At 34.9% G+C, this 123,385-nt stretch overlaps 1 long non-coding RNA gene across 2 annotated transcripts; it reads left to right on the top strand.

The window, feature by feature from the left end:
* The first annotated feature begins 28,380 nt into the window (after positions 1–28,380).
* LOC309656872 lies at positions 28,381–109,314 on the top strand. 2 transcript variants are annotated; one of them, XR_014261522.1, is made up of 3 exons: positions 28,381–32,783; positions 44,076–44,202; positions 109,240–109,314. It is a non-coding gene; the product is annotated as an uncharacterized lncRNA (long non-coding RNA). The 2 variants fall into 2 exon arrangements; XR_014261523.1 differs by lacking the exon at positions 109,240–109,314 and having other exon boundaries at positions 28,381–43,424; positions 44,076–69,698.
* The last annotated feature ends 14,071 nt before the right edge of the window (positions 109,315–123,385 follow it).

Here is a 123,385-nt window from a genome sequence, read left to right as displayed (position 1 = left end):
TCGCGCCCTGGTCTGGGAAGATCCCACATGCCGCGGAGCAACTAGGCCCGTGAGCCACAACTGCTGAGCCTGCGCGTCTGGAGCCTGTGCTCCGCAACAACAGAGGCCACGATAGTGAGAGGCCCGCGCACCGCGATGAAGAGTGGCCCCCGCTTGCCGCAACTAGAGAAAGCCCTAGCACAGAAACGAAGACCCAACATAGCAATCAATCAATCAATCAAGCAATAAATCTTAAAAAAAAAAAAGCAAACTTCTTCATTTTGTTTAAAATGAAGACGGTTTATTTATGAACCAGTTAAGAAAACACCTTGCATAAGACACAGAACATGATCATATCAAAATCTGGCCTTTGAATAAAGGAAGGTCTCTAAAAATGAAGAAGCACATTAACACTGCATTTGATTTAAAATCATATAAATCCAACTATTTTTTAAGGCGAGTAGTAAGGACAAGACATATACTTGTCGAAGTTGTCAGACATATACTTGTCAGACATATACTTGTCTGACCTTTATATATTGTTTAGAGTGACTACAGGTAATCAACTCTGAATGTGCCAGTTCTATATTACCAGAGTTAAGGGACAAAGTAGGTTTTTTTCTCCTCTCATCGCCACAGTTTTGTAAAGGCCCCTGTACCAGTCAGTATTCATATTAGACATAAAGAATGTTGACAGAAGACGCACAGACAAAATATACAAATCCCATAAAGCAGCAATCAATTCAACTGACTGACTAGCTCTGGACAGTTTGTTTCAACTTTTGAAGGTTTATGGAAAACTCTGTTTTAGTTTCATCCTATCGTCAAGGTCTAGCTGCCAGCATAATATACAAGGCATTTGGACCTATCAGCATTTGACTTAATATTTTGAGGTTGAAACTGGGATATATCTGCCAGCATGCAGCAAATACTGGTAGCTCTGATGAATTCAATTCAGGAATGAGCTTCTTCAGCAGCTGTCTACTCAACGACAGTCAGAACTTCCAGGTCAGGGGAGTCGCCCCTTAGAGGGTCCATAAGCGCCCTTGCCGCTCACCCTTCGCCCAGAATACTGACATGTGTCAGAGCAGCAGTGGGGAGAAAGAAAACCAAAGAAGTGATTTAGTCTCCTTGAAATCTCCAGTATTGATTGCCATCTAGAAACAAAACAGAACCCCCATATCTGTTTGTTTATTTGAGCATTCAACCAATGCATATGGATTAAGAGGACACAGAGCTAAATAAACGAAACAGTATTCTGGGCCAGCACTGAGTTTACAATTTATTGGAAGGATTTAAACAATAAACACAATAAGTAAATAACACAACAGAAACAAAGCAAGCAAATTCACTGTCAGCAAGAAGTTTGATTTCACTGGGAGGATATCAACAATAAACATACGGAATAAGTAAAATATTAGAATGTTGAGTGTGAGAAGTGCTTAAGAAACAGCAAAACTGGAAAATGGCACACGGAGTGTTGAAGGATTTCTACTTTAATTAGGGAAGTCAGAGAAAGCCTTCCCGAAGGGTCATGTTTGAGTAAAGACCTGAAGGAAAGGAGGCATACATGTAAGTGTATATGTATAGGTGTATACGAAAATATTTTCCTGCAGGAGAAACATCAAAATGCAAAGGCTTCACCTAAAGCAGGAACATGATAGAATGTTAGATGATTAGCTAGAAACCAGGCTGGCAGAAGTGGTGAGAGCCTTGGGAAAGCAGAAAGAGATGAGGTTGAAGAGGAAATGGGGACCAGAAGATAGAGAAGTCTCACCAGCTCTTGCAAAGTCTTTGGCTTTTACACCAACTGAGATATTTGCACAGAATAATCTCACTTCCTTGGGCTGAGAACAGGTTGAGGTAGGGCAAGCACAGAAACAAGGAGACCTATTTGAAGGGTATTTAGACCTATTTGAAGGTTATTCGGTCAGGACGAAGACTCCAGAAAAAGTCGGCACAAACTCAAACTCAGGAGTCATAGCTGACCTTTGACAAAACATATTCACTTGATTTGGTGAATGATCGGTGACCAAATTTCTTCGGTTTCTGGATGTTGTGGGCAAGAGTACACGTAGTGGGTCAAGAAGATATTCATCATAAAGGGGCTGTGAGAATTTGCCAGGAGGGAGCGGATAGGAGTATGAAGGCAGAAGGGACATTCTCCTAGCTAAGCTACATCAGATTCATTAGCTCTGTTGATACTAAAGGATCTCTTCCAGTCGGGTGCAAAATTTGGAATACATTAGGATGGATGAGAATGTGTAGAATCAGATATGTGCTTTAGCCAAATCACTCTAGCTTCTGATTAGAGAATTGATCACCATTTCAAACCTTTGCCAGTCTTGACAGTAATAATCATGATGTACTTTAAATCTAATAATATCAACTTTTGGATACAGACTCTGTCTTACTCCTCTCCAGGTCCCCAGGACTTAAAAATTCTAAGACAGAAGAGGCATTTATGGAGGTGGTATGTCTCAATATTTATGAGACACCAAACACTGCTTCATGTATTTTAATGACAAAGACATAAAAATACAGGTAGTTAGGGAAAAAACCTTCTAAAGTCAGGTTTATATTTTACCCATATATTTTTTAAATAAAATATTTGCTTGGAATCATTTCATTTTGTAGAACTCAGAAAAAAAACAAATCATCCAGTTTAATTCTTTAATTTCTAAAAGAGGATTCCGAGACAAATGAAGTTAAGTGACTTGCATATTTGACCTTAGTTCTGGCACGTTCTAGGCCATAAAAAATGTGAGATAGCTTCAAAGAGTGCTATGCTTATAGCCAAGTGTATGGAAAAGAAGAAGAAAAGAAAACGGTTATGCCTCTGCCAGAAATGAGTATTATTTCACCTTTCCTTTGTGTCACACAGGAAGCAGGTATAGGACTGGGACATAGAGCGACGGGCTCAGGGCAGCGTCAGTGTTCATTCACAGCCAGCTCCAAGCCAGCGGTTCCTAAAGATGCAGGGAAGCCAGTCAGGCACACTCCCGATGGGTGGACTAGTTTTATTTAACAGTTTTGAACAGCTGGAGAGCGCACAGCTAACGACCACTTGAGCTTGAAAGTGTCTGATGATTGCATATAAAATATGGCATGCAATGAGGAGAAAAGGTAATAACAATATACAACAGAACAAATGTGCAGTGACAGTTCAAAACGTGTAAATTGCATAACAAATTTTAAAAGAGAACCCTCGTTGTGATGTGCATTCTTATAGTAGGATATTTCTTTCAAATCAGAAATAATTTAAACAATTAGAGAAAATCTCTCTTTTCAATCACCTCAGAGCTACGTGAATGGAAAATAATGCAAAGTTAGCAATAGAGAATCAGAAAACCCCAAACAGGGAGATTTGTAGGTCTGGCCAGAGTTTTTCAACAGCGTTTAAGCATCATGTGAACAAAAATATTTACGAGAAGAAACAACCCTTTGGTCAGAGTACCTCTTACCTTGCAGAAAGGGAAAGCGATCAGCAACAAAGCAAGCAGAAGCCAACGCTGAATTCCAAATGCTACTGCAGGGTGAGCTGTACTTTTAAATAACCGCATATGTGTTTTTAGAGATTTGTCTCATGGCTCATGTCTTTTTTTTTTCCTTCACACAACTGTCAACTATATCAATGATGAAAATGAAAAATGTATCACTCAAAACTATTTTTTTGCATTTTCTGAACTGTACCTTATCTAGTGAGAATGAAAGTTCTCTCTCCCTTTTTTTCCTAAGAAATACATTTCTGTAACATTTCTTCACTATCAAAGTACAGCAACAAGTTGAAGGGAAAAAATGGGACATAGACAGATAACCACACAGCAACCATTTCTTTGGGAGCTCACTAGGTGCTCCAAAGTATAGTAAGGGACAAAATCCAACATAAAGAAGCAGCGTCCTGTTTTGAGAAATAAATCACTTTTGGACAAATAACACCACCTTCTCTGCATTGTTTCCTCCATAGCACTTACTACAACCAGCCATATTAAATATTTCTGTTATTTAGATTTTTATTGTCTGATCCCTTCTCTAGAATGTAAACTCCATAAGGTCATAGATTTTAGTCTATCTTACATATGGATTTTTTTCCCGCTGCTTCAATAATATTTAAATGGATCAATAAAAAATATCAAATATTGCTGAAATTTGTTTAATCAAATTGTGAGTAAACAACATAAACAAAGGGGGAGGAAAACATAAATTCTCTGAGACATTAAATGTCAGCTATGATGAGGGGGTCACAGAGGTATGAGGAGCCTATGTCAGCACACGAAACTGCATTGGTATCTCCATATTAATCACCACACAAAGGCAAAGTCAAAATCAGTTCAGTGTATTCCTTGTCTCATTAACTACATCCAAAAGTTATTTTTTTCTTCTTAAAAATAATAATTTTGTAATTTCATTTCTGAGATTCCATATTTGGAAAGGAACTTAGAAGTTATCTCTTCTAAATGCCCAATTTTTGATCAAAGCAAAATAAACTCAAGAGGTATTAAGATATGTGTTAAAAAGTCCTTGATTGATGAAAAGGGCAGGACTGGGAACCATATTCTGAAGGCTTACTTCTTCTATTATGAACCACTTGCTTGAATGTTCTCACACAATGCTGACTGCATTACCTCAAAGAAATACAGTAAAGCTAGAAAATGCTCACAGAAAGACAACTAAACTATCATTAAAGAAATGGAGCCACTTTGTATAGAAAGACCTTAACGATTAGAATCTTCAGTCTGGAAACTCCGACATCTATTAAAGCATGAAGAAGGTGGATAGTGTGAAAGCCAACTTCTCCACACACTTCAATTATACCAGGTCTGAGGGCACTCTTTGAAGTTTAAAAGAGATAAATTTAGGACAAATAACGCGAAGTGCCATAGTACTTCATTTATTAGGTGGAACGCTCATGGAAGTAACACAGGCTGAGAATATAATAGGTTCATAAAAGCTTTAGACAAAAAACATACAATAAATCAATTCTAGACTATTCAAGGGAAGTGGCCCAATATACCATTAATACTGCTTTTATCTTTGCCAAAGTACAGGGCTCTCCTTGTTCTGTAGTTATATCTGAAGTGATTGAGTTTGAATATTTTCAGACTGAAATTAAAGAACCAGGTGTCTTGGTAACATGGGCTAAATAGCAAGAGTTGATGAGGCGCCATGCTCTACACATAACAAGGACCCAATGGCTGTTGAATAAATTAATTTCCTGCAGTCAGGGTAAAACTTCCAAATGAGCATTATGAAAATGGGATTATATATATTCACAAATTCACAAACATGAAAATGTACCAAAGGCTATCTCAACCAGAGAGGCATTCTAGATTTTGGTACATAGAGAGGTTTGTTTTGAAGCATCTTAGTCTTTTGGTTTTAGGGATCTATCTTCTCTCACATCATGATGTCCATCACATTTTAAAGCGTTAATCTTAGCTTTAGAATAAAATACCATCATTATGTATTACTCTCCCTCAGTAATTTTTTAATTGCAACATTTTTACTAAGTATTGAAAGATCATCTCAAATTTATCATGGGCGTTTATGTTGAATCGTGTTCTCTTATGATATTTGCTGCTTCATTGATGTGAATGACTTGCAGAATAATGTTATTGGAACGTGTATAAACTAAGCATAAGAGCTTATATATATTTTTTGTAAAATGATAAATATATGTGCCTATAATACAACATAAAAAGTAATATCTGCAAGCAAAAATCTCAAAACTAATAGCATTCAAATTAATATTAATTTTTTGTAACAGATTCTTTTGGTTCACCAAAACTAAGTGCTTGATAAGTGTGAATATGGCACCAACAATTAAAATGAAAATTCTTTAGAGATTAATACACATAGAGCAAAGTAAACTCTTGGTTCACTTTTCTCTAGGTGGCAAACTTTTCAAATAGTTCACATAATTCATTGCAACATCATTTGAAGCTCATTTGGCAAAAACCTATAAGATATAAAATATTGCCACCTCTGTTCTTTTTGCAGAAACCTAAAGGTGGTATGAAAGCAACAATGATCACAATAGAAAAGTGGATCCTGAAATAACATGAGAGTTACTTGTTACAAGATAGCTATTCACCTTAAATATATGCTTATGTGAAGTATATTCACATTATCATATGAAAGCGCACAGCTTTCAAATTCATATAACCTGAATCAGGTTTGAGAAAAACTGGGCATTGTCACAACCTCAACATGAACTTTTTAAAAAATATAAAATCCTTCTTATGATTAGAGCCACGTGGGGAAGAAATGTTATTGAGTGTTTTTCTCATAATAACTACTCAGTTTACTAAAACTCAGTGAGTAGTGTGTCTGCATATACAAGCACTTGTTAGTTGTTTTTTTTTTTTCCTTTATATAAAGGGACAGTGAGTGGGTCATCTTATGCTATGAAGACAAGTTTAAGAGTTTGGAATCTTTCATTTTTCATATGCTCAAGAGGATTCATGATGAGTGACAAGCTTTTTTAAAATTAAATTTTTTTTCCAAAAATTAATCCATATTTATGATAATACTTTCTAACGAAATTATGTGTATACAATGAAAATGGTTCTCTGTTGATACATGAATCCATTACTTCTGTTCCCAGAAGCAATCATTGTGACTATTTTCCTATGTACACTTGAAAAATATCTTATGTACTTCAAAAATAGCATTATATGTCTATTTCTCCAACAGGGAGAATTAAGAAAAAAAAAAAACTACTACATAGTGCTAAGAGAATGATACGAAGTCCACTGAGGAATTTATGGCTACTTTGTAAGTTATGGTTACTTTAAGTTTTTAAGTTGTTTTAGTGAACCTTTTCCTACCTACAAGGCAAGTCTTTCTTCCTCATTCACAAATTTTGACAACTCAATTGTACATGTTACTAGAACAGTGCTTAAAATATGGCACATTTTTTGTACTTTTACATCCTAAAATCCTACTTATTTTTAGGCCAATGTTATCTCATTGAAAAAGAAATTAAAAAATAAGTCATTAATAAGTAGAAATTTTATAAAAGGGAAAACAGGAGTAGAAATAAATAGATGCTACATCTTCTCCTCTCAGGAATGCACATATGACTTACATAAATATGGGGTAGAGGTTAAGAACAGAAGGGCAGGGACAATATTATCAGAGTATGCATTCTGGGTCTCTCACTAGCTTTGTGATTTGTGAAAGTTATCTAACCTCTCTGTGCCTCAGTTCTCTCATTTATAAAATGGAGACAATAATATTACCCATTTCCTTTAACATGATGATTAAAAGAAATACTGGACAAATCATTCTGTATAGCGTCTAGCACTTAACAAGCTCTCAATAAATGATAGTTATCTTTATTATGTGTATTATCAATATTTAATCATTTGCTTAAAACTTTGTAATAACAACTAACATCTCTTACAAATAATCACTATTAGTGAAAGCAAAATGATAGCTTTAATTATCATATTAAGAGTATGTACTGTACACCACACAGCACTAGCATATTTCATGTATTATCTCAGTTAATTATTAAAAAAAAAGTTATGAAGTTAATATTGTCTGAGTTTTCATTTTACAGTAAGGAAAGCTTTGATTATTCCTATAACGTTGTAATAATAACACAGGAATGGGAGTTTTAGGACATAAGTTCTACTTCGTATTTTGCCAATAACTAGCTATGAGATTAAGAGCAAGTTCTTTTCTCAGGAAAAAAACAAAACAGTATTTGAAATAAATAACCCCCAGTCACACAAATGAGCTTATACTAAAGGAGAATTTAAACAAAACTATCTGATACATCGAAGATGCTAATTCATTAGTGTGACCATCAGTAGTTTTAATAGCTTTGGACACCACAACATTATGACCATGCACAGACCAGAGAAAATTACACTTTCATTGATGGGAGAAAATGCTAGACAGAAATCAACCTTGAGGAACTATATATGAAGTGGAGGAAAATGGCAGACATCAAATGGTAACTCACAGCATATATGTATTTGAAAGCACATATAAGAAAATTGCTAGGGATGGAGAATGGGCAGAATCAGACATGGTATTTATTAGGATAATTCCATTGGCACTCTCAGGTTGGTACTCGCGGAGACAAGAGTTTTGGGTTGACTTTGAAGCATTTGGATTTACATTAACCCCACCATTTGAGGCATTTAAAATACTAAGAATAATGGTTGATTCTTTTTTTAACCTTATTCATCCCAATGAGTTCGGGGTAAAATAAGACTTTTTAAATGGACTTTTAAAATGGTACCTTTTTATGAACTTTTTAATCATGTCTAAAACCCTTAGTATTCAGGTTTCTTCATAAATATAGTTTTCTCAGCATAAACCCAGCTTGGTTCCTTAGTGACCAACCAAATCCCCATGTTCATTCTTGTCTCTGCTCACAGTGATAGAAGCTCTGGAATACCTGCCCCTTGCATACACTCTATGTATCCTCCAAGCCAAGGTCAAGTAACAATTTCATCTCCCTCATTACTTCAGCTTTCTGACTTATACTAATGAATCCTAATACTTACTGGTTTAGAGTCATTTTAATGCTTAACTACATACCACAGCCTGTGCTATTTTGCTTCTCAATAACATAATGTTTCTTACTTTTTCTATTATACTCATCTTAGTGTACAACACGAAGCTCTGTACATATGTGCTTAAACCAATAAATGGCTATAAAGCAAGAGTCAAAAAAAGAATAACATAAGAATATGCATATTTCAAAATGAGTAATGTCCCCTTTAATGCACCTGCCTTCAAAAAAATAAATTTTAAATGTATTTATGAAACTTTCCTTTTAAAATTGATTTTAGAATCCGTTTGTGGGTTCAGACATTAAAAACAGCATAGTGGCTATAGAGGATTAACCAAGATGGCGGAGTAGAAGGACGTGCTCTCACTCCCTCTTGCGAGAGCACCAGAATCAAAACTGGCTGCTGGACAATCATTGACAGGAAGACCCTGGACTTCACCAAGGAGGATACCCCACGTCCAAGGACAGAGGAGAAGCCACAGTGAGACGGTAGGAGGGGCGCAATCAGAGTAAAATCAAATCCCATAACTGCTGGGTGGGTGACTCACAGACTGGCGAACACTTATACCACAGAAGTCCACCCACTGGAGTGAAGGTTCTGAGCCCCACGTCAGGCTTCCCAACCTGGGGGTCCGGCTACGGGAAGAGGAATTCCTAGAGAATCAGACTTTGAAGCCTAGTGGGAATTGATTGCAGGACTTTGACAGGACTGGGGGAAACAGAGACCCCACTCTTGGAGGGCACACACAAAGTAATGTGTGCATCGGGACCCAGGGGAAGGAGCAGTGACCCTGGGGGAGACTGAACCAGACCTACCTGCTGGTGTTGGGGGGTCTCCTGCAGAGGCAAGTGGTGGCTCTGTTTCACCGTGGGGATAAGGACACTGGCAGCCGAGGTTCTGGGAAGTTCTCCTTGGCGTGAGCCCTCCCAGAGTCTGCCATTAACCCCACCAAAGAGCACGGGTAGGCTCCAGTGTTGGGTTGCCTCAGGCAAAACAACCAACAGGGAGGGAACCCAGCCCCACCCATCAACAGTGAAGTGGATTAAGGTTTTACTGAGCTCTGACGCCACAGCAACAGGGAGGGAACCCAGCCCCACCCATCAACAGTCAAGTGGATTAAGGTTTTACTGAGCTCTGACCGCCACAGCAACAGTCAGTTCTACCCACCACCAGAGCCTCCCATCAAGCCTCTTAGATAGCCTCAACCACCAGAGGGCAGACAACAGAAGCAAGAAAAACTACAATCCTGCAGCCTGTGGACCAAAAACCACAGTTACAGAAAGATAGACAAGATGAAAAGGCAGAGGGCTATGTACCAGATGAAGGAACAAGAAAAAACCCCAGAAAAACAACTAAATGAAGTGGAGATAGGCAACCTTCCAGAAAAAGAATTCAGAATAATGATAGTGAAGATGATCCAGGACCTCGGAATAAGAATGGAGGCAAAGATTGAGAAGATGCAAGAAATGATTAACAAAGACCTAGAAGAATTAAAGAACAAACAAACGGAGATGACCAATACAATAACTGAAATGAAAACTACACTAGAAGGAATCAATAGCAGAATAACTGAGGCAGAAGAACGGATAAGTGACCTGGAAGACAGAATGGTGGAATTCACTGCTGCGGAACAGACTAAAGAAAAAAGAATGAAAAGAAATGAAGACAGCCTAAGAGACCTCTGGGACAACATTAAACGCAACAACATTCGCATTATAGGGGTCCCAGAAGGAGAAGAGAGAGAGAAAGGACCAGAGAAAATATTTGAAGAGATTATAGTCGAAAACTTCCCTAACATGGGAAAGGAAATAGCCACCCAAGTCCAGGAAGCGCAGAGAGTCCCATACAGAATAAACCCAAGGAGAAACACGCCGAGACACATAGTAATCAAAGTGGCAAAAATTAAAGACAAAGAAAAATTATTGAAAGCAGCAAGGGAAAAACGACAAATAACATACAAGGGAACTCCCATAAGGTTAACAGCTGATTTCTCAGCAGAAACTCTGCAAGCCAGAAGGGAGTGGCATGATATACTTAATGTGATGAAAGGGAAGAACCTACAACCAAGATTACTCTACCCGGCAAGGATCACATTTAGATTTGATGGAGAAATCAAAAGCTTTACAGACAAGCAAAAGCTAAGAGAATTCAGCACCACCAAACCAGCTCTACAACAAATGCTAAAGGAACTTCTCTAAGTGGGAAATACAAGAGAAGAAAAGGACCTACAAAAACAAACCCAAAACAATTAAGAAAATGGTCATAGGAACATACATATCGATAATTACCTTAAACGTGAATGGATTAAATGCCCCAACCAAAAGACATAGACTGGCTGAATGGATAAAAAAACAAGACCCATATATATGCTGTCTACAAGAGACCCACTTTAGACCTAGGGACACATACAGACTGAAAGTGAGGGGATGGAAAAAGATATTCCATGCAAATGGAAATCAAAAGAAAGCTGGAGTAGCAATACTCATATCAGATGAAATAGACTTTAAAATAAAGAATGTTACAAGAGACAAGGAAGGACACTACATAATGATCCAGGGATCAATCCAAGAAGAAGATATAACAATTATAAATATATATGCACCCAACATAGGAGCACCTCAATACATAAGGCAACTGCTAACAGCTATAAAAGAGGAAATCGACAGTAACACAATAATAGTGGGGGACTTTAACACTTCACTTACACCAATGGACAGATCATCCAAAATGAAAATAAATAAGGAAACAGAAGCTTTAAATGACACAATAGACCAGATAGATTTAATTGATATACATAGGACATTCCATCCAAAAACAGCAGATTACACGTTCTTCTCAAGTGCGCACAGAACATTCTCCAGGATAGATCACATCTTGGGTCACAAATCAAGCCTCAGTAAATTTAAGAAAATTGAAATCATACCAAGCATCTTTTCTGACCACAACGCTATGAGATTTGAAATGAATTACAGGGAAAAAAACGTAAAAAAGACAAACACATGGAGGCTAAACAATACGTTACTAAATAACCAAGAGATCACTGAAGAAATCAAAGAGGAAATAAAAAAATACCTAGAGACAAATGACAATGAAAACACGACGACCCAAAACCTATGGGATGCAGCAAAAGCGGTTCTAAGAGGGAAGTTTATAGCTATACAAGCCTACCTAAAGAAACAAGAAAAATCTCAAGTAAACAATCTAACCTTACACCTAAAGAAACTAGAGAAAGAAGAACAAACAAAACCCAAAGTTAGCAGAAGGAAAGAAATCATAAAGATCAGAGCAGAAATAAATGAAATAGAAACAAAGAAAACAATAGCAAAGATCAATAAAACTAAAAGTTGGTTCTTTGAGAAGATAAACAAAATTGATAAGCCATTAGCCAGACTCATCAAGAAAAAGAGGGAGAGGACTCAAATCAATAAAATCAGAAATGAAAAAGGAGAAGTTACAACAGACACCGCAGAAATACAAAACATCCTAAGAGACTACTATAAGCAACTTTATGCCAATAAAATGGACAACCTGGAAGAAATGGACAAATTCTTAGAAAGGTATAACCTTCCAAGACTGAATCAGGAAGAAACAGAAAATATGAACAGACCAATCACAAGTAATGAAATTGAAACTGTGATTAAAAATCTTCCAACAAACAAAAGTCCAGGACCAGATGGCTTCACAGGTGAATTCTATCAAACATTTAGAGAAGAGCTAACACCCATCCTTCTCAAACTCTTCCAAAAAATTGCAGAGGAAGGAACACTCCCAAACTCATTCTATGAGGCCACCATCACCCTGATACCAAAACCAGACAAAGACACTACAAAAAAAGAAAATTACAGACCAATATCACTGATGAATATAGATGCAAAAATCCTCAACAAAATACTAGCAAACAGAATCCAACAACACATTAAAAGGATCATACACCACGATCAAGTGGGATTTATCCCAGGGATGCAAGGATTCTTCAATATACGCAAATCAATCAATGTGATACACCATATTAACAAATTGAAGAATAAAAACCATATGATCATCTCAATAGATGCAGAAAAAGCTTTTGACAAAATTCAACACCCATTTATGATAAAAACTCTCCAGAAAGTGGGCATAGAGGGAACCTACCTCAACATAATAAAGGCCATATATGACAAACCCACAGCAAACATCATTCTCAATGGTGAAAAACTGAAAGAATTTCCTCTAAGATCAGGAACGAGACAAGGATGTCCACTCTCACCACTATTATTCAACATAGTTCTGGAAGTCCTAGCCACGGCAATCAGAGAAGAAAAAGAAATAAAAGGAATACAAATTGGAAAAGAGGAAGTAAAACTGTCACTGTTTGCGGATGACATGATACTATACATAGAGAATCCTAAAACTGCCACCAGAAAACTGCTAGAGCTAATTAATGAATATGGTAAAGTTGCAGGATACAAAATTAATGCACAGAAATCTCTTGCATTCCTATACACTAATGATGAAAAATCTGAAAGAGAAATTATGGAAACACTCCCATTTACCATTGCAACAAAAAGAATAAAATACCTAGGAATAAACCTACCTAGGGAGACAAAAGACCTGTATGCAGAAAACTATAAGACACTGATGAAAGAAATTAAAGATGATACCAACAGATGGAGAGATATACCATGTTCTTGGATTGGAAGAATCAACATTGTGAAAATGAGTATACTACCCAAAGCAATCTACAGATTCAATGCAATCCCTATCAAATTACCAATGGCATTTTTTACAGAGCTAGAACAAATCATCTTAAAATTTGTATGAAGACACAAAAGACCCCGAATAGCCAAAGCAGTCTTGAGGCAAAAAAATGGAGCTGGAGGAATCAGACTCCCTGACTTCAGACTATACTACAAAGCTACAGTAATCAAGACAATATGGTACTGGCACAAAAACAGAAACATAGATCAATGGAACAAGATAGAAAGCCCAGAGCTTAACCCACGCACCTATGGTCAACTAATCTATGACAAAGGAGGCAAAGATATACAATGGAGAAAAGACAGTCTCTTCAATAAGTGGTGCTGGGAAAACTGGACAGCTACATGTAAAAGAATGAAATTAGAATACTCCCTAACACCATACACAAAAATAAACTCAAAATGGATTAGAGACCTAAATATAAGACTGGACACTATAAAACTCTTAGAGGAAAACATAGGAAGAACACTCTTTGACATAAATCACAGCAAGATCTTTTTTGATCCACCTCCTAGAGTAATGGAAATAAAAACAAAAATAAACAAGTGGGACCTAATGAAACTTCAAAGCTTTTGCACAGCAAAGGAAACCATAAACAAGACGAAAAGACAACCCTCAGAATAGGAGAAAATATTTGCAAATGAATCAACGGACAAAGGATTAATCTCCAAAATATATAAACAGCTCATTCAGCTCAATATCAAAGAAACAAACACCCCAATCCAAAAATGGGCAGAAGACCTAAATAGACATTTCTCCAAAGAAGACATACAGACGGCCACGAGGCACATGAAAAGATGCTCAACATCAGTAATTATTAGAGAAATGCAAATCAAAACTACAATGAGGTATCACCTCACTCCTGTTAGAATGGGCATCATCAGAAAATCTACAAACAACAAATGCTGGAGAGGGTGTGGAGAAAAGGGAACCCTCTTGCACTGTTGGTGGGAATGTAAATTGATACAGCCACTATGGAGAACAATATGGAGGTTCCTTAAAAAACTAAAAATAGAATTACCATATGACCCAGCAATCCCACTACTGGGCATATACCCAGAGAAAACCGTAATTCAAAAAGACACATGCACCCGAATGTTCATTGCAGCACTATTTACAATAGCCAGGTCATGGAAGCAACCTAAATGCCCATCAACAGACGAATGGATAAAGAAGTTGTGGTACATATATACAATGGAATATTACTCAGCCATAAAAAGGAACGAAATTGAGTCATTTGTTGAGACGTGGATGGATCTAGAGACTGTCATACAGAGTGAAGTAAGTCAGAAAGAGAAAAACAAATATCGTATATTAATGCATGTATGTGGAACCTAGAAAAATGGTACAGATGAGCCAGTTTGCAGGGCAGAAGTTGAGACACAGATGTAGAGAATGGACATATGGACACCAAGGGGGGAAAACTGCGGTGAGGTGGGGATGGTGGTGTGCTGAATTGGGCGATTGGGATTGACATGTATACACTGATGTGTATAAAATTGATGCCTAATAAGAACCTGCAGTATAAAAAAGCAAACAAAACAACTAATACTAAACTTTCATTGGGTTATTTGTATGGAAATATGTTAATATAAATGTTTCAGATATTACATGAAATTTCTAAAAATCTTATATTTGTATTTGTATGGAAATATGTATGGAAATATGTTAATATAAATGTTTCAGACATTACATGAAATTTCTAAAAATCTTATATGTTCTGGTATAATGTTATAAGTAATAATCCTAGTTATTACTTTAAAATGTATATCTCAGAAATAACTAATTTTCTTGTCAACTGCATTATTATGAACTTTCATCAAATCTTTTACCGTGGTCATTTTTAAGTCTTTTGTCATTTACAGACAGTTCTGGGTGTACTCTGATGATTTTGCAAATATGTTCCTATAAAAGGGTTTCATCTTCAAGAAATTCATGGAAAAGACTCTGACAAGTACAGGTCTCTGGTAACTGACTGTACTGCTGAACTGAATGAATAAGCATTTTCAGAACTCTGATGAAAAACTGATGAACTCATAAAAGTGCTAACAAAAGATCAAGATAAAAAAAAAACAATTAATTACATGGGACTGAGTGAACTGATGAGGATGAGTATAATTTTTGTGACTTTATGTCTGAATTAAAAAAAAAAAATCCCACAAGGACTCAGAGGCAAAGAATATACAAATCAATTTTCACTGCAAAGTAAAGGAGCTGTTACAGTGGAGGATTACTGGACTGAATGTCAGTAGTATGACATAGTATGAGTGTGTTTCATGTTTGGTAATTGCAATCATTCTTGCTTTTGTTGTAGTCATCCATGTACAATGCTTGGTGTCAGTCTATTTATCTCTTGTAAAAATAAAATACAGTGTGTGTGTGTGGAAAAAAAAAAAAAAAAAAAAAAAGGGCTATAAAAAAAAAAAACAAAAAAACAGCATAGTAATTTCTACTTACAGTTATTTATCTGATGTGCACATTCAAATAACCCAGGAAAAATTTTTAAATATATACAGCCAATCCTTTAATAATTAGTGATGTTGAGCATATTTTCATGTGCCTCTCGGCCATCTGTATGTCTTCTTTGGAGAAATGTCTATTTAGATCTTCTGCCCATTTTTTGATTGGGTTGTTTGTTTTCTTCATATTGAGCTGTATGAACTCTTGGTATATTTTGGAGATTAATCCCTTGTCGGTCACATCATTTGCAAATATTTTCTCTCATTCTATAGGTTGTCATTTCTTTTTGTTATGGTTTCCTTTGCCATGCAAAAGCTTTTAAGTTTAATTAGGTCCCATTTGTTTATTTTTATTTCCATTACTCTAGGACACAGATCTAAAAAGATATTGCTGTGATTTATGTCAAAGAGTGTTCTGCCTATGTTTTCCTCTAGGAGTTTTATACTATTTGGTCTTACATTTAGGGCTTTAATCCATTTTCAGTTTATTTTTGTGTATGGTATTAGAGAATGTTCTAATTTCATTCTTTTACATGTAGCTGTTCAGTTTTCCTAGCACCACTTATCAAAGAGACTGTCTTCTCACCACAGTATATTCTTGCCTCCTTTGTTGTAAATTAATTGGCCTAGGTGTGTGTGTTTATTTCTGGGCTTTCTATCCTGTTCCATTGATCCATATTTCTGTTTTTGTGCCAGTACCATACTATTTTGATTACTGTAGCTTTGTGATATAGCTCAACGTTGCTAATTATTAAAGAAATGCAAATCAAAACTACAATGAGGTATCACCTCACACTGGTCAGAATGGCCTTCATCAAAAAGTCTACAAATAATTAATGCTGGAGAAGGTGTGGAGGAAAAGGAACCTTCCTACACTGTTGGTAGGAATGTAAATTGGTACAGCCACTATGGAGAATAGTATGGAGGTTCCTTAAAAAACTAAAAATAGAGCTACCATAAGATCCTGCAATCTCACTCCTGGGCATGTATAAAGAGAAAACCATAATTCAAAAAGATATATGCACTCCAATGTTCACTGCAGCACCATTTACAATAGCCAAGACATGGAAGCAACCTAAATGTCCATCAACAGATGAATGGGTAAGGAAGATGTGGTATATATGTATAATGGAATATTAGTCATAAAAAAGAATGAAATAATGCCATTTGCAGCAACATGGATGGACCTAGAGATTATCATACTAAGTCAAGTAAGCCAGACAAAGGCAAATATCATATGATATTGCTTATATGTGGAATATATAAAAAAATGACACAAATGAACTTATATGCAAAACAATAATAGACCCATAGACATAGAAAACAAACTTACGGTTACCAAAGGGGAAAAGAGGGAGGATAAATTAGCAGTTTGGGATTAACAGATACATACTACTATATATAAAATAGATAAACAACAAGGATCTACTGTATAGCACAGGGAACTATACTTAATATTTTGTAATAACTTACAAGGGAAAAGAATCTGAAAAAGAATATATATATATACACACACATATATATCAATATGTGTGTGTATATATATGCCATATAACTGAATCACTTTGCTGTATACCTGAAACTAACACATTGTAAATTAACTATACTTCCATAAAAAATAAATAAATAAAATAAAATATGTATGGCCATACCATAACTCCAAAAATTCTGATAAAGTAGGTCTGGGGTGGGCCAATTGTGAATGCTAAATGAATAAGATAATAATCAGTCAATCAATCAATCAGGATGAGAAAAAAGCTGCTTTAGAGTTTGTATTTGTAGAAAAGAAAATTGCTTTAGGGTAAAGGAGAGATCCAGAATATTATCCAGTGAAAAGGAAGAGGCCTTTTGTGTTTTTAACAGTTGTTTAATCTTTCAATTACTCTATGGTAATATGTCTATAAAATGTAAACCATAATATATGTTGTACGTATCTGATGCATGAATTTCCTTATCACACATCTGCTACTATGTGGGAGTTACTGAGCTAAGTGCTGGAGTTGTAGATAAAAATCAACATGATCCTGGTTTTAAGAAAGTAATTATATATTAAAAAAAGAAATAAGACAAACACACAAAAAAAATTCAAGGCAGATGATTACCCATGGTAAAGAGAGGTATGAATAAAAAGCTGTGAGTTTTCCAAAGCTAAAGAACCCTTCTAGCAGGAGAATGCAAGGAACAACTTAAGGAAAAAATAACTTTTGAATCCTACCTGAGTAGTATGAGTTTTACCAGGCAGAGTCTAGGGCCAGAGTAACAAAGCTACCAATATAAACAAAGCTAGAGAGATAAAAAGTAATAATAATAAAATAATACATAAAATAAGGACAATTCACCTGAAACTGAGAGCTGGTGAACTTGTCTTTACTAAGAGGCAAATTACAGGGGTTTGGGCAGAGGGACTGACAATGATTTAAAAGAAGAAGGAAGAATTAGATCATATTAGGTTAAATAATTTGGATTTTACCCACAAAGAGTAATAATGCTGGGAATATTTATTAGGAATTTATTATTATTTATTAATTGTTTTTAAAACAAAAACAATTTACTAAGTGCTTTATAAGTATAGTTTCATTTAATCCTTTCAGCAGGTTTAAGAAGTAGCCATATTATCTCATCTTCCAGACGAGAAACTGAGGCTTAGCTAGATTAAATATCTTGGCCGAGATTCCCAAACTCCTTGGTGACAGAAGCAATACTCTATGTAGATCTGCCCAACTCTGGAGAACAATTTACCACTATGTAGCAATATCTCTCAAAATGGACTTGTGCAGAAAAACCTTTGAGCGTATGAGTGACACAAAGTGTCACAGCTTTAAGGGCTTAGCTTTAATCTCATCCCTGAAGGAGTCCATTCTTGGACTCAAACATTGGCATATGCCCACATCTTTAACGTCACAGTACCCTGTGCTGACACTGTTCCTTGCAGTTATCAGACTATATTTTAACTTCTGTTTTGATTGTCTCCTGTAAAACACCAGAAGGCATTCGAGGTTTAGAAGTTTGAATATGACTTATTTTCCATCACATCCTGGTCCCTAACATACTGCCTTCTCCATAATGGAAAATCGGTAAGTATTATTGAATGAATAATTATATGAAAAAATAAATTAAGAAAAATATATTTTAGGAAGGGTTAGAGAGAAGATCAGCTAGGAGGATCTTGGATGTGCAGAAAGCTGTTTCTTTTCTTTTTTTTTTTTAAACTTTGGGTTTATTTATTTATTTATTTATTTATGGCTGTGTTGGGTCTTCGTTTCTGTGCGAGGGCTTTCTCCAGTTGTGGCAAGCAGGGGCCACTCCTCATCGCGGTGCGGTGCGCAGGCCTCTCACTATCGCGGCCTCTCCTGCTGCGGAGCACAGGCTCCAGACGCGCAGGCTCAGTAGTTGTGGCTCACGGGCCCAGCCGCTCCGCGGCATGTGGGATCCTCCCAGACCAAGGCTCGAACCCGTGTCCCCTGCATTGGCAGGCAGACTCTCAACCACTGCGCCACCAGGGAAGCCCAGAAAGCTGTTTCTTATTTCATTAATTTCATCTCTTAATAACCAATGAAATAACACTCACCTTTCAAGCCCCGCTTCAGCTCCCCCAGGATTAAATTGCCATGTTCCCCTACCTACATTCCCCTAAAATTTCATTCATCCTACAAGCAAAACACTAATTTACATTGTATTTACCTTTAAATGTTGCTCTTTCCTACTATATTTTCATTTCATTGAGGAAGGGACCATATTATCTACAACTGTATCTCAAGTTCTTAGCAAATTCTGTAATATATATTAAGAACTTTAAAACATGATTGAACTGTGAAGGAAAAATGTAATTTTAATCTCTTCTGTAGTATTGAGTTGAAATTTTAAAAAGACCAATTTTATATTTGTTATACAGTTAGAATTAAAAGGATTTATCAAATAAGCATATTTGGAGGGGGAGAGTTAAGATTAGAGACAATACATTTTTAGCTCTAGGACAGTGAAGAAATTTTTAAGAAGTTTAAAAATGGTTTTAGGATGATGGTTAATTATGGAAATCTCCCTTATCACTTGAAGCTAAATTATCTTGGTCAAATAGGTATGCTACGTTTTAGACTAGAATTGAGAAGAAACTAGAAATTTCTAGGTAAAAGTGTCTTGAGTTATTTCTTGGCTTTTACTCACCAGAGGAGAGATTTCTATATGTTTCTTTCAATATCTATGATTATCCATTTACTATTCACTCTGCAAAAAAGAAGACTTTGCCCTAAGCAATAGCACTAAATGTGAATATGACATCATTACAAGGTTTCTTCTAAATTTTAAACATTTCTAACATCTTAAATACACCATTTCAATTTCTGTCTCCCTTTTGGAGTTGAAATATATACTTTACTTATTTGTTTAAATTACACAGTGTGCACCATTGCATAGAATGAAAACCCTAGCAGTCTTTTGAGAACAAAGGCAAATCAATAGTAATATATCTTAGAATAGAAGCACTTTTGTTGACAGAGGGAACATGGTTTAATGGGAAGCAAAGTAATCTTCATTTTCAGTGAGACTGTTGGGCTGTGCATGAGAAATGACGTGCTCTGACCACCTGTTTTACATCAAGAGCCAGCCTGGCAAGTTCAAAACAGAGAGAAAATGACTTGCTTTATAAAGATGGGAAACTCATGGCTTTAACACAGAACATACAGATCATCTTCACAAGACTTTTTGTTATTTTATAAATTTGTCTTCAGTTCCCATTAAGTTCCATTCTTTTAAAATTAATCATCCCAGTGCCCCAAAGAGAGGCAGTTCAGGAACTGTTGACACTGGGGCCTGGAAATATGACTAGGCGTTTTCATGTCCAGTCTTGGAACTGAAGTCTTACTCAGGTTTTAATGATAATGATGATGAATGGTAATATTTTAGGATGGTAACATAAGTGTGCCATCATAATAGGTAGGTAGGTAGAGATAGAGAGAGAGAGAGAGAGCTATAGATATAGCAATAAATTAAAGAATTTCTTTTGCTCATCTATTGCTATGGGTGATGTACAAAGAAAATTCATTCTGATCAAATTTCTTTATTTTTACCCTCAGATAATAAACTAGATAATGAGGAAGAAAACCATATAAGAAATCAGTGAGAGTTCCAGATTTAAAAATCTATAAGTCTTATTTTTGGTTTCAAGAAAATAATAGTATTGTTTTATTTTTAAATGCAGGTACTTCCTTGTAAAATTGTAAGAGAAGCAAACAATGGGCCCTACTCTCATGAAAGTGTGTTGTTAGGTTACAAAAAACTTAGTAAAAGAGACAACATTTGGTGAATATGTATATTACACTATGCAAATTATAAATTACTCTAATATTTACGAAAAAAATGAAAGCAAACAATTTGTCTCTCTGAATTTCCAGTGAGCCCCCTGAAAAACACATTCAATGACCAGGGGTTACTGGCAGTCGTTTCATGCTTTTCATGCAGGCTGCATATTTACATTTAAGTTTTACAAAATGCAAAAATCACAATAACGCAGCCCCTGGTTTCTTTGTGCTGCACACCAGAGGATACTGGAAGGAATTTTGCCTTGAGAACATTAAATGTTTGAGTCATTAGTGTAGACTTGCAGCTGCACAGTAAAAATATATTTTGGTTTAAAAATTATATCTTGCCTGAAAAGTGTTGTTTAAAATACTTTGTTTAGATTTTTGAAAAACAATATTTTTGTAATTCATATAGACATGTAAATATTAAACATGAACCATCTGTAATGCCATTGTATAGCCCTTAATATAAGTTCACATTGGTTTCAATGCTCCCACGTGCAGCGTTCAGTTGGAAAAGAATCCGAAGGGAGAGAATTTTCCCTAATATACTATATGATGGCCACAAGGGGGCGCCAAACACCTAAGTATGTTTTACCTCTTGTCAAGTGACTAGAATTTTACCAGAAATATTAGCAGCAATTTACCCTATAAATGGGTCAATACCTCAGAAACATAAACTCAGTTCAACCTTCTGATTAAGTTTTTAAGTCGAATTTATATTATTTTAAAATGCAGACTTTCAAAACAACACATCAAATGGTTGAAAACCTTGAAGAATTTGATGGATTTTGAAAGGAAGTGATTTAGTCTGCATACTTACTCAACGTTTCATTTACTTAGGTTTTAAAATTAATTTCTCCTGTAGTTTCGCACAATTTTATTCTCACTTGATTCCCGGTTAAATGAAAGTAAATATATATGCGAGTGAATGAACTTTTTCTCTAGCATAATTAAAGAATTTTAAAACTAAAGAGAAAGCATGCCTAATTTTTAGCCCTCGGGAGGTCTAATTCTAAAAGTGCATGCCTTTAGAAAGTCAAGTAAAATGAAGTATATATTATTATTAGAATATTTTAAATTAGCCATTCTAATCAATCAGCCATAAAGTTAAATCACTTAGCCAAAATTATAGTGAAGCCATGACAAAAAAAGTATTATCAAATGATCACAGCATTAACAAACATGTTATGAAGAAGACTGTGACTTTGATTAAATAGTAAATAATTAAATAGATAATAAATGTAAATATATAGCTATGACCAAAAATGAGAATTATCTTTACTATGTTCACAAAATTATATTTGTTGGCTAGGATTAGTAGTCTCTATTATGACTCACCTCACCTCTACATGTGGGTGGATAAGATAAAGGGCTAAGTTTATCCTTTAAATATGTGAATTTCTAAAACAAATATATTAATGAGTCTAGAATTATAAATAAAACTAGAAAATAAAAAATGTGATATAATTCTGGATTTTTAAAATGAAGTTTTAAAAAGAAAGGAATTTATAGACTTTACGTAATTCCATAGAATTCATTCCAGATGCTTTGTAATATATCATATAAATAGAGCCACAAAAAGGCAGAAAAAAACAGAAACAGTGATTTTTCATTGATTTTCATATTACCTTAAATGCGAAGAATGAAAAAATGAATTATCTAAGTAAAATCTGTTAAAATTTTCACATTTTGCAGCAGATTCTGTTTCCATCAGACGGTTTCTTGGACCTAGTCTGTCAGCTTGTAATACTTTCTGACCCACTGACCTTTCAGCTTGTAATATAGACGGCAGAACTATTCTTGAGATTTATAGGTATCAAAACTTTAATGGGATTATTTCTGTTAATGCACTGACTCTGTTCATCATTCTTGTTCTAATTTTCATTACTCTGACCTCAAGAAGGAGAATCTGTGAAAGGAACCATTACTGCAGTATATTCAGAAATGATTCATGTTTCACCTGAGTGAGTTTATGTGGCTTACAGAACTCACAACACTTAGTGTCCATCTTTCTAATGCTTTCTCCCTTCTCTGTCCCCTTTTTAGGTCTTGCACATCATATTCAAAATTTGAATCCATTAATTCCCTAGTTCATGTGATTAACTATATGTGATTCTGAGAATGTAGTTTAAGTTTTCAGGTTACAGTCTCGCTTTATGCAACTGACATTTTCACAATGGTTAGGGAATGATTATATTTTAACAGTAATATATTGAGTCCTTTCCAGTTACAATAATAGGTTGTATTAGCCGTTTCCAATTGGAACAATAGATAAACTAACTGTGTCCTTGGAAATTATTTGGTTCAAACTCCCATTTTCACAAACAAACAAAAAATTTGGAATGAGAAATTTATGATGTTGGCAGTAGAATTAGTGACAAAATCAGACTGAAAACGCCACGTAGTTTTCATCTTAACACAAATTATTACATGATACAAATTAAATTTGAATTTGGTAGCCCAAGTTGCATCATATGCTATGGTTAAAATAAAACACACTCAATATTAATGAAAAAGCATAGGTCACATTAATTTACAAATAATACCAAAAAACACCCAAGGTGACAATAACAATAATACGTAGCACTAGAACACCTATTGTGCGTCAAGAATTGTTAGTACTTTACAGTTATGGTTTCTTTCAGTCATGACAACTGCACTATCATATAAGTACAATTATTAACCCCATTTTACAGATGAAAAAACTACCAGGAATATTAAATATTAAATATTTGGTAAGTGACACAGGATTTGAACCCAGTTTGGTGCCACCTTCCATGCTTTTATCCTTGTGAGTACACTTAGGTAAGAGTCACTACATGTATTAAGAAAGGCAATCTCAGTGCTTCTGGCATGTAGCCTTATCACTGTGTCATCTCCCTATTAAACATGACCTTTATCAGGTGTCCTCACGAAAATCATATTATATAGAAGAAACTTTGTGACGGAGTGACCAAGTTTGAAACTCAGTGGCTTCTATGCAGTGAATATTTTGATTGCTTGTTGGGGTATGGAAGCTTCTGTTCATAAGAATTTTTAGCAATAGAATTTGCCTGGTCTTCAGATATGTAGGCTTTTCATTTAGGCTTCTGGTTTGGGATTGGAATATTAGTCTCAAATTTGAGTCCTTGCTGCAGGATGACAATCGGTTACTGCACATGTGAGGTGCAAACATGGGTCACCAACCACCAAGGCTGCTCCTAACTGAAGCACCAATCCAGAATCCACCCTCGGGCCCTCACTGACTGAACCTGAGGCTACACAAATATGCATCTTAAACTAATCTGCTAACTCATTTTGATAAGTTCTTGAAAGATGTCATGTGGCCTTGAGTACAATAATACAGCTTATGAAAATAGGTGAAATTAGAACCTCATGTTACTCATTTTAAAAGTGCCTGATGGGCTTCCCTGGTGGCGCAGTGGTTGAGAATCTGCCTGCTAATGCAGGGGACACGGGTTTGAGCCCTGGTGTGGGAAGATCCCACATGCCGCGAAGCAGCTAGGCCCGTGAGCCACACTTACTGAGCCTGCGCGTCTGGAGCCTGTGCTCCACAACAAGAGAGGCCGCGATAGTGAGAGGCCCACGCACCGCGATGAAGAGTGGCCCCCGCTTGCCACAACTAGAGAAAGCCCTAGCACAGAAACGAAAACCCAACACAGCCAAAAATAAATAAATAAATAAATAATTTTAATAAATAAATAAAAGCACCTGATACTCATCGTTCTTGTATTAATCAAAACTAGAATATAATAAAAGTAATGTGATTAATTATTTAATGCCTCACTGCAGAAAGGGTTTTTGTTTTGTTTTGTCTTTCTCTCCCTTCATTCTTGTATCTGGCTGTTTGCACAGTGTCTGGCTCATGGTAGGCATTTAAAGAACAGTGAATAGAAAAATGAAAGAATTAATTAAACAAGATAGTGAGAAGTTTCTTAGGTAGTTTACATAATAGAAAATCAAAACCGAAAAATCTGTGTTAGGCAGAGGAATAGGTAACTGTCCAATGACATTCTGCTAATTTAATACTTTTTCCATGATAACTGAAATATTTAGAATATAACTACTAATATTTCTATTATAAATCATATGATATTTAATTGTGAATATCTCACATTAAAACCACTTCTCAAGCACAAAATTTATATTAGATACATCCTTATATCTCTGGGTGTAGCACTAAGGGAATGGCTCATAGGAACCTCCCCCTAAATGAATAAAATTAATTATAAGCTAAGAAAAAATTGAGCAAGTGATTGTTTAGATACCAGGAGATCATTTAAATTTACTGAGTAAAAGGCAAAAGAAAAATATAACACGTGCAAAATAATAAATATGTAGCTATACATGATAGCTTAAAATCAAAACACAGTTAATGATTGTGAATTTTGCATTATCATATCTTAATTTACTAGCACCATTAAAAGCCGAATATTTCCATAAGGATTTTTGGGGGGCAGTAGTTTATATTCAATGTTTCAGTTTGCTTCTAGAAAAGACGAGGCTCTTCTTATTCATACTTTGTTCATCTTGGACCTACCTAGAAACTGGTTTGATCCAACTCCTACCTATAAAGTGGTGAATTAATGCCTTTGCTCTGAAGTCAAAGACAAGTCTGTGGTCGCCATTTCTCTGACTTCACATCTCCACGGGTCTAGATGCCCAGCAGAGGTTGTATGCCTAACACTGACATATCTTTGCCCTAAAATAGAAAACATGTTTTTCACCTACTTTGTTCAGATTTCATACTCAATTATGGAGGATAATCCAACTCCAAGAAAAAAAAGTATAGCTAAGAAACCATTTTTCTTAACTTAGATTTTAGGGATATTTCATTTCCCCAGTATTTTTTTTTTTTTTTTTTTTTTTAGTATTGAAAATACTAACTAGTGTCTCTTCCCAAGATAGTGACATTTTACAAATTGATAATAATAAAAAAAGATTATGTAGAAGTATCTAGTTAAATATTGAAAAATCAGGGCATATTTTAAAGGGCACAGTAGCCAGAAGAGAATCTTAGAAAAATGTAGTTCTCTTTTAGATGCATCCATCCAAAACCTTGGTCAGTATGTTAAAACGTTGAAATTTTAGGTCAGGAGGTTAAAATGTAGAAATTCTATAGAAAATCTCTGTTCTTCACTCAATCAGAGGGCAAAAAAAAAAAAAAAAAAGAAGAAGAAGGAAAAGAAGAGGAGAAAGGGAAGGGGTTTCTAAGTATTTGCCTGTGGTAGGCATTCAATTCTGAACAAATCTCCAAAAGACTAACTGAAGCCTTGTTGAAGGGAGTGGATAAAGAAATAAAGACTTTCCATAGGTACTTATTCACTGGGAAAGGATTTTATTCAAATTTAGGAAGCTAGATGCAGACAGAATAAATGTGCACTACACATTAAAAAGTCACTCTGGTGACAAAATACAGTTCAAGACTACAGAGCAGGAACAACCCCCAACTTAGAAGGCTTCAGAAAGAAGTAAAACAAAATATTATATTTTACTAGGCTATGGTTAGTCATTGTGTACTCAATTTCTGCTTATTTGATTAAATAAGTTGATATACACTTCGTTTTATTCTAATGGTTCCTTTTCTTTTTATGTCATTGCAAAAGCAAATAAATATCACACTGTTGGTATGAAAAGATTAGTAATTCACAGTCTTTATTTTACTAGCAATAGATTGAAACCAATGAGTTTGAAGGAATAAAATTTTAATTTTTTGGTCTATTTAAAGCAAATATTTTAAATAAAATAATTAATATACTTAGATTTACATGGTAAACACAAAACCATTAAAGTCCCTCAGATAGTTCAAATGCTTTCAAGTCAACCTATATATGAGGCTATTAGTTTAAAGCTGGTACTTAGAAGTCAAATTATCCAGAAACATTATGGTACTTCATCTAAATTTGAAGTCTGATCCAAGAATTATGGAAACAATCTTTACTTTTAAAAATCCCAGAAGTTACCATGGTTTTCACATAGGATTGATTGAACTTGATTTTATTAGGAGTAGAGTTACATAAAAAAGGAGAATCAGTCACATTTTTGAAACTTATGATACTAGCATTATGCAAAAAATACACTGAATAACCTAGGCAAATATGTTGATTGCCTTTGATCTATTCATCTAACTCTTCCAAATTTCAACTTCAATTCTTGTATTTATAACTACCATGTGAACATTGTAGAGAATTACCAGAATAACCCAAGTTAAAACATTGACTTTATTCAGTTAATTGGTTATTTAAATTCCCCACATGTTCTGCTTGACTTGATTACTGTTACGGTTTTTGTTTCCCAAATTTTCAACTGGAAGCAAGGTAGGAGCAATGTAATTCTTTACTCTACAATATCTAGAATAGACATTTGCTCATTTTAAGTCAGTTTACATTTTTAGATTACACACTGGTAATATCTGTATTTTGCAATAAAGAAGAGTCAACAAGTCTAATGAAAGACTGCTTTCTGAAAACACACAATTTATGTTTAATGTATGTTTAAAATCAGGGCTCTGTCAAACTATTTCAATATTCTGTTCCAGTAAATCAACAAAGATTCCCAATCAATAACTGATGTACTGAGTATAATAACTTATGCCTATGCATCCACATTCTGATACTTAGGAGAAGTCATTTCATTAATAAACACTGAATTCCCATACTTTGCTTGCTAGTGCAGTAAACTACTTTGGTGCCAATTTCAATTCCTTAAAAGCCTAGGTGTTATAATGTTTATAAAAATTGCTTTCATTTGAAAGGACACGCTGTAGTCAACTGAAGTCTCATACACTTCATGGTATAATGCAAAGGATAATGTAATCAATCCAACGTACAATGTGGCAGATGATAGAATACTGGCCATAAACATCACAAGATTTACAGAAATATTATTTCATATAGGATAATATAAAAAAGCACAAGAGAAAACTCATTCAAAGACGTCTGTAATTGTCATAAATGAAGAAGAGGAGAAGGAAGGAAGGGAGAAGGAATGAGAGAGGGAGAAGGAGGTGGGGGGCGGTAGAGGCAGGGAAGAAGGTCAGCAGGCCTCTGAAATGTTTAGACATGTCATTAATACTGAATTTCCTGTTATGAAGCAATGTTGTTGTATGATACCTTATAGCTTATTGCTTAATCCTGCCCTGAAAGTAGAAATGTTATTTAACCTTATATTTCTGCATCATATAGAGTATGTAGTATCAAGGCTTCTTTCTAAAAAGAACAAAGCGGGGGGGATTTAAAATTGAGATCACATAGTTTGGTTAAGTGCTTTATAATGTTACTGACAAACTCTCTAAGGACATAATGTCCTCTGCTATAAGGGATTGCTATATGAAGGCACTTCAGCCTCCCACAGACAGTCATTATTTCATTATTTTGTAAAATGAAGTACAATGGAATTCTATTTTATCCTTTCTTACTCAATTTTCAGTTTTCCCTTTCTTTAAATCCACCACCAATAGGCAATATTTAACAAATGTCTCTTAGTGATATAGAGAAATTCACATACATTGCAAGAGAGAAAAAGGATAAAAGTAAAAAGACTGGTGAAAACAAAGTACCTTTATTCTTTAAAAAAAATCAAGTTACTTTTTTGTGAGAAGTTGCATTGAGAATAAAGAGTTAATCAAAAGCTACACTGAAACATTTTTTTAAACTCAGATTACTTTAACCGATCAATGCCAATATTACATTAAAATAACGCATTCCCAGAAATCTACAACTTTTAATGTCATAGATATGATTTTCTTACAATGTTTGCCTCTTGAGTTAGTTGGACAAAGAAGGTATGGCAAAGGCAAAAATGGCCTCACATGTTTTAGATACCCTTATGAAAGACAGCACAACTGGATTATAAAAGGGCTTGCGGTCTCATACTAAAATATCAGTTGAGCTGAAGCCACTCTAGGACAAGAAAGGAAGAGGAGAGAGGTGACCCTGAGCTGATATTGTTATCTTAGAAAACAGGCATTCCTTGTAGACTTGTTTGAAATTTTCTCATTCAGATGAGTGATAAAAAAAAATCTGTAATTTTGAGTGTGGAACTTACTGGAGGTAAAAGCAGGGATTGTTATATCCCTACTGCTCTGTAGACATAATTCAAATGTTTTAATTAGAAAAAAAAAGGCAGATTTAAAAATGCTTAAATTCAGAACTTATTTTCTATCTGCATATTTTAGGTTATTGTAATTATGAAAAAATAAAATTTTCTCCATGAACTCACTGGTCCGAATTAAGTGTGAAGAAAAGGAAAATGATTTTTTTATGTTAACTTTCATTTCTCAACTATGAATTCATAATGCTATTCTTTGGACTCTGATTTTTTTTCAAAATATTCATAAGAGGGACCATACACACTTAGTACAAGGCTTAATCTATGGCACCATTGCTCAGTATAAGCCTAACAAGAATGAGGGCACCTTTCTTGCTATTTGGGTTTTAATTTCAGCTTATTTCAGACATGACTATTAAATATAATATGGTTAGTGAAGTGACTTTTCTGAAACCCTATTCCAGATAATATTTTAGGTTAATCAAAAGTAGAGTTTTCAAAAATAGACCTGGAATCTGGAGACCAAATAGCTGCATAAAATTACTTATGACTGGCATAAATAAGTTTTATATTTCTCTACTTAATACTTTGTTGTTTCAGTATTTTACGAGAACTTCTATGTGGCAACAGTATTAGAATGTAATTTGCATGGTAGAAATAAGAATACATTATGGTCAATGTTTTTGAAACCCAAGGGCTAGACTAGAGGTAGTTGGTTTTACAGCCCCGCTTTGTACTAATTGTTTACTCTGCAATGCTATTACTGATAATAACATTTAACAGAAATATGGTTCACTTTGCTGCTGAATCAGCATCGTCAGAGCGAATACTGTTCCTGTGCTGCAGCCTAGCGGAATGATTTGGTATAAAAATAACATATTCCAGGAGCACTGGTTCTATCACTTGCTGCAAAGTAGGTTAGGAAACATATGAAATAAGTCATATGCCCAGAAACTCCCAGATCATGTATACTCTGTCTCAGTCATTTGTTTAGATGTGAAATTAAATGAAGACCAAAAAACGCATGCTAGACTCTGAACAGGGTTCACATATGTTGGAATTAACCTTTCAGTTTCAAATATTTTCTTTTTCAACAGGGGGAAAAAAAAAAATCATACCTCTTTCAGATACACCAACTTTCTTAATATTGTGCCAGAAATGCATATCTCTCGAAATAGAAAAACAATTTTCTATCCCTTTTTTCTTTTTCCTTTAAGAAAATCTTCGTGTAGGTAAAAATCTAACAGAACAACATTAAATTCAATACCTGTATAGTACTGTTCTTATCAATAAACAGCTAGGTTCTGTAAACATCTAGGAATATCACCTGAAGCATTAATCAGGTACCAAGCAATCTAACCACACATATACATGTGCATATGGGTGTCATACAGGTTATGTGCTCCTTTCCTATGTCCCTGGGGGTTTTTTTCTCTCTTTTTTTTTCTTTTTCAGGCATTTAAGTGTATGGAATTCTATTCTTTGATTGGAGTCAGGGAAGGCATACACATTCACAAGGGAAGTCAATATGTTAGCAGCAAGTATTTGAAACCAAAGAAGTATCTGATTTAATGAAAGCAGACGTTAACTCACACTTTAAAAACACATCCAAAAAAAAAAAAAAAGTGAAAGCAAATGAAAGAAGCATTTCTTTGTTTTCATCATCAGAATGGATTTGTATTTGATGTGTCCCTAAGCCACAGACACACTCTGCTTAGATCTGTGCACTTTCTAACACCTTTGCTCCACACCCACCCACCAATAAACCACTATTTCCTTATGCATTACACATTGAATACGTACGTGCCACCTCTACTATGCTACAGGGAAGGGGGGCAAGCAGATTATCTATGCAATTTACCATGTACCTATTTCCCTATGACACAGACCTCTTCCTATTTTCTTCATACTTTAACTAAAAATGAACCTAGAGCTCTTGTCCATGACATAATGTTTTCCTGAAAGTTCTACTAATTAAAAATCCTCACCATACCAGACCTAAAAAATGAGCACACTCTTGCCAAGTGTTATTCACCACAGAGAAGCTCTTGTAGCCACATTTTAAAGCAGGATAGAGAGGGGGGTGCTGTGGAGGGAGAAACGCTACTAACATATACATTGAAGTATACCAGTTGTCAGCATCAGAGGGACAGCTTATTTTTAATATAGATCCTTCAAGAAAAACACAACAAGAAAAAAGCATGCAGCGCCAAACAGCTGAGAGTAATGCCTGTGCCGTTTTGGATAACAGAAGCTCTTACTGGAATGAAGAACAACAATTATAGGAAATAGATCTGCTTTTAGGAAGCAAAGACAAGAGGTCAATTCTAAAATGACGTTTGCCTGTGACTGCACCTGTAGACCCCCCTTTTTAATGATAAGAAGATGGTAGGTTTTTATTGCAGTGGCATAAAAACACTTTCAGACTACTGCGTTTCCCCATACTTACAGGGCTATCAATAGTTACTTGTTGGGGACATGCATTTAGTCTTGCAATGTGTTGCATTAATTTAACACCACATAAAATATGGATTTTATTGCAGCAGAGACAATAATGCTGCAACTGCTGACTACATGCATTTAATCTCCCCTCTTCATCTTTCCCCTCTCATACTTCTGACTCAGACACAAAATGCGAATCTAGGAATTATGCCTATTCTGTTTCTGATAAATGCCAATCTATCTTATTTATGTAGATGCTTAGTGACCATTGACAGGTTCAAGGCATCTGTCTTCTGCCTGTCATTTCTCCTTATATTGAACCTACAATGAATTATGACTATAAATAAGTGCAGAGTGGACCCATTCATACGGAATGCAAAGTAATGTTCCATGATAGAGTTCATAGCAACAATGCTCTTTTCAACGGATTTTTAAAATTAAGATGAACAAGTATGAGCGTGACAAATTACACTCCATAATATATTTTTAGCATTTGTTCACAGTGAATGAATTCACAAACTCTAACATAATGACCCACTGTTGAGCATAATATGTAATTTATCCAGTTTTAGATTACCTCTTCAGATATTCAAAGCAGTTGTTTCTAGAATCCAATATATAGTTTTATGCTTAGTAATTTTCTATGTATTAAAGATAATTATTTGGAAATAACTGCTGAATACAACTTAAAAACAAACATTTTCCCCCAGGGAAAGAAAATAAGAGACCTTAAGGGAGTTAGGGGGAAAAAAAGAGAGAGAGAGATTGACAGTGAGAGAGAGAGAGAGAGATGAAGTCTTCCTACCTTTTTTTTATCAGCTTCTGGATAATGGAAGTTGGTTCCAGCCAAAATAACCCTGGAGAAATTGTCACTATGTCCCCTTTTTGTTTGTTTTCGGCTGTTATTTTCTATCACTGATTCTACTTCAATCTAACTCAAGCTTTCTCTCAGCATCACTTTTAACTCTGGACGGCAGGGAACCGAAAAAAAACGGGGGCGAGCTCTCTCTGATTGGCTTTCATTCAGTGCTTCTGATTAAGGGGGAAAAAAGAAAGAAAAGAAAAGAAAAGGAAGGAGGGGGGGAAAAACCCTTCCTCACTCGGAGAGAAAGGTTCTGCTGATAGAGCTGCTGCACTCGCCATGGGAAGGTTAGAAGTGCTGGCTTTTGCAAGCACACAGCGATTTGCAAGTGAATGCGAGGGGAGGGCGCAGCGCAGAGGAGAGCTTTGGATGAAAGGCGTCCCCTCCCCCGCAGGGCAGAAAGACTCTCTGTTTCAAGGCTAAGGTAATCAACCCAATCTAATCCGGCTGTGTCCGTAATACAATCTCAGGAACAGGACTGCTTCTTGCAATTCTTTTTAATAGATACTTCTTCATCTGATGTATCTATTCCTGCACCATCCTTACGCCAGACTACCGAAATACATGAACCGAGTGCCAAGTCACATTGCAACCAGATCTGAGACGTTACCAGAGTGATTTTTGGTGCGGTTTAAATGATTTATTTTTGCTTTCAGTGAACTTTCTTTCCTTGATTCTCCAAACACCTTATTTTTGTTGCTTATTTTCATACGAGGGCATACCTTGCTCATCGTTTGGGGATGTCCGTGAGCCAGTCTTGTCTGCTTAATCTTACCTGCTTTGCCTTTTTATATTTTATAGATAAAATATTTTATTCATAATGTAAATATGCAATTAACGCTATTAAAATATTTAGATTTGGGGCGTAACAGCATCTTTCTTTGTTTTTTTCTTTTAACTTTTTTTCTCAGAAACTTAAGTGTCATGCCCAAACTTGTGGGGGGCGGGGGGAGGGGGGAGATAATAAATACATTTGGGTGGTTCTGTTTACTTAACCATCTAATTGTTCATCTCCCTATTTATCTCTACATTAAGTTGGAATGAACCAAAACCTTACCAAAGGATGTCAGTATAGCTCCACAAAATAATGAGCGTCCTTATATTTTTCTGGCTACATGTAGATTCCTTTTTAAATAAATAAATTACATAAACGTGCCATAAAATAATAATATACTATAAATATAATCGTAAAGCTGGAGGAGGAATTATGAAGACAGTAACTTTTTTAGAATACATGATTCTGCTCAGAAATGTTAAATGATTTAATTAAGGTCACAGAGCTAACTAGAGTTAAAACTAGAGTGACAGAGTTAAAACTAGAATGACATTTATATTTTATATTTATATAAACATGTTTATTAAATATATAACATATATACTTATGTATATTTGTAATTCCAGTTTAGTACTGTTTCTGAGATGTCATACTACCTCCTGGTAGACTATTTTATTATTCTAACCTCAGTAGACCCCTTATAAAATCAGCATAATGGGACAGGAAGGCAACTCAATCTGGGGGAGAAAAAGGGTGTGGGGATCCTAAATTAGATTTCAAAAAAGTTTTAGTATACGCAAGGTTATTATATGACCAATGTCACCAGCTAGTTTAATATTTTAAAATGTCAAATATTTCGGTTCAACAAAATGATATTTAGAGCCAAAAGGGACTTTTGAAACAATTTTACAGAGGAGGGCATCTGGAAAATTGTGATGACCCTATTAAAGTTGTGTGATAATAGAGCGAGAACTCTTACACTTGTCTCTAGATCACTTACCCATAGTTATTTTGTTTTTGTTTTTGCTTTTGAACAGAGGACCTTAACTTTAGAATCGGATAAAAATAAATATTCCATTTTTTTCGGTAATGTATTTGTGTTAATATGATGTATGTGTGTGTTCAATATAATACTGCCATTGACATATTAAAGTTGGTTGTCAAGAGAAATTATAGAATGTTATAGTCTATATATAAATTTTATAGTGTTTAATTAAATGCAACAGGTCAGGTGCATACATGTATGATGGCATCTTACTAGATTAACTATTTTTGTATGTTTGTTTGTTGTTAGTTTCAGAATAAATGGCTGCATAGTATGAGGAGTTGCTTATATTACATTTTCATTGGTCCAGTTGAGAAAATAAGCAAAGGCTGATCTCATATGTAAAATGCTGTTTTATTAATGAAAATACATGTTGCAATGATGTATTCCCCAAATACTGATAATAGTTTTCTTTAACAAGATAGAAGTTTATTCTTCTCTTGCATAAATTTCTGAGTTGATATGATTTCTGTGCTCTGTGTAGTCAACAGAAACTTGGGTTCCTTTTCTCTTGATGCTCAACTAGTCCTGAGGAGTTGAACTTACATATATAATATAATAGCAATCACCCCAACATCCGCTTTCTAGAAAGAGGAATAAAATAAAGAAGGAAAGGATGCCCTCTTTCATTGGAATCTTCTATGGTTTCCTTAGCTGGAAATGAGACACTTGGCCACAAATTGTTTCAAGGGAGGCTTGGAAATGTAGTATTTACTCTGGAAAGCTATTTGCCCAGCTAAAACCACTCATACTATTAGAGAAGATGACAGAATTGGATAAAAATAGCAGTAGTACCGCCATATCTATGTATCACATAGCAGCATATTTTATTAGTTTTAAGAGAAAAAACAAAATTTTGTTCTGTTTAAAATTAAAATTTTGTCATAATGTTACAGAATGGTATCCATGCAATATAAATTTTACTAGCATTTAAAAACTTTGAAGTATGAAACAGTGGTATCGATCAGATATGTATTAAGTAAATAATAAACAAAACATCCATGTATCCTAAAATTCAGAATGTGTAGATACAGATATGAGAGAGAGAGAGAGAGAGAGAATTTGAACGAGTGCATTAAAATGTATCCCATTTTTCTTAATGCCCTCCTTGTGCAAGAGAGACTCATATACTATCCTATTGAATAAAAGTTTTAGTAATAAAAATTAAAATAAAGTATAAACGAAACGTTGGCTAAAAATTAAAACCTCTGGTAACTTTTGTTTTATTAAGCAATATCATTTTTCAGTTCCTTGTTTGTTTCACTCTATACATGGTTTAACTTGGGATTCTGCAAATTTCTCTATTTCTTTTGTTTTCTCTGGAAATCTTATGTAAACTAGTCCTGCGCATTAGGTAAAGCTTCCCTATGGTCACGAATGTTAGGAAATGTTACCCCATGGAAAGTCAGAAAAAGGAACAGTAAACTCTGTATAGATGGGACAAATGGGTCAGTGCCTCACAAAAGTGTCCCTTGATGTAAGGAAAGGCCACATGACCATTATAAGCAAATAAAAGCTGACGAAAACTTTAAAAAATATATTTCCATAATTTAAAAACGAAATGTGAAATTGTACAGAAAATGCCTTACTATAGTAATAAAACACTCAAGAAATTGAAGAGCATGCTGTCATTATAATAAGGGACCCTCTGAAGGCTCACCCTGTTCATTACAAATGTAAAAGACCCAATTTGGTTAAAATCAGTTAAGTAAAACAACCTTCCATTCCATGTGGAATTATATGCCTAAAAGTTGTCTCACTGTTGCTAAACAATAAGCATCAATCCTTAAGGTGTCACCTGCTAAACAGCTACATACTTGTTTTAAAACAACAGCTTCTCAGCTGCCTTTCCAGGGTTCCTTTTTCTTTTCTTTTTTTTTTTTTTTTTTTAGAAGCAAGTTAATTTCACATGCATTTTTTTCTTTTTTTTTTTTAATTTAATTTTATTTATTTTTTTAGACAGCAGGTTCTCATTAGTTATCTATTTTATACATATTAGCATATATATGTCAATCCCAATCTCCCAGTTCATCCCACCACCCCCCTCACCACTTTCCTACCTTGGTGTCCATACATTTATTTTTGTTTTATACACTATTTGTTTTTCTCTTTCTGAATTACTTCACTCTATGACAGTCTCTATGTCCATCCATGTCTCTACAAGTGACCCAATTTCATTCCTTGTTCTTGGCTGAGTAATATTCCATTGTATATATGTACCACATCTTCTTTATCCATTCATCTGTCGATGGGCATTTAGGTTTCTTCCATGACCTGGCTATTGTAAATAGTGCTGCAATGAACATGGGTGCATGTATCTTTTTGAATTATGGTTTTCTCTGGGTATATGCCCAGTAGTGGGATTGCTGGGTCATATTGTAATTCTATTTTTAGTTTTTTAAGGAAAAATAAAAATCCAGGGTTTCTTTTAATGGTATTAGAGATTATATCAATTTCCACTATAACAGGAAGTTAATCAAACCTAGTTCTCTCTCTATGGCTATGAAATGAGAATAGAGAATGTCTACACTGCTTCACTCTCCACAAATACATTGGCAGAGAAATAATTTGGCATAGTTTGTCTGACACATTTTTTCTAATCTCCTACCAGCCTGCCTTACTAGACTCTAGAGGCTGGAAAACTTTAAAGTACATTCTCCTGGCAGTGAGTGGTCTGGGAGGGGGTAGGGTGATTCATATTCTATGTTTTAGGTGTCCTCATCATATTAGAATTAGAAATTGCATTAAATAAAGAGAAAGGCAAGGTGAGAGGCATTAATTTGGCCACCATGGATAATAGCTGAAGAAGCATGGTTTTGCAGTCACCCTTACCTGAGGCAGCTGTTGGGATCACAGCAACGGGTGTGTGATTTTGGGGGCTAGAAGTGCTCTTGATAGTCACCTAATCCTCTCTTTCTATTCATGTTGTAAACTACCATCTATCACTCAAAATGAAATAATAATAATAACTATTATTATTATTATTTTACTTATTTATTTTGCCTGAAGTAGCTGGAGTAGTTTCTGTTATCTGCAACTGAACTCTTACTAAAACCTGTTTGTAATGATAACCTCCGTTACTAATACTATTTAACCATATGTCAACATTTCTTTGATCATGCAGTTTGGGAGTGGGACAAGGGAGGCTTGAGCCAGGAAAAATTAAAGTATCAAATAGCCAGTTATGTTTCCAAAAATATAATTATTATGAAAAACAATCAAGAGTTAATGAAAGAACATGTGATCTTAAGTTTATTTTGACCCTCCTGCCCCCTTATCTTTCTAAGCCACCATGTTTTGTGTACTTTAGGTATAAAGGTCAGGGCTCATTTTCTTCCTTAGATCAAACCTGAATCACATTGTTTGACTTTTTTCCTACTATTTTTAATGTAAAAATTTTTGGTGACACATGAAAAGATTTACAAGTAACTTGAATCTTATTGTCTTAGCGAGACAGAAAAAAATAGATTGAATAATTCTCATGTTGATTGAAAAGTAAATTCTTACTCAATCTGACTGCTTCTATCTCTACCTGAATAAGGATAGTGGCTTATTTTAAATTTTGAAACACTGTGAAGTGAAAGTAATCATGACTGAATTTTCCACTGTTTGGTTATGACTTAAATTTATGCCTGAGAAAGTGAATAAAAGGAAAATCTTTCAAATAAAAAAAGTGGAAAACAACAAATCATAATTCTAATGTATTTGCAATTGCATTTAATGGTCAAAAATATAATCTCTTATGTTATATTTTAAGTTGTACTGTTAATACAGAGACTAGGTCTGAGTGGTAAAAACATTTTAATTAATATTATCACTCTGAAAAGAATTCTAAGAATTCTTAGAATCTTTTTAAGAAATGGCAATATTTTTAAATAAATTAAATATCTAAGACTAGAAAAGTCACAACTATTCTTTTATTTCTTCTCTCTTAAAATATTTCATTCCTCCTCTTCTTTTCCTTCACTTATTATTTGTCAATAAATGTTAATTTTGTGACATTTTCCCCTACACGTAAGCTATCAAATTAGCTGTGAGCTTGATGGATGTTGGCAGAAGACACGAGACTCCTAAGTCAGAGACTAAAGGCAATGGAAGCAGCATGGCTATCATATCTGTGTCCATGTTCTTGGTCTCCACATCTCATTTGGGCAAGGCCTGAGATGGGCAGGTGGATGTTGCACAGGCAGTGGGTTTGCATTGTAACTGAGGGACACCAAGGTTAGGGAGCACTGCTTTTTATATAATGGATTGTGAACAAAACTGCCTGAACTCCAAAGGGAGATATTACGTTTACGTTATAGTAAAACATGCAAATCCTTCTACACTGGTGGAAACAATAACTCATCATTCAAGGGTGTTTCTATACAAATGTCTTTAAAGAGATAGTTTAAAGAAAAGGGAGTTTAGTACAAAAATCTGAGAGAGACACATGGAAAATTGTCTCCCCAGATTATTATTTGTTGTTCCAATGAGAAATGTCAGCTGGAAACTCACCTATTTGCAGCATGTGGTCACCCTAGTCTTTAGGAAAATTCTGCACATAACTGGGCATTCAACCTATAGAACCAAATATGTGGCCTGTGACAAAGACTCCCTCATTGATCAAACTTTACTCAGGCTCCCCTGAACTCTTTTACAACTAGGCCTGACATATGGACTTCCATGTTCAACTCTGCATTGTTCAATTTTAGCAAGAATCCTGCTGAGTCAATTTAATTAAAATCCCCACCCTCAATATCTGATCACCTTCAAGTTCCTCATGCTCCATCATCCCCCAGGTGATGTCTGATTACTCTGTTCTGCCTTTAGCAAGAATCTGATTAGGTCAATTTAACCAGAATCCCCCCTTACCCCTGATGTTTCCTCTTAGTAATTTTCCATCCACTGGCCCCATCCTGCTCCTTGGCTATAATTCCCACTTAACCCATGCTGTATTCAGAGTTAAACCCAACCTTTCTACTCCACAGCAGACCCCACTGCAGTGGTCCCTATACCCATCTCGATGACCCCTTTGAATAAAGACTGCCTTACCATGCTTTAGCAAGTATCACTGAATATTTTTTTCTGTAAAAACTTTCATTTATAAGATAAATAAGTACTAGGGATGTAATGTATAACATAATAAATATAATTAACACTGCTCTGTGTTATATATGAAAGTTAAGAGAGTAAATCCTGTGTTCTCATCACAAGAAAAAATACTTTTTTCTCTTTCTTTAATTTTGCATCTACATGAGATGATGGAGGTTCATCAGACTTAATATGGTAATCATTTCGTGATGTATGTAAATCGCATCATTATGCCCTACACCTTAAACTTAGACAGTGCTGTATGTCAATTATATCTCAATAGAACTGGAAGAAAAGTAGTAATTTTTTCTTTAAATGTGTGGAACAATGGTTCACAAACGCAGTCTATGGGCCGACAACATTAGCATCATCTGAAACCTTGTTATAAATGCAGATTCTCATCTTCTCAGACCTACTGACTCAGAAACTAAGGGGGTGGTCAGCACTCTGTGTTTTCAAACGTCTCAAATTTATTCTGAGAGTTGAAATTTGAGAATCGCGGGCCTACAGTTGCTGTAAAGCAATCTAGGAAAGGAAGAAACCCCAACTTAAAACTCACGATTTACAATTGAGAGAATTGTTTATTCAGTCACTTATTATTTTTAACACATATATATTATATGCAGAAGCACTGCAAAACATTGTGCTATTTATGAGATTGTAGGGGAGAGCTATAATCATGGTCCCGGCTAAATAAGGATTTAACCGTCTAATGAGAGAGACAGAAATGAAGACAAGTGATACACGAAAGTAAATGAAGGGGAAGAAGGGGGAATTTGCCAAGTGTGTGATGAATGTAGAAGTAGTTACTCTCGAGGTTCCAGAATATAGTATTACAACTGCTATAAATGTCAGTTTTGGTTTTAATTTCAGCAGTCGACATGCTAGAGGGAGGATGGCAGTGAAAGTGCCTGGTGAGGATGTTCCGTCCTGGCAGCATGTTGATTAAACAGAGTCCCAGCAGAATCACCAGGAGAACAAACAGGAGAAGGAGGGGTTCTGAGCTCCTTTCTTACAAGCTCCAGTGATGATGGTAGCTTGCTTGGCATGCAAATGTCTTTTCCTACCCTATACCCTCTTGGGATTACACCCAGTCCTGTGTAATCCTTCATGTGATAATATGGAAGGGCTAGAAGTAATGAAACAAGGAGAGGAAACAGGGGAAGGAGGAGAAGTTTCATAAAGTCAGATTCCAAAACTAAAGGAAACTGAAAATATCTTCTTCCTTATAGATAGGGTTGGCTTTATGGGTCTGCATCCTGTGTAGTCACACAGGGCCCCATGCTCAGAAGGAGCCCACTCTTGGTTTAATGTACTGCTGGTGCAGTCTTGAGTTTCTTAATAATTTTTGAACAAGGGGTTCCACATTCTCATTTTGCTCTGGAGCCCATGATTTTGTAGCTGAGCTACTTATAATACTAATGCATTATGATGTCATTCATAGACTGAAAAGTTCCCATGATAGGTGAGTCTTTGAACAGTAATCAGTGTTGACATTTAACAGACAAACACATCAATAAATCTATTTGTCAATAGTAAACAAGGACAATAAAGTGTATTTGACTCCTGTTAAGCTGGGCTTGACTCTATAACATCTGATCTCTAGTGTCAAGTCACTGGCATCAGGCCTCAATGATATCAGTAGGTAAAGTTTCATTCATCCATGTATCAGTTATTCATTTTCCAGCTACTTATTGAGCTGCTACAATGCATCATATATTTTGCTTATCACTGGGGATGTGATGTAATCAATAGCTCACTTAGCTCTCAACCGCACAGAGCTCACTCTCTAGTAGGAGAAAAGAATAATTATTTAATCTCATAAATGATTATATTACTATTCACCGTGATAAGTACTATGAAAGAAGACACCATTCTATTGCATCGTATAACGGTCTTGACCTAACGGGGGAGGGGCTAGGAAGAGGGTCAAAGAAGTTTCCTAGATGAGGTTGAGGCTTGAGGTGAAATTAGAAACATGATGGAATGCCCTTTACTCCAGTGACTGTTAGAAGAAATCATTGTGTGTGTTGCCTGGTAACACTTAAATCATGCCCTCCTAGCACCTAATTGGCCAAAGTAGTTTCCTTACTGCAGATATATGTAACCACTACAACAACGGAGTCCTAATTTACCAGACATATTATGCATATATGTATCCATTTTGTTGCCCTAAGAACATCTTGCTCATGCTATAGGTCATTGGAATAGAGCAAAACACACTTCAACTCCTACAACATAGCCCCTGCGAAAGTACTTTAATCTTTGCCAGCTTTTCAACCACTTTTCAGCACAAGCAAAACAAATCAAAAACAAAAGCAAAACAACACAAAAACAAAAGCAAAACAACAACACCTATTGAACCACATGTATTTTAGGAAAATCATGGAGAAAAAAAAATCTGTGTTGGTGCAAGTCATTTATATAGTGACTACACCATTGTTTAATTATATGTAAAGATTTATTTAATTTTGATATCATGGTCCCTGCATCAAGATATCCTTTGGCTGAAAAGTCACCAAGATTTATCAAGTATTTACATTTCTTTAAACACAATCTGATACAGCCGACAGTTAGACCAAGGGCCAAAATAAATGCACCCTCATGAGAAGAGTTTTATTTTTAGATAAAGGTTTATATTTCATAAATTTCTTCATTTAACTGATACTGCAGCTATTCAGCTAGATACAAGATCTCAAGCTAAGTATAGTTGCTTAACATTTTGCATTTTTTATCCTAACTTAATTAATGCAAATGATTCAAATTCTTTGCAAAAAATACAAAATCTAAAGCAATTTCTAGGTGATTTGTTAAAATTATTAGCAATTCAATTACTGCCTAGTTTAAATATTAAATTAAGAAACAGGGATTTCCCTGGTGGTGCAGTAGTTAAGAATCCGCCTGCCAATGCAGGGGACACGGGTTCAAGCCCTGGTCCAGGAAGATCCCACATGCCATGGAGCACCTAAGCCTGTGCGCCACAACTACTGAGCCCGTGTGCCACAGCTACTGAAGCCCGTGCGCCTAGAGCCCATGCTCCACAACAAGAGAAGCCACTGCAAGGAGAAGCCCAAGCACCACAGAGAAGAGTAGCCCCCACTCACCGCAACTAGAGAAAGCCTGCACACAGCAGTGAAGACCCAGTGCAGACAAAAATAAATAAATTTAGGAAACAAAATAAATCAAAGCAAAAGAATGACCACTTGTGAAATTCCTGAGTTGGTTTCTGTAAATACTGCTCCAGGAGTGGAAATTTTTTAAGTGTGTTCTATATCAACTTTATTTTTGTTATTTGTCATCATTCTAGTATAGTAAAAGGGCCTTTCTGAAAAGTACAAATAAAATAATCGGTATTTAAGAAAAACAAGAGAAGAACATCATTTAACAAAATAAGTAGTGCTAAACAAAGAATTCCAAAACAGGGGGAAAGATTTATGATGCAGAACTATCCGTGACTTTCAACATTAATTCATATCCAATAGCATCATAATAACCCAAGAAGTTTTAAAGTGTTTGTACAGACATGAGACTTATAGTATCATAATCATCAAAGTATGTTTAAACATTATTACTTTTTAAAATTTATCAAAAAGAATTCCTTCCTGTATCTTTATCTTGAGCTGCCTTTCCCTCTCTCTCGCAAACACCCCCCTTCATAAGTCGTCCAGACTTATTGACAATTTTTTGGATAAGTCCCTGGTCAGTCCAATATTGATCAATCTAGATGTTTTCAGCTCCTATATCTTGCACTGGGGTTGGGAGAGGACAGCAGCAAGGAGAGAAGACCTGAACTGAGGAGCATATGCAGGGACCCAGAAGTGGGAAAGAACTGAGTTTGAATCAAAGCCCTAGGATAGGGAGGCCTCCAAGCTTAGCTTCATCACTGGAGGCTTCTGGTCCTAGCTTGGAACAGGTGGTTGTCACCACAACAGTGGGCTGTTCCCCCTCATTAAACCAGGATGTAGGATAAAGTGGACTAAGCTAAAATACCGGTTTAATCCTAGCATTTAGTCTTAAAATTCTATGTACATTCTTAAGTATCTCTGTCTTTGTCTCTCTGATCAATATATTCTGTCATTTAATTAATTCTCCTTTTCTTTTGTTGTTAAGGGAGAAAATTATACATAAATAGAAGCCACTAAAAAATTTATGAAATTGATAACCACATACAGGTAAAAAATTTAAATCTTTATTATATTAGCAGTATTGACACAGCTAGGTGAACCATACATAATATGTGGATGTATTCAAATTTAGCACAATATACAGTCACATATAAATGGCTATTTGATATCATAAAGAGAAATGCATTCCAGATATTAATTATTAGAGCTCTGAAAATCTTTCTCATTATTACTCTTATCCTCTGTGTTCTTCTGATATTATGTTCTTCTCTGATATTATTACTTTTATCCTCTGTGTTCTTCTTATTAGCTTACCATGTACAGTGCAAATAAGATTACAAGTCCCCATTTTTGAAGCCCATAGAAATAAATATGTAGTTTTTGTTTACATGCAATCCCTCAAAAATATAACACTGTTTATATGCAATTCCTCAAAAATAAAATGTAATCAAAAGTTAAATGATAAAATTTGAGATAGATTTATGACCGTAGCCAAAGGGAATAACTTCAGATGATAATTATTTTAATAAGTGTTAACACTTTTCAAAGAAAAGACATTGATGTGCAGTACTCTTCGTATGAAATGTTTAGACTTCATTGTTTTCTCCAGTGACCCTACCACCTACCCACTTTGGAATCTTCGGGGTACCATCTAGCTTAGCAGTTAATATGCTATTGTGTGTTTTGTTTTTTTTGCAGAATTAAAGTGTCATCTGATAACAAACTTTCAATACGAGATTTGTTCATTTTTCTATACTTAACCTACCATTCCTTGGATGGTCATAGAAGAAGTGGTCCTTTGCTGACAGACGGCTATGATGAAAACGTAAGACATATTATTTCACTATACCTGCAAATTCTGTTCTTATATTCAAATGAAACCACAGATTTGTTTAGTAATATTTCTTAATTTCAAAATCAAATCTACTATTCCTGCTCATAAGTATCTATTTTAGTTATTAAATGCACCTGACTTATTTATTCATTGAACAAATATTTCTCTAATGCCTCTAATATCCCAGGGGCTATTCTAGGACTTAGGGATAGAGCAGTAAAGAAAATATAGAAAGGTTTGTCTCAAGAAACTTGCATTCAAGTAAGGGGAGAAAGAAAGTAAGCAAATAAACAAGCATATACTAATGCCAAAGATGATAAGTGCTGTAGGTAAAAATAAAGCGGGTAAAGAGAGATGGTAGACAAAAGAATGGCACCCAAAGATGTCCACAATCCAATATTCAAAATTTGTGAATATATTACCTTACATAGTAAAAGGGACTTTGCAGATGTGTTTAAGTTAAAGATCTTGAAATGAAATGTTTATCCTGCATGATTCTGGCAGACTCAATAATATAATTACACGAACCTTTAAAAGCAGAGAACACTTATCTCAAGAAGCGACGTGAAAATAGAAGAGAATCAGTGAGACGGTGGTATAAGAAGATGGAGGAACCAAGGAATGTGGTCAGTCTCTGGAAGCTAGAAAACACAGGAGAACAGATTCTGTCCTAGAGAGAAAGGGACACAAACCTTGTTGACACCTTGATTTTAGCCTAGTGAGACTCGTGTGGGAATGCTGACCTACAGAACTGTAAGATAATAAACTTGTGTCATTTAAGTCACCAAATTTGATGGACTTAGTTCTAGGAGCGATAGAAACCTAATAGGAGATCGAGAGAGACTGGTAAGTATGTGCCTTTTTGCATAACACTGTTAGAAAAGGAGTCTGATGACGTGATGCTTGAGCAGAATTGAATGAAGCGAAACCAGCCATCTGCCTACATGTGGGAAGAACTCACCAGGCAGAGGGAACAGCAAATGCAAATGCCCAGAGGCAGAAACTTGCTCAGTTATTTGAAGAATAGCATAGAGACCATCAGGACTGAAAAGCAGTAAATTGAAAGTAAATAATTCTGTAATGAGATGAGTGCTGGCATCAAGGAGTCAGCCTTGTGGGGCTGGTTACATCCAGGCATTTTATTCTAACTGAGATAGGGAGCTTTTGCAGGTTTGGGGCAGAGGAAAAACATCATCTGATTTAGATTTTTAAATGGGTCATTTTGATCACCCCATGGAGAACAGACTGAAGGAAGGGGAAGAGTAGGACTGGTCAAGCTGAGAGACCAAAAAAGAGACTTCGATGATGTCCAAGTAGAAGATGATGATATCATGGAGGAACAGTTATATTTGTATATACTATAAAGATAAATATGATAGGACTTGCTGATGAATTACATGTTAGTGTTAGGAAAATTAAGAGAGGGATGACTCTGGCTGACAAATAGAATCACCATCCTGAGATGAGAACTGAGGGAAAAGTAGATTTGGAACCAACCAAAGTATTGGTTGTCTGTTTTGTGATTTTTAAACATTTCTTCTCCACACCTCACATATGTTGTATTTACCTGTCTTTTTCTCTGCCTTCAATATCACACATGACTATTATTGTTTTCATTAATTTAAAATTTTCAGAATAAATAATAATTTAGAAGAGACCATTAGTATTTTCATGCTGGACGCACCACTTCTGTGTTGCTCACCTGGAAATTCATAGCTTCAGCGTTTTTTGCTTACCTATCTTCCTAACCATCCTGCAAATTATACATTTTTCATTTGAGTATTTTCTAGATAAAACCTAATTTGAAAATCTAAATTAAAATGATATTTTGAAGGTATATACAAATTCATTGAGACAAAATTTCAGAATTACAAAGTTCTGCTCTTTGATTTTCTTAGCCATTGCAATTGGTTCCCAGGTGCTAGGATGTGGGAATAAGCACTTCTGTTCTATTAGGTGACAGGTTTCAAACATTAAAAATAACTACTATCATTTTCATGAATTCAAAAATGTCAGCATCATATATTACAAAAACATTGTACTAGGAATGGTAGGTGTAGATTTGTATACTTAATATTAAACAGTGAATTAAGAAGAATAAATTTGAAAGTAATTTGTATTTAATTAAAACATCTACAAGAATAGCCAATTGTTGAAAAGTAGATCTCAATAATAAACTCTCTCCAGACCCATATGAAGTACCTAAACATGTAGATATGAAATTAAAAATTGTACACAAAATAAGATTTACTTTAATGTAACTGAAATGTGCATATCTCTTACTATATTTTAGCAAAGTAGTATTTTTAAACATTTACTGATCAACATAAACACCCATTAAATCATCCGTTGAGAAAATAATTTTAATGACAGGTAATGAAATTATTTTGATTATATATTTTGTAGATTATCATCAAGTATCTGAAGTATTACCAAGAGTTTAGATATTCTTAAAGAAAAAAATATATATATATTCTTCCCTACCTGGGCATGTGAGCCTTCTTCAGGCTTATATGTGTTCCTACATTCACTGAACTTTGATGATGTCATGTAGGCATACACATCTGGGTGAATTCTTATAAGTATATAGTGTGAAGAGCAACACATAGATGGAAAAAAAGAATATTCTATTAAATAACAAATAGTTTATAATAAATAGTAGTACCAGCTGAGTCATGACCTAGGTACTGAATTAATAACATAATAATAAAATATGTTCACTAATTTATGTCTAAATATAAAAATATAATTTATACCAAAAATAATACCTCATTCTGTTTCATGATAAAACAGATATTCTACAAAATTCAGAATTTTTAAAATAGTAGAATTAAGTTACTATTCTGCTAATTTATTGAAATAATCTAAAAATATACCAACCCAGAATAGCTTTCATTAATCTGATTGTTTTTTAAAAATTAATGTGAGATGTGATCAACAGCCATGCAAGGGAGACCACAATGTCATCCACCTTAAGATCATTGTTAGTCAACAGAATTTTTTTTTTTTCCTTTTCCTGCAAATAAAATTTAGTGATGTCAAAATTAAAATGTCCAGGTTTGCTTTCCAAATGTTTAATTAATGGTTGTTCTGTATAGGCCTTTTGTTTTCGTCAAATTAAAGCACAAAGTTACTAATTTTAATTTATTCCATACATTTGTTATAAGGCCTTTTAATTATAAGTCAAATCACCAGTTGTTTTTTTTTTTTAAGTTTAATTTTATTTATTTATTTATGGCTGTGTTGGGTCTTCGTTTCTGTGCGAGGGCTTTCTCCAGTTGTGGCAAGTGGGTGCCACTCTTTATCGCGGTGCGCGAGCCTCTCATTATCGCAGCCTCTCTTGTTGCGGAGCACAGGCTCCAGACGTGCAGGCTCAGTAGTAGTGGCTCACGGGCCCAGTCGCTCCGCGGCATGTGGGATCTTCCCAGACCAGGGCTCGAACCCGTGTGCCCTGCATTGGCAGACAGATTCTCAACCACTGCGCCACCAGGGAAGCCCCAAATCACCAGTTTTTATCTTACTATTTGTCTATCACTTTAACTCAACAAAATTTTTCTGATGTCTTTTGAGAATGGACTAAGTGTGCTATTTAAATATTCTCTGATTGCCTGCATGATTACTTTTTCTTTTAACTTTTATTCCTTGACTACATTATATGACCTCTTTTGTAACATATTGTTAACTCACTAATTCATAAAACCTTAGGTCGAGTGGCAAACTTGGGAGTGAGCCTCTCCAAAATCATTGTTCGAGAGTTGAGTAAGAGGAGTCAGAAAAATATTAATTCTTGCATGAGACTAAAATGCTGATTTTTAGCAAAATCAAGACCTGTCAAACAACTGGATACTTAAGCACTTATTTATTCTTGTGCATGCTACCACAGAATTAGAAGCACACTAAATCACATGTCCTTTGGGTCTAAGGCACTTGCCAGCTTGGAGTTGCATGTTTGAAGTAGAGGATTAAATCTTCAAGAACACGTGTGTGTGCCAATAGTGCACTCTTATGTAGAGTCCTTTGAGTGACACTCCTCATCAACCCCCTTTGTAGACTTTGCAGTTTTATCTCTATCTTATTTTTTACATGAAAGACTGGTGATCTATTTGCACACTTAACGTTTACCTCATTCCCCAAATCTAAGAAAATAAATATTCACGTTTTCAAGCTCACTTTCCAAGGTTAGGGTACCAAACTATGCCTGATGGATGGAATTAATAGGACAGTAGAAATCAAACCAATGACCTCGGCGGTTTTGTTTTGATTTAATGTGACCTCGCCAATTGAAAAACCAGTTTTTATGTACTCTGTAGAATTATTGTGGCTCTGTAGGCTGTAACTTATTTGACAAAGGTTAAGGCACATGGGTCAATGTAGACTAGAAAGAAGCTTTCATCATGATAATTTTTCCCTGAAATAGAGTTTTGAAATATTATTTTTGGTGCAGGGTATGTTTCAATTCCCTAAAGAAGTTTTTATATTTTTATCTACAAAAAGTACAGTATTGCACAGAATAATAAGTCCATAAAGAAACAAAAATAATACAGAGTTTTATCTTAAGGTAATATATCTTTTTTTTTTTTTCCAAAAAACCAGACTCACAAACAGCAACAACAAAAACAAAGTGTTTAAGAGGCCAGTGGCCTCTATTTTTCATGTATAAACTGGAAAGCGGCCGAGGGTGTTTGATTCTAGTTTCTTTACTTGCACTGCTTCCCTAAGAAACCTCATCCAAATCTAGGTTCTGAAAGTTTCTAATGTGTTGGAGTGAATGAAGGTAGGAACTATAATTAAGACCTGTGGGAGATTATTAGTTCAAGCTTGGGGATGTTTGTTTTTGTTTGTTTGTTTCTTTACCCTATGTTTCAGTTTTTAAAACCCACACAGAGTTAGGAATTAAAGAGACTTACATGAAATTATTATTCAGTACCATATTCTTATAGCTGACCCATATTCAAGCATAGAGTTATTTCTAGGTGTTTGTGTACTCAATATTATTGTCATAATAAAAGTCCTACTCATTTTCTGAAGGGTTAATACCAATAAAATTTTAAAATATTTGTTCTGAATAAAGTTTTAACAAAGGCAATTTGGAAAACGCTCCGTATGCATGCACTCAGGAAAAATTTCTTCTAAGATAACTCTTCCAAATATTGTTTCATTTATAGAACTTTACATGGAAAAATTCCACTATAAATTGATCACCATCTGACAACATTTTATATTTTTTCTCTTATTTAAATTTTCATTACTGGTCAATTATAAATGTAAAACTGCCAAACAACCACTTACTCACTCAATAACACTTTTAAGGGACTGAAGAGATTATATAAAATAACACAATATGTAGAAAATGTAATGCTATATAAAGCTATGTTTTGCTGCTTTAAAATATACCAGCTTTTATATTTGGAGCTGTATCAACCAAAGAACACAACAACTACTTGAAATTTTTAAAAAAGCAGTCAACTTTTTTTTTTCAAAATGTTAAATAACATTTTTAACAGCTTTTGAAAAAACTCCACAGGATTTTAGTCCTGAGTTACACAAATTTTGATTTAATGCAGACACTGACTGGGTCTGTCTGGTGGACTAAGCATGGTTTCATTTAGAAAGGCCTATTTTGATTGAAGCATTTATATGTGTCTTTGGTGCTTAATTGATAATGTCTGAACTGAGATATGTTTGTTTGGGAGATAAGATATCAATCTCAGTATATCTGGAAAGCTAACTACGTTATGCAGAGCCCTGTATGTTATTTTTCCATGTCTCTTTTTTCTCTCATCTTGGGATCAATGATAGTAATACAGTGGTGGTGATTAGAGTTTATCTTATCGATGGGAAAACAGGTGAAATGTTTCACCATACTACCTTACATTAGAGGGTGTGTGCAGTAGTTCTTAGCTTTAGGGCTCTGTCACTCAGTGGCTGTTTGATATTGTGCAAGTGACTTAAACTTCCTCTACCTCTGTTTCCTCATCTATAAAATGGAGGGGAAAAAATGTCCCTATCTCAATCTGTATTATTGCTGCAATGTTAATACTTTAAAAATAAAACAGCTGCTATGGAAAATAGTATGGAGGTTCCTCATAAAATTAAAAGTAGGAGTACCATATGAGCCAACAATCCCACTTCAGGGTATATATTCAAAAGAATTGAAATCAGGATATCAAAAAGATATCAGCATCCCCACATTCCATCACTATGCACCATAGCTAAGAAGTAGAAACAACCTAAATGTCCATCAACAGATGAATGGATACCAATAAAAATGGTATAATGGTACAATGGAATATTATTCTGACTTCAAAAAGAAGACAATTCTGCAAAATGTGCCACCATAGATGAACCTGGAGGGCGCTATGCTGAGTGAAATAAGCCTGTCACAGAAAGGTAAGTACTTATCTGAGGTATCTAGAATAGCCAAATACATAGAAGTACACGTAGAATGGTGGTTGACAGAGGCTAGAGGAGGGAGAAATGGGGAGTTTCTATTCAACAGGAATAAAGTTCCAGTTTTGCAAAATGAATAATCTCTAGAGATCTGCCGTACTATGTTGTACCTATAGTCAACAATAGTGTATTACACACTTAAAAATCTGTTGAGTGTAGATCTTATGTTAAGTGTTCTTACCACAGTAAAATACAACTTAAAAAATTACTACAGCCTGACAACATATTTGAATCATTAAAAGTTTTATGGGAATGAGCCCGGTAATCTTCCTCATCAGTGCAAAACAGTGTTGCTTTCAGAATATGCTTGCTAATCTCAATCAGTCTTCCTGAAAATCAGCTGCTTCAGTGGAATATAGCAAAACCTTTCTGATATTTTGGCTTACTTTAAAATATCTTCAAATTCATTTCAAAAATCTTTGAAAATAAAACCTAGTATATTATTCTTTGAAAACACGTACACACATAATTTTATTTCTGATTTCAAAAATGACGACATGAATATAAGCTATCAGTAAATCAAAGGTAACTTTAATCAATGAAAATGAGTTACCATTAGTATGTTAAAAGGATTTTAGATTTCCTTCATTTTATGAAGGATAGGTAGACTTATCTGAAATCATTATTTCATTTAAATAAAATTAAAGATTTAATTAAAAGATATATAACCGTAACAGTTTGTTTCTTAGAGTTCTTGGAGGAAAAACCCTTAAATATCTATGACTAAATTATTTAGATTTAAGAATATTGTATTCATATATATTTCCTTGAAAAATAATTTTTATATATTTACTATATATTCAATTTATGTTTCTGTATCAATATTGCCAAATATAATATTTTTAATGGTTAGTAATGCACTTCCTTCCATCGAAGGAGCGAATTTTGTTGGATGATTATCATTGTAAACTAGTTCAGAGAGGCTTCTAATATGATGGTTCAACTGGGAACTAGGTCTGAAGAAGCTGAGCATGAGCTAAATTGTATAGAAAAAAAAATAGGCAAGAACTCCCATTTAAATCTCTTTGGAGGAAGACTCCCTAGGCAGAGCTGGTATGAAGTGGATGTCTAATGAGATTTTAGATAGGAAATGCTCTCTTGTGTAGTAAAACTCCATTCCCAGATACCCAGCAACACATTCACTCAAATCAACATTTTTCAATAATGACATGTACAATGGGTTTCATTTAGGAAAATGCTAAAGATGTACACTCCAGTGTTGGCTTAAAGCAGAAATCGGGGTTTTCTGAGAGAGGATAGCCATATCTGGCTCTCAACGTGTGTGTGCGCATGTGTGTGTATGTGCGCTTTCCTCATGCAGTTCAAAATCAGAGTGTATTTCTAAGATACAAAATAATTTATCAACAATTCTATGCTTTTAAATATATGTATTAAAACTAACATAAACCTATAGTTCACAGAAATGTTTCTTAAACTACTTTTTTCTCTCTCTTCCATGAACTGCCCTCATACTCTGTAGCTATTCCTATACGACCTCAATTACCCTCTTAATCCATGCTATCCAAAAACGTCTTTCTTATTCTTCAGTTGAATGTACTGCTAATGCATTTTCCCTTTCTTTATCCTTCTTCCTTATGTAAACTGTATATATTTTTTCACTTTAACTAGGGACATACCAGGTTAAAAAAAATTAGCCATGTGTCTGTCTCTCATGGTGGTTAGGAGTTTTAGGCACACATAAACACATACAAAGGATCAAATAACATTATTTTCTTTCAATCACTTTAGCAGCCTGAAGTCTCCCAGAGCCTAATGAAAAAGGAAAGCAAGAGATTCTTCAATCCCACACATCACGGCCATTTCAACATTCAGCTTCCTGTCTGTTCATGCTTAGCAACCTGCACTTTTGGAGCTCCTGTCCATGAAAGGACCACTTACTCTTAGGAAGCATAATTAAATGGTTAAAAACATGAATCCAGCAGCCAAAATTCCAGAGTCCAAATATTTGCTTTGCATCAACCAGCTATAAGATGCTAAGAAAGTTATTTATCTTTTTGGCAACTCATTTTTCTCATTCGTAAAATGGGAGAACATAATAATCTCTACTTCATAGCCTTGTTTTAAAAATTAAGAGTTAAATTTTACTCAGAATTAGGTAATTAGTGGAAATAAAAAGGAAGTATGTAAATCCATTTTCACCACACACAAAATGTGAAAGAAAATTGCCTGTATATAGAACCAAAGATTAAAACCCAGCTTATGTGTTTTCAAATGCAACGTTAGTAATCTATTGTCCAAAGAATAACAACAAAAGAAAAAGTCCTTTCCATTGTTTCCCACTTATACCATAGTATAATGTAGCACTCTTCAAATAAACTAACTGATAAAAATCGTATTTATCACCATCATCATCACTGTCATCATTATCTTACTTAGAAAAATTCACTAAGCTCTTTCTGAGCTTAGAGAAAAGAAAAAATGGGAACAAAGAAAAAAGAAGACAAGAAAAAAATTCAGTCAATTTTTTATGTTCAGTAACAAAATATACCTTTTTTCTTTAAAAGGAAAATAGAGGGAAAGTTTCTATATTTAATGATTTCAAATTAAAATGTGTTCTAACGTTATCAATTTTCCCCTACATGTTTTTTAATAGCTATGAATGCATTGATCGAAACCTAGTATATCTCCCTGAAGTTTTCATTTAGTTATACTCTGAATGCTTGCAAATCTCTGTGTTTGATTAGAATTTCACAGAATTACAGATGCACTAATCCAAAAAATATAATTTCATTATACCATTTCAGTAAGCACGAACATGATTATGAAAAATCTGTTTTATCTTTCCATAATTGTCAAGATATGGCCTACACATTTTTCCAGATTTGTTTTCACCTAAAAAAGATCAATAAGAAGGCTGCAATTAACAGAGAGCTATGGTAAAATATAGGAGGATATTATGACAACATAACTAAATCAATTAAATGTTTTAAACTTCTCATCTAAATCATAAGCTAAATGTAATATGGCATTTGTGCAAATTATTTCACACTTTTCAGATGCTGGGTAAGCCAGAGTCTAGGGATAAAGTGTATTATATATAAGCTTATTTATCATGGCAATATAAATAAAGCACCATTCCATTTTCTCTGACTTTAATTATTATAGTTAGAGATTTTACAATTTAAACGATTTGCATAATAATTGTTGTTTTGGAAAAAAAAAAGAAGACTGGTTTTCTCTCTCCCCCTTCCAAGCAAAATTTTCCTAAGGGAAAATTTCTAAATTTTCTAGTGCTCAAACTGTTTACTAAAAGGCAAACATTTCCATATATTTGAGGTAAAGTAAAAAACTGATAAAGCCTGGTATAATTTCAAATCAAATTTAAAGTTTTAGAAATTCTGTTTCTCACCATCCTACTCATTTCACATTGAAATTTTTCAGCCATGGAGATATATGCAATTTGGTTTCCTGTGCAGGTCTTAAAATAGCTATTCAATCTTTATTGTTGATATCAGGAGTATATCATTTAGGAATATTATTCAAAAAGTGTGAATCTTTGTTGTTTGAAAGTGTTGCAATAAATAGAAGCACACAAATCTTTTTAGCTTTTAGCACTCACAAAACACTGAGAATAGAATTATCACTCAATCAGCAAAGATTATTGAAAGAAAAGTATGTTTGCAACATTAATACATGATCCTAGAAAAATAATAACATAGATAGACCAACTTACAATCTGCAGAACACTCTCAAGTATATTTTTCAGAAGGGGAAACTGAGGCCAGAAAAGTTAGAAAATGTGTCAAAGTTACAAAGCCAAGAGTTAAGCCAGAATTGCAACTTATATCTGTTTGAGTATAAATCTTAACCTCTTTTAATTCCTTTATGAACCGTTTAAAAAATAGCCTTTAACTTTGTACTTATCATGAAGAAGTATGCTCTTAAGTTGAGGTAGCATGAGTAATATATGACTCAAAGAGTGAGAAAGCTAAGCCAGTATGAAAAGTAGCGCTAAATCATGTTTTAAATATCAGGAGTGTTAACAGTTGTTGAATTATTCTTTATTTAGCAGATAGAAATTGAATTAGATCTTAAAGGAACAAACAATTTAAACAGTTTAAAACACATGATTAGGCAAGGACCAGCTGTACTTATTTTGAATAGTGCTAATTGAATGGCATAAAATAATTTCAGTACTTCCTCCAAGTACAGTTGTATGACATTCCATTTCTACTAAAGAGGTGTGTGTGTATGTATGCATATGTATATATGAATACATATGCAAGTTTGTGTGTGTGTACAGTTTGTGTACAAAATTCAACAAAATTAAATGAATTTCCAAATTTAGGGACAAACCACAATTGAAGAGTTATGATTATTTCTATTATTATCATAATCATCTAAATATTTGTTAGCATTTTAAATAAAATGTCAATAGGAGGTTGCTATCAGTAATAACAACACAGGTCAGTATCACCTGCTATCAGACAAATCTTCTCACAGAGAGAGATTATAACCTCTGGACAAAATATATTAAATGAGTAAACAGATAAAATTTAACTATTTGAAGGAAGGAAATAGAAAATCACTAAAAGGAAAGCACTGGAAGAGAAAGAAAATTAGATAGATGTTTGAGTAAATGCAACCCTTTGAAAAAAAGGGAAACGTACAAAGTGAAATTCTTAAAATGCTTTAAATTTGAGTGAAATTCTCAGTCCATGGGACACAAACTGACTAGAACTCAAGCAGAAAGTTGCAGTCTTAGTAATTTAAGATGTTAGAAGATAGAGTTCTCAGCTGCCAGATTGACTGGAAATTGAGAAAGGAAATCCTGTAAAGAAAGAAGCCACCCGAAAGGAGCAATTCCACAATTTCCGTACAAGTCTCTTTAAATCCTTAAATGAATCCTGGCTTACACATATAAAAGACAGACTTCAAGAAGCCCATCAGAAGGTAACCACTCGGGGACTTCCCTGGTGGTCCAGTGGTTAAGAGTCCGCCTTCCAATGCAGGGGACGTGGGTTTGATCCCTGGTCAGGGAGCTAAGATCCCACATGCCACAGGGTAACTAAGCCCGTGTGCTCTAGAGCCTGCAAGCCACAACTAGAGAGCCCATGTTCTGCAACTACTGAGCACGCATGCTCTGGAGCCTGTGCGCCACAACTAGAAGCCCACGCACCACAGCTATTGAGCCCACACACTCTAGAGCCCGTGCTCCACAACTGGAAAGCCCACATGCTGCAACTACCGAGCCTGTGCGCTCTGGAGCCCGCATGCCACAACTAGAGAGCCCATGCGCCACAACTACTGAGCCTGCACGCCGTAACTAGAGAGAAGCCCGTGTGCTGCAATGAAAGATCCCGCATGCCGCAACGAAGATCCTGCATGCCTCAACTAAGACCCAATGCAGCCAAATAAATAAATAAATATTAAGAAAAGCAAAAAGGAAGGTAATCACTGGAAGGCTAAAACTCTAAGCTGTAAGAGAGACAAAATATGGAGTGTGAGCCCCAAAACATTACAAGGGACATGGTTAACATTTCAGATTTATTATTTAAGACTCAGAGTTCCCACACCTTAAAAGTAAGACTATATTGCAGGACTAAAGGAGTGGTCCTAAAAAAAAAGCTTAATACTGAACTTCCATAAGTTCAAGGTGACAGTCAGTAATTTAATTTCATACTAGAAAAAAAACAAAACAAAACATATGTTCAGAGAAGATAATAGAATTCAGAGTCTCTACACCTTATCATACATACTATCCAGGTTATAGTGAAAAGTAACTATACATGAAATAACAGGAAATGTGATCAAAGATCAATAGAAAAAGCAGTCAATATAAATAGAATTGAGATAACATGGGTTAGTTATAATGAACAGACAAGAACTTTAAATCATATAGTAGGTAGAATCCTAAAATGGCCCACCAAGATTTTCTGTCCTAATTCCTGAGAGTGTATATATGGTATGATATGATAATATGATATGATAAGATATCACAGCAATGATTATATCATGGCAAAAGAGATTAAACAGATAAAATTAAGGTTACTACTTGTGGTAATTAATATTATGTGTCAACTTAGAGGGGGTGTTTGGATGAGATTAACATTTAAATTAGTGAATTTTAAGTAAAGCAGATTATCCTCCATAATATGGGTGGGCCTTGTCCAATCAGTTGAAAGCCTGACTAGAATGAAAAGACAGGCCTCCAGGACAAAGGAGAATTATCCAGCAGACTGTCTTTGGACTTTAATCCATACCACTGACTCTTCTTGGTTCCTAGGTTTCTGGCATTCATACTGATATAGCATCATCAACTCTACTGCAGGCCCACACTGCAGAATTGGACTTGCTAACCTCCATAATCATGTGAGACAGTTTCTTATAATGAATTTCTTCATGTTTGTGTGTTTACATCTATATATCCTATTGCTTGGATCTATTCTAAGCAAATTCACTCTTTAAAAGCAAGCAGTTGTCTCCTTGCTTGATCTGGAACACAAGAAGGATCTGACACATCATTGCTGGCTTTTAAGATGGAAGGGCCATATGTAAGGACTGGACCAGCTTCCAGAATATGAGAAGGGTCTCTAAAAGCTGAAAGTAGCCCTAGGCCAGGAGCTAGAAAAAAACGGGTACTTCAGTCCTACAACCACAAATAAATTTATTCTGCCAAAAACGGGAATGAACTTGGAAGTGAATTCTTTCCTAAAGTCCTTGGATAAGAGCCCAGCTCAGCAGACACCTTGATTTCAACCTTGTAAGACCCTATGCATTTAGTAGAAACTAATAGAGTACACCCAGGTTGAAGACCTACAAAACTGTGAGATAATGAATAGGTGTTAGTTAAAGCAGCTAAATTTGTAGTAATTTGTTATGGAGAAATAGAAAAATAATACAAAGCAGGTATTATAAATTCTTAAGTCATGGACTTAAATGAAAATATAGTAATAATAAACAGACAGACCATTTCGTAAAAGAAGTAGAAATTATACCAAAGAATCAAATGAAAATTATAGAAATGAAAACTATAATAACTAAAATTTTTAAAAAATGCATGGACTCAACAGTAGATTGGAGATGGCAAAAGTAAGGAATATGAACTTGAATGAAGATCCACTATGAAATAAAAAGAGAAACTCAAAACAAAAAGTAAAAAATAGAAAGGAACAGAACCTCAATGAGTTGTGAGAACTATCAACTGGACTAACATAAATCTAATTGGAGTAACAGCATAAGTAGAGTAAAAGAATGGGAAAGAAAAAAATTATTTGAAAAAATAATAACCGAAAGTCCTGCAAATTTTATGAAAACGTTATATTAGAAATCTAAGAAGCTCAGTTAAACTCATATAGGATGAAGAAAGGACCATATAAACAAGCTACTGAAAACCAAAGCTAGAAAAAATTTTGAAACTGACTTTTTAGAAAAAGCACATAATATATGAGAAGCAATGATAGGAAAGACAGTAGACTTTTTAAATCAGGAATAAACCAGTACATAATAGAACAAAACAAAAAAGTAACTGCCATCCCAGAACTTAAGATCCAATAAAGACATTCTTCAAAAATGAACACAATATAAAGACAATTTAGGAAAAACAAAGGTTGAGGAAATGCCTGCACTACAAGAAAACGCTAAAGAAAAATTTTCAGAGTAAAAGGGAAATTGCACAAGATAGAAACTTGGATTTATAGAATTAAAATGAAGAACACCCAGAAAAGTAAATATATGGGTAAATATAAAAGACACTACTTTTTTTTTTAGCATCTTTATTGGAGTATAATTGCTTTACAATGGTGTGTTAGTTTCTGCTTTATAACAAATTGAATCAGGACTTGAGGACACGGGAAGGGGAAGGGTAAGCTGGGACGAAGTGAGAGAGTGGAATGGACATATATACACTACCAAATGTAAAAAGGACACTACTTTTGTTTCTTTTAAATTACTTTAAAAAATAAATGACTGTTAATGAAAATATTAAAACATATTAAAGATTCTGTAATGACACTGCAGTATTGACCTAAGATTTGTAAACTTCATCAATGAAGCAGAAGACAGTTTAGAAATAGCCCACATTTATACAGACAATTGATTTTCAACAAAAGTGCAAGAAGTTCAGGATAAAAGAATGTCTTTTCAACAAATGATGCTTCATCAACTGTTGAAAAAAAGATGATCCTAAATCCTTGCCTAATTCCACACAGAGCAGTTAATTTGACATAGGTGGCAAACTGCAATGTAAATGTTAAAACTATAAAACTTCTGAAAGAAAATGTAGGAAAGAATTTTCATGACCTTGGGATAGACAAAGATTTCTTAGACTAAAAAGAAAAAGTGTATAAATTTGATTTTATAAAAATTAAAGTATTCAGATTTTGGATTTCAGTCCCAATATGTAAAGAGCTTGGAAGTCATCATATCTGTGTTTATATCAAGAATTAAATTAACAAACTGAAAATAACTTTTCTTGGACCCATCAGAGAACTGAGGTTGCAGCACAAACCATCCACTCTGAAATTTGGAAAAAGAGGCAAATCCAGAGATTCACAGCTGAGATCTGCTTACTTGGAGAACAGTCACTGTAGCCATAATCTTGAAGCACATTTAAAGGTAATTTTGATGAATTTTTGGAGTTTAAATGTGGACTATCTTACGAGTGAGAAACACCTGGGGCTATGGTCTTGGGGGGTTTCCACAAGTTTGTGGACTTTATCTTCAGAAAATTCACTAGGTTCTCAAAGATTCCCTCATAACTCTGACAGTGGGAAAAGATTAGTCATTGTAAAATATGCCTAGAGCATTCTCCATTACAAAAAAATTCTCCAGGGTAAAAATGTTTTATCAGAGCTTTATTCCAGTGAGAGAAGAGCTTTTCTTTCCTCCAAGTCCATCTCCCATAGACTTCCTGTCTCAGATAAGGGAAGAAAAATGCTATACCACCTGAAAAACCACTTGTTAAATTCACTACCCAGACACAGAAGCCCATTAAAACGCTAAGATTTAATCATAAGATTTTAGAATGCTTCCCTTTCCCCACACTTGACCACCATACCATCAGGGCTCCAGAATAATAATAGTGTATTGCTGCTGAAAGAGGGGCAAAAAGCAGACTGCCTATGAGGAGGAATATTGAGGGAAGCCCAATGTTAAGCTAGCAACAAAAACAACAAAAACACTAGAGGTGTTGGAATCTTCTGGCACCTACAGCTCTAGCAAACATTAAACACAGTAACTCCTAGCCAGCATACACAAATCCTCATATTCAAGGCCTATTACCTCAGTTCCTAGAACCCATTAAACATGTATGGCTTTCAATGAATATTAGAAAACCTGCCAAAAGGCAAGAAAACATAAAACCTGAAGACATAGAACAAGTATCAGAACAGACTTGGATATGACACAAATGTTGAAATTATCAGACAGGAAATTTAAAGTAACTATGAATAATATGTTAAAGGCTCTAATGGAAAAAATATAAAATCATGTAATAGATGGGTAATATAAGCAGAGAGATGGAAACTGAGAGAGAATCAGAAGGACATTCTAGAAACTACAAGCATTGTAATAGGTTGAAGAATGCTTTGGAGGTTCTCATTAGCGAACTGACTTAGCTAACGAAAGAATCAGTGAGTTTGAAGACAGTTCAATAGAAACTTTCTAAACTGAAATGAAAGATAAAAAATGACAAAAGAGAAGAAAAAGAACATCTAAGATATGGGGTCTAATTTAAAATGGTGGAACATGTAATTGAAATACTAAAAAGAGAAAAAAGAGATTGGAGCAGAAAAAATATTTGAGTTAATGATGGCCAAGAACTTTCTAAAATTAAAGCAGACACCAAATTACAGTTTTAGGAAGCTCAGGAAACATCAAGCAAAATAAATTCAAAACCAAATAATGAACCTAGGTAAGTATATTCAAACTGCAGAAAACTAATGACATAGAGAAAACCTTAAATGCCAGGGATAAAAAAAACTTTACCTGAAAAGGAACATTACAATGACCTCTTAACAAAAACTAAGCAACTATGCAAGCAAGAATAGAATGAATTAATATATTTAAACTGTTGGAAGACAAAACAAAAACAAAAAACTGCCAACCAAGAATTCTGCCAAAATTTTTTTCTGTCCAAAAGTGAAGGAGAAATAGACTTTCTCAGACAAACAAAAACTCAGAGATTTCATGGAGACCAGACTTGTCATGCAAGAAGTGTTTTAAAAAGTTCTTTAGGGGGGAAAGAAAACAAAGTAAGTCAGAAACTCAAATTTTCATAAAGAAAGGTAGAATGTCAGGGAAGGGATAAGTGAAGATAAAATCTTTTATTTTTTTATTCTTAATCTAAGAGATATTTGTATAAGAGAATAATATATAGTAACAATGTACTGGGTGATTACAGCATATATAAGTGAAATGAATGGCAGTAATGTCATAAGGGATTGGAGGAAGGAATTAAGAATTCCTGTTTTACTCTGTTATAAGGTACTTGTACTTTATATGAAGTGGAATAGTGCCAGTTGAAAGTATACTTATATTAGTTAAAAATGTATATTGGAAATTTAGTGCAACTACTAAAATTAAATGGAACAATATAAAAAGCTCAATTAAATCCAGATAAGGCAGAAAATAAAGGGAAAAATGAACAAAATTAATGAACAGAAAGCAGTTACAACATGGTAGATATTAGTCCGACTATGTCAATAATTATTTTAAATGTGAATTTTCTGAATACACTAAATAAAAGACAAATTACTAAAATGCATAAAAATAATAAGACCCAATGATTTGTTGTTTGTCTGTAACTCATAAATAAGTTAAAGTAATGGGATAAAGATACACTATGTTAACTCTAATAAAAAAGCTGGAATAGAAGAATTGCTATATTAATTTCAGACAAAGCAGACTTCAGAAGAAAATTATCAAAAAAACAATAAAAAAACACAAGACATTATATTATGATAAAGGGATCATTCTCCAAGATGGCATAACAGCCTTAAACATCTATGCAACTAAAAACAGGACACCAATAGCATGAGGCAAAAACTGATAGAACTGAGGGAGGCATAAAGAAATCTACTATTATAATCAGAGACTTCAACAGTCTTCTGCCAGTAATTGATATATAAAGTAGGCAGAACATCAATAAAGATATTGTTGACTCAACAGCACCATCAATCAACTAGATGTAATTGACACTTATAGAATATTTCATCCAACAACATTAGAATACACATTCTTCTAACAAACTGTAGTACATCCATACAATGGACTGTTATTAGCGATAAGTATAAGTTATCAAACCACAAAAAGCTTGCCTATTGGTAAGTAAAAGAAGTCAGTCTGAAAAGACTGCATTGTAGCCTGTATTATTCCAATTCTATGACATTCTGGAAAAGGAAATAATATCAAGATAGTAAAAAGAACAACAGTTTCTAGGAGTTTGGAGTGGAAGTGAGGTTGAATAACTGAAGCACAGGGGACTTTTTAGAGAAATGAAACTATTCTGTGTGATACTGTAATGGTGGGTACATGACAGGGTATATTTTTCAAAATCACAGAACTTTACAGCACAAAGAGCAAAACGTTTATATATGCAAATTTTACAATATTTTTTAGAAGGTCTGAGTATATGAGAATGGAAACCAGAATGTGACCAAACAATCTACTTGTATTACAAATATATGAAACAACCTCACTGAAGGGAGTCAGTGAAAAAAACTACTAAGAAGTAATTCTGGAAATGAGTGAATTCTGTAAGACTAAAGGCAAAACCAACTGTGCATAAGCATTTCCCTCTAGCTGATAAAGTTGTTTCACATGGGAGTAATGGTTAATAATTCTGATACCCCCTATACAGTATACTGTAATTGAACAAATAAGTATACTATTGCAGATTGTGGGAGCCAGGTTTCCTACTGATGAAGTGGGAAGTTAGAGTTAAACAAGGGTAGGAGGATACAATAATCTATGAACTCATGTTTAGCTTAATATAGATACAGAAGATTACATATAGCAATAAATATGGCTGTGAATCTATACAGGTTAGTACAGACATATAAATGTCCTTGTTCTGTCAGCTGTGATGGCTTAGAAACAGTGACACCAGTAGTAACAAGCATGTCGTACACCCAGAGTTTGGTTTCTAATACCATTCTCCATTAAAAAGAACCAGGGTTCCTTGGAGAAATGGCTGATTCTAGGACATAGACAGAAAATATATAAGATAACCCTGAGACATTCTGTAGTACCAGAAAGTAAGGCAGTGCTCAAAAAATGCATACATAAACATACAAAAAGATGTTCAGCATCATATGTCATTTGGGAATTACAAATTAAAGCAACAGTGAAATACTACTACATACTTATTAGAATAACTAAAATCCAAAACACTTATAAAACCAAATGCTAGAAAGGATATAGAGCAACAGGAACTCTTATTCATTGCTGGTCAGAATGAAAAATGTTACAGCCACTTTAGAAGCAGTTTGCCATTTCTCACAAAGCTAAATATATAGGCTTAACATATGATACAGGCGTCATTCTTTCAGGTATTTATCCAAATGAATTGAAAATGTATGTCCACACAAAAACCTGCATAAAAAAAAAACTTATAACAGGTTTATTCATAACTGCCAAAAGTTAGAAGCAACCAAGATGTTCTTCAATAAGTGAACGAATAAACAAACGGTTGTACACCTATACAACGGAATGTTATTCAGTGATAAAAAGAAAAGCGTTATCAAGTCAAAAAAGACACGAAGGAATCTTAAATGCATATTGGTAAGTGAGAGAAGAGCATCTAGAAAGGCTACATACTGTATGATTCCAACTATATGATACTCTAGAAAGGGAAAAACTGTAGAGACAGGGGAACAATCTGCCAAGGGTTCAGGTCAGAGAAGGCGACAAATAAATAGTTGGAGCACAGTGGATATTTAGGGTAGTAAAACTACAAAACTGTAATGATGAATACATGACATTATGCATTTGTCAAAACACATGGAATATACAACAAAAAATGAACTCTATTGTAAACTAGATTAAATTTAGTTAATAATGTATCAAGATTCTCTCATCAGTAATAACAATATACCTCAATAATGCAAAATATTAATAATAGAGGAGACTAGGTAAGGGAGGAAAAGAGAAATACAAGAACTCTCTATGCTTTCTGCACAATTTTTCTGTAACCCTAAAACTGCTCTAAAAATAAACTCTATTAATTTTAAATAAATAAATAATAGACCATAAACATACACACACACAAACACACACACACACAAATAAGGGAGCATGTCAAAGGGAGACAGAAGTCAACTGAAAGAGTTTCCGATAGCCAATGTCAACATTTTGAGCAAATAAATACATAAAGTATTGTTGTATTATAACTGAAAGTATTAAATATATGCCATGAGTCCATACTAATAAAAATAAATTATTGAATCAATAAATAATGGGGGAGAAGGCACAAATCTCCAGTGCCAAAGAATGCCAAATAATTGATGTAGATACTCTACCCTCAGGGTGTTGCATAACTTTTCACCCCTTAAGTTTGGGCCGTGTATAGTGAGAGTCTTCCAAAAAATACAGTAAGGACTGAATAGGGGGAAGTGGTGTAACTTGACAGGGGGGAAACCTGACGAATATTACCTCAGCCAGGTCATCAAGGTCACCATCAACAATAACAAGTCAGGTTGATACTATGTATCCTATGATGTGATAAAAATGGCACTTTATCTTCATGGTCTTCCTCTCACATATTCATAACTTCAGTCTATTTATGAGAAAAATACTAGACAAACCGCACTTGAGGAACATTCTACAAAATCCTTGACTAGTGCGTCTCAAAATAGTCATGGACATCAAAAACACTTGAGAAACTATTACAACCAAGAGGAGCTTAAGGAGACATAGCTACTACATGTACTGCACGGTATTTTGGAATAGAAAAAAAGATATTAGGGGAAAAAAACTAAGGAAATAATAGTGTATTGATATTGTTTCATTAATTTTAACAAATGGACCATACAAATATAAGATGTTATTAATAGGGGAAACTGGATGTGGAATGTACGGGAATTCTTGTACTATCTTTGCAGTTTTTCTGTATATCTAAAGTTATTCTAAAATAAAAAGCTTATTTTAAAAAATATTCACTGCTTTTCAAAACTCCTTTAAGTAAATGAATAAGCACACCAAGAATATATATGCCAGATATTTATAGTCAGGGTATATAAAGACTTCCTATAAACTAATAATAATAATAGAAAACAATAAAGTCGTCCAAAAAACATAAAGGAAATTATATGAAAGGCCAGAAGATTATATGAAAGACCAATAAGCAACTGAAAAAGTATTCAACATCATTAGTCATCAGAGAAATGCATATTAAACTATCTCACACCCAATAAAAAGGGTAAAATTTAAAATACTGTATGCGCCAAATTTTTATGAGGCTTGGAGCAACTAAATCTCACAAACATTACTGATGAGAATGTAAACTGTTGCAACAACTTTGGAAATGTTCAGCAATATCTTATAAAGTTAAAAGTGCACCTACCCCATAATGCAGCAGAAACCCTTCAAGGTATTTAACCAAGTGAAATAACACCTAGGTCCACCAAAACGACTTGTTCATGTGTATTTATAGCAGATTTATTAATAATGGACAAAAACTGACAGCTCAAAATTCCTTCAACATGGTAATGAATGAATAATTGGTGTATATTCATGACACAATGGAATAATCCTCTGCAATGAAAGGAATGGACCTTTGGAACATGTAAAGCATGGCTGAATCTCAAAACATCATGGTGAACAAAAAATTAGAAACAAAATAATACATACTCTACTATTCAACTTATATGAAGTTCAGGAACAAGCAGTTTATTGTATGTAAAATTTACCTTAATATACCATTTGTCATATTGGATGAAGAGCTACTAGACTATGTGTTATTTATAGATAACAATGGTTAATATTGAGAAAGAGTTTATTTTTGCCACACTTTATTTGATTCTTTTATAAGTAAGTTGATGACAGATTCATTTTTTGTTTGAAGTTTGTAAGACATGGCATGCTCACTTTCATAAATCACGAATTCACAAGGGATGGCATTTAAAATACCTATATATGTATACATTTCGGGTTTTAAATTATTACCCTCTATTTATGCAATAGCAGTACCTGAAATGTGCCATGGTTTTCCTAAAAAAAATCTTGCAATTCACACTGAGAAACTGAAGGCACAAGAAAATAATGGGTGAGATGTTCTAAGTTCCCTATTCACAAGAATAGTGCTTGTTGCATTCTGGGGAAAGAAATGTCAAAGTATATACAATAGAAAAAAAAGGATTAAAAATGTACTATAGAAATAAGGGCAGCAAAAGGACAGAAGGTCTAGAATGACAAACACAATTTGTAGGTTGCAGTACAATCTACACATTAGTAAGAGCTTACCTCGGTGATATGGTTGTGTCCCTCAGGCAAAGAGCTCCTATGGAGGGCAGATGGCATGCTATTTCCCTGGTGTCAGAATCTAGAAATGTCTGTTTTAATGAGTTTATTTTAAATAAACAGTTCTCCTTCTACTGAAATATTATACTATATACTGAAGAAAGCAGAAGGGATGATGATGCAGCATAAAAATTGGAAACAGCGATAAGAAGCCAGGGCAGCAGGTGCGCTTGGCTGAAGAATGCAAAAGACACAGTGTGGCACAGACAGCAGGATATTAGAAGAAATACACAGGCATTTTATAGGGAGAAAAAGTTGGTAACAAATAAGTTGGAAAAGAGAACACATCAATATGATCTTGGATTGGGGTCTGAGAACAGAAGTAATACAGAAGTAATATTTATGTATTTATGTAGGGTAGAAAATCAAGTGTACATCTCAGAAACAAAAGCAAAGCAAAAGATAAAAGAGTTGGAGATAGAATCTCATTATAATTATGCAATTACAGAAATAATTGTAACTACTGGTATACTAATGCAGAGGTGGGCCAACTATGACCCACAGGCCAAATCTGGCTAGTGACCTATTTAGAACGGCTTAGGAAATAGGAATGTTTGTTACATTTTTAAGTGACTGTAAAAAAGCAAACAGAGAGACAAACAAGCAAAATCCAAAGAAGAATATACAGCAGAAAATGTGGCTGCAAAACCTAAAATATTTATTTCCTAGCCCTTTACTGAAAAAATTGTTCTCCCTATGGACTAGTCAATTATTCAATATTTAATTAATCCAGTCATTGCTTTGACGCATTTTCTTGGACTCATTAATAAATATTTTTAGTGCCTACCATGTGCCAGACAGATAGTATGTCACATGCTGGGGGAACCATAAGGAAGGTGACAGTCTAGAATGCTGTCCTCCTGCAGGTAAAAGGACCAAAAGTTAACAAATATTTAGAATATAAGTAATTACAATAATGACAAATTCTGGATAAAAGCATATACATTTTTTAGCAGGGAGCATGTGTCACAGGATTTTGCCTAAGCTAGAAAACCATCCATGGCTTCCATGAGAAAGTAATCACTAAATTGCTGGCTGATGGATAAATATCCTTCATCCTAGTAAGGATGAAGAGGATAGAAGAAGGAAGAACATTCCAGGTAGAGCAGCATGTGTAAAAGTGTTTTGGAGTGAATGAGCTTTGATGCATTTAGGAAAAAAATAAGGTCAATCTATTTGGAACACAGATCATGAGGAAATAGAAAGAGTTGAGGTGAGATGTGACCAGAGAAGAAAGTAGGAATGAGATTTTGCAGTGTCTTGTGACTATGAGTCGTTGACAGTGCTTGTTTGTTTTTAATTTTTTTTGTCTACCCAGCTTGTGGGTGGGGCTAATCTTACCCTGACTTTCTGTCTGCAGCCCAGAGATCAGCAGGAGACCCAGGCTTAGCAGTCCAGGGGTTGGTTCAGGGATGTGAACATAAACTATATTGAGATCACCTTATTTCTCTTTGGACATTTATCAGCGTGATGTATTGGGAATATAATTTCTCTTTCTCTGAAAACTCAAGCTATAATGTCATGAAAGTCTGGAGATATCACTGGCATCTTGAATCCATATGCAGAGGTCTGCCTGAGAATAAAGTCAGTGAAAAGAAAAATATTACTGAGAGGGAAAAAAAAAATTGACTCAGATCCCTGAGGACCTAATAGGAGCATCTATTCAACCATGTCTGAGAAATATATCATTGGGTTTTTGTCAGCTTTGTGAAACAATAATTTAGTTGCTTATTAAATCTTTTGAGTTGGATTTTTGTTACTGACAGCTGGAAGAATCCTTAAACATTCTGGATTTTATAAACCCATAGTTGTGGTAATTTTACCCCATGTTTCCTAAAGTGTTCTTTTTAATTTTCTTATTTTGAGGCAATTGGGAATAAATGAAACAAAGTAGAAATCTGTGCAAAAGAATTTTCTTCAGAATGCTGTTCAAACAACAATTTCTCCCTCTTCCTAATGGAAGAGGGAGAAAAGTACTTAGGTGTACTTGTTCACTCAACATACATTTATTAAACAACAATGATGTACCTGACATTTTTCTAGGTGCTAAGGATATAAAAGCAAGTAAATTAAAAAAAAAAAAAATCCCCTGCCCTTAGACTCCTTGTTTTAGAGAACTTAAGTTTAATTATTGATAAGAGCTTAATTTAAAATACAAAATAAATCAGGAATAACACAATATAGTTCTGTATATATTGAATATTAAAACACTATAATTTACTAACTTTGCCACTATAATTCAATTCCAGTTTCTATGATTGGGATTTAGAAGGAAATGAGCCAATTCATGTGGGCTCTGGCTTCTGATATAACAATCTTTTCAAGACACAAACACTGAGGTGATTATTCTGCTCTGATTTTCCCTAACTTGAGCTCCTACAATTTATATAATATTGCAAGACCTGAATGAATTGCTCTAATTCTCTTTGGACAAAAACTAAATGGGGACTTATATGGCTGAATCAGTTGTTGCAGAGGAGCCAGTGCCAATGTATCATTAGTTACCTCCTCCCTCAGGAACAATTCCTCCCACAGCTGAATAATGGAGATATGGGTAGTTGGTGTCACTTCTTTCCTCATTCATAGAATTTTTCATAGTGGGTCTATGCTAGCGCACTAGTGCTCTGATTCAGGGCACTCCAACCCCTGTGAAGGTTCTGGAGATGAAAGATATTTTGACATTGATGAAAGTAATTGAAGACGATACCAATAAATGAGATAGTCCATGCTCATGGAATGGAAGAATTAATATTGTTAAAATGTCCTACTAGCCAAAGCAATCTACAGATTTTCATTGCAATCCCCATCAAAATACCACTGACAGTTTTGACAGAACTGGAACAAATAATCCTAAAATTTATATGGAATCACAAAGACTCCAATAGCCAAAGCAGTTTTAAGAAAGAACAAAGTTGGAGGCATCATGTTCCTTGATTTCAAACTATACTACAAAACTAGAGTAATCAAAACTGTACTGACTCAGAAACAGACACATAGATCAATAGAACAGAATAGAAATTCCAGAAATAAACCTATACTTATATGGTCATTTAATTTATGACAAAGGAGTCATCAATAAAGAGTGGGGAAAAGACAGCCTCTTTAATGAACGGTGTTGGAAAAACTTGACAGCTACATGCAAAAGAATGAAACTGAACCACTTTCTTACACTATATACAAAAAAAACTCAAAAGAGATTAAAAACTGAAATGTAAGATCTGAAACCATAAAACTCCTAGAAGAAAACATAGGTGGTATGTGCTTTGACATAGGTCTTGGAAATATTTTTTTTGTATCTATCTCCTCAGGCAAGGGCAAAAAAAGCAAAAATAAACAAATGGGACTACATCAAACTAAACACTTTTGCATAGTGAAAAACAAAATCAACAAAACAAAAAGGCAACCTACTGAAATGGAGAAGATATTTGCATATAATGTATCTGATAAGGTGTTAATATCCAGAATATGTAAAGAACTCACATAATTCAATATAAAAAAATCCAATGGAAAAATGGCAGAAGACCTGAATAGTCATTTTCCAAAAGAAAATATACAGATGGCACATGAAAAGATGCTCAATATCATTAATCATCAGGAAGATTTAAATCCAAACCATAATGAGATATAACCTCACACCTGTCAGAATGGCTATTATCAAAAAGACAAGAAAAACAAGTGTTGGCCAGAATATGGAGAAAAGGGGACTGTTATGCACTGTTGTTGATGGGAATGTAAATTGGTGGAGCCACTGTGGAAAACAGCATGGAGTTTCCTCAGAAAATTAAAAAATGGAACTACCGCACAATCCAGCAATTTCACTTCTGGGTATTTATCCAAAGAAAACGAAAATACTAATTTAAGAAGATATATGTGCCCCATGTTCATTATAGCATTATTTATAATAGCTAAAATATGGAAGTAACCTAAGTATTCACTGATAGATAAATTGGATAAAGAAGATGTGAGATATATATATATATATTCCACATGGTTGCAACAACATGGTTGGATCTAGAGGGTATTATGTTAAGTGAAATAAGCTAGACAGAGAAAGACAAATACCATATAATTTCCTTATATGTGGAAACTAAACAAACAAATAACAAAACGAAAGAGAAACAGATTCATAGATACAAAGAACAAACTAGTGCTGGCCTGAGGGGTTGGGGGTGGGAAGTTGTGCAAAATAGTTGAAATGAATTAATAGGTACAAACTTCCAGATATAAAATTAAAAAAGTCATGGGGATGTAATATACAGATAGGAAATATAATCAATAATATTTCAATAACTTAGTATGGTGAAAGAGGTTACCAGACTTATTGTGATCAATTCATAATGTATATAAATGTTGAATCACTATATTGTCCACCTAAAACTAATATAATATTGTATGTCAACTATACTTCAATTTTTTAAAAAGGTGATTTTGAACTAGGTGAATATGAGATATGAATTGAGTTAGGAACACTGAAATGGCCACACTAGTACTATTTCCTTTGAATTTGTTTGACCCTGCCCTTTTATTCTCTACCCCCCAAACCATTCTCAATAGGTTATAAGCCCCTAGAAGAAAGAGACTGAAATATGTCCACTAGATGATGCCTAGTGTTTGGAAACAAACTTAACACCTTGTAGGTAACAGATGTGTTTTTAAATTAAATGAATGAATGAATGAATGAATGAGACCACCAAATGAGTAAGATTTGAAGGATATATCCAGATACATAGTTGAATGTTTAATAACATTGTAATGTCTAATAAACATTCAACTATATATCTGAATACTTTGTTCTAGAAATAGTGTGTGTATAATTGCACCATTTTAGCTGGCAAATAATTGAAACCAGTAATCTTTTGTGGTAGTAGAATATGAATCCATGAATACAGTATGATCTGGCCTGGTATGGGAGGAGGAGATAGGAGTAGTACAAGACCTTATATCCAGAAACACCTCCCACTACAAATACTTGAATATTAAAATAATCACAGTGTGTTAATACAGCAAAGGCAAAGGCCTGATGAGGTTCTCCTTAAAATGCACATCTATTATCTGTAGGAAAGGAGAGTAACAAAGACCAGTGTTTTCCACTAACATATCAATGGTCCCTGACATACTATCACAAATTCATCTGTTATGAAAGCTCATCACCAGCTTAAAATGAGTGGAGATTGGGTGAGAAAATATGGAAGGAGATAGAACAACAGCAACAACAACAAAATGAGTAAACATAATCCAAGTTCAAGAATTGTGAGAAAATACAAAAAGTTCAGCAAAAAGCCTAGTATGGGACCTAAGTAGTACAAAAGTGTTCACTAAGCATTTGTCACTCAATTGATATTCAAAAGTGCTAAAGTTAATAATGTATTTAACCCCCCAATTAAGTATACTTTGAGTATATCTGCTGGGATATTCCTAGATAGCCAATGGAGCTTGTATGTTTCCATGTAGAGCACTGACAATAGCAACAGTCTCAGTAGAGACTTGTCCCAGATCTTCCTCTGCTGAGCCAGTAAATGATCCAAAGCAGCAAATGCATGCACTGAAGATTGGATTGACCAGGAGAGTCAGCTCTGTCACGGAGGCCTGTGTGTCATGCTCAGAGGGGGCCAGGCATCGATCAGGAGCTACTACCAATGGTTTAATGATCTTTTCATTTATTTCACATGAGCTGGAGCGGGGTTTTGCTCAGTGATGGAGTATAAATGGAGAGTGTAGGTCCCAGGAGATGATAATGGTCCTGCTTCAGGGTAAGCTGAGGCATGCATACCCACTAGTTTAGAAGAATTCTATTTTGTTTCAAAATGGCTTTGCAAAGCGTTATAAATAATACACTCAGCAGATGTCGAATATTATATACAAAATTTAAAAGGAGATTTGGGTATATGAGACTTTTTATAAGAACAAGTAACTCTTTGTAAAGAACAAGTAACTCATGCTCTTGGTGTGTCTATCAAAACACCACTTTACTGGCACAACACTGATTGCCAAATGTCTTTTCTTCAGAATTTATACTCTGTCCCCAACCAGGAATCATCACTGGAACCTATTTACTCTTTTCTCAGCTCTCACTCTGCCTCCTTCTGCTCCTTATTCTGTCTCTTTGCATTTGTGGATTTCATCAGTTTACAGGGACAAACACAGAATCTGTGTTCTCCACAGGTTAACTAACAAGACTAAAAGCTTATGGATTTAAAACAGCAGAGCTATTATGTAAATACTTGCATATATGAAAAATATCCCTCTATGAGAGGGAATAAGTTAAAAATGTACAGCTTAAGTGCAAGGTGACCCTCGTATACTGCAAATAATATATCAGGGGAAATGCCACTTTTTTACATTCTATTTCACTGCTTGTGAGCACAGATCAATTAAAGACAGGGACCAGTAAAAATTTTGTGTTGATAATCTAGGCTTAAATGCTATGCTTGTGTATAGATTCTTTGTTGTATTAGCTCAACTGAACTTTATGCTTCCCCCTGACACCCCGTTGGCTTCCAGCATATGTGTGTGTATGTGACCTTTTACTATTTACCACTTAAATATCTGTTCCCTTGACTTTTGCCAGCTATACGAAGTGATGTTCCCAGGTATATTTTTGGTCCTGTCAGCAGGTTAAGTATCAGAAAGAACATAGCTGTGGATTTCTCAAAAAATTCTCCTCTTTTTCCCTTTGAGTTAACCAGCTGACACTTGAATATAATTGATTACAAGTCTAATGTATGCTCTTACAATTGTTTATACTTTCAATTTTTTGTTCAATTTAATTTCAGTATCCAAACCATGTATCTTCAAAGGGGATAGATCCTTGAAAAGAAAAGGGAGAGATAAGATACACATTAAATATTTGAGACAAATTGCTTTAAGATAGCGGCTTGGTAATTTCTTTGTTGTGTTTTCTGCTTATTTCTCACTTTGCCCAAAATAAAATAAGCTGAACTAGCTGTAAAATGAGGTAAATGGTGACATTAATGGGATTTGGGGGCCCTCATCAGGATGGAAAGGAAAGTCAGAAGTTCTTAAAGCCTTAAGTATGTCTCCTGTAAAAGTAATTTCCTTTGGAAGTTATTTTAACTCCTTCTGGCCACATGAGTATTATTTACTCTTGAGTTTGTTACTGCTCTCTTTATATAGCCCTCCAGTGGTCCTAAATAGTGATTGAAGCCTCGAAATTTGCCTAAGTTGTTAAAGTATAAAAAAGAGTAATTTAGCTACGTGAAGTATGTGGCCTTGAAAAAATTACAATAAGCATTTCTCTTCTTTCATGTTTAACTTTTTTTTTTTTTTTCCGAAGACATTTTCCTCTTCCTTGAACAGGATAAATTTCAACTGGCAGAGCCACTAATACTCTCACCCTCACTATCTAATGATAACTGTATTCAGATGCAATGGTCTTTGACAAATTGTATTCTGATGTTGAATGTATCCAGAACTTCTTTGTTCTGAATATGGGAAGATGAAATCATATCTAAGAACATTGTATACTGTGGTATTTTTATAGAAAACTATGTTTTTCTCTGTTTATTTTGGGCAGCATATTAACATTACCCATAGACTGACTTTGAAAACAATAATCCTAGAAATTCAGTAAGCTATGATTTGGGCTATTATTGTAAAGTTCTCTGATATCAAGACTCATAGAGAATGATCATTTTGTTTGGCAAATAACCATTTAATTCTAAAGGGAATTAAAACTTGTCTCTAAAAAATCAGATTTATAATCCAGATAAGAAAAAGACAATGAAAAGAAATCCTTGGAGTATGTTCATGTATGTTCATCTCACGTATTTAAATTTTCCAGCTGAGCTATCATTGATTTCCTGAAATAAATTTTTACGTACAGGGGTAAACAGGGTTAAGTTTTTTTAAACCAGGAAAAGATGAAATTATAATTTTAAAAAATTACTTTTTAAATAGAACAAATTGCAAATTTTATTTCTGGAAGGAAAATTACCTCATCTCTAGTTTAACCTATTTCATCTATAGACAATGGTATAATCACTGTTTTTAATTATGTTAGTACTGGATATATATAAATGCATATATTTGTTTATTTTATATGTATATAATATGTATTTTGAAATAATATAAATAAGGATATTGAATATTTCCACTGCTATATAATGTATTTAAAGATGTATTCATTAATATTAAAAGAATATAGATGTTTTCATGAGTGTTGAGTGAATTATACTCTTCTCATTAAATATTATCATATAGTAAACTAGTGACATTATGCAGATAGTTGTTTTATATATTTTCTCAGCAAGAAATTAGCACTAATTGAAGCAAAAATCTTATCCGTTGATTATGTTTTTTAAAACATTGTAGATGAGAAGATACAAGAATAAACTTAAAAGTCATTTATATTTGATGTAGTGCTTTCATATATATTTCTTCCTAAAGTGGATAAGTGATAATTATTTAGAGATTTTGAGCCCACTGAAATACTTGCCCCCAGTGATATCAGGAGAACTCAAATAAAATATATTTTTGCCAAAACTTGTGCACTCCTCTTTATCCAGGATTAACTAAATTTGAATTTTTCCCCAACTTTTATCATTTAAGCTTAGGCTAATTGAATGAATTACTAATCTTCCTAGTTGAATAGAAGGTATGTAGAGCTTTAACCCTTTTATACTACAAATATAATCCAATAGGGTTTTTCACAATACTTGACAGGCACGAATTACTCTGCTTTGTTCTCTGAGTATCCAGTTTCTATAAATATGCTCTTCAAGTTCAGACTCATGTACTAATCAGATAACAAGTAATCCAATATTTTAGCCATCCATCATATTTTTTCAAAGATTTGTGGAAATTTAATAAATATTTCAATTTTACCAATAAAAAATTTAAATGTCCTTTTTCCAAAATCACTAGAATTAATACAAATATCATTACATCAAAAGACAAAAAAGATTTTGACATTGCAATTAAGTGTTACTATGTTTTAATTGTTACTATGTTACAAATATATTTCTAAACTCATAAAACAATGAGTGTAACAGCTAAAATGTTTCAGAAGAATAAATTGTGAGACTTGTCTTCTCTAGTGTAAAACCATAGAAGACACAGAATCATAACAGTGTAGCACTGTTGAAAATAGTTATGAGGAATCTGTGGAATAAAACAGATTGATATAATTTAAGAATCATCATACGTAAATGAGAGAGGGACAGCTGTTTAAAAGTGGCTCTTGTTAAATTGACTCTTTTTGTAATGAGAAATGGAATATTGCCTGCCATATCAGTAAACAAAGGATGGCACAGTCATCAGTGACTGCAGCTACAGCCGACAGTGATCTGGTGAGCACTGAGGGGACTCAGGAAGGAAAAGGGTACCTGCCATCCATCTAGCAGCCATCAGACTACAGCCACTCCCCACGGTGAGCCCTGAGGAAACTCAGGATGAGAAAGCACAGGATACTGGCCCCAGAGAGCTGCGGGGCATATCAAAGGAATGATTTCAGTGAACCCAGACTCTTGCATCTTCCCATACATAGAGAAGCGCTAAATTCCGTAACTTGAGATATCTGGTTTTCTTTAGTTAACGATAATCTCTTGACGTTCAGACTACCTGCCCTTTGTTGCAAAACTTCTATATATTCTGGCTCCCCACCCCCCGCCGTCACCTCCTCGGAGCAGTTTTCTCCGGGTTACTTGAGATGCTGCCTCCCAGGCTTGAAGTCCTAAAAATTCCCGCTGAATAAAACATAACTCTCAGCTTTTAAGTTGTGAATAGTGTTTTAGTAGACAGTAGTATAATTTCTGTATTAAGCCTTCCCCAGTGTCTTAGCTCAGGCTGCTCTAACAAATACCATGGGCTGGATGGCTTGACCAGCAAACATTTATTTCTCACAATTCTGGAGGCTGGAGTCCCAAGATCAAGGTGCCAGCCAATTTGGTTTCTAGTAAGAAACCTCTTCCCAGTTTGCAGACAGACACCTTCTTGCTGTATTCTCACATGCTGGAGAGAGAGATCATTTTTCTGCTGTTTTCTTATAAGAACACTAATCCCATCATGAAGGCTCCAACCTCATGAATGAATTACTTCCCAAAGGCCCCACCACTAAATGGGGATTTAGGATTCAACATATGAATTTTAGGAGGTCACAAATAGTCCAAAGCACCCAACATCAAGTTAATAAATAAAGTTTATAAATGAACACTAAAGAGTTAAATGTAGCCAATGAAACGATAAAATATAATGTTCTGACCTCCATTAAAAATAAGTAAACTCTTCTAAACAGAACTTCAACAAACTCCCACTTGCCCTCAAAAAGAGAAGCAAGACCAAGGGATAATTGTTGACTCTGACAATCTACAAAGGAAATACAACAACAGTGTTACATATAAAACTAGGAAAAAATTTGCAAGAAAATATGAAAGGCAAAGTGTTAAAATTCATAGTATATGAACATTTTAAATTACCATCACCTAGGGAAAATGTACAGTTAGTCAATTCCAAGAATAAGAATCAAAGATATTCAACAAAACTTTAACTAAAGTAAGACGTTAAAAAACTACCGTTTTTATAATTACGGCCTTTGGAAAGAATTTATTTTATATTTTAAAAATAAGATATAGCTTGGGCTTCCCTGGTGGCGCAGTGATTGAGAATCTGTCTGCCAATGCAGGGGACACGGGTTCGAGCCCTGGTCTGGGGATATCCCACATGCCGCGGAGCAACTGGGCCCGTGAGCCACAATTACTAAGCCTGCGCGTCTGGAGCCTGTGCTCCGCAACAAGAGAGGCCACGACAGTGAGAGGCCCGCGCACCGCGATGAAGAGTGGCCCCCACTTGCCGCAACTAGAGAAAGCCCTCGCACAGAAACGAAGACCCAACACAGCCAAAAATAAATAAAATAAACTAAAAAAAAAGATATAGCTTTAAGTTGGTGAAAGGTGAACATGGCAGTATTAAAAATAATGTAGTAGCCCATATTAATTGAGCATGCATTATGTGCAGGACATTTTTCTAGGACTTTAGTTATAATGTATTACCAGTTATTCCTCCCAACATCTTAGAAATAGGCATCATCATTAACATTAAATAGAGGCACAGAGAGGTTCAAAACTTGTTTAATTTTCATCATCTGTGGGATGGAAGAACCAATATTCAATTTCAAGCTCTCTGGCTCCAGAGGACAAGTTCTCAACCACAAAGTAATGCTTGTAAGTTTCAACAATATTTACCAGTTATGAGCACTACATTTTGCAAGACATTATGGTAATCACTTATACACAGCATGTCAAAAAATCGCTAGAGTTTATGTTCTTCTTGGACTAGACAAGGGAACTGAAGCTCAAATAGTTGACATAAATTTCCAAAGTTGACAGGGGTACTAAACAAAGCAACAGGGTGTGAAATCCCAAACTCTTGCAGTTTCATGCCCTTTCCATTTTGGTATATGGTCTTTCAATTTTTCTCTAAAGCAGAAGTAGACTATAAATAATTTTTAAAAATCAGTAATTTAGACCATGTTACTTCATTTGTAGGAAACTCTACTAGGGAAATAATAAGGAATGGAAATAGCATTTTATATTCATAAATATATGGCAACCATGATTGCAAAAAGATAGAAGCAATTCAAATATCTAACTATAGAGAATTACTAAGTCAAAACACTAGCTAATATGTAGCTATTGAAAATCAGGTGTTCAAAGAATATTTAATGACATATACATGTATTTTCTCTCTACATGTATGCACCAAGAGACAGTAATGGAGGGAAGTTCATAAAAACTATTAGCAGTAATTTACATAATATTCTATCATGTAATTTAATTTTTTCTTTGTAATTTCTCTTTTTTTTAAACTTTCTTGCTTCCTGTTATTTATTTTGTTTATGTGACCTAGGAAAGGAGAGGAATGGCAAACATAATAGCAGTATGCCAAAAATAAAAGGAAAATAATTAAAGAAGTTAAAACTAAAAAGAAAAGGTGTATTTCTTCTCATATAATGAATATCTCAAGACAACTGGGCAATCCATTGAGTCTTTAAATTAGAGCAGATTTGGATGATTCTGACAGTGTTCAGACTTTGTTTTCATCCTGTGAGATATTGAGATTCACTAGGGAAACCTAGCATTCCAAATGTGTTAGAAAATACATAATGTGTCAACACATTGTGACATGGGAGTAATACTAGTAAAAGCTGTTTGGGTCTATTAATAACAGAAAACCAGTTCATTCTAATAGCAGGAAAAATATGAGCACATTCCAGGTTTTAGTCTTTCTTTCTTTTTCTCATTTTTTTTTTGTGCTTATTTGCATCTGTAGCATTATTTTATAAATTAGAAGGAATGGTATATATTTTTTAAGACATCTATGATTTTTATGGAAATTTCTCCCTCATTTGAAGGGGGTTATTTCCAAATTATAGCCAAAATTATTTTATCTATACATTGATTTTTTTCCCATTTATATTATCTCATTTTCTCTCTCTATTGCATCATCTCTAACACTACCATTCAAACAATAAATGAGAGAATATTTTGCAAAATTCATGAATTGGCCTAATATTGGTTCATGACATTTATTTGTTGACTGATTCACTATTTCTGACTCCACCTTTTCCCAAGTAATAGAAAAAGGAGGAAACAAGAGCAATAGGTGGGTGAATCTGACCTTACCAATATGTGTCCAAAGGAGGCAATATCTACAGATGTAAGTAGATACATCTACATTCAGTAGGTTTCTTTTTTGGTTCACAGGTGAAATAACTGACCTGTCTCTTCCAACTTTACCTCCATTAGCTATGGGGACAAATTGCACAGAAAATACGCTTAATGTTTATTAGCTGTATTATATTAGTTATTATTAGTCACTTTTATTGCTATTTCTTAAGTTTAAATTTGCTTAGAAGCATCGAGTATATCTCTTTTTCTCTCTACTGATTGAACTCTGAAGGTTCTAATCTTGGCCAATACATTGATTTGCTTCCATTTTGTCAGTAAACATTTTGGAGAGATGACAGTGAAACCTGTCTGGATGTACACTGATTATTGCAGTTTCTGCAGAACTGTGTGTAACTAATGTGATGTATGACAAGGTGACCCAGTGATAGTGATGGTAGTGATAACGAGTGGACCAGAGATCCCAGCACAGTTGTCACCTCAATTTAGTAAAGCAAAAGGAAGCTCTGCAGGATTTTTTTTTCCCTTGGGTATCTTGTTTTTCACTTAGTTTACTCTTTCATTATCATTATAAATTGAGATTTACTTATTTCCTCAATCTCATCGTTAATATGCTAAGACATGTCAAATATGTCTAATTACAATGAACAATTTGAATACATTCTATTTTAATCTTATTGATTATATTGATCTGTTCTAATCCTCAAACAACACAGCCAAAAATGTGCCATCCATTTCAGCAAATGAAACCTCTAGGTGAAGTTTAATTACAAGGCTTCTAAATGAAACAACTGAAGAGAGACAATGATCAATTGAAAATAGACCCTAATAGAGGATGAGCATTTTTCCTTACAACATAAGGGTTGGAATTATAAGCCACAGATGCTGGTTCCCAGTTCCCTATGCCAGCTGGGGGTACATTTGATCCCACTCTTTCCCACTGGATCTGAAAACTGCTTAATTATCCTTGTATTCTAATGACTGTGTTTGAAGCAGGGCATCGAGATCTAAATCCTTTCTCTGATGCAAGGAAGGGTTCAGTTTATCTGGCTAAAGAGAAGATTGTTTTTTTCTTATGCAGATACATATTAGATTCTGATATAGTAAAAAAGAAAGCATATTTACATTCTTCCAATTAAAAAAATGCAGTAAATCTGCTGTGTGTGTGTATGTATGTTTGTGTAGGGGATGTTGGGGAGAGAGAAGCAAACTGGCGCTTTTTCAGGGACAGTCTAGCTATTTGCTATTCCACAGTTGCTTCAGGAGTCTGTGGTGGCAGCTGGTAGTGCTTCTCTGATGGCCATGCTTCCAGGAAACAGCAGAGAGCTAAGACTTAACCTAAAACAATAAACTCAATCCTATTAACAAATTACTACTCCTCCCCCTTTTATACTGATCCCTTTCCAGAAAACATCTGTCTTCTTGGTCTCCCTTTTGGATGCATAAAGTCACTTCTAAAGTTCACAGCTTCCTGAATATTTTTCTGTTCTCTATTTAAAACTGTGTTTTTCCCACCATTATCTGACAACCTTTCGGCAGCAGAAGTTAGTGCCGAATAATAGTGCCTACTATTTATTTAGTTTTACTGTCTCTGGCAAGAATACTCTGCTCACATACTAAGCAATGAAGAAGATGCATGACTAATGCGGAGCAAGTGTTATTGGGGGAAATGCTATGAAATAAGCTAAAACCTTTAGAGAAATTTAACTTTAATAATCTCATCCACCTCCTAGAGCCTTTTTTCTAATTTCTTATTTTGTGCTAGGATAGTATTTTATTTTATTTTATTTTAGCTCCAGGGTATTACTAGTTTTTCTCTTCTGTATGTTTTTTTTTTTTTTTCCCTCAAGAACCCCACCTTGCACTTATATTGCACATTTATCCATTTACAGTTAACTAAATACATTTCAAGACTCATTGATCTCTACCACTGCTTCCCCTCTCCTTTTATTTTCCCTGTTGAAATCCATGTTCTTAATTCAGATATATTTTGAATATATTTCTTTGAGGATTTTCTTCAGATAGATACCAAAAAGGTGCATTCTTTTAATTTTCGTTATTGTTCTAGATGCCTTTCTTTTGTCTGACACGTTTGGTATTTTGGTTGGGGACACGACAGTTGGATCACAGTCTGAACTTCTCCATAGGCTGTAGATGTTTTTCCTTTGTCTTCCACCTTCTGTTGCACATGAGAATTCCATTTATTTCTTTAATTTTTGCTCATGTGTAATCAGTTGTTATTGCCTGGAAGACTTTTCTTTTTCTTTTTTTCTTTTATTAGTTTGTAAAAGATAGGATTTTTACCAAGCTATTGCCTCTCTTTTCTCTGTTCATTCTCCAGTAACAGCTTGATACATAGTAGGTACGTGAGAAACACTCAGAGTACATAAACAAATAATTGCTGAGTGCTTGCTAATGCTAGCTACTCTGCTAGTTAACAAAATAGGTAACCTCACCCCCGGCTCATTGAGTTTGGACTCTGATAAGGAAAAGTGAAGTTAATCATTTAATTATGGTAAGAAATACCTAGTTGGAGCTGTTTAGGGATTCAGTTAAGTTTTCTCTGTAGAGGTAAATAAATGATTGTTTTAATGGACTGCGTAAAGTCATCTGGGCTTTTCCAAAAAACCTACAGTATTCTTTTCTCTGTTTACTTAAATCGTCATAACCACCAAATAAGAAAGAAGGTGCTATTCTCCTATTTTGCATCCTTGTTTCCTTCATCATTTGGGCATCTAGTTGGTTAGTTATTGCTAATACACACAGAAAGTGATTTTGCTGAACCTAAGCCAGCATTCGTGTCAATCTCCAATCTAGGAAAGATTTTAGGGTTCATTCAGCTCATGTGAGGAGCTACAGAGTTATTAGATTTAGGGGTGGGGAGGAGTCAGAGATACCTGTAGACAGAAGAAAGAACATATGTGTAAGACTAGAAACAAAAAATAGAATGAAAAGCAGGTAAGATATCAGGAAGTACATACAGTCATATTAAAAGTATGAACTTGAATGCAAGGAAGAAGGGCTGAAATGGATTCATGATGTGAACTGACCTGAAAAATCACTCTAGGAGGTTCTATGGACAAAAGCGATGCTGGACTGATCTGTTGTTACCTGATACACACACATGGAAAACATACAACCCTTATTTTTATGAAATGCTTTCCACTTAATCCAAAACAATAGCAATAAGGACAACTGTCTAAAAAATAGTCTAATAGTTATAATGGAGCCACTCACTTTTTGGAATGAAGGGAAATGTTCTCATATATTTTTGTACTTGATTCATATCTTGGCTGTCATAAAACATATTAGCCTTTGTTTAAGGTTTAGCTGCTTCTTCACTTTTGCAAGAATCTCTTTGGAAAACAGTTGGGTGTGGGAGGCTTCCTGAGACTTGCAGGGTATCTGCTGACGTTCTAACTGATATTTCCTTAAAAAATAAAATAAACCATGAGAACACTGGCCTGACCAAAATGGACAAATGTTCCTAACAAAATAGAAAAGCAGCTCTTTTTATTGATACACTTTAGCACAGTTGGCTAGGAAGAGGAGTATAATCAAAATACATCTTATTTGAGTATTTGTGAAACTTGAAAAGCTAATATTTTCAGGTTATTTAGAAATTATCACTTAGAGTAGTAATTTAAATGTTTGTAGTCAAATCTTTTAAATGTCAATTAATATTAAGATGTGTAATTTAAAAATATACAGCTGTTCCACAGAAAGCTTTTGGGGTTCTCTTTTCTTCATTGAGAAGATCACAGTCAAAAGCTAGTGCAACACATCTGATTCTCTTCAAGCAATATACTCGTAAAGGTCAGAAAGTATATTCAACTTGTATGTGGTTTGTGAGGATATGTGTGTATGTGTTTGTATGTGTGCATGTGTTTGTGTGTGTGCAGGTATATGTCCTACTGGGTTAGGTTGAAAACTTCTTCAATAAAAAATTCTACAACACATAATTTTGGTATGCTCTTTTTCTTTTAACATGGACCCTTGAAAATAAAGGACAGCTGCTACTTTAATGATTGATTAGCTGACTGGCATATTTCCTAGTTCTAGTATCATCTAGCTTTTTTTTTTTTTTTCAGTTTTACTGGAATCCTGTTTCACTGTTTTCTTTAATTTTAAAATAATATAGGCACTTTTTTTTTTTCCAGAAAAAAAGGCAACTATCCTAGAATGGCTTAAAAGTAATTTCAAAGTTCTTTCTCTTCAAATACACAACACTCCCCAGAGGCAAAAACATTCAACGGTTTGTTATTAATTCTTATAGATGTTATTTTGATTACTCTTGAATTATTAATTTTAGGCATTACTTGCTATTTGACTCTTTCATCCAATATGTGATTAAATAGAATATTATTTCTAGTTCTTCTCTCCTCAAAATATAAGATTCTATTTTTCAAAAAATTTTGTCCTTATCAAGATAATTTCTTTTGACTTGAAACTACGTAAGATGAGGACATTTGTTGCTCAGACTTCTGTTCACCTCTCCTTTTCCCCTTAAACCTCCAAACGTGCATCAGCGACATCTTCAGTTTTATTGTTTATTTAAACCTGTTTGCACTTCTAATCAGAGTTATGCATTCTCCCTCTCAGAGAACACTATCCTCAAAATCTGTGGGGAGTCGCTCTTAACTGTATTAAATTGTTTTCATCTACATTATTCCATCTCCCCAATTCAATTCTTTTTCTGTCACAGCCACCCATACTTATATATATAATGCATGTTTTTCCAAAACTTATCTGAATTTTTCCGCTTTAATGTTCTTCATTTGGTTTTTATATCAGAGTAATGTTGTCCTCCTAAAATTAATTTGGAAGTATTTCTTCCTCCTCCATTTTCTCAAAATATTTGCATAGGACTTGTAGTATTTCTTCTTTAAATGTTTGATCAAATTCATAAGCAAAGCCATCTGTAGAAAACTACACATTTCTTCCTGTAGGAAGAAAGTGTTTTATCATGTTTAAGTTTTTAATAAATACAGGACTATTCAGATTTACTGTTTCATCTGGAGTCAATTTTGATAATTTGTGTGGTCAAGGAATTTATTCTAAGTTTCTAATTTATTGGCATTAACATATTCATAATATTCCCATGTTATCTTTTTGTATCTCCAGGATTTGTAAAGATGTTTCCTTTTTCACTCCTGCTATTACTAATTTATATTTTTCTCTTTTTTCCCATGATGAATGTATCTACAGATTTATAAATTTTATTAATACAAAAAATAAACTTATTGTTTCATTGATTTTTCTCTTGCTTCCTTTTTGTCTTGTCTTTATTATTTCCTTTCTCCTACTTATTTGAATTTAATTTGATTTTTTATTTTGTATTTCTTCTTCTGTATGTCAGTAGGGAAAAAAATTCTCTGAGCTTTCACTCATCTGAAATATAATTAATTTAAACAAAGTTTTTGTGATACAGAATTCTAGACTGACTGACACTTTTTCCACTTTAAAGATGTTATCCCATTGTCTTCTAACCTGTTTCTGATTAAAATGAAGCTATCATTAAAATTGCTGTTCCCCTATATTTAGTAAGCCTTATTCATTGTTTGCCTTTTCTTTTTTTTAAAGTTGACTTCCAACATGTTAATTATTATATACCTAAGTATTATTTTTTTAAAAAAATTATCCTTAGCAATTAGTCAAGCTTTTGGATATGTAGGTTTATATTTTTTCAAAAAATGTGTGAGGTTTTCAGCTAATATTTAAAAAAAATTTTTTTCTGCACAATTTTAGTTCTGGGATTCCACTTCTGTTATAAAGCTTAATATTGTCCAAAATGAAACATTGTTCATTGCTTTCAAAAAATTTTATTTCTTGATTATGCTTCAGATTTGATAATTTCTATCAATCCAAATTTATTTTTTCTTCTGTAGTCTCCAATTTGCTATTATGCTCATTCAGTAAATGTTTCATATTCTACATTGTCATCTTCAATTTTGAAATTTTCAGTTGGTTCACTCTATTGATTCAGTTGCTCTGCTGAGATTGCCTTCATTCATTATGTCAGTCATTTTCTTCATATAATTGAACATGTTCACAACAGTTTTTTAAAGTCCTTGTCTGCTAATTCCAGTATCACACAGTTTGTTTTTTGAATTGATTATAATTTTTCTTACTTCTTCACATGAAAAATTATTTTTTCAACTTTATGCCGGACATGTATTATGACATGTTGGAAGTTATCTGAATAATGTGGTATCTCTATAAAAGGTGTTAAGTTTTGTTCTGGCAAAGAGTTAAATAACTGGTAAATTATTTTATTCTTCCACACTTGATTTTATTATTTGTTTGAAAATCCTACTTCTGTTTTGACCTTATTGTTAGGATCTGACCTTTATCTAGCACATGGACTTTATTTCTAAGGCATGGATTACTGCGGTGCAAATTAATTTATCCTCAGCCAGGATTCCAACTTCTCCTAGCACTGTATGACCTTTGGTATCTTTATTCAGCTTGCAGCTCCAGTAGCAGTCCCTCTCTGTTAGCCTCATAAGGGTTTGGCACATAAAACCACAGATCAGCCTTAGGCAAAGATTCATAGAAATCTCCATGTAGCACAGCTGGTGCTCACCTCTGTGTATCTTTCTCTTCTCTTTCCTCTTCAGCGTTCTGCCTTGAAAGTTTCTACCATTTCAATCTCTGCCTCTTCATGTCAGCAAGAGCACTGTGCTCTGCTTTACCTCTTTTTCCCTGTGCCCTATTCTAGGAAGCACTCCCAAGTAGAAAAATGGAGGACAGATGAACTTCAACTTGAATGTTTCTCTTCTCTCAAGGATAGCACTCCTTTTGTCCAGTATCTAAAAATAGTGTCCTTTCATTTTTAGCAAGGCTGGCACCAGTTATTCCATCACCACTGGAAGCTGAATTTGAGCTCTCATTAGATAATTTGGTTAATACCAAAGTTTTAGCATTTGATGTTGTTCTAATAAGGGAAGCTACAATCATAAATGTAACTGATCCTTCAGATTAAATCTTTGTTTTCTGTTTTTAAATTTTCACTCTTCAAATCTGACAATGCTATAAGCTATCCAAAGACATTTCCTGGGTCTTTTTTTATTGCTAGATTTCTCTAATTTAAACTATAACTATAATAGATGTGTCATATTTTATATAGAGTAGAAATTAATTAAATATATTGTTAAATTACTTATTGCATTTTAATATTCCTTATATCTATCTACTTCTCTCCAACTGTACTAACACCATCATACTTCACACCACATTTAGGTATGACTTTTTCTTGATTGCAATTTTATTTTCACTACAGTTGACTTTTCAACCAGGCTAGTTCATCAGTAATGTATTCTTCACATTATAGTCATAGTGATTCTTTAAAATGTGTATATAATTATGCCATGTCCCCATTAGAAAACATTCAGTAATTATCTACTGTTTCTAATATAACATTCTATGACCTAGCATAACATTATAAATGATTATGAAATAATATCTCTTTAAAATCTCTTTTTTAAAATATATCCGATTTCCTCTCTTATCATTTCTCTATTTCCTATCCAATTCACATTCTATGGAATAGGCATACTTGAATATTGGCAGTGATCCTTAAAGCTCTGTTCTTTCTTATTAAACTTATTTATCCTGTATTACTTTAACATAATATTATTTCACTGTTTTAAATGCTTGTTTACTCACATTTCTTTACTCATTGTATTCTAACCCATTTGAGGCAAGGGAAGAACAATACTTAGTATGATTATTAGTCAATAAAATTTTATCAGTGAATAAAATCTATTGCATCATCAAATAATGTTATTTAAAGCTTGTTGAATTCATTCAGAAGGTAAATGGGATGAATTAAAGGTTCATATTTTAAGATATTTATAATTTTCATATTATTAATAAATAGCACCCAAGCACATTTAAAAAATATAAGTGATAGAATGGGAAGTCATTAACCTTTAAGCACTGAATGAAATTGTTTAGTACAATAATTAAAAATAAAATTAATGTTAACATCTTGGTGAACTGCATTGCAAGAAGTAAATGTCTGCTTTCATAGTGTAATATCTTCTGTATTTTTTTTTACTGAATCTTATTTTTTAGTTATAGAAAGCATGAATACTGATGGTTAATTACACAGAACTAAAAGAAATATTGGTGAATTACTGATCCTTACTTGTGGATAAACACTGCATTTTAATAAGAGAAAATGAGAACAATAAAATTTCTGTTAGTTAGATATAGATAACTATAAGTACTAAAGTATTTTTTTGGAATGAATCAGATAATAAACCAGTGCATAAAGGTACTTATAAGATTTCTTCTCCAACATGAATCCTGACAAATGGATTTGAAGTACAGATAATTTGGAGTGCTGTTTTCAGAAGGGACCCAGAAAAATATTGTTCAATTTGAGATCCAGGCAGTATAGATTCTGATAAAAGCAATAAAGTGACCTTCAATCAACACTATATTTGTTTTCCTGTCTGATATTGTCAAAAATGTTGTGAGCAATAAGGGCAGAATGATCACACGAACAGATAAGAAATAGTAAGTTCTTAAAATAAACAACCATATGCTCCAGTTTTTGAGAAAGGAAGTAGCGTTTCCAGACAAAAATGGAGAAAATCTTTAGGGAAGTAGGCCAGGACAGAAAGAGATAAATAAAGAAAGAGGTATGGAAATATAAAAGCAAGTTTTTAAGAAGTTTGATTAAAATAGTGGCATAATGAAAAAAGAAAAATTATGCATTATTATACAACATAATAAAATTTTTTTATCATCTCATACTCTGTGCAGAACAGTACTGTCTTAGCCAGCTCTGGATGCCATAACAAAATGCCATACACTGTGTGGCTTAAACAACAGAAATTTATTTCCTCATCGTTCTGAAGGCTGGAATTCCAAGATCAAGGTGTCAGTATGATCAGGTTCTGGTGAGATCTCTCTTCTTGGCTTGCAGATGGTAGATTTTTTATTGAGTGCTCCCATGGCAGAAGAAAGATAGGAAGCAAGTTCTTTGGTATCTCTTGTTATAAAGGCTCTAAAACGCAATGAATTGTTTAACCCTCTGGAGTCCAAAAATTACTGAGGTCAGGGTTCTTAGAGAAATAAAAGGAGCAGGTAGTTGTGGAATGGAATTCTTAATTTTGAGGTTGTGAAGGATTATCAGTTATTGGTAACAAAGGTCCAGCTGTGAGCATGCATAATGTGGATGGCAGATAAATTTATGTAATAATTCATTGGAGTAGAGAATATCAACTCCAGCATATTAGAAAGATCATCCATGGGAATATTAAAATCATCATGGTTCAGGACAGAAATATTGGAAAGAATGTCAGCAAACTAAGGGTCAAAATCTTCAAGAAATAAGGGCAAATGTAGATGACTCCAACATGATCAGGTAGTAAATGGAATAATCTGATAGCATTAGCTTCGAATATGGCTTTCATATTATGCTTAATCAGTGCTATATTTTATGTTGGGCATTATCAAACAGCAAGTGTCCAGAGAAATGTACTGAATAACATAAAGTACCTAGAGACACATTCTTTCACTTATTTCATATATCCTCAGGGAGAAGAACTAGTTAAAATGGATATAAGTTATAAGGTAAATGTCAGCTCTAAAAATTCAACATTTTAAACAATGGTTTAGTTTAAAAAGAATGAGCCACAAGTCACCGAATGTTCAAACAAAGTCTGTATGACCATCTGTCAAGGATTCTGTAGAGATTACTTATTTTCATGGGAAGTATTTTTTACCACTTCAGTATTTTACCCTTGTAATAGAAATAGTAGGAAAATACCACACATTGATCAAATAACACACACACTCTCTCTCCCTCCCTTCACATCTACTACCCTCCCTTCTTTCTTTCTTTTCATCAAGTTCCCGGTAGTGTTCTAGCTGCAATGGATAAAGAGTTAAAAATACATTGTCATTCTAGGTACTATAATTTGAATGTAGGACCAGGAAATCAAAAAATGGGTATACATATCTTCAAATAGAGTTCTGTATATGGTACATGAAAGTACAGTCAAGGATGACTTTACAGAAGAGAAAATTCTAGAGCTGGCTCTATAGAATGAGGAAGATTTTGATGGTTTGAGAAAAGGAAAAACAAATTATAGGAACCAGGAAAAGGATTTGCATAGATGTAGAAGCACGAAAGAGTAGATGCTAGAAAAAGGCCACGTTAACTTTGATGCGGGATATTTGGGGTGGAGGAGGAGAGTCATGAGGATGAGTGGAAGGAGATGATGCAGGGACTTAGGCAGGAACTTGATCATGAAGATCCTTACAATTATATTCTGTAACCAGAAACTTTATGCTTTGTTGGTTGGTTGATTGCTTGCTTATTTTTCTTAAAAATGCAAATGTCTTTAGTGGGACAGTGAGGTCCACCAAGCTCTTGTCCCAGTAATCCTCCTAAATTCCATATGTACCGACTCTTCCTTATCCTTTTTAATGAAGGTAAAATCCTTGTGCTCCACGACCCCATCAGGTTCTTCTAAAGCTATATGTTCTCTTTTGTCTCAGAGTCTGGTTAATGCTGTTCCCTCTATTTGGGACGATCATTTCACTCAACATTCTCCATGATCTACTGCCTTTTTTCTTGTCATCCTCAATTGGAAAATTCATATGCAAGTTTCAAATTATGGTTGATTACAAAGCCTTTGCCTGACTGAAGCATTGCTGGGTCCTCAATTTATGGACCTATATAGGAACTTTGCTTCCATTTTTATGGTACACATTCATTCCACATGTCATTGTGAGCTAAACTTCAGTGTTCCATCTTTGACTATAAACTTCAGGAGCTCTGTATTCTCTTTACTGTTGGAACTCAGCCTAATCAATGGATGTATGAATGGGTGGGTGGCTGAATGGAAATACAAATCAATGCTATGAGAGTGTGGATTCTTTTCTGCAGGTGATTCAAGAACAGTGGATCAAACGGGGAAGTGACTCCATCCAATGCGTGTTTTAGAAAATTGTCTTTAGTGAGCCTGGGGAGGAAATTTGGACAGAGACAGGATTAGAGGGCAACTATCAGTATATGAGTTAAGAAGATATTTTAATAGTTTAGGAAAGGAGATTGTCAAGAAATAGCAGAGAGCATGAAGTGAAAGACATAGATTATAGAGATATTTGATGGTGTACAATAACTAATTGGATGTATAGAATGAGAGAAGAGTGATGGTGGTGGTGATGATGAGGATGACACAATCCTGGCTGATTAACTAAGTAGATGATGGTGTATTTCATCGGAACAAGTATTGAAATAAGAATATTGGTTCAAGGCAATAGGTCCAGTTTTCCATAGGCTTAAGCTATTCATGTAGACAGAAAATTGACTTTACAATAGATCTCTCTACATAAGTTTGGACAGGAAATCTAAATTATAGAATCAGTATATAAGAGATAATTTTTAAGTAATGAAATGAGTAAGGTTTTAGCAGGCAGAAGTATAAAATAAGAAGGGAACTGGGTAGGACATTACTTTGGGGAGCCTCAACCTAAAAAGATTGAAAAAAAAAAAAGCTGAGATAACAAATTTATAGGACAACAAGGAGAAAATAAAATCTCCTGGAGCAAGTGTTCAAAAATATCAGATGTGGCAGGGAAGTCAAATAAAATAGAGACTGAAAAGTGCCCATTAGATTTCATCACACACAGGTTATTGCTGCCTATTGTCAGAGAGGTTTCAGTCAAATGGTAGGGCCAGCAACCAGACCACAAAGGCTGAGGAGTGATTGTGAGGAAAAAAGTTAATAAGAGGATTGGTTCCTCCATAAAGAAATGTACCTGTGTTAGGAAAGAGAAGGAAAACACCATAAGGCATTCAAGCTGGTGAAAGGGTGTTTGTTAAAATGATATTTGCCTCAATTGCAGTGATATTCCAGAGCAAAAACAATTGTTTTGCATAATGGAACAATATCCACCAAATTCTATTACTTACAAAATGCAAAGTGCTCATTCTAAAAATATTAATGCTTGCCCTGTTAAAATGTATATAGCATCCATATTTTTGTTTCAGTATGAATGTACCAGTGTTTGTTATCTAATATTTTAATCTGAACTTTAAGGTGATAAAATTAGTTTGATAGGTACTAAAAAGTATTTTGTGACGTTGAATGGATGTTGAAATCTAAAACATCTCTGATACTCTTTCATCAACAACTAGTTTGGGGTGCTGAATAGATAATGCGTGTGTATGGGAGTTTACTTTTAAATGTCTACATACCATTAGGAGACAGGATTTCTGTCTTGGTTCCTCAGTAGACAATTTATCATTGACAGTCACTTCCGTTAAGACAGCAGTCTAAGTTTTAAACACTCCTTTCCTCACCTTCAACTAGTTACAATGTCACTTTGTGTATTGTCATAAATATTTCATGTTGGAAATTTGTCAGGAAGAGAAAAAAAGCAATATGCACATGGTTATTCCCCAAGGTCTATTCTCTAATACCTAAAGTCTCTTACAATAAAGAAATTAAGTAAATTATAGTACACTAACTTGGTAACATATTATTGTCTTTAAGATTATCGTGAAAAATTTTGCGACATATAAACATGATATAAAATTCCATTAAAAAGACTATACAATGATTTGGTCATTACTATTTCAGCCATAAAATATGCATATCCCTATTGACAATATTTGAAAGATAATATGCAAATATAAAAATAGTTGAGACGTTTTTGATTTACAGGATATTTTATTTTCTTCAGAATTCACTTTGTTTTTCAATAAAAGACTTTGTCTTAAGCTCTGTTGCTGCTATTCTCCCAATTTATCCAACTGCATGTAAGAAAGCTAGGCAAAAATTGTCAGCAATTAATCTACAACACCAGTAATCAAGAGGTTTCTTAGTTTTTTTCTAAATGATATTAAGGTAACACCTTAATATTATTTTCTCCACAGTATAGTCATCAAAGAGTCACCTTTCTCTACATGTAAATGGGCCATACAAATCTCTTTTTCCCTAGGATTCCACAAGTGATCTCAATGATTCTTTATCTACGACAGAAAATCCAAAGGCATTTTGGTTTTCTTGAAGATTGCATTCTGCTCTTGGGTTAAAGAATTGTTGGGCACAAAGTTCCAACTTCACAGATGGTTATTACACTTGAGTTGCCCTGAGACAGAATCCTTATGTTGTTCTGTGTTATTCTATATTTGGAACTAATTGTATTTTCACTCAACAAGGGGTTCAAACACATGCAATTAAAAACAAAGTGCTATTCTTCCTTTGATCTAAATAGAACTAAAAGTCATGAATTTTTTTGTTGTTGCTAGCTTTTAGAAATTTATTATTTAATTAATAGGCCTATAACTGGGCATCAAGCTAACATATATGAAAGTGAGCTGAGAGAGAAACATGCAGCCCATGTCCTGGGTGAACTCATGGAGGCAGGCATGCATCAATGTCAGGTCCAGAGTGCCTTCAGACTGGTCCAGGCTGGTGGCCAGCAGGTGCGGGGCTACAGGGCTCATGGTAGAATAGGGTCAGCAGGATGCCACTCACACTTCAGCTGGTTGCCCAGTAAGAGTTTCACCACTTGTATATAATGGGACTTTTCTCACATGTTCACTTCTTTTAGCCTTTTGATTGCCGTCCTCAATATTCCTCCAAAGGAATTCTGGAATAAACACATTATGAAAAACTGGGCCTTTTTTTATTCCAGGATTCCCAAAGTCAACCTAGCAGCATATTAGGACTAGATGTGATTTCAAGCAAATCCTTTGAAGGGTAGATAACATTGCCTCAGCCTTGCAGGGAAGCTGTGAAGACAGTGGAGGTTGCAGCATAGGAAACAAGGGAGCAGTGGTATTTACAGATACTGGTTAAAAGCCACCACGGGGTCTGTAAATTCCAAGATACTTCTGGGATATACATATTCTCTGTGCATGTAGATAAACCAGGTTTTGGCAGACTGGGGGCAGCTGTCTGACGGAGATGCAAGTGCTGGCTGCTGGGAGAGCAAAGGGGCTGTGATAGTATCTCTTATGCCACAGTTTATATAACTAAGTATACGTGCTTTTTTTTTTCAGTTGTCTTTTCAATAAATATATTTCCTTATTTAAAAAAATGGGCCATGGTGACTTTGCTTGAAGAGCTATATACCGTGGTGACATTAATATGGCCTTCTTACGCTACTACCTTTCTCTGTAGTCCTTCTTGATCTCACATTCATAATATTGAGAAACATATCTCAGGAGGCCTGATGATGTTTTTTGATTTACTAGAAGATATCTTCCAATAACCCCGGGCACAAATACTGAACTAACATCTGGATGGATGGATGAGTTAACTTTTTTTTGACTAAAAGATCCAAAAGAAAGGGCAGGATCAATGAGATAGGCTGATCATATCTAAGAGAGGCCCAGTGGTTTATCAACATCATTTTCTTTCTTGGCAAATCTCACTAAGCTCTGATACAAATTACTTAAGGTTTAATACAATATCAAATTTATGATTCTCCTCTAGAATATTAATTTATATGAAGTCACTGAATCATATAGTTTTGAAGTTAGAAGAAACTATGATGTTACTTAACTCACTCTTCTCATTTTAAAATTGAAGAAGCCATAGTTGAAGAGATAAAATATCTTCCCAGGAAAGTGTAGATTTAAAAATACGAAGGATGTTACTTTTGACTCTGCTCATTTATTTCCCTGACCCTTCTTCTTTACATGCTATTCAATTTTAATAGTGTTCCCCTCTGTCTTTCTGCAATGTGAATATGTTTTTATATGGTAGGCACTTATGGCTATATCAAAAAGAAAGTTCAAATCATGTTTCAAGTGGATGTGCCTTATGTTGTAGCTTATACAGCTTTCTATAGTATATTTTAAAAATTCCTTCTTATTCCATAATTAGCTCATATGGTAGTATAAGATTGATCGTTTGATTTTCTAAGTGGGTATAAAATTTTAAACATATACAGTGGTTCTAAGGAAAAGTACCTTTTTTTTTCCCCTTCAAAATTGTTCTTCATAGTGATATGGGATCAGGAAGGCAAAAAAATCTCAATTTTCTAAACAGCGTACATGCACAAGAGGTCACAGTTAAGGTTACCTTGGGAGCTCTAATTCTGAATTTCCTGAATTTTGTGGGTTTAAATCATAATTTTAATGTTCCATTAATGCAATGTGCTTTTTTTCTTACACTGAATTGTTCTATGTCTTTTATTCTGCACTAATGGACATTGTGTTGATTTCTGTGAATATCAAGGCGAGTTCAATATTCTGGTAAAACTCTGTTTAGTTCATGTTTTATTTTTTAAATCCTTTTAGTCGAGTTTGACTAAGACAATTTAAAAGCTGTTCTATCAATAACTATTTTTTTATTTTATAGAAAAAGACCGAGCAATATGGTTTTGTATATTTAAAATTAAAATGTGCCTTCTGAAAACTTTGAAAAATTTATGATTTATTTTATTGCTTTAGTAGGTTTAAAATACCATTAAATCATTAGACCAGTATCTTTGTCATTCAAATTTAAAACCATCAGACTGTCCATCATAAAAAAAACCAACAAATAACAAAAATTTCAACTGAACATGAATATGAATTACACTTATACTCACAGGGCAGCTCTTTAATTCTGAGATACTCTGTGAATTTCTTATAGGAGCGATCATGTTTTAATATAGTTTTGTATAATCAATCAGAGTTCTGAGTTAATTGCTCAATAAATATTTATTGAACTATAGTTCTCAAGTTCCTAAACTTATTATGTTTATCTCTATTCTCTATCCAAAAATATGCCTCTTTATTTTAAGTCAGAGGTGGTACACACCAATTCCAGTTAGCTCAATGATAGTTCTAGTACTAGGCATTATTCTGCAGCAAATTAAAAGGGAAGAAAGATGTAACTTGGTAATTATCTATAAACTTATTACAAGAAGACAGACTCTAAGCTTCGTGAAAGCAAGGACTGTGTTTTGTTTACCACTCTGAGCCAGTAGCTAAATTGTAACGCAATTTGAAATTGGCTCCCTAGATCTCAAAGTGGTGTGTTTACTACATATGACAAATCTAAGGTATTTCCTATACATATTTTACTTATAATTTTTTCTTAGAATGCAAATACTCGACATATAAAGTATATGAGTTTTTGATGCATTAGAATTAATAGCAACAGACAGAATCATCAAAATAATTAATGTTGTATGAAAAATATGGAAAAAATCTCAATAGGTTAGCTACTTTCAAAGGGCTACATACTTCCAATTGGCCAAATATAGATGACTCTTAATGTGCCACAGTATTTAATTCTCATATTCACAAGGTTATTCTTTGTTTTTTCAGATGTGAAACAATATTTTGATAGGTTAAATATCTTGGCAAAGGATAAAGTGGGGAATCCAGGACATGGTAACATAAAAAACTAAAATGCACAGCAAAAAAAATACAGTTTTTGGCATTATCAAAGTTGAACATCTGTATATTCCTTGACCGACAGTTTTATTCCTAAGTGTACATTCAACAGAAATGTGTACTAATATTCACCAAAATTTATGTGCAAAAATGTCCATAGCCTTACTCATGATATCCAAAACTAAACTGCAAAATCTGCATATATATATATATATGTGTGTGTGTGTGTGTGTGTGTGTGTATATATATATATATATATATATATATATATATATATACACATAAACTGGGTAGGTTCATACATGGAATATTATACAGTAATGCTAATGAACAAACTACACTTACATGCAATAAAAGAGAGAGATTTCAGAAACATAATGATGCACTGAAGAACGCAGATATAATTTTTTGCTATATGATTCCATTTACATAAATTTCAGAAACAAAGAAAAGTTGTTTGTGATTTTGAAGTTAGGCAGTGACTGGAAGGGGAACTCTTCAGGGTAATTTTGACTGGTAATTTTGTTTCTTGCTCTGAGTTTTGGTTATACAATGTGATCAGTTTGTAAAATTCATTGAACTGTACATTTATGATTTGTGAATTTTCTTATAAAAATCTACACTAAAATTTCAGTTAACCAAAAAAATGCTAAAATGAAAGTGAAATATATTCTGGGGTCATGTAGATTTAGGTCCAAATATATCTCTAGTTTTACTTTAAGTTGCTTTCCGATTTCAAGTGGGGAAATGAGGGTGGACCACCTACATTATAAAATTGCTTTAAAGATTAAGACCAATGATTATACTATTCATGGCATAAAATAAATATTTAGGTAGTAACTATTAGGTATTTGTTTTTATGTAAAAGTTCAAATGCATAGTGAGCACAGAGCTGGAAATCATATTTACATCTGATTCTAAAGCCCACAGTTTTTCCTTAGGTCATATTATCTCTCCTACTATGACTTTTCTCTTAAGGAAGAATTACATGTTACAGAAATTAAGGAAAATCATTATAGCCTGGTATTTTTAAAAGCATGAATAGAAAAAGAAATTCAACTATTATCAATCACTTTCAGCCTAAACTTTTTTTTTTTCAAGTCTAGGATGAAAGAGAAACATATTTCAAATTTAATTTGTTTGAACTCTCAGTGGCCTCAAAATGACTAGTCATGCCATTACCAGACATTCTCAACAGTGATTTTCATTTACCAGTTAGTATTTTCTTTCATGAGAGTTCAGGATCTGATGACTTGCAACTTAACTAAAAAACAAACAAACAAACAAACAAAAAACAGTTAAAGAGAGAAAAATTGAAAACGGTCTACCTAGATCCCTTTATAATCTTGTCATTCTGTCACTGCACTCCCAGGTAATGTTGAGTTCTCTTGTATAGCAGCTTGTATATTTCTCTGTCTTCTGACAAAACAGAAAGATGCTGACAATTTTTTTAGGGTACACTTTCTCATCTGTGCAAAATGTCATGATTTCTTGTTTGACTCACCAGGTCTCTTGCAGGTGGCTTTTGAATGACTCCAATTTCTCCTCTACCAACTGATTTGTTGAATTTCAAAATAAGTGAGGTTCATTGAAGCTAGAATACAGAATATCTGCCTGTACTCATTTTAAGAAAGTGTAAATAAACTTCCTTGGCATATCTTGGATGTAAGTTAAAACATACAAATTTAACTGCATAGCAATGAGGGAAGACAGGTCAGGAGACAAATATGGAACATAGTTCGAGAGCTGCCCACTAGTCCCAGAAGGTTCTGAAAGGATTAATACAGATGTAGACACTGACCAATTAAAATAGTTTTGCAGGGATGAAGATTTCTCGCACATAATTCATTGCAATGCCTACCGGAGAAACTAGGGTAGTGATGGTGGGGTGTCAGGATTATAAGCACTGTGTGCGTTTACTACCCTGGGCCATAAATGGTTGTCCACTGATGAAGGTGAGTATTTGACATTTAGGACATGTATCCATGAGAAAAAGAGACCTATTCTCTTACAGCTGTTCATCCATGAAGGTGAGCATGTGACATTTAGGACATATATCCAGTTAAAAAGAGAAACCTAGTTCTTCACATTGATTCCACCTAGAATTTGTCATATAGTGAAGCCTTGGGATTGTGGATGAGACAGAATTAATGAATAAGAATAAAGTCCAACCAGGGTTGAGTGAAAAATTAACAACTGCAGGGAAAATAGATGCCTAGAAGATGTTTTTGTGACACTGGAACCATGTCTGATAAGCAGCAATGGATCACTGTAGAAATAAAATTTCAACTCTTTGTAGCCTAGTGCTGATAGTAAGACTATTCTAAGCAAAAACAAATGAGGCCAGCCTCTTACAACACTTAGCATGCTTGTAAACTTTTTCTTTTCTGGGAATATAGGCAGGGCTGTTTCTCATGAAAGTTCAGATATTTGGAATTCTGGGCAACAGAATCAGGAATATGAAGTTCAGTCGACACTTTCCTAAAATATTTTCTAAAACATAATTGTATTCATTTTTGGAATAGATTTTTTCCCCCAGAAAAGTCAAGCCTATAGAATAAGAGAGTAAATTAATGGTTGCCTGGAGTTGAGTGTGGAAATAGGGAATGATTGAAAATGAACACAAGGCAGCTTTTGGAGTGAGGGAATTTTCTAAACCTGGTCTGTGATGATGGTTGCACAACTCTGTAAATTTACTTAAATTATTAAATTGTACAATTAAATGGATTTTAATGGTATGTAGATGGTACCTCAATAAACCTGTTTAAAACAATCTTTTAATTTAGACTTCTTTGGTTAACAAACTTCACTCCTCACTGTCTTTTCTTTATAATACACCATTTTCTTTACTTTTTCATTTTGTGTGATCCCTTATACTTAATAAAGACCCTCAAGAAAAAAAAATCCCAAACCAGACTTAAGATTCCTTGACATCACTAAAATTATCATTTTTTCCCTCTTTTCACGGAAAGCAGAATAGAAAGACAGATTAAATCAGTGTCTGTTTGTCTTAAGCAAGACACAAAAGGTCTCTGGGCTTTTACCATATATATAAGCCTGTATTCTATAATGAAAGTGAGACTATGCAGTGCCTGCCAATATCTTTTTATAATCCTTTTTTATGTTAAAATCATACTAGCCTGTTTTTTCACAGTTCCATAAAAGAACAGGAAAAAAGCCACCCTTTTTTGCCTTTTGTGTATGAGAGAATTGATATGGAATGACTAACCTTGAAGGAAAATAGAAAAAGTGTCAGAACAACACTCACTCTCAGTTGAAAGCTTTCCTTGGAAATAAGTTTCACAATATGCTTTCCCAAAACTCCACCGTAGCCCACAGATGTAACTTTAACTTCTGCTCTACTTTTTCAAGTAAGCAAGGCCAATTCTTTGGGTCAAGACTATTTGATGACTGGACAATCCCACTTTCAGGCAGAGGGCTTAAAGCAGAGAAGATGACATTTGCATATACCATGCCCCTGAACTTTATAATATAGGAAAAGCCTATGGTAAAACACATGACACATCTTTATCTCTAAGATTTCTGCTTTTTCTTGTTACCAAGAGCAATAGAATTTAAATTATGGCCTGGATTTTGTGTGGGATGAAGCTCTAAATTTGGAAAAAATCAAGGGCAATTTGAAATATTCAAGAAACATTTTCCAAGAAGAGCTACATGAGTGAAACTTTGACAGAACAATTGCATAATTGCAAAAGCTTTTGGAGACACTTTCAAGATGGTGGAGGAGTAAGACATGGAGATCACCTTCCTCCCCACAAGTACATCAGAAATACATCTACATGTGGAACAACTCCTACAGAACACCTACTGAACGCTGGCAGAAGACCTCAGACTTCCCAAAAGGCAAGAAACTCCTCAAGTACCTGGGTAGAGCAAAAGAAAAAAGAAAAAACAGAGACAAAAGAATAGGGATGGGATCTGCACCTGTGGGAGGGAGCTGTGAAGGAGGAAAAGTTTCAACACACTAGGAAGCCCCTTCACGGGTGGAGACGGGGGTTGGGCGGGGGGAAGTTTCTGAGCCACGGAGGAGGAGAAGAGCACTGTAACAGGGGTACAGAGGGCAAAGCAGAGAGATTCCCGCACAGAGGATCGGTGCCAATCAGCACTCACCAGCCTGAAAGGCTTTTCTGCTCACCCGCTGGGGCAGGTGGGGGCTGGGAGCTGAGGCTCGGGCTTTGGAAGTCAGATCCCAGGGAGAGGACTGGGGTTGGCTGCGTGAACACAGCCTGAAGGGGGCTAGTACGCCACAGCTAGCCAGCTAGCCAGCTAGCCAGGAGGGAGTACAGGAAAAAGTCTGGAACTGCCTAAGAGACAAGAGACCATTGTTTCGGGGTGTGCAAGGAGAGGGGATTCAGAGCACCGCCTGCCTAAACGAGCTCCAGAGATGGGTGCGAGCCACAGCTATCAGCATGGACCCCAGAGACAGGCATGAAATGCTAAGGCTGCTGCTGCAGCCACCAAGAAGCCTGTGTGCAAGCACAGGTCACTATCCACATCTCCCCTCCCGGGAGCCTCTGCAGCCCACCACAGCCAGGGTCCTGTAACCCAGGGACAACTTCCCTGGGAGAACACACAGCGCGCCTCAGGCTGGTGCAATGCCATGCTGGCCTCTGCTGCCGCAGGCTCGCCCTGCATCCGTACCCCTCCCTCCCCCCGCCTGAGTGAGCCAGAGCCCCCTAATCAGCTGCTGCTTTAACCCCATCCTGTATGGGTGAAGAACAGACGCCCTCAGGTGACCTACATGCAGAGGCGGGGCCAAATCCAAAGCTGAACCCCAGGCCTCTGCGAACAAAGAAGAGAAAAGGAAATCTCTCCCAGCAGCCTCAGGAGCAGTGGATTACATCTCCACAATCAACTTGATGTAGCCTGCATCTGTGGAATACCTGAATAGACAACGAGCATCCAAAAATTGAGGCAGTGGACTTTGGGAGCAACTATAGACTTGGGGTTTGCTTTCTGCATCTAATTTGTTTCTGGTTTTATGTTTATCTTAGTTTAGTATTTAGAGATAATTATCATTGGTAGATTTGTTTATTGATTTTGTTGCTCTCTTCCTCCTTTTTATTTTATATAGATATATACATTTTTTTCTTTTTATTTTTTTATGAGTGTGTATGTATATGCTTCTTTGTGTGCTTTTGTCTGTATAGCTTTGCTTTTACCTTTTGTCCTAGGGTTCTGCCTGTCCATTTTTTTTTTTTTATAAAGTATAGTTTTTAGCTCTTGTTATCATTGGTGGATTTGTTTTTTTGGTTTAGTTGCTCTCTTCTTTATTTCTTTTTTATTACTTTTTAACTTTTTTATTTTTAATAATTTTTTTACTTTTTATTTTAATAACTTTTATTTTATTTTATTTTACTTTATTTTTTTCTTTCTTTCTTTCATTTTTTTCTCCCTTTTCTTCTGAGGCGTGTGGCTGACATACTCTTGGGGCTCTGGCCGGGTGTCAGGCCTGGGCCTCTGAGGTGGGAGAGCTGAGTTCAGGACATTGGTCCACCAGAGATCTCTCAGCTCCATGTAATATCAAATGGTGAAAGCTCTCCCAGAGATCTCCATCTCAACGCTAAGATCCAGCTCTACTCAACAACGAGCAAGCTACAGTGCTGGACACCTTACACCAAACAACTAGCAAGACAGGAACACAACCCAACCCATTAGCAGAGAGGCTACCTAAAATCATAAAAAGGTCACAGACACCCCAAAAACACCACCAGTCATGGTCCTGCCCACCAGAAAGACAGGATCCAGCTTCATCCACCAGAACAGAGGCACTAGTCCCCTCCATCAGGAAGCCTACACAACCCACTGAACCAATCTTAGCCACTGGGCACAGACACCAAAAACAACGGGAACTACAAACCTGCAGCCTGCGAAAAGGAGACCCCAAACACAGTAAGTTAAGCAAAATGAGAAGACAGAGAAATATACAGTAGATGAAGGAGCAAGGTAAAAACCCACCAGACCAAACAAATGAAGAGGAAATAGGCAGTCTACCTGGAAAAGAATTCAGAGAAATGATAGTAAAGATGATCCAAAATCTTGGAAATAAAATGGAGAAAATAAAAGAAACATTTAACAAGGACCTAGAAGAACTAATGAGCAAACAAACAATGATGAACAACACAATAAATGAAATTAAAAATTCTCTAGAAGGAATCAATAGCAGAATAACTGAGGCAGAAGAACGGATAAGTGACCTGGAAGATAAAATAGTGGAAATTGCTACTGCAGAGCAGAATAAAGAAAAAAGAATGAAAAGAACTGAGGACAGTCTTAGAGACATCTGGGACAATATTGAATGCACCAACATTCGAATTATAGGGGTCCCATAAGAAGAAGAGAAAAAGAAAGGGACTGAGAAAATATTTGAAGAGAGTATAGTTGAAAACTTCCCTAATATGGGCAAGGAAATAGTCAATCAAATCCAGGAAATGCAGAGAGTCCCATACAGGATAAACCCAAGGAGAAACATGCCAAGACACATATTCATCAAACTAACAAAAATTAAATACAAAGAAAAAATATTAAAAGCAGCAAAGGAAAAACAACAAATAATATACAAGGGAATCCCCATAAGGTTAACAGCAGATCTTTCAGCAGAAATTCTGCAAGCCAGAAGGGAGTGGCAGGAAATATTTAAAGTGATGAAGGGGAAAAACCTAGAACCAAGATTACTCTTTGCAGCAAGGATCTAATTCAGATTCGAGGGAGAAATTAAAACCATTACAGACAAGCAAAAGTTAAGAGAATTCAGCACCACTAAACCAGCTTTACAACAAATGCTAAAGGAACTTCTCTCGGCAGGAAATACAAGAGAAGGAAAAGATCTATAAAAACAAACTGAAACAATTAAGAAAATGGTAATAGGAGCATACATATCAATAATTACCTTAAATGTAAATGGATTACATACTCCAACCAAAAGACATAGACTGGCTGAATGGATACAACAAAAAGACCCATATATATATATGCTGTCTACAAGAGACCCAGTTCAGACCTAGAGACACATATGGACTGAAAGTGAGGGGATGGAAAAAGATATTCCAGGCAAATGGAAATCAAAAGAAAGCTGGAGTAACAATTCTCATATCAGACAAAATAGACTTTAAAACAAAGACTATTACAAGAGCCAAAGAAGGACACTACATAATGATCAAGGGATCAATCCAAGAAGAATCTGTAACAATTGTAAATATTTATGCACCCAACATTGGAGCACCTCAATATGTACGGCAAATGCTAACAGCCATAAAAAGGGAAATCGACAGTAACAGAATCATAGTAGGGGACTTCAACACCCCACTTTCACCAATGGACAGATCACCAAAATGAAAATAAGTAAGGAAATACAAGCTTTAAATGACACATTAAACAAGGTGGACTTAATTGATATTTATAGGACATTCCATCCAAAAACAACAGAATACACTTTCTTCTCAAGTGCTCATGGAACATTCTCCAGGATAGATCATATCTTGGGTCACAAATCAAGCCTTGGTAAATTTAACAAAATTGAAATCGTATCAAGTATCTTTCCCGACCACAATGCTATGAGACTAGATATCAATTACAGGAAAAAATCTGTAAAAAATACAAACATATGGAGGCTAAACAATACAGTACTAAATAACCAAGAGATGACTGAAGAAGTAAAAGAGGAAATCAAAAAATACCTAGAAACAAATGACAATTAAAACATAACAACCCAAAACCTATGGGATCAGCAAAAGCACTTCTAAGAGGGAAGTTTACAGCAATACAATCCTACCTCAAGAAACAAGAAAAATCTCAAACAACCAACCTAACCTTACACCTAAAGCAATTAGAGAGGGAAAAACAAAAAACCCTCAAAGTAGGCAGAAGGAAAGAAATCATAAAGATCAGATCAAAAATAAATGAAAAAGAAATGAAAGAAACAATAGCAAAGATCAAAAAAACTAAAAGCTGGTTCTTTGAGAAGATAAACAAAATTGATAAACCATTAGCCAGACTCATCAAAAAAAAAAAAAAAAGGGAGAAGACTCAAATCAATAGAATTAGAAATGAAAGAGGAGAAGTAACAAGTGACACTACAGAAATACAAAGGATCATGAGAGATTACTACAAGCAAGTATATGCCAATAAAATGGACAACCTGGAAGAAATGGACAAATTCTTAGAAAAGCACAACCTTCCGAGACTGAACCAGGAAGAAATAGAAAATATAAACAGACTAATCACAAGCACTGAAATTGAGACTGTGATTAAAAATCTTCCAACAAACAAAAGCCCAGGACCAGGTGGCTTCACAGGCGAATTCTATCAAACATATAGAGAAGAGCTAACACCTAATCTTCTCAAACTCTTCCAAAATATAGCAGAGGGAGGAACACTCCCAAATTCATTCTACGAGGCCACCATCACCCTGATACCAAAACCAGACAAAGATGTCACAAAGAAAGAAAACTACAGACCAGTATCACTGATGAACATAGATGCAAAAATCATCAACAGAATACTAGCAAACAGAATCCAACAGCACATTAAATGGATCATACACCATGATCAAGTGGGGTTTATCCCAGGAATGCAAGGATTCTTCAATATACATGAATCAATCAATGTGATAAACCATATTAACAAATTGAAGGAGAAAAACCATATGATCATCTCAATAGATGCAGAGAAAGCTTTCAAAAAAATTCAGCACCCATTTATGATAAAAACCCTCTAGAAAGTAGGCATAGAGGGAACTAACCTCAACATAATAAAGGCCATATATGACAAATGCACAGCCAACATAGTTCTCAATGGTGAAAAACTGAAACCATTTCCTCTAAGATCAGGAACAAGACAAGGTTATCCACTCTCACCATTATTATTCAACATAGTTTTGAAAGTTTTAGCCACAGCAATTAGAGAAGAAAAATAAATAAAAGGAATCCAAATTGGAAAAGAGGAAGTAAAGCTGTCACTGTTTGCAGCTTACATGATACTATACATAGAGAATCCTAAAGATGCTACCAGAAAACTACTAGAGCTAATCAATGAATTTGGTAAAGTAGCAGGATACAAAATTAATGAAGAGAAATATCTTGCATTTCTATACACAAATGATGAAGAATCTGAAAGAGAAGTTAAGGAAACACTCCCATTTACCATTGCAACAAAAAGAATAAAATACCTAGGAATAAACCTACCTAAGGAGACAAAAGACCTGTATGCAGAAAATTTTGGACACTGATGAAAGAAATTAAAGATGATACAAACAGATGGAGAGATATACCATGTTCTTAGATTGGAAGAATCAACATTGTGAAAATGACTATACTACCCAAAGCAATCGACAGATTCAATCCCTATCAAACTACCAATGGCATTTTTCACAGAACTAGAACAAAAAATTTCACAGTTTGTATGGAAACACAAAAGACCCCAAATAGCCAAAGAAATCTTGAGAAAGAAAAACGGAGCTGGAGGAATCAGGCTCCCGGTTTTCAGACTACACTACAAAGCTACAGTATTCAAGACAGTATGGTACTGGCACAAAAACAGAAATATAGATCAATGGAACAGGATAGAAAGCCCAGAGATCAAACCACACACATATGGTCACCTTATTTTTGATAAAGGAGGCAAGAATATACAATGGAGAAAAGACAGCCTCTTCAATAAGTGGTGCTGGGAAAACTGGACAGCCACATGTAAAAGAATGAAATTAGAACGCTTCCTAACACCATACCCAAAAATAAACTCAAAATGGAGTAAAGACCTAAATGTAAGGCCAGACGCTATAAAACTCTTAGAGGAAAACATAGGGAGAACTCTCTATGACATAAATCACAGCAAGATCCTTTTTGACCCACCTCCTAGAGAAATGGAAAAACAAAAATAAACAAATGGGACCTAATGAAACTTAAATGCTTTTGCACAGCAAAGGAAACCATAAACAAGATGAAAAGACATCCTTCAGAATGGGAGAATATATTTGCAAATGAAACAACTGACAAAGGATTAATCTCCAAAATTTACAAGCAGCACATGCAGCTCAATATCCAAATAACAAATAACCCAATCCAAAAATGGGCAGAAGACCTAAATAGACATTTCTCCAAAGAAGATATACAGATTGCCAACAAACACATGAAAGGATCAACATCACTAATCATTAGAGAAATGCAAATCAAAACTACAATGAGGTATTACCTCACACCAGTCAGAATGGCCATCATCAAAAAATCTAGAAACAATAAATGCTGGAGAGGGTGTGGAGAAAAGGGAACCCTCTTGCACTGTCTGTGAGAATGTTAATTGATACAGCCACTATGGAGAACAGTATGGAGGTTCCTTAAAAAACTAAAAATAGAACTACCATATGACACAGCAATCCCACTACTGGGCATATACCCTGAGAAAACCATAATTCAAAAAGAGTCATGTACCACAATGTTCATTGCAGCTCTATTTACAATAGCCAGGACATGGAAGCAACCTAGGTGTCCATCGAAAGATGAATGGATAAAGAAGATGTGGCACATATATACAATGGAATATTACTCAGCCATAAAAAAGAAACAAAATCGAGTTATTTCTAGTGAGGTGGATGGACCTAGAGTCTGTCATACAGAGTGAAGTCAGTCAGAAAGAGAAAAACAAATACCATATGCTAACACATATATATGGAATCTAAAAAAAAAACAAAAAAAACTGTTTATGAAGAACCTAGGGCCAGGACAGGAATAAAGACGCAGACGTAGAGAATGGACTTGGGGACACAAGGAGGGGGAAGGGTAAGCTGGGACGAAGTGAGAGAGTGGCATGGACTTACATATACTACCAAATGTAAAATAGATAGCTAGTGGGAAGCAGCCGCATAGCACAGGGAGATCAGCTGGGGGCTTTGTGACCACCTAGAGGGGTGGGATAGGGACGGTGGGAAGGAGATGTAAGGTGGAGGAGATATGGGGTTATAGGTATATGTATAGCTGATTCTCTTTGTTATAAAGCAGAAACTAACACACCATTGTAAAGCAATTATGCTCTAATAAAGATGTTTTTTAAAAAAAGAAAGAAAATAAAAAGAAAAGAAAAAAAAAGCTTTTATTTAACCTTCATATAGGAAAGCAACCTGAACAGATATACAATTCTTCAAATATAGTGGTTTTTTTTTTTAATTAATTAATTAATTAATTTATTTTTAGCTGTGTTGGGTCTTCGTTTCTGTGCGAGGGCTTTCTCTAGTTGTGGCGAGTGGGGGCCACTCTTCATTGCAATGCGCGGGCCTCTCACTATCATGGCCTCTCTTGTTGCGGAGCACAGGCTCCAGACGCGCAGGCTCAGTAGTTGTGGCTCACGGGCCTAGTTGCTCCGCGGCATGTGGGATCTTCCCAGACCAGGGCTCGAACACGTGTCCCCTGCATTAGCAGGCAGATTCTCAACCACTGCGCCACCAGGGAAGCCCCAAATATAGTTTTTTATTCTATATGCCCAGTACATGTGAGAAAGCACAAGTTTGAAACCCCAAATTTTTATTTCTTCTCAGATTTCCTAAGAGATTTTAAAAATTCTATTATTGTCACAATACTTTGTAGTTATTTCTAAGCTATGACCCTCTTTTACTTATTTTCTAGAAATTTTCATATACTGGGTTTGCCACAGGAAAATATTTCTTCATGAAAACTTTAATTTTAGGCTCTGTTTTTCTCTTTCATTTTATTTATTTTTTTAATTAGTATCAATTATCTGAATGCTAGCTCTCTATTCTCTGTCCTCCATCATGTTATCCTTTTATTTAATCTTGTACATCCCTTTGGCCTTCTCGTCTGTAATCTGAGAAGGTTTCTCCCTCTTTTTTCCCCACATCTGATTCCATTTTCTACAAAATAAATCCTGCATTTACTTCCTCCAATGTATGTTTATTTTTAGTTTTGTATTTTTAGTTTTGTGGTAAACATTCCCATATCGCTAATTTTCTTTAATCTCATGCTATTGTATATATATAAATATATTAATCTGTTGGCTCCTCATGGTCTTCTGCCTCTTCAAGGAGACCATGCCTTTTTTTTATTGTAGTTAAAAAAAAAACATATAAAATTCACCACCTTGGGACTTCCCTGGTGGTGCAGTGGTTAAGAATCTGCCTGTCAATGCAGGGGACACGGGTTTGATCCCTGGTCCAGGAAGATCCCACATGCAGCGGAGCAACTAAGCCCGTGCACCACAACTACTGAGCCTGCACTCTAGAGCCCACGAGCCACAATTACTGAAGCCCGTGTGCTGCAACTACTGAAGCCCGTGCGCCTAGAGCCTGTGCTCTGCAACAAGAGAAGACACTGAAATGAAAAACCCACGCACCGCAACGAAGAGTAGCCCCTGCTCGCCACAACTAGAGAAAGCCTGAGCAGCAACGAAGACCCCACGCAGTCAAAAAAAAAAAAAAAAAAAATTCACCATCTTTACCATTTAAAAAGTACAATTCAGTAATGTTAAATATATTCACACTGTTATGAAACAGATCTCCGGAAATTTTTCATCTTGCAAATCTAAAACCCTGAACCCATTAAACAACTACAGCTTTCCCCCTCCCCCCAGGCCCTGGTAACTACCATTCTGCCTTTTATTTCTATGAATTTGACTCCTTTATTTACCTCATATAAGTGGAATCGGACAGTATTTGTCTTTTTGTAACTGGCTTATTTCACTTAGCCTAATGTCTTCCAGGTTCCTCCATGGTGTAGGATGTAACAGGACTTCCTCCTTTTATTTCCCCCTCAGCTTTATTGAGGTATAACTGACAAAACTGTAAGATATTTAAAGTGTGAAGTGTGATAATTTGATATACATAAACATTGTGAAATAATTCTTTGCATTGAATAATTAAAGACATCCTATCACCTTTCATTTACCTTTTTTTTTGGTAAGAACAGTAAAGTTTTACTCAGCAAACTTCAATTATACGATACGCTGTCATCAACTATAGTCACCATGCTATGCATTAGATCCTCATACCTTATCCATCTTATAACTGGAAGTTTGTATCCTTTTATCAATCTCTCCTTGGCTGTTTTTCACTTAGTATAATGCCCTCCAGGGTCATCCATGTTGTTGCAAATGACAGGATTTTTTTTTTTTTTTTAAGGCTGAGTAAAATGGCTATAGTGAATAGTGCTACTATACACATGGGAGTGCAGATACCTCTTAGAGATTCTGATTTCAATTATTTTGGATATACCCAGAAGTGGGATTGCTGGATCATACAGTAGTTCTATTTTTAATGTTTTGAGGAACTTCCATGCTGTTTTCTATTACAGTTGCACCGGTCTACAATTCTGCCAACAGTGCACAGGGATTCCCTTGTTTCCACATCCTTGCCAACACTTGTTATTGGTAGAAGTGTTGGTAGAAGCCATCCTAATGGGTGTGAGGTGATATCTCATTGTAGTTTTGATTTGTGTTTCCCTGATGATTAGTGATGTTGTGCATCTTTACATATGCTTATTGGCCATTTGTATGTCATTTTTGGAGAAATGCCTACTCAAGTCCTTAGCCCATTTTCTTAATTGGGTTATTTGATTTTTTTGTTCTTAACTTGTAGTAGTTCTTTATGTATCCTGGGTATTAACTCTTTGTTACATACATGATTTGTAAATATTTTCTCCCATTCCATAGGTTGTCTTTTCACTTTATTGATTTTGTTCTTTGATGCACAAAAGTTTTTAATTTTAATGTAATCTTATTTACCCATTTTGCTTTTGTTTCCTATGCTTTTGGAATCGTATCCAAGAGATCATTGCCAAGTCCAATGTCATGAAGACTTTTCCCTGTGTTTATTTCTAGGAGTTTTATAATTTTAGGTCTTATGTTTAGGTCTTTAATCTATTTTGAGTTAATTTTTGTATATGGTGTACTCAGTGTTATTCTTTTGCATATGGATATCCAGTTTTCCTAACACCATTCACTGAAAGAGACTGACCCTTCCCCATTGAGTGGTTTTGGTACCCCTCTTGAAGATATTTTGACCATGTATGCAAATGTTTATTTCTGAGGTCTCTATTACATTTACTGCTACCTATACCCTTTAATTCACAGGATGAACTTATGATTGAATTGGACACCTGAGAGAGAAGACTGTATTCTGGAAGCAGCAAAAATACTCTGTACCTGCATCAGCAGGGAGTTTCTCTTCTATCACAAGGTCTGTGCTTTGGTCTAGTCCTTGGCAATCTTAAAGTCACAGCCAGAGTATATTTTTTCTTAATTCTTTTTCATCAGCCTTATCATTATAAAGTGATACTTAAAATAAAGTGATCATTTAAAGTGTACATATTCCTCTAACTGCCTGGCATATTAATTTTGCATACATATTTATGTGAGTTGTAACCTAGTTTTGTAGTCCTATAGGCATTTTAACCAAGAAAATGTGGAACTTAATCAGGGGACACTTACAAATTTCCAGGTAAGCAGTGATTGTTTAAAACATCTTCAATTAGAATACTTAAAAATGACTAATACATGGTTACTTTATAGATTATTTTATAATCTGATGTACAGTGAATCAACAACTCATTATCAGGAAACCAATCTTCTATTTCTTTTAAAGATGTCTTAAGATTTTTCCTAGCTAACTATAAACATTAGGCCCTATTCAGTTATATTCCTAAGAAGATTAAAATTTGTATGATTCAGCCCAGTCCAGATCTAGATCTAGATTGGAATACACATCCCATTTTTAGGAAAATGTCATGGTTTGTATCTCCATATGGCAAACATCTTTCCAGCTTCATCATCCTTCTGATCCTGCCTACATTCACTCTGGTATAACTCATTTTCTCTTTAAAATTTTTTTCTACAAGTTGCTCTTCAATCCCTTCACGTTCCTCTTATCTAATCATTCCTAAAACAAGTTCATCATGATCCTCTACTCTTCTTATGAAAATGAGTCTCTAGGCCTTGGGGCTTGTTCAACTGCTTGTTGAACTACACTTATATGATTTTCCCCTGTAACATGATTGAATTTCTAATGACCTTGTACATAGTCCACCTCTTCCTCAGTGCTATCACAACCCTGACCACCCAGAAAGAATTTATCATCGCAATAGGTTTAGCGTTGTCTTCTATGTCTACATACATGGAATCCGGTCTTTTTATTCTAATGCTATATAATAACATTAATATTGATTTTGAAAAAGAATTTCAGATTGTCTTTTATAAAAATTATCTGATCTTTAAGGTATGTAAAGACAGAAAGGTTAGATCCCAAATAAAAGTAATTACATTTCTCCAAATTTTCTCAATTCCTTTATATTCTTCACCTAAAACCACATATTAATAGTTAAGGAACTAACCAAGGAAGAAATATAACTCTTTATTATAATTTTTGCCTGTACTTTTTTTTATAAAGAAATGCTTCTAAACTCAATAAAAGAAAATTTCTTCACAAATATTTTGTTTAATATGCTAAAAATTTCACAACCATTTTGATGGTTCTACACAATTTAATGCCATGTATTAGGTGATAGGAATAGAAAATTAATGTACTATGACTTCAGTGGGCTTCTAATTTTGTGAAAACAGAAGATAAGTTCATAAAAATATGAGTAAAATATATGCCAAAAGATGAGTAGTGAAACAGGCAATAATAAAAGCTAATTATCTGGATTACTTTTGCTTTGAAATAAAACATGGCCATTTATAGCACTGACTATAATTAAACAATTTCAGATAAAAATGTTATTCCTGTATCCATTAATCAACAATATTGCATTATGATTTTAAATTAATTTAAGTATTATTGCAGTCTCTATAGTTTACTGTAATTCATTAACTTAAAGTGAAGTCTCCTCTTGAAGCATCAAGGTTAAACGAGTGTCCAAAAATATGCCTCTATTTTCATAATTTACTGTTCATTATAATTTAAGAATTATCTGAATTGTATTTAGGCCCAAATTAATATTTATAATTCAATGATAGGTTATGGTATGAAGAAATACAGTAAGGTTATAAGGTTAGTGAATTTAAATACATATTTTGATTTAGTAGTTTAGGGAATGGCTTTGGAAAATGCATTCTAGTAAGCATCTTAGGGAATTCTGATGTGGGTGGTCAAAACCCTCACTTTTCAAAATTCTGACCTAGCAACTCATGGAAATAAAATTATAACAAAAGGTGTAGACTTTAGACGATTTGCCCGAATATCATTTAGCATTTCCAATAACTGCTAAGCATCTTTGATCTGGGTGTTTTCATAGCATATAGATACAACATGTCCACAATGGAGTCATCCATCTCCCAAGCATTCTATTTGTCCCTATTTCTTATGTCATTCGTAACACATTTATACTCACTGTACTCTTTCTTCTTCTCCAGCCTTGTAGCCAATGCTCAGTTTCAACTGTCCTGAAACTCATTCCACTTCCCTGGACTACTGGATTAAATTTCCAGTGACTTCTTAACCCCCTGTTCTAATCCACATAGCAAAATGGTGTCAGACTAATTTTCCTTAAGCCACCCCAATCATGATACATTTTGAATAAAATCTTTTAAAGAGTCTTCATTATATACCAAATGAAATATACCTTAATTTTTTATGTGAAACCTAGAATTATCTCTCCCCGAGCTGACTTTTCAGTTTTATCTATTCATATTTCTTGTTACATGATCTGTTTTATTTTGCTTCAAACTAGAAACCAATTGAACTGTTCACTATACACTACTTGAGTTACTCCACTTTCCCATTTTATGTTTATGAAAGCCCCAGGTCAGAACACTTCCTGATTTACCCACCTGAAAGCAGTTCTTCTAAAACCACATAATAACTTTTGTTCTTTTCCCATTAATCTTATATTTAATATTATGTTAAATAATGACATATATAAGTCTAATTTTCTTTTTTAGAGAATTTTTCTAAGAGTGTGGCATCTATTTCAACTTCATACACCCTCAGAACCTTTTTAAAGCTCTCTACAGAATAGCCACTAAAATTTTCAACAAATTTTTCTGGGTTCCCTATTTCAGCTTTTACTTCTTTTGAACCAGTGCCCACAAGCTAATACGTATTATTTCACATCAATAGAATGTATAGAAATGCAGTCATTGCATTTAATGTTTAATAAACACTTGCATAGAACTTACTTTTGCCCGACATTCTTTGAATTATTAAAGATATTGCATATGTTCCATGGGAAATTCTTAATGTTATTTTATACATAAGGTGGCTATGTAAATCACAATATATTTTACTCAAAGCAATATTGAATATATCAGTACAATATAGAAAACTGAGCTTTATGTAAATTAGAAATATTCTTCCATCATATCAACTATAAAATAAAGTATGGGAATTTAAATCAACTGTAAAAACTAACATTTACTTTACAGTGAAAATAGGTATAATATAGGTAATTTAAAGAGATATTTTCAGGTTATGAACTCTTGAGGTTTCCATCAGCTCTTTACGCAGATACATTAGCTTTCTATACGTGGTCATGAAAAATTATATAATAGTCTATGTACTGCTAATTGATTTAAAATTATCATCTAATATGGCTTTTCCTTTAGAAAGTCCCCTAAGTGTAAAAATAACTATGTGATGGGAATGATTATAATGATTATAATTTCTTGAACATCTATGGAATTTAATTTGCATGTAGATTCTCATTTTGAACTAAAACTAGGCTTTCTTTATCTATGGAGGATCATCAGTGTGAATTAGTCCTGTATTTATACTAGAACACTTTCATTCATACTTTTGATGCATACATAGAATTGGCAAAAAAAAAATTTTTTTTAAAGAAAAGAAAGTTTATAATCACAAATTTCAAACCAAATATCCCCCAAATCAGGTGGTAGAGAACATAATTAGTTAAAATTTGGATAGGGAGTGGGTGGGTGGCAAGGGAATGTGAAAAATATTAAAACAACTTTTCCTCTGTAATTACTTTGTTTTATGAAATTGGTTTTAAAATATTTTTTTTTCATTTAATGTTACTTTGACTCTTAGGTTTTAACAGTTTTAATAAGCTATTAGAAAATTTTGTGTAGATGTCACGTAGGTAATTAATAGTATGTGTCAGCTGTTATTTAATAGAGTTCATTGTCATATAGATAGTGTATAAAGACATGGGACTGGAAGTTATTCTGAAGGTGAGGACAGTAGAGAAGAGCTGAGGCACCTTGTTCATTCTTGGGGCATTCCAACCTTTAGGGGTAAAGCAGTCAATCATTTCCTCCTCCATGACTTTGTTTGCCTCAGGCAGGTAAGACTTGGTACCTTAATCATATTTTTAATGAAAACATTTTATGGATGTCCTTACAGCTATCTTACTTAATGGAGAAAGGTAAAAAAAGAAAGAAAGAAAGAAAAGAAGTCAGAGAAATAGGAAAATATCAAGTAGAGTATGTGGTTAAAAGAATTAAAAAGAGAAGTCCAACCCTCCATGCCAGCTCTAGGCACATGAGGCTACTACCTCCTAGGTACCTGCAATAATAAACAGAATAATACATGCATTGATTACTATGTTCCAGGCACTGTTTTGAACAGTTTATTCATGTTCATATCCTTTAATCTTCACAAAAATGCCTTGAGGTGGGAACTACTATTAGTTTTACATTATAGATGAGGAAATTGCAATGCAGGGAGGTTGAGTAGTTACTAAACACCACTAAACACTTACAGAGGCCTGTAAGTAGTGGGAGTGAGGAGTCAACCCAGGTAGTGAGAGACCAACTCAGGAAGGGTAGAAGCAACTCAGATAGTCTAGCTCCAGCATCAGCATCCAGGATTTTTTAATTCTCTTTTTGCTATGGGTTGAATCATGCCCCCTAAAAAGATATGGTGAAATCCTAACTCTCAATACCTCAGAATGTAATCTTTTTTGGAAAAAGGGTTATTGCAGATATAATTAGTAAAGTTAAGATGGGGGTCATACTGAGTACAGTGGGCCCTTAACCCAATATGACTGGTGTTCTCTTAAGAAGAGGAAAGAGAGACAAAGGAGAATGCCAAGTGAAGACACAAGACACACAGGGAGAAGACATCCATGTGACAACAATGGATGAAGAAATTAGAGTGATGTATCTATAAGCCAAGGAAAACCACCAGAGGCTAGGACAGAATCATGGAACAGCCTCTCTCACAAAGCCCTCCAGGAGCAGCCAACCTTGTTAGCATCTTGATTTTTGACTTCTAGCCTCTATAACTGTGAGAGAACACATTTCTGTTCTTTTAAGTCACCCAGTTTGTGGTACTTGTTACATCAGCCCTAAAAAAACTAGCACACTTTACAGACATTCTCTTTCTCAGAATTTTATTTTGACATTCAGTCCTTATTTTGCATTTTATTGTAACCCTTGCTTTCATTCAATATAAATAGCTGACTGTCTACTACATACAAGAAAAACTGTTGAAAAATTGTGAGAAATGGCATAAGGTTGGAAATGATAGAATATTTATTGGAAATAGTAATAGTTCATAAGGATGTAAGTAAAGAAGACACACATGTACTGGTTTCTGAAGTAGGCTGTTATTGAGTGATAGAATAGGAAATTTGGACTTTGTTTTGCTTCAGAGTGTCATTGTAAGTGTCTGGCCTGAGGCATAATGTGACAAGAAGTGTGCTTTAGGAAGATCAACATAACAGCAAAAATTAGATCTTATGGAGTAGGAACAACTGGAGGCAGCATGAATAGTTCGGAGACTGCAAGTCCAGGAGGTAGTAGTGTAGGTAAGACACGTGAAGACAACTAGTATTTGAGAATAATCTTTGAAAAGGATTCTGGGGAAGGAGAACACAGAGGATATAATAATTGCGTATGTAGAAACAGGGAAGACAAAGATAATTTCATGTTTCCATCCTGGGTGAGTGAGACTCTAGCTGTGGCATTCCAAAGACAGTTTGTGGCAGAGATGTATTTTGTTTTATTCTGTACTTAATGTTGATCTTTCAAAGTTTGCATTACTGGTGACACAACTTAAATTATAATATCTTAAAGGTAGCTAGAAATGCATAACCTAATGTAGAAGAGAAACAGAAATAATAGCAGCTACCATCATTTGGCTGACTGTGTAGTCTGGGCCAATACTTCTGTGAACCGCAACCAATATTACACACACTTAACAGATAAGGAAACATGAGGCAGATGAAGGTAAAAATAATTTACCATTGCTGCACTATTAGTAAGTGAAGAGCCAAGACTGGAACTCAGGTTACCATACTTTGGACTTCGGAGTCATTCTCATTTTAAAAATGATAGCTAAGGGGCTTCCCTGGTGGCGCAGTGGTTAAGAATCCGCCTGCCAATGCAGGGGACACGGGTTCAAGCCCTGGTCCGGGAAGATCCCACATGCCGCGGAGCATCTAAGCCCGTGTGCCACAACTACTGAGCCTGTGCTCTAGAGCCCACGAGACACAACTACTGAGCTTGCATGCCACAACTACTGAAGCCCGTGCACCTAGAGCCCGTGCTCTGCAACAAGGGAAGCCACTGCAATGAGAAGCCCCTGCACCGCAACGAAGAGTAGCCCCCGCTCACCACAACTAGAGAAAGCCCGTGTGCAGCAACAAAGACCCAACGCAGTCAAAAATAAATAAATAAAATAAATAAATTTATTTTTTTAAAAATGATAGCTAAATTAGATAATTAGATGAGATTCATGGAAACTTAGAGAGTCAGGAGGGCCAGAATCATAGTGTTCAAGATATATGAAGTAACACACTCCAAAGGGAGTATTTTCAAGCTACTTAGAAGAGAGTGAAATCTTCCCTGCCTAGCCTTGGGTGTTTTTCTTTTTAAACCAGAGATTATTTTAGTTGAAATGACCATCAAATGGCTCTACTATCAATTTTACATCCATTAGATTATATATATATACCTTGAACTATTATTTATATTTAAAAATTTAAGAATTTTAAATAGAAAAGACATAAAGGTCTTACGCTACAAGGTTAGTCAGAAATGTACACATAAGGCTCAAGTCATTTAAAAGTGTGTTATTCTTTTCCAGGATAGATGAGAAAAAAGTTTCAGTAAAATGTAAATAAAATAATAGTAGCAGTGTGACAGAAGGGATATAGTGTTCCATGCATGTTATATTTCCCTGGAGATTTTGACTGAATGGATTACCTTTTCTACTCCTCCCCTTAACCAGCTTTGACATGAGTGTGGTAGACTGTTAAGTTTCTATATTTAGCCTACAGCTGAGTGAATTTCATTGAAGTGTGAAGTAATTTTAAATATGTTTTGTACAAAAAATTTGCTGAATTTTAAAGCGCTTTGACATCACAGTGAATAAAAATTGCTCAAAACAGCATCAGTGAAGTTAAATACACTGGCCATGTGTGCTTTTTAAAATATGGAATTATGCTATTATTTTGGGCCCATATGGGAAGCAACAATTTTTTAATTATAGTCAAAGCTAAATAATTTGTATAAAAAAGAAATATTTGGCATAGTAATAGATAGTGTTTAAAATAAGTCTCGTCACCATAACCTTAATAGATTCAATAGAAAAACAACGGTATAACGGTTAACTAAATGCTTTTTGAGCTTTCAGCTTTTGCAGAAAGCAATGGTGGTCTTCAGTTCACTGAGAGTAAATTGACCTGATTTCTCTGCAAGGCTTAGTCTATCACAGGTATTTTTAGCTAAGCCAGTTTCTGTGAGAAATATACCATCATAATCTACTTTAGAATATTATTTGGTAAGGATTATAGCAGAAATATAAATTATTTATAAAAGAAGGAAAATATTACTGCTGTGATTCTATGACAATGATGGTTATTTAACTTTCTTTTTAGCTATCTGCAAACCCAAAGATAATAACCAAGCAATAATGTTAAGACATGTCCATTAGAAAAAGGAAATTATATCTTGAGCAGTAAGTAGTTAATGAACAATGGAAATAATAACCTACTTCATTTGTGATTTGACTCTTCAATAACTAGCAATATACTGGAGAAAATTATAGTGGAATCTCACTAAAAATGTTTGTATTGACAATTTTTTTAGCTTTACTGAGGTAAAATTGATACATAGGAATTGTATATATTCAAGGTGCACAATTTTGTTCATGTATTGCTCTCCTGACCTTAGTGAGCATCTTTATGACAGTTAATATTAATTCTCCAGCTAGTAAATCACATACCTGCATATCATCAGGGTCAGTTTCTGAAGATTTATCTTATTCTTTTATTTGGAGCATATTTACTTGTTTCATTATTTTCCTTGACTCTCTCTCTGTGTTGGTTTCTGCACAGTAGATAAAACAGCCACTTCTCTCAGTCTCCACAGCCTGCCATTGGAGAGGAGATGACCCCCACCAATCAGATTGGCCAGAGATTCCGGGTGCATCTGAAATATTTGTGCTCATCCGAACCACTGTCTTTGTTCTTACCGGTTCCCAGGAGACTAGAGTATGCCAAGTCTTGTCAGTCCCTGAGACATGTGAGATAGCAGCCCATTCCTCAACAGAAGCCAGAAAACTTGGGGTGCTAGATATATGGTCCAATTCCTTCTCTCCTAAGGGAGAAGCAGGGAAGTAGAGTTTATCACCTGCTCACTCTTCACTGAACTGGGAAGAAGAGCTGTGGCTTATGCCTGCACGCCCATTCAGACTACATGATCTTCCGAACTGTTGCCGTACTCTGTCACACTTAGGGGCCTAGTGAATGCTGAGCCCCATCAGCTCTCAGGGACAGGTGTAGTAGAAGCCAGCCTTTGGGTAGCAGCCAGAAAAGTTGAGGGTCTCTATGTATAGTCCAAATCCCTGTAGGGAGAAGCTAGAGCCCTGGTTTTATTGCTGGAGTAAACCAGGGAGAGGAGCCTTGGGATGTACCCACATACCTGTGTAAACTACCAAAGGACTTGTGATTGTCTGTCCAGCGTCTCCCAGAGATGGAGAAGTTAGAAGCCAGTCCCTTGGGCAGCAGCCAGAGGAACTGGAGCACTAGATGTGCAGTCTGACTCCTTCCAGGAAGAAGCTGGGAGCTGGGCTTTATTGTGACAGTGAGTGGGGAGAGGGGTCACAGGAAAAACCCACATGGCTGTTCAAAACCACTGCTTTGTTCTCTTTAGAGCCCAGGAGACTAGTGAGTGCCAGGCCTCATCAGCTCCCAGAGACAGTAGAGTTAGAAGCCAGAAACCTCAGGCAAAAGCTGGAAAAGTAAGAGTGCTGGATGCGTAGTCTAACTCCTTCCAAGGAGAAACTGGAGTCTTAGTTTTATTGCTGGAGTGAGCTGGGGGAAGAAGCCACAGAGAGTACCCACAAGTTCCTTCAAACTAGGGAACTAGTTCCAGGGAACTAGTGATCAACTGCCTCATCAGCTCCGGAGGATAGGTGAGTTCGATGCTGGACTCTTGGACAGCCACTGGAGAGTTGGGATTTTTGATGTGCAGTCTAATTCCTTGCAGGAAGCACTTGGGAACTGGGTTTATTGCCTCCTTGCTCTGCAGTGACCAGAGTGAGGAGCCAGAGGAACTGCTGATGCACCCAATAAAAACCACCCTTTTCTCTCTGCAGTCCCAAGGGACTAGTGAATACTGGGCCGCTAGCTTCCAGAGTCAGGAGAGATAGGAGTCAGTCCCTTGGGTAGCAGTCAAAAAAATTTCTCAAGGTTTGAGGGAAAAGGAGGCTACTTGGAATGTAGGCCACTTGAAGAGTTACAAGAAGGGATACTGGCTACCCTTTCCTCACCCTGGGAATCCCCATGATCCAAAGAAGGCATTGAGGGGGATGGTGCTGGGGCAAGGGGGTGGACCTGTTATTGCAGCCAACTTGTGGATTAACCAGGTAAGTTTTCAAGATAACTGACAGGTTTTTCTACGGTGACTATATAATTTATAATCGAAATTATCCCACTTTTTTTTTTTTAATTTATCTATTTATTTATTTATTTTGGCTGTGTTGGGTCTTCGTTTCTGTGCGAGGGCTTTCTCTAGCTGCGGCAAGTGGGGGCCACTCTTCATCGTGGTGCGCGGGCCTCTCACTATCGTGGCCTCTCTTCTTGTGGAGCACAGGCTCCAGATGCGCAGGCTCAGCAATTGTGGCCCACGGGCCCAGTCGCTCCACGGCACGTGGGATCCTCCCAGACCAGGGCTCGAACCCGTGTCCCCTGCATTGGCGGGCAGACTCTCAACCACTGCGCCACCAGGGAAGCCCCAAAATTATCCCACTTTTGAGAGTGAAGAGAGCTAAATCTTCACACCAGAAAAACAGATGTAAACCAGGAATGACCTGGAAAAATTGGGATGTAATGTCACCCCAGTTATGACCTAGCTATTAGAGAGCTCTGTTGTAAACATTTATTTTCTAAAACGTTCTAAGCCATTAAAGGGGAATAAGAAATAATGCACATTTTGAACCCCTGTTTGTGTCATGTCTACTATATCCCTTTGGTCAAAGGAAGTCATATGGCCAAGCCCAAAATCAAGAGGCAGGGAAATATACTCTGCTCACAATGAAGCCATGGCAAGAGTGAGGATGCAGGAAGGGATGAAGGGTTGTGGCCAATAGTTCAATCTACTAAATCTTCTGTCACCTGGAATTCTAGATGCTTTAGCCACCAAACTTAAATACAATGTAGTTAAAGCTGAAAGAGACCTTACACCTGGTTCCTCATTTTGAAGATTCCAAATCTGAAGCTCAGAGAGTAGAAATGACTTGCCCAAGATCGTACAGAAGCTGTGACTGTGTCCAGACTTAAATCCAGAGTGTGACTCCTAGGCCAGTGTTCTTTCCACTGTAGGTTTTGGCATGATCTATGTTTATCAGTATGAACAAGAGGGCATAGATCTAAGAAAGTGGAGTAAAGTCTGATTGTGTATGAATATTCCTGACCCAGTCTTCTTTTGGAGTCATATTCTAGCCCCTCAGCTCATTTTTTACTTGAATTCATGTAAAATCCTTAAAAGGATAGAAACTGAATTTTAGCAGTAGGAAAGCTAGAATCTTCTTCAGGCTTATTCTAGCTAATTGTTCCACATTCTAAATTTCTTCTTGAATTTTGAAAACAGATTTAAGAATATATTTAGCATTATTCTTAGTAAGGGGAATAAGCAATCCATATTCACTATTATTCAAAGATAGACTAATTCTAGAAAATTGAAGTTATTCGTCTGGTGTAGCTTAGTGCATATGGTACTTTTTTTAAACTTACACCATATCTCTATGCTGCCCTTCTTAAAAACAAAAAACAAAAAGTGTAAGATCATCACTCCTTCCTATACTGGAAAAATAAATTATCTTCATACCCCCCAAAAAAGTTAGGGTCCTATATGTGTGGTCCAAAACCTTTTTTCCTTGGGGAAAAGTGGAGAGTTCGGTGTTCCCTCCTGATTGTATGGCATTGTGCCTGGAGAGGAGTTTATGGCAAGATTATGTGCCAACTTTTCCTACCCATTTTGTTGTGGGTAATTTCTCAACTACTCAGCATGCAGCAGTCTCTCAACTGGTTGCTGAATTTCTTACAGATGAAATTGATCCATGTGTTTATTCAGTGTGTCCATACTGATAAATTTAATTTTAAAAATCTGGCAGCCATATAATTGTATTTTTATTCCACAGAAATATATAAATTAACATTCCTCCTTTCAGCCCAATGTTAAATATATGACTGGAGTATGTACTCAATAAATATGTGTTCACTGAATGAATGCATGAGCATGAAATATTACTTAAGCATGCTTTCCATTTATAGTAACTCTGATTTGACCTTTATTTTTCTTAAAAGTAAAACAAAATTACTGAAAGAGGAAAAGAAAACAAATAATTGTATATCTCTAAGATTCTCAAAACATCTTCTGGCTATAGATCTAAACTCTTAGTCTCAATATAACTCTCTTGATATGCATAAATATGTTTGAATTTCACATAGAAATTCCTTTCTATTCTTGTGCTTCTGTTCTAGTATAATTTTAAAATGTAGATATGTGCTATGACTGATGACATATGAGATACTTCCTTCTAGTGCATAAATCATTTCTAAAAGAGAAGTCATCAAGTTTCTAACGCACTGTGCTCAATATTTCCTTTTCAATTGAAGATCAACAAATTCTCAGTAATGTGTAAATGAAGCAGACAGTTCTTCCGCTTGCCAGTAGAGACTTCAAACTCTGCAATTATATATAAAAGAAAGTCACTGGATAGTCTAACTAAAATATGGTTTAAAATTAGAAATGGAATTTTCTTTTCCAAACTTTTTTTTTTTATTAAAAGAGAAAATGGAGGCAAGTAGAGAGCTGTGTTTTTATCTTAAAGGTCCCATCTGCAGCCAGAGTAGATTATTAATAGAGTTCCATGAACTTAATAATATTTTAAAATGTTCACAGCTACTATTTATTTATCTGTGATCTCTCTAGCTTCATATTACATTTGTGATAAAATAATGTGCTTCAGTAAATTGAAATTGATTATCTGCAACATTAATTCTCTTTGCATTTGCTTTGATGAAATATATATTAGCAATGCAAACTTTTGACTGTGCCTGTCTTGTATAGAGCTACTAGTACAAATCATTCTAATCTGGTACAAATAATCCTAATTCTAACCTTTTGGAGACTTACTACTTTGAAAATTATGTGTTAGATAATTGTAGAGAAAACAATTGGTTCTAAAAATGGACTAGTATTTCTATAAATACAGTTATTGTTTGTATCTCCATTTCAATAATCAAATAAATTCTAATCGTAATTGCATTGTACATAGACCCTCAGGTTGCACTGTTTTCCTGAATTTTCCTTTTCCCTCAAGGTCTTCATTTTGTTTGCTACAAGTGAAGCATGTTATATATTTTTTAAATCTGCAATCAGAAAACTTGAGTTGGCAGGAATCTTTTGGATCATTTAGTCCAAATAATAACATTTCATAGGTGAGTGGGAAAAAAAACACAAGTAGAAAAAGAGGAAATTTTTCTAAAATTATTTAAGTAGTTAGAATAGAACTCAGTTGTTCTGCTTTCTTAACAAAAACACACCTCTTTTATTTTCATTATGTTGTTGTTTGATGAGCAGATATTAAAAAGTACATCTTCTACTGTGGTAGGTAGGATATACTTATTGATAATATCAAGCAAGTAATTTTGCAGTGTAGGAATAATAAACCATCTTTAAAATCTCATTTAACTCACTTTCATAAGCAAAAATAATTCTAAGAAATTTTAACTGGGCAGAACAACTAAGCAACCAATACAACTATAGAATACTTGAAATATAGTACATACCAATGCATGGATTATATTTTTTGAGCTCTATGTATAAGTAAAGATAAAAACATTAAAATGTTATACATGAAAATGGAATTCTCATTTAAAAAGTTCCTTAGGGGTGTGTGTGTGTGTGTGTCTGTGTTTGAGAGAGAGAGAGAGACAGAGACACAGAGAGAGAGAGGTTTATTTTAATAGGAAATGGCTCACACAATCATGGAGGATGAGATGACCCAAGACCTGCAGTTGGCAAGCTGGAAGCCTAGGATGGTCAGTGTGTAGTTCTAATCCAAGTCTGAAGGCCTGAGAACCAGGAGAGCCAATGGTGTAAATTCTAGTCCAAAAGCCTTCAGTCTGGATATCTAAGAACAGACGTTTCATACTGAATTCAAAGGCCAGAAAAGACCATCATCCCAGCTCAAGCAATAAAGCAGGAGTTCCCTCTTAGCCATTTGCTCTATTCAGGTCTTCAACTAATTGCATGAGACCCACATACATTAGGGAGAGCAATTTGCTTTACTGAGTCTACTGATTCAAATGTTAATTTCATCCACTAAAACCCTCACAGACACGCCCAGAACAATGTTTGACCAAATGAATGGGCACCCTGTGGTATAGTCAAGTTGACACATAAAATTAAGCATTACACCAGGAGAATAATAAGGGTGGTTTGAACTCGGTTATTGTCATTGCACTGTAATTGGTGAAAGTGGGCAAATGACATTGAAGTCATGCAAGTGGATGGCAACACTTACAGAGAATACAGAGTGAGGGAAAAGTGAGCCCTTGAGAGAAACCTAAGGACTTTCAATATTAAAGTGTAAGAAAGAGGAGGAGAGGCCACAGGGAAGACTGACCTGGAGAAAGACAAATAGAAAAAAGGAAAACAAGGAAAGCATCAATTGTAGAAGCTACTCAAGACAGAATCTTTAAAGGATAAAATGGTTAATGGTGTCAAATGTTTGTTTGGGTTAGGCAAAAAAAGGACTGAAATATATTCCTCAGGTTTAACTGCAAGAGAATCATTGGAGACCTTATCA

This window comes from Balaenoptera physalus (assembly GCF_965194825.1).
Source record: "Balaenoptera physalus genome assembly, chromosome: 3".
Classification (NCBI taxonomy): Eukaryota; Metazoa; Chordata; class Mammalia; order Artiodactyla; family Balaenopteridae; genus Balaenoptera; species Balaenoptera physalus.
The sequence above is the reverse complement of the archived record's forward strand: the minus strand, read 5'-3'. Positions and strand labels throughout refer to the sequence as shown.